This window comes from Pseudorca crassidens, chromosome 12 (genome assembly GCF_039906515.1).
Source record: "Pseudorca crassidens isolate mPseCra1 chromosome 12, mPseCra1.hap1, whole genome shotgun sequence".
NCBI lineage: Eukaryota > Metazoa > Chordata > Mammalia > Artiodactyla > Delphinidae > Pseudorca > Pseudorca crassidens.
In genome coordinates, this window is record NC_090307.1 from 20,825,115 (window position 1) to 20,946,141 (window position 121,027).

General features: G+C 37.9%; 1 protein-coding gene across 1 annotated transcript; it reads right to left on the minus strand.

The window, feature by feature from the left end:
• Positions 1–19,872: 19,872 nt before the first annotated feature.
• Positions 19,873–119,709, minus strand: LOC137203278 (netrin receptor DCC-like). Its single transcript, XM_067699055.1, has 7 exons — positions 119,556–119,709; positions 109,330–109,556; positions 104,177–104,293; positions 86,887–87,042; positions 78,426–78,638; positions 28,045–28,187; positions 19,873–24,397 (listed from the first exon to the last, which is right to left on the minus strand). The coding sequence occupies exons 1-7, from the start codon at positions 119,699–119,701 to the stop codon at positions 24,308–24,310; spliced, it is 1,092 nt and encodes a 363-aa protein (XP_067555156.1). The 5' UTR covers positions 119,702–119,709; the 3' UTR covers positions 19,873–24,307.
• Between the last annotated feature and the right edge of the window lie 1,318 nt (positions 119,710–121,027).

Genomic DNA, 121,027 nt, shown 5'->3' on the forward strand with positions numbered 1-121,027 from the left:
TGCATAAAAATAAGAGTCATTTTTACATGTGCAATGTCAAGACCAATTACGTTTAAAAAAAAAAAAGATATTCTGACCCCTGAAACACGTGGAGAGTCCAGAAATAGGCCCACCCACATGTGGTTGATTGATTTTTAACAAAGGTACCAAGATTATTTAACAAGGAAAATATATCTATCCAATATACATCCAAAGTATATATACCTAGTATATCACCCAGGAAATTATAAGGGTGTTTGGAGCCCTGTGTCAGGAACTGGAGTCAAAGACCCAACTATCAGAACAAAAGATGATCCTAGTGCTCTTGCCACTTAGGAAATTCGAAGGGTTTCAGGAGCTCTGTGCCAGGAACTGGGGGCAGAGACCCACATATATTTTTTTCTATTATCTCACAGGACAAAAAATGAACAAACAATAAATGAAATGCACTGATGAATTAGCTTTATCAAAATTAAAAACTTTTCCTTTTTGAAATACACAATTAAGAAACAAAAGTGAAAGCCACAGACTGGGAGAAATTATCCCAATACAATATATCTGATAAAGTATTTGTATCAGAGAATAAACAGTCTAATTAAATAAATGAGTAAAAGTTAAACAGAAGTTTCATGAAGGAAGATAATGCAAATGGCACATAAAAGATACTTAACCATCAAAAAATGATAATTAAAACCAAAACCAGGGGCTTCCCTGGTGGCGCAGTGGTTGAGAGTCCGCCTGCCGATGCAGGGGACACGGGTTCGTGCCCTGGTTCGGGAAGATCCCACATGCCGCGGAGCGGCTAGGCCCGTGACCTGTGGCCACTGAGCCTGCATGTCTGGAGCCTGTGCTCCACAATGGGAGAGGCCACAACAGTGAGAGGCCCACGTACCACAAAAAAAAAACAAAACCACAGTGAAATACCATTATGCACCTGATAGAAAGGCTAAAATTAAAGAGAATGACGATATCAAGTGTTGGCAAGGATGTGGAACAACCAGAACTCTCATACATTGCTAGTGGGAATATAAAATAGCACAGCCATTTTGGAAAACAGATTGGTAGTTTGTTATAAAGGTAAACATATAAGAACCATCGAACCCATACAATCTTATGTTCCTGGGTAATTCCTAAGGGAAATGAAAACATGCCCACACAAAAACTTTTGTTCAAATGTTTATATATAGCAGCTTTATTCATGATAGCCCAGACTATAAAGAATCCAAATGTCCATCAACAGATGAATAGATAAACAAATTATAGTATTTCCGTTAGATGGAACACTCAGAAATAAAAAGGAACAAACTACCGATGCATATAACAACGTGGATGGACCTCAGAATTGTTGTGCTAAATGAAAGAAGCTTGACATACAAAAGTACATATTATGTGATTGCATTTATATGATATTCTAGAATAGACCTAATTACAGAAATTAGCCAGAAGTTTTCTGAGGCTGGGTGTATGTGTGAGAGGAGGGGATAGACTAGGAAGGGGTAAAGGGGAACTCTTTAGGCTCACAGAAATATCCTGTATCTTGATTGTGGTGGTGGTTACATGGTATACATATTTGTCAAAACTCATTGGATTGTACATTTTAAATTGGTGTGTTTTATTTTATCCAATTGTATAAGTTTCCTAGTGCTGCCACTGGGTGGCTTAACACAACAGAAATATACTATATCACAGCTCTGGAGGCTGGAAGTCCCAAATCAAGGTGTCGGCAGGACTGTGCTCCCTTTGAAGGCTCTAGGGATTCTTCCTTGGCTCTTCCTGGCTTCTCATGGTTGCAGGAAATCCTTGGTGTTCCTTGGCTTGTGACAACATAACTCCAGTCTGCCTCTGTCTTGACCTGGCCTTTTCCTCTCTGTATCCAAATTTCCCTCTTCTTAAAAGAACACCAGCCATTGGATTATGGCCCACCTCATTTCAACTTGATTATTCCTGTAAAGACCCAATTCCAGATAAGGTCATCTACCGAGTTTCTGGGTAGACATAAATTTGGGGGGACAATATTTTTGAGACATTATTCAACCTAGTACAGCCACATACCTCCTCAAAGTTGATTAAAATAAATAGGAAAAAAAGATACCTTATCTTCTAGAAATTTTTTGTATTCTTGGACAAGTCAATACATTTTCAAAATCTATCACTCCAGAATTCTAGACACCACCATGTGCATGTACCAACTTCCATAATGGAGGCAATTTTTTCCCTTAAGGCATAATTGTCAATTCTCACAGGAAAAATCATATTTGGATTCTTGAATTGCTAACTACACTGCCCCATTAAGAGCAATAACTTGAATTCAGTTTCTAACAAAAGTCATGTGTAATAACAGCTCCAGGATTGCTGAAAGCCCAATAGTTCTTTGGGTTCAAATGCGCCTTATTAAGTGCTTGTGAATGACCACTCTGATTAGTAGCCAGCAGACCTCCTGATCACATCCCAACCCAGAGTGCAACTGTGGTCAGCGACATTGGGAGACCTAGCAGCCTTTTCCTCAGCTGAGGGAGCAGCAGAGAGAGACACAGCCAAGGAAAGGTCAAGTCGAGCTATATCTACAAAGTTAACGGGGAACTTAATAGAGCCCTATGCTTTCTTGCTCTGCTTACTAGCACTGGCTGAGCCCTCTCCCTTTCCACACTGTATATGTGACTCCATAGAGAAGTTCTGCCTAAGTAATTTGGCGTATGTCCACCTAACAGAAGCCTAGAGGCCAGAGCACAGTCATCGAGATCCCACAATGTGGATTACTTGTGTGAAGGGCTAGGAGGGGGCCCATAAATCTGGCAGATCAGGATGAGTCAGCTACTGCTAGGAGAATGGTTGAAATAGCTTTAAGGATTTCCGTTTGCTTAACTAAGGGTCAGAAGATTGAACTTCTATGGACAAGCCCCATATAGAAGAATAGAAGAAAAAACAAAATATAAGTATAAATATAAGTATAAAAATAAGTACAAAATGGTACATTGCTAATAATAATAACAAACCGTATACATAGCATTTTATAGCTTAGAAATTGTCTTATATTTTTTTAAAGAGATTCTTGTATAAACCCTGGTGGGGAGCAGGGCTTATTGGCCACATTTTGTGGAGAAGGGAGGTGAGTTAAGAGACTTGCCCAAGCTAATGAATGAAACATCTGGGACTCAAATGTAATGCTTCTGCCATGCCTATTGTTTCCATAACTGTTTTTGGTAAGACTGTGTTAATATTCCTACTGCCCAGTATGGTGCTTCACACAAAGGAGCTGTTCAAGAAATATTTAAGTGAATAACTGAATCATCAGCCATGTTCAAAATATTTTATTTCCCTCTTTAATAACACAGCATTCTGATACAGGAAACCCTGATGAAATAAACCAAGTTTTATTCATAAGTGGCATTTGGATGAGCCTCATGGTAGAAGTTTAGCAAAAGCTTGTTATATGAATAGGCATTTCTCAAGTACCATCTTTTTAAAAAAATTGAAAATATTACAGGTAATGTAAATAAACAAAACTGTCCCATACGTGTTGTCATGCTCTCTTAAGCCAAGTCTAAGCACGGCTCTGAAAAGATGCCAAGTTGGCAAATACTGACCCGTTTCAGTGTTTGTTTCCTCTCCTGTGTGAGAGAACGCTATGTCGAATACAGAACTCATCTTGTAGTTCTCAGCTTACATATAACACTCTCTGCAAAGCTCTCCTGACTCTGTAAAGTCTGGGCCCAAACGCAGCAAACAGAAGCTGCATTCAGGACAGTGTCTGTTTCAGGTGATCAAGCATCTCTAGAGCACACAGTGAATAATCAGGGATGAATTCCCCAAAGGATGCTACTATGTCAAACTGCTAATGGGATTAGAATAGTGAACACAGCACTTTTGGCAGGAGGCTACTGGCCATGACTGGAAAGTTCTGAAATGAAACTGTCCCTCTACTGGCACTCACCATTCAAATACTGAAGAAAAATTCACAAACACAAAACATCCGTACATTTTTATATTATATTTATATTATTATATTTTACTTATATGTTTATATTTTTTAAGATAAATGATGCTAATGAGATTTGGAAGTTATTAGCAGTCTAGGGAATAGCCAATGCCTAAAACAGTGAAACTTACCAGAAAACAAAAATCTTCAGGACAAATTTCTCTGGATGTGTAAGACCTTCAGTCACATTGATGATGCAGAAAAAAAATTCTAAATAGAAACATTTTCCACATAGCTTTAATATTACATGTGTGTTTCCCCACATTGAAATATATATTAAAATTTTTTTCTTCTTATTTATTTTCACAATTTATTTTGGTAGTTTTGTAATATAATCAGACTTTGATACCTAGAATGCTGAAGTAGACAGTGATTGATTTTTTTCTACTCCAGAATACTTCTTATAGAAAGAGCTTTTTTTTTTTCCCCAGAAAGAGCATCTTGTAGTACACTTCCTTTCATCCACACTCCTGCTTCCTCCCTTCCTCATACTTCACCTACCCCAGCTATGTTGTTTTGTTGTAGCTGTCAAGCACCAGTGTCTCCCTGGGCACAAGGGCGGTCACTTGGTCCAGACCGGGCCAATCATTTTATTCCATCCACATACCCGCAGTGCTTGGTGCACGTAAGGGCACATTTCCTAGAGCAGGTCAAAGAGATCATCCCAGGAATTGCATTAACTAGAGCCGGTGCAAGGTGATGAGGGTCCAGTATAGCACTAGCTGCAGACGTATTCTAGTCTTGTTGGAACAGCTAATCTGAGGGAGCACTTTTGTACCAGTGTCCCAGGGTTGCATATGTACTGTCCAATGTTCTTGACATTTGACCATGTGAACCAATAAATTTTCCATTATTGCTCAAGTTCGGTTTTGATCCCTAGAGACTGGAGACGCCATTAGACTGTTAGAAGCCTTCGAGGTCAAATCAAATTTCTTCGGACATGCTTGAAGGTTAGTGTAGAAGAGCTCAGGGTCACTGCCAATTTATTCCACTTTAGTGCCTTTTAATACTTATGCCATTTTGAGGATTAGGATTTACTTTTCTATTTTCTTACCTTCAGATTTTGGATGATAAAATTATTTTGTGTAATTCTACAATGAGATGCGGTATTCATCAATAGCAAAAGGAACAAATCTGAGAGATGTTTAAAATGTGTGGAATGAGTATTCTGGTCCCTGAGCACTTTTGAAGATCCAGAGCTTAGAAATAGTTGGCAAATAGGAATCATTTTCCAACTTTCATACATGAAAAAACTGATGTTCGGGGGCTCTATTTTTAGTGGCTTAAACTCTGAAGTTCATCTGTGTTCGAAGTAATTACCTGAAATAGACTCTCTAATTCACTTTTTTATCTGGTATTAACATTAAAATATAAGCTAGAGAGGGAGGAAAATTATGTAACTGTGGTATTTTACAGTATCCGTAGATGCATATGTTTATAGTTTATATTTGTAGCATAGTCTTAGCTACTATTCTTTAAATAACATTTATCTACATCTAATTAAATGTTTATATAAACAGGATTAACATAAGATGTTCTCCTGTGTGAGAAATCTTCAGGTGATTTCCAGAACCTTCTGTCTCTATTCTAGACCTGATTTCATTATGACTTGAAGAAAACCATTACTTGATAGTTTTACTCAATATGTGAAAATTAATATTCCCTCAGTGTTTGATGTACCTCCAGAGAAGCAGAACAGAGTTGAAGAGCAAATTGGACAACAGCCATTTCAGAAAAAAGAATAGAAAAATAATATATATTATTATATATACAATATATTATTTTTCTATTCTTTTTGAAATGAAAGAACAATAATATTGACTATGCCTTTTCTCAGGACTCAGAACTTCCTAGAAAAATACTCTGATATACTTAAAATTTTGAAATGCAATTATAGGTCAGAAGATGCAGAAATAAAATTGGCCCTTTTTGGGTTATCTAAACATATAATTTTGGAGTCTAATATATCCTCTGGGATCGAAAGAGTCATTAAGAAACCATTTATCTACAAGAAATATCAGCAAGAAAGAGCTAAATCCAGATGGTTATAAAGTTTTATTTTAGGAAATATTCAGTGATAAAACATATCCAATTTTAAATGAGAGTTGCAAATAGCAGTAAAACTATTTCATCTTAATTTAGTAAACATTTTCCTTCTTGAAACTGAAGTGAAAACTCCAAGATATAAATTTCCAAAAGCTCACTTTATAATTTAACATGAATGCAGTAAACTTTACAAAAAATATAAGACTTTTAAAAAAAAAATCTAAAATAAACGAGAATTTTGCAAAATGAGAAGACCTATTAGGTCCATTTCCCCTCCCCTTGCATTGGATAAGAGTATGTGTCCAAGAATACAAGAAAATGTATCTACTTGAGACATACAGATAATATGAATAATACTGATGGTTTTGTGGAATAATCTGTCTGAATACATAGGTCAGGAAGGCAGTAGCTTAGCAATCAAAATATCTTTGCCATGATAAGGAAAACTTTCCAGTCATATGATTTTGATAGTTTCTTAAAGCAGCTGACATAGTTTATTCTTAGGAACTTTTCATTTTACCTAGAAAACTCTAGTTATTTTTGACACCCTGCATCCACTTCTCCTTCCTTCTGATAATGATTCATAGTAACCTCCCCTCCCCTGTTCTCATCCCATGGGCTTCAAGACAACTGACATCACCTCTGGGCTTTAAGGGAGGAGTGAGTGAACAAGACTAAGAAAATAGCAAATGCCAACGACTTGATTACAGTGATTAGTTCAGGGATGGACACTTGATCCACATTCCAGCCAACCAGGGCCATGGAAAGTCAATTCTAGAACTATTGTTTGTGGTCTCCAGGAAGCAGTTTTCTCTCATTGTACCCTCCGGGTATGAACTGAGAATAAAGATGTGCATGAAATTAGTCTACCCTAAGTTGATCAGGTACCTGAGCCAATGTAGTATTTGTTTTTTTTTTTAATTTAGGAGTTTGAATTGGATTTTCTATTGAGTACAGCAGACAGAGCTCTTATTGATACATTTTACTGCTACCAAACCAAACTTGGGTCTGCTCATCCATGCACAGTAAAGCCAGTCTACTGACACCAAGTCGTGGTGAAGCAAAGTGTAGTGTTTTTTTTGCAGGGCGCCAAGTAAGGAGTCCAGGCAGCTAGTGCTTAAAAGACCCAAGCTCCTTGATGGCTCTCAGGGAAAGGTTTTTAAAGACAGGGTGAGGGAATGGGATTGTGGAGTGCGTGATCAGCTCCTGAACATTCTGCTGATGTGCTGATGATGAGGTAATTGGGAGTCAACAACATTAACCTTCTGCTTCCAACCCATCTGGGGTCTGTGTGCTTTTGGGCAGCATAGAGTTAACTTTTTCCACCTGGTGGGGGTTTCAGTATCTGCAAAACAGCTCAAAGGATATGGCTCAGAATATTTTCTATAGCCTTTGAGGAGGAACTAAATGTTCTTGACTTTGTTTAATGGCTAAACTATTATTATTTTGTCTTGCTTGACTGTTTTTCTTTGCTTCTGCATTTTCTTACTTCTCTGATTAAATTTATTCTTTGGAACTCAGTGAAAGCCTAAGAGGCTAAATTTTTTTTTTTTTTTTTTTTTTTTTACAACTAAGAGGCAGGTGGAAGACATGGCTAGGGGCCAGGGTGTCTGTCCCAGGAAGGCCTCATAGGGTCCTGCTCGATTACATCATGAGAATAGAAATCAACTGGGGAGCTTGGTAAAATTACAGGTTTTCAGATCCCATCCCAGACCAACTGAATCAATATCTCTAGAATTGGAGCCTAGGGTTTGGTATTTTAACAAGAGTTCCAGGTGGATTTTATAATGGCTAAAGTTTGAGGAATACTCAAGGAATTCCTTAGGACTAGTAGTTGAATGTTATTCAATTTGGTGATAAAAAGCACATATTTTAGAGCTGACAGAGTGGGTTCGAGGTGCAGCTATGCACTGATTAACCATGTGACTTATGGCAAAGTATATCCTTACCCTAGTTTCAAATTTCTCATCAATAAATAGCAGTAATAGTGTTTCACACATGAGAGTGTTGTTTTAAGTAGTAAATGAGATAATGTATCTGAGGTTCTTAACACAGCATGAATGTTATACATGATGCATGTTAATACATCATGAGTGTTTAATTTCATTAGTGTTTATTGTATTATTGAATTCATTATCAGAGTAAGGCAAACTCTTGTGAAACACTGGGAAAACAGCTCAAATTTGGAAAACTTGAGTTTCACTATTGAATCAGTTAGAACTGAACAATGGGCTATACCCAGCATTGATAAATATATTAATTTTTAGCAAATATTTGGCTCTTGACTTCATATGGTACTTTATTTTTCATAGTTGATGCAACGTAAAAATTATTTAGATTTGTTCATTTATTTAATAAATTCATTCATTCATTTGTTCAGTCAGTCAGTCAGCTTGACCTCCATGTGCAAAATCATATCGAAAGGCATTGGTCTATAAAGCACATGTGAAAAGGCTAAAAATTTAGTCTGAAAGGAATCACCTTTCATAGCACTGGTTCCAAGGAGGGTCCCGATTTGACCCAAGAGAATCCAGAGGAAGAAGAAATCTTGTTACTTGCTGTAAAGTCTGACCTAGGAGGTCTTCCCTGTCACTTAGCTGGATAAATGTGTGAAGAGAATCCCAGGATAAAGTGTGATTTAACATTACCATATAGCAGGGTAAGCACTATATTATAACAGCTGGGCACAGAATTCCTTCTGTAGAGGGAATGGTCTTTAGGGAGAAAGACTTAATTAACTGCTTGGGTTAGAGGTAAGAGCCAAGAGCTCCATCAGCAATAAGCTGAACAACTAAAGAGTTGATGATGCTTCCCTGAGGGAAAAGATGAGACAGATTTGTACTTTTGCACCTGGAAGTAAGTAGTAGAACAGGATAGAGACAAGGAGGGGAAGGGAAAGGTAGGGGAGTCCACGAGATAGTGTAAGGACATGGTTTCAGAGTCAGTGGGTCTTTCCTTCTGATAAAATGGCTACAGAACATTTTTAAATTGGAACATTCACATCGCTACAATTAATGTTAAACCCATTTAGGTCTTCTCTCTCCTTCCTGTCTTCAATTCAGTCTAAAGTGATGTCTACCACTTATACTTTTTTATTTGTTTTTAATGAGAAAATGGTTGAGTCAAGGAGATAGCCAACAGAATCTGACTGCTCACAAACTAGAACTTGAGGCAATATTTCCAGCTCCACCCATCTGGAAGTTCACAGAAATCTTAGGAAGGGCCTTGGATCCTAATCAGGTGTGGAATTTCCAGTAAAATCCCCTACAGAACCTCCCCTTGCTTATATTTTAGGTCTTAAAGGATGGGTAGGTCACAGTTTTCTGGGCACAGATATTGATAATTCACACCACTATAGCTTTGTAAGCTATGAAGTAGCACTTTATAACTTATAAAGTGTGTCTGTATATGGTATCTGATTCAATCCACATAAGAAATCTGTGAGGTGGGCAAGCTAGATATTATTACCCTTGTGTTACAGATGAAAATAAATTGAAAAAAAATAAACTCAAACTCAAAGAAGTTAGGCATATGTTCAAGCTCCAGTGGCTGGTAACTCTAAAGACTATTTTGTTTTTTTTTCTTTTTTTATTGTGTTAAATGAAATAAACATAACATAAAATTTACCATCTTAACCATTTTAAGGGTATAATTCAGGGGTATTAAATACTTTCACTTTGTTTTGCAGCCATCACCACCTTCTATCTCCATAACTCTTTTCATCTTGTAAAACTGAAACTCTATAACCATGAAACAATAACTCCCCATACTTCTCTCCCCCCAGCCCCTTCCTGTCTCTGTAATTTTGGCTACCCTTAAATAACTCACATAGGTGGAATCATACAGTATCTGTCTTTTTGTGGCTGGTTTATTTCATTTAGCAGAATATCTTCAAGGTTCATCTGCACTGTAGGATATGTCAGAATTTTCTTCCTTTTTAAGGCTGAGTAATATTCCATTGTGTGTAATACCAAATTTTGCTTATCCATTCATCTGTCAATGGACATGTGGGTTGCTTCCACATTTTAGCTGTTGTGAGTAATACTGCTATGAGCATGGGTGTACAAATATGTTTTCAAGGCCCTGCTTTCAATTTAAAGATTAATTCTTTTGACTAGGAGCTGGATCATTCCAGGTTCATTCTCCCAGATGCCAAACCTTGAGGGTCCATAAAAAAAACCCACCACAATTGTGATCTGATCTGCTAGACAATAGGCAAGGACTCTTATCTACCAGTCATACCTTTATACACTTGAACCCAACTTGTCTCTGCAGTAACGTTGAAACTTTTTTTTTTTTAAGATGTTGGGGGTAGGAGTTTATTAATTTATTTATTTTTGCTGTGTTGGGTCTTCGTTTCTGTGCAAGGGCTTTCTCTAGTTGCAGCAAGCGGGGGCCACTCTTCATCGCGGTGCGCGGGCCTCTGACTATTGCGGCCTCTCTTGTTGCAGAGCACAGGCTCCAGACGCACAGGCTCAGTAGCTGTGGCTCACGGGCCTAGTTGCTCTGCGGCATGTGAGATCCTCCCAGACCAGGGCTCGAACCCATGTCCCCTGCATTAGCAGGCAGATTCTCAACCACTGCGCCACCAGGGAAGCCCACATTGAAACTTTTGACTCCATCTCCTTATCTCCACCAAGATATCTCCTCCAATCTCTTTGGATTTGGCTTTTATCTCCTTTTTCATTGTATTTTAGACTTCATGGTCTTGGTGGAGTTTTACTCAGTCTTGGCCCTCTGCCCCATATTTTGTAAGGACATTTGTGATTGCATTTAGAGCACATCCAAATAATCCAAGATAATCTCCCAATCTCAAAATCCTTAACTTAATCACATCAGCAAAGACCCTTTTTCTGTTCCAAATAAGGTAAAATGTGCAGGTTCCAGGTTAGGACCTGATATCTTTGGGCACTACTATTCAGCCTATTATACCCTGTCCTCTTGAATGAAGATACTGCATGTCCTCCTGCTTTTAGTCCTGGAGAGTCCCATTTCCTGCTCCAAACCAGGGCAACCCTCACCCTTATGCAGCACTCTCTGGAGTGTTTGATTACTGTTCCTAGCCTACAGGTCTTTTCCTTTAACCACACTGCTCTTTACTCTGAACATTTATTGCACAGGTGAATTTGACTTAGAAATCACCCAGGTTTCTTAGTAGAATCATTGTGAGTAATTTGAGAGTTTCCTTTTTAGACATGTACGATCCAGGTACACTTCCAATCACTTCCCCATTCTTCTGCTCTTTTTCATAGTATATTCTTCAAAGAGTTATTGCATATGTACTATATTAATTTCATAACTTCCTATTCCATCTTTTTTTATTCTTTTATTTTTTGCGGTACGCAGGGCTCTCACTGTTGTGGCCTCTCCCATTGCGGAGAACAGGCTCCGGATGTGCAGGCTCAGCGGCTATGGCTCACGGGCCCAGCCGCTCCGTGGCACGTGGGATCCTCCCGGACCGGGGCACGAACCCGCGTCCCCTGCATCGGCAGGTGGACTCTCAACCACTGTGCCACCAGGAAAGCCCCTTCCTATTCCATCTTTAATCTGTAATAATCTGGTTTCCAGCCCCACTCCTTCACTGAAACTGCTCTTGCTTTGGTCACTAATAACTGGTATAACCATATAAACTATCATCCAAATGAGGTTATTTTGAAAGTGAAAGTAGATTCTACACTAAGCTAACTACTACTCTAGATACTAACTACATGAGGGCATGATGTATAAAGCAGGACCGTCCCCAGAAAACTAGAGGGCATGGTTATCCTGTCAATGGTAACCTTGAAAAATTCAATATTCACTATTTTATCTTTGTCTTACCAGCATCTTACCAGCTTTTAAACACAGCTAATTTTCCCTCCTTTTCCAATGTTTTTTCTCTTTTCTTCTCCCATACCAATGGGTTTTTTTTTGTTTTGTGTTGGTTTCCTGTTACTTTTCTCTAACGGGAGACTCCTGCTTTTTCCTGTTGTTGGCCACTCTTTTTATGCCTGCTCACCTCCTTGCTCCTTCTCTACCCAGTATCTGTATCTTGGACTCTCTTGAGGCTCAGTTTAGCCCCATCTCTTTCCACCGAGTCTCCTGTGACTTTAGGTGTCATCCGTTTGCTGGTAATTCTAAATTTATGTCTCCAGACCAGACTTTTCTTCTGTGTTCCAGATTCAAATATTCAGCTACATTTTGTTGTCTCCTCTGGGACATCACATAGGCTCTTTAAAAAGCATTCTCATTTTTCCTATATACACCCATACCCAAAACTGTTTCTCTCTCAGTCTGCTGTATCACAGAAAATGTTGCTACCAGCTTAAAGGCTGTTCAACTCAGAAACTCACCCCATCCAGTGCATCTGCAATTATGCTTCTTTTTACCTCAAAAACTCATTTCAAGTGTACCTACTTTATTTTCATTTCTTTACCACCACTGAATCACACTTTTCCTGCAGCTCTTTTTCACTTTTGCTACTTGGAATTCATTCTCTACACAGTAGCCAGATTGATATGTTAATAGACACACACATGCATAACTGATATACTATTTTTGTAAATATTAAATTAACAAAATTTCTCTTCACTTTAATTCTCGCTGCCCTGTGTCTTCATAAGAATTGACTCAGTGGTTTCAGTGCCTAAAGGGAAATGAAGATACTAATAAATATGCACATAGTGAAAAGTTCTAAGATATGACATGAGGATTTTAACCAGAACTGAAAAGGAAGCATAAAGTTTGTATTGGACAAGACATGGTACCTCAGTGGACAGGGATATGCAAGGAGAAACGAAAATATTAACAGGTCATCTCTAATTTCCCTGACACACCTCTATAGGGTAAAACCCTAGGACAAGGAGGCAACAGTTGATAGAAGCCCTAGGCAGGGAGGGAGGGAAGCCAAAACCAGAAGACTCTTAGACTCTTGTCCATTGTGGCCTGTAGAATTCTTGGAAAGGAATATCTCAGAAGGCTGGGTGTTGCTATGGAGGGAAATGGTGGCTTGATAATGCTAGGCAGAGAGAATACTGGTGGCAAAATCTGCATATAATATAAGGAATCAGTTATTCCAGCATATTGTCAGTGGGGCATTTGGGAGAAATCTGAGTTGAGAGTCACGGAGTCTGCCATACAATTATCATAGCCAGGGGAAATGTAACTCTCAAATAGAAGTTGCGCAGTGGACAGCCTACTTGAGGTCCAGATGGAAGACAAAGCTGAGACTCAGATGTAATAGTGACAGAAAGAGTTTAGATTGGGCCAATTCAGGGAGGGGAATTATGGGATCCTATTGTGCTGAGAGAAAAATTCTCAATGTCTTCAGATGCAAATCTTGTCAGTCAAGGCCAACAGAGTTCCCAGCAATGAGGGGGAATAAAGGCTGACGTGGAAGTGGTGAGGATCCACATTTAGTCCAACACACCGAGAGAACATACATGCCTCCCTGGAAGCCATCTTGAAAATGGCTTCCCTGGAAGCCATCTTGAAATTGGCAAAGGTAGGGCTTTTGTGAAGAGAAATGTATATGTGACAGGGAGTTAAAACTTTGAATTTCATGACTATCTGAGAAAAACTTAGCTAAACTGAAGGAGGCGGCTTTAAATGAAAAAGAAATAAAAGACTCCTTTCATTGACAAGATTGAGATTTGTGTCTTTACTCAGCAAGAATTGGGGATGATGAGAAAAATAAGAGTAATCATAGACAGTAAACAGTGCTATGTGACTTTGCACGTCTGAGGTAGCGTGTACAGCTTTTAAAAATCTTGGTACACTTAAATTAGATCTTAGCTCTCTTCTTTTTTATGTCCCCAAACCGTTCCTATTTCCTTTGGAATCTATGCTTGGTAGCATGCATGGCACATGATCTGGCCCAACCTCACTCCCTAACTTTTTCATTCTATTCTTTCCATTTGCTCAGTGACATGCAACTGCACTAATTATCCATTACTCTCTCCCAGCCTGGGGCTTGCTCAGTTTTTCCCTCCATCTGGAATGTTCTATGTTCCCAATATTCACTTGGATTCCTCCTTTGTATCCTGTGGTTTCAGCTTAAATGTCACCTCCATGAAGAAGTCTTTCCCTATCTAAGCTGTCTCCATTCCCCATCAATATTATGACTAATCTATAAAGATATGTCTATGTCACAGTCTTAGTTTATAGCACTCATTACGATTATAATTATTGCACCAATCTTTGTCTCCACAAGCAAATTATAAACTCCTTGAAGATGGAGATCACATTCGTATTGATCACTGTTGTTTTTCCGGTACTAGTTCAGTCATTGGTACATGGTTAGTATTCAACAGACATTTGTGAATGAAAGAATAAAACTTTATATTCAGCGGTTCTGTATTAGTAACAATTAAATATCTTAATCACTATTATATAACTTCCATTGATTTTCTAAATGTACTTCCTCCTTTTTTCCCATAAACCATAAACTCCAAAAGAAAACCCACCCTGAAATATTAGTTCCATTTTTGTCTTATAAATTCTTACCTTTGTATCTTTTTGTTCATATAATAACTTCTTTTATCTGAATAGCCCTTTTCCATCTCTAAAGATTTTGATCTTATTATTTAAAGCTCTTTCCACATACCATATTCCCTATGAGGCTTCTATGAACCTTAGTTTGATACTCTGTATTCTGTTGGAATTTTGTCTTTATCTGTCTAAAGGGATCTAAATTTCTTACTTGAACTCTAGTCACATACATACATATACAGATACACACTTTTTTTTTTCCTGTTAGTGAAAGATACATAGATTTAACCTTTGGTTTGCTGGTACCCTTAGCACTATGCCTTACAAGTGAATAAAAGGCACTAAATAAATACTGGTTATTTATATTAAGAAAAGGAAAAAATATTTTATAATGTCATCCATTTGAAAACTTTTTTCTACATCTACATGGTTACTACAGATTATACCTATAACATTAGAACCACACCCAAATGACTAATTTGTTAAATTCCTATTTATATATTTTAAATGCATAAGAAGGTTCACAAAAGTCAAGGGGAAAGACTGAGTGCAGAGACTTTCAGAAGTAGCATTCAGTAGGCTTTTGCCAAGTACTGAAAATTGTAGTAGGAGCTTTACATACATTGTCTAATTTAAATTTAAGCCCACAATATACATCTTAAAGTAAATGTTATAGTCAATTTTTTGAAACATCTTATTTCAGGAAGAAATAGGAACAATTAATGACAAATAAGGAGCCATAGCTACAAAATTAAAATACTGCCACTGTTAAGAGAGTTCCACACCAAAGACCAGTTTTTTGCTTGAATAAAAAGAAAAGTAGCTGAGGGAAACAACCACAGAGTCAAAGAACAGTACAAGAATTAAATCCTTAAGAAATATTAAGAAGGTGAAAAATTATTCTACTAAGAGGTATTTTGTCAAACTTACATACAGAGTCAGAAAAGATATTAGCAAAGACAGGGAAATTAAGGGACTGTCATTAATTTATAAAGAAGAATGTTAATTAAAACCTGAAAGGAATCTGGGAAAAATTACTTCTGTTATTTATTTCAAGAAATCTTTTGAATTGCTAATGAGGACATTTGGATTATCTCAGGAATAATTGCCTTAGTATTTATTGTATCAAATTATGAATTTCCAAAGTTAAGGTGAAAGAGAAAGATTAGTCACAAATGAGAGAAAAGGAATATAGTAATATGGAAATAAGAAATTGGTAAATAAAAAATAGGTGAAGATTATACTTAGGTAAATAGAACGTAGGACAAAACCTAGGTGCTTAAAAAATACCTAGTATTCAACAATTACAATGGTGTCTGGAGAGTTGCCCCTAACAGTGAACCCCAATTTCCCATTATCATATCAATGGACTCAGAAAAAAATATAATAGAAGGAGGAAGAGGAAGGGGAGAAGGGGGAGAAGAAGACATTATCACTGAAAAACAGGACCTCTCCACCAAATCAGAAATTTTTTTTTTCTTTTTTCCCTAGCTATAAGGCCAATAAAACTTCAAGGAAGCATAGTATATAGGCCATTCTTACCATATTGCCAGTAATCTTATACAAAATGATCTTCAGATCACAAGTGAAAAGTTTATATCAACCAAAAATCCAGGCAAGTATCACTCCGGCTGCCTCAAAAAGCATCAGGCACCCAGAAGTTCCTTATTCCTTCCTCTAATCTCTCTCTTCTCCATTACATTCATTTGTTTACTAAACTGTCAGAACAGAACTGGGCAGAAAGGGTAAGAGAGGAACTAATGTGCTTGGGCACATTTCTCTTTACAGTAGTCCAGGTAGAGGTAGAAAACAGAAGAGATAGGGCATCTATTTATTCTTGAGCTTTGCTTTTTCATATACTCCACTTGGCAATCAGGAAAAAGTCTATCGAACACAAGGGGAAATAAAATGGGGTCAGGAGCAATTCAAACGACCAGGGGGTTGACACACATTGATCTAAATAGATCTTCCTTTATTTCAGAGTAAATAGATTAAAAATACTTAAATCTAAAATAAAGATAAGAATGGGTTAAAGTAATGAGACATAAGAAGCTGATAGGATAATCCTTTACAAAACCAGTAGAAGGTTCTTTCATAGAAAACTGATGTTTTCAGGTTTATTTATAAAAAAATTTATTAAAAAAATCAACTCTCTGAAAGAGAATTGGAATATAATGAAGAAAGAACAGGATAGGATAAAAAGACAGCATGATGAAATGAAGGAGGCAATGGGTAAATAAAGGAAGAACTGCAATAAAATTTAAAATCCAAGCGCACAATTAAAACCATTATTGGAGGCAAAGATTTACAAAAAGCAAAAGTTGTGATGTGAATGACCAACCTGAAAATATGCAAAGGATGTTTAGAGAAAAGAGTAATGTGTGAAAAATAATGAGAAGTTTAATGATGGGATGGAAGTCAGGAAATATTTGTAAGAGTTACAGATGCACCTTTAAAACACATCAAAATAAATGGAAACGAGTAATTAATGAATTGAAGAAAATTTCCATGAAAGAGAGCAGTGTCAACCTTTCTGAATTCCAGCTCTGGGATTTTCCAGAAAATTCCAGAGAGGTTTTCCAAAAACCTCTCTGATTTTCCAATTTCATTCAGATCTATTAAATTCTCCTACCTGCATATTAATGCAATCTGCTATCTATCTTCATTATGGCATTTTAGGGTATTTAAGATAGAGAGTATATCATTTTTTGACTACTCCAAAATCCTTCTGATAAAGATATTTGCAGTGGAGAGAGTAGCTAGTTTATCCCTTAACCTTCTCCTGTCTAGGTCAAACAGCAGTAATCCATTTTATTTTTCTTCAAATAACTGGTTTTCCATGGAGATACTATCTCTGATAGCTTCTGTGAAAGCGTGGCATCCTTCTGTAAGAGACGATTACATAAATTGAATATGTGAGATAAAATAGACTGTTGTAAATATGTTACTTCTAGGGCTTGCATATCAGTTTAACATTTTGGTGTTAACATATATTTCAGGAGTCATAGAATAAACATCAGCATTTATAGAAAATGGCTCTGGAATATCCTTATTTGGAATTTTTTAAATTGTGGCAAAGTATACCTAACATAAAAGTTAAAATTTTAATATTTTTAAGTGTATAGTATAGTACAGTTCAGTAGCATTAAGTATGTTCACAATGTTGGGCTACCATTGCCACCATCCATCTCCAGAACTTTTTTCATCTCCCAAAACTGCAACTCTGTACCTATTAAACAATTACTCCTCATTCCCCTATCTTCCCAGCCCCTGGTAACTACTGTTCTGTCTCTTTGAATGTGATTACCCTAGGTACCTCATATAAGTGGAATCATACACTATTTATTCTTTTGTGATGAGCTTATTTCATTTCACATAATGTCCTCAAACTTCATCCATGTTGTAGCATGTGTCAGAGTGTCCTTCCTTTTTAAGGCTTATGTATTCATTTGTTGATGAGCTCTTGGGTTGTTTTCACCTTTTGGCTATAATGAATAACAGTGCTACGAACATGGGTGTCCAAATATCTCTTAAGTCCCTACTTCTAATTCTTTTGGATATATGCCCAGAAGTGGAATTGCTGGATCATATGGTAATTCTATCATATGGTAATTCTATGTTTAATTTTTTGAGGAACCACCATACTGGTGATTTACGGCTGCACTAGTTTACTAGTTTACTAGTTCCCACTAGCAATGCACAAGGGTTCCAATTTCTCCAGGATCTTGGTGATCTTAACCACAATTTTTTTCTCTCTAGGTGGAATGATTATGCGTTGAAGAAGATGGGAAGAGCTAGGTGGCCTTTAGAACCCCACCTGTCCTGGCACTGGTGATGCATTGGCTTCAAGCAAACTCTCTGAATAGTTCTCTGCTTACCCAAAAGAGTTAGTAAAACTTTTATTAATGTGTGATTTTCTCTTAAAGAATAGATTACACGCCCAACTTCATCCTTCAGTACTCATAGCCATATATTATTCAGTGCGTATGTGTCCCCATGTTCTGCTGTTGACACGATAAGAATGAAATATCTTGAGGATGGAGAGAGTATTATATTTACTTGGTGTTCGCGTGTTGAAATGGGAACAAAAATAGTAGGGTCTTTGCCTTGGGTTAAATCCCTAAAAACAGCCCTTGACATGAAGATTTGTGTAAAAGTGATTTATTATGAAGTGCTCCCAGGAGAAATCACTAGGGGGAGAGGGGGAGAGGGAAAGAGAAAGGAGGCAGGCCAAACATGGTTGCTATATCTAGGGTGCAATATTGTGGAGCATTCTCTCCCCACAGAGAGTTACTCTGGCTCAGTCCTGCAGGGGGACTCTGGAAATGAGCTGGCTTACACTGCAGGATCGTCTCAATGAGGGCATGGGGGCTGGAGTATTTACCAGCTATTGCTGAGATCTGATCTGGAATTTCCAGCTCTCCAAGTTCTGGCAGCCCGAGGCAGCCCTCCGACACACACGTGGGTATTTATTGGCTGTAGGGATAGAAAACATACTGAGCGTGTGGATGAAAAGGATCCAAAGGGACTGACAGTCTCTGATACACATGTCAGAAAGGCAGCATGTATCCTGAGGATGAGAATAGACAGGCAGGGGTTAGGGTCATGTGCATGTCGTATCAGCCATTTAATAGAAATAACATGAAGAAAGAACTTTGTATCAAAACTTTATTTATTAAACAAAAAATGCACCATTGGAATAACATTTCTATAAAAAATGAATACGAGACTGTTCTACAGTGATTACAAAACCCCTTTTTCCTCGTGTAGTAGTATACAAGATCATGTGTAGAAACAGTCATCGGTTTAAACTGTAAGCAAGTTTCCTTTCTCATAGAACAAGATTTACACTTAAATATTGCAATCACTAGTCTAATTTGGTTAACAATGCTAGAGTCTGACAAGTTAAAGAAACTCTTTGTAGGCTCAAAATACTTTTTAAAAAAGGCATTTTGTAGCCACAAAAAATTTCTTTTTCCACTAAGGCTAGTTAAAGCTGTAGTATACCCATTGCTACCAAGTAAACCTACCACTAGCACACTAACAATCTGTTTGAATCGCAAAGCCCTTTGAGAGAATGAGTAGCATTGATCTGTAAAATGCTATCAGAATATTGTAGGTTTGGTGGTATTGTGTTTGAATGACCCTGGAGAGGGAGAAGGCGGTGATGACGGCGATTCAGTGGAGGCTTTGCCTGGGCGTATCCTCATACTCAGCAGTGGACGATTCTTTTCCAAAGTGGTCCCTCTGAGATATGGAACACTGCAGCTTTAACAGCCGTATCTAGATTCCCAACCAGATCTCCCTTTGTATCATAAATTATCCAAAAAGAAGCCACTCTAAATAATAAATTAAATATTACTTATAAAAAGTACACCCCAGACCCACCCACCCAGCCCCCAAACCAGCTGACAATTCACAAAGTTCAGAATTGTCAGGTTTACCCTTCGATAATAAAAAACAGCATTTTTCCTCCTCCCCAACCTTCCTTTCTTGCATCTGAGAACACACTGAGATACCTTGGCCCATGCCTCTGTGTTTGCGACATCTTGTAGAGTTTTGCTGTTGCTCTCCAACCAACGAAAAAATCATAGGATGACAATGTACAAAGGCTCTCTACTGAGAGCAGGAGAAATCCTTCAGAGAGTGCAACTAGAATTCCACCAAGTGAACATTATGCAATAGCGGGAACAGAGAGCCCAGACAACAGGCTTCGTGTGTGCTCTCCTGTATAATATCACTGACGAGGAACTACTCAGGCATTTCTTTTCAGAATCAGGACATTTTGGAAGCAGGTATTTGGATAGCAAGTTACACTGAGGCATGGGAGCACATATTTCAAATGCAATGGAATACCATACAAAACATCTATCTATGATTTTTCCAAAGTCTGATTTAATTTGAAATGCTGGAATCAAGTGAAAAGCTTTTCTGTACACTATGAAAGTGATTTCTGAAAGTTACCAGAGAAATACAAATTATTATTATGAGTAAAATGTTGCTTTGAAAGTAATTTTAAAAAGAGATGGTAGATTGGAGTGTATGACTGCTCTGCTGCTCTAGAATGCTCGGGGTTCTCTATTGTGTATATGGGTTATAAACAGGCTAGGATACTAACCTCTGGCTTTAGGAATGGTCTGCATTTAGATGAAGTAAACTGGTCCAGGAAGGGAAAGCAACCTTGTTCCTCATCTATTTTAAAGTTCTGACGGTTTTGTTTTTTATTAGCACAGCTAAAAGTAAGGAATTTTTCTATTTTTTCTCTCTCTCATGAACTAGAAATGGACATTCTGAAACTACAAGGAGTCTGAGTCTGGGACACAATTTTATCTAAAAGGTAAGGTGATCTCTTTAGAGGTGGGTTTTTTTTTTTTTTTTTTTGGTTAGAATTCCAGTCCAGCAGTCATGTATGAGACACTCTATTACATTTGGAGGAGACCTGAAGACGATTCTTTAAACAAAGTCAACAGACAGATGTATCACAAGGGTGGTTAGGAACGAGCAACCATCTTCAAGCACAGACTACAAAGGCTTCCAGAAAGACTTGTACTTAGATTCTTTATCAGAAAAGCCAACAAGTGCCAAACATTACAGTTTCCAGATGTTGTCTGGAATGACACACTAATGTTGGACAGCTCTCCTTCTGTAGCTCTTACCAATGCAGGGGACGAAAACATACATGTCATTGTGAATCACCCTTATTTTGAAGAGAATAATGTTATATCCAACTCCTCCCAGGAAGCCTTAATAAGTTCACCTCTTATATCCCTGGCTTGATATATTTCCTTTTTTTCCAGCTTGTTCAATTGTGTGTGCATTTTATAATGCCCAAATATCAAGTTCCATTATTTAAATACCCTAGAAGCTTATAGCTCTGCTCTACAAAGAGGTAGCTATGACTAGTTTCTTACTGAAAGTGAGTCACTAAGAAATATTTAAATTTTGGCTAGAGCATCCTCCAAATATGTTTTATGCATTTTGAGCTATCTGCATTTTTGTGAGTTTAACAGATGCAGAACTTTCTAGAGGAAAGAAAATAGCTTTCTTATCAGTATGAAATGAAAAATACCAAACTTTTTCAAGAGAAGGCTCTTGCCTGACAGTTCAGCAGAGTGCAGGGAAGGCCTGAGGATGCCCCGCCATGTTTTATTTTCTTCTTTTTCGGGGAGAAATGACTCCTGGTGGCAGAGCTGCTGGTTGGCTGTCAAGCATCGCTATGGGAGTCAAAGAGATTTATGAGCTTAAAGGGCCCTGTATGTCATGAACCAGACTCAGAGACAGATTTCTTCTTGTCAGGAGATCAGGAGACTGGGAAGTTAAAGAGTTACCTATAAGCCTGGGCAAGCAGCTGTACACACGTGTGAACTATCTGAGAGAATGGGGAGCAGAGTTGTACAGAGTTGCAGTCAAGTTGTTTCATATTCAAACCATTGGGTACATCTCCCAAGAGTCTCTTGTGAGAATTTAAATGGATTCTACTCTATATACAGTGCATGGAGCTAAGATTTATTAGCATTGCCAATTACTGAAATAAACCATTGGATTTGTTTAATGAAGAAAGTTTCAAGAGCATCCACTGAAATCAAATAATGTATATTTTCCTATATTTTAAAAAATGTATTTCCTAGGGTCATTGACTTCAGAGGAGTCTAGTATGTTGTGAAAATGCTAGTGCTCTTGATTGTGCAGATACAGTCTACAGATTGAAGATGTGACTAATCCCTGAAATCCGAGATTTGTAGCTCATTCCAAACTGGACACTCAGGATGACCTTCCTCGGATGTCAAATGCCTTCAGAGTCTGTTCCGTATTTGTGAGGATTAGAAAGGGAAAGCCATCCTAGGACCTCGAGAAGATAAGGCTGGTCTAATGAACATTTTCTTTTCTGAGCTAATGGATTATTTCTGTAAGACTCAATATCATGTTATGAAATGCCTTGTTCCACGTCAGTGGACGGTTGTTTGCCGAAGCACCCTAGATGTTGAATAAGAGTTATCTGCCCCATAGGATAACACCACATAGCTCTTCAGAAGGACTTCATGAAAATATAAGTAAATCGATCAAGCACTCTTTGTTGAAGGAACAATTTCACAAATGGACCGGACTTTCTAATGAACCATTTGAACAAGCCCTCTCTTTGACATAAGATTTCCTTCCCGACATAAAACTGTAAAAAAATAATCTGAATTATTACTTCCGTTACAGTGCCATTTTACTCAAAATATTTCATTCAGGGATTCATATATAATTACCCACCTAATAAAAGGAGCTATTAGGCTGTAAAGATCCTATCCCTTCCATGCTCTTTTAAAATTATGACCTACTCAAGCTTGAAATCAAAGGCAGAGCTGAAAGGAATAATTCAGCTGAAACTCTCTTACTGGGTTTTCAAGTTGCCTAACTGATAAATATGCAAACTGGCTCCCTTTTGGCGATTCAGCTGCATAAATGGATTAACTCCAAATGCAGCTTCAAATTCAAAAACTAAAAGGGTGCACACAAAATCTTTTTAATTTCACCTAGTTGCAAGCTGTAGATAAACACGGCAGTGGGAGTTTAAGATTCTATGTCACAATGAAGATGCAGTTTTAAAGAGTATCCACTGGGTTTAGGATGTGTCCCAAGTGTCAAGTGATGCCGTCCCTCTGCTGCTCTCTGACTCTGGGCAGGCATGGTGCAGAAGGTTTCCTTGACAACAGAGCTCGGTGGTTGTCACCTACCAACACGGCCTGCTCTAAGTCAGTGAGGACTCTGCTGGTGGAAGTGACATCACTCAAGAGAAGGTACTGTTTGAAACTGCCTTCCATTTTCCTCCCCTCCCTCGTGATGGCTCTGCCATTTCCACAGAGGGTTTCAGAAAGGTGGGTCAGGAGGCCAAGGGATGTGTGGAGACAGCCACCTGGCCAGGGCTGGTTGCCAAGGGGAACTCAGGGAGGGATGGGGTGGAGTCTAGCCAGACTCCTGAGGGAGATGGACTTGGTGAAGCTTTGAAATATCATCACAGTGTGGTATGGCATGAAAGCCACCCAAATTAAAGTTTCCTATTACAAGCTTAAGCACGTCATTATCATGTGTCTGAAAAGATTGCATATTGTATCTTCTTTTAGGAAATGGACTGGTTGCTGGCAGGGTGCCACTAGTTGCAGATTTCTAAATGTTCCTGTTCTCCAGACATCAATGTTAACCAAGAGTGGATTTACCAATACTTGCTAAAATGGGTGAATTTTATAGCCACTTGCTGAATTCCACCACCTGTGCAAGAATGACTTGAGTTACAAAACGTAAGCATTTGCTGCCTTTTGTTTACTTTTTTGTGCTGTCAGAAAAACATCCAATCCTTTGGTGCTATGTGGTGAGAAAATTCCCATGGGTGCTTTGTACCTTAAATCTGAAAATAAAATAGTGAGCTTGCGCTGATTTGCCATGGCAGGGTACAGGCTTCAATAATGCACTTGCATTTTGTAAGACTAGACCTACACATAGAAGAAAATGACAGGCCTTGATGAAGGAAAACGTAAGCATCTGTCATGACACTGTGGTCACTGCAGTGGCAAAGGCCCAGGACTATTCTAGCAGCTTCGGCTTTGACATTGCAGTGAAGATGTATCTTTGCTTTTGTTAAGGGACCCCAGAGTCATCATTTTGAAACTCCTGATGCCTATGAAAGAAGGGATGCTTATTCCTTCTGAACTGCTTCAGGATCTTCCAGAACTCAGTGGTCCTGACGGTTAACCTGTACACTGGATAGAGTTCTTGGACACAGGTGTGCTGTTTACGGGTAATAGGTAATGCTGCAAAGGTCCCGGAAGATTCAACTCATCAATTCGGCAATGTGTGTTAAAAGGCTGAGCCTGTGATAGCGTTAAGTTGCTTCATTAGCCCTTCCAAACTTGCCATTTGTTCGCTCAAATCATCCTGTTCATACACCTACAGAGAGAATGAGAGCAAAGCATTAGTACAGGTGGATATCGGTGCACTCCTTTGGTTAAGGCAGGGCCATGTCTAATTGATTCACCGTATTCTCATGCATGGCACGGTGGCCCATAGCCAGGGGCTGTGGACTCAGCATATCATCATTGAAGGAAGATGCTGGTAATAAAAGAGGCAGTGATGAATGACTGTCTGCTATTTCACTGTGTTCATCCTTGTGAGGAGGCAAAGGCTTTAGTGTCAGAAAAAATCTTGTTTCAAATCAAGTTCTACCAAACTGTGTGATCTTGGACAAGTTAGTAAACCTCTCTGACGTGTAGTTCTCAGATGTAGAAGGATGATGATGATATCTATTTCATAGGCTATTCTCAGCATCCTGTGACATGTTTAGTGCTTATCAGTGTTCAGCACATGGTACATAGTCAACATGTTCCTTTTCCTTTCCATTAGGATATGAACAGAATTTACATCACCAGGTCTCCTTTCTTTGTAACACCACATAGGCACTTTTTTATGTGTGGGAACTTGACCTGAACAGTGAAAAGTCTGAGGATTATGACCTTAGTTTGTGTGTGAAAACAGAATTCTCACCCCAAACCAGAACTGCCTCTGTTCGTGGTTGTAGAGGTGACCTTATGACACGGGTTGATTGGTGGATAAAATGGAAAGCCTGAACTGCAGAATCTTAGTGACCATACTGTCTGTAACTCTCCCTTACCGTGAGCCACTAGGATCGTGTCATTAATAACACCTCGCTCTTAGTGAGCACAGACCCCCTGGTCACTAGCCTCAAGGATTTGGATTCAGTAGGTCAAGGAAAGGTTAGAAACTCTTCCTTTTAGAAAGCTTCCCAGCTAATTCTGATGGTTAGCCAGTGGGGAGAACAAGGCTGTGGTGTTGATTTGAATCCCAGTTCTTCTATAGACTTGACCTTTTGAGTCTGTCTCCTTATTTGTCAAATGGGAATAGCAACCTTACCTCACTGGGTGGCTGGGAGGATTCCCCAGGTCAGTTTGGCGAGTGCTAAGTGCTCAATAAATGTTAGGATCTTTTTTCTTTTCCTTTCTCAAAATACCCTTTGTTTTGACGTATACATACCGACTCTACCGGGTTATTCTTGGTTAGCTCATTCATTTGATGAACTTATTGAAATTATTGAACCAAATTGAGGCCTGAGGCATGACGTTTTGCTCTGTGGAGGCCAGGAAGCATTACTCAGTACTATGGTCAGAATGTATATTAAGTCCTGCCAAATAAACACCCGGGATGCCATGAGAACACTGGTGGAGAAGAAACAACTTGTGGTATTAAACAGTCTGGAAACGGTACCTTCTTGTGGGAATCTCAGCCTGCCAGTGAATGATCTGGTCATGTAATGTGTAATCTTCAGAGTTTAACAGGGATTGAAAGATGTAGCCAATTTGGCCCCAAAGACTGACCTATGTATGAGGAGGGATGCTGAAGTGAACTGATTAATTTGATAACTCCTTTCCCAAAATGATGTCATAGTTATCTGTGTAGTTTTCTCAAATTATTTAGATCTTGTCCAATCCAGCAACATCACACCACACGTAGCTACTGGATTTTCAAAATATGGATAGCCTGAATAGAGGTGCATCGTACACATGAAATACACATCGTATTATGAGCACTTAATACAAAAAAAGTAAAATATCTTAATAAATGTTTATATTTATTGCATGTTGAAATGATAATATTTTGGAAGTACTGGGTTAGATGAAATATATCATTAAAAGTAATCTCACCTGTTTATTTTTACATCTTTTCATGTGGCTCCTAGAAAGTTTTAAACTACACATGTGATTCACATTATATTTTTATAGAACAGTGATGATCTAGATTATTTGTCCCATTTCTATATTTCCTTTAACATATTATATAATCTTATTGCTGTTCATATTATACTTTTGGCTGTCACTCTTTGGAGTCACTATATTTTTTTAATCAAACTTTTAAAACAGTTTATTTTTTTATTTTTATTTTTTTGGCTGCATCGGGTCTTATTTGCAGTACGCGGGGTTGCAGTGCACGGGCTTCTCTCTAGTTGTGGAGTCCAGGTTTTCTCTTCTCTAGTCATGGTGCACAGGTTCCAGAGTGCATGGGCTCTGTAGTTTGCAGCACACAGGCTTTCTAGTTGAGGCACGTGTGCTCAGTAGTTGCGGCGTGCAGGCTTAGTTGCCCCATGGCATGTAGGATCTTAGTTCCCTGACCAGGGATCGAACCCGCATTCCCCGCATTGTAAGGCGGATTCTTTACCACTGCACCACCAGGGAAGTCCCTTAGAGTCAATCTTAAGTGCAAAAACTGGGCCACCTGACATGATTCCTTATGAGATGAGATATATAAATTTAGGAATTTGATCTGAATTAAGATATGGCTAACAACTGTGACACTAAACTATTGCAATATGTAAACAGCTATATCCTGACAGAGCAGTGCATTAGATTCTTGTAAATTTGAATCTTTTAAGTATGAAAGTATGTTAATTATATAACATACTTCTGCACACATTCACACACATACACATATCCAGATTGTCTGATCTCCAAGTGTTAAAATATTTTATTATTTGTAGTACTGAAAACAATAAAATCAAGAAAAAATTTATGTTAATTCAAATGAGGTGATTCTAATCTGGGTTTTTTTGCATCTTTTTTTCCCCTCCAGTCCTCTAATTTTTCAAGGTATCATATGTGTTAGTACCTTAGCCTTCTTTTAAATGTTTTCTCTTGAATTATATTCAGAAAGACTCCAGAGTTTTCTAAATTGCTGCCTTCAGGCAACGTCTTTTTAAATTTCCCTCAAAATGCATTGTTGGGGGAATTGTTTGCTTTCTCAAAATTTCGATTTCTTTTGGTCCCCATGGAGTTTTTTCAGAGTTTTCTAATTTGATCACTTTTTAGCTGCCTCCCTTAGTTGGCAAACTTTTCTCTCATTAAATAACTAAACTTGCCCCTCTAAATATATCAGTTCCTTCTTTTTTTTTTTTCTTCCTAAATTCTTTCCTTCATTTCTTCATTTTGTTTTCCTCTTCTCAATTCTGTATTTCTAGGCTATTTTATGATTTTATAAGTGACATGTATAACTTCAGAAGGCTCCTCAGAGTATAGCTTTATTACTATTTTTCTATTTTAAAGAATAATTATATAGTTATATTTCCAGGTATGCCAAGGTGTTTCATCTCATTGATGAAAATGTGTGTGTGTGTATAATTTTTTTTTACATCTTTTAATGTGACTCTTTGAAACTTTTAAATTACACATGTGGTTCATATTATAGGATAGTGATGATAGTGTATATCTATCTACGTATACACACACACGTGTATATTCATATATATACACGTGTGTATATATACATATATGTATGTAAAGTCACTCATTCTGTTGCTATCTGCTTGTATTTATAAGGTTGGCTTTAAGTACCAACGATTTTTTAATATAACTAAATCCCTGATACAATGTTTTTCCCTAAAGTTTCTTCTCTTCATATGTAAGTGCAGGAACTAAACAAACAATAAGAACAACAAGGGCTTGGGGTTAATGGGGAGTGCTGGTTGGCTTAGACTGCATTGCACAGCAGTGCTTCCCTTAATGGGGCATGAAGTTCAAGGATGGTCTTACATTGGCTGGATCCTCTGTTGGTTTGTGGCTCTCCTCAGACACTTCAGGGGCTGTTGGCACAGATACAGGAAGCAAAGGAGATCTTGCCTTTCCAGCCAACCCAAGAGAGGCTGTTTTGACATGAGTCTTGGGAAGAGTAGGCCCTAAAAGGAAAACACAGAGTGATGAAAGTACTGTATGAAACACCCTGGAACAAACTCTCAAGCATGTAAGCTGAATCCAGTCGGTTGGCATTGATTTTAGGTTATTGTTCATTCTGTAGTCTAGAGATGGATTCTGACACAATGACAGGCTTATTTTATTTCTACTGAATCGAAAACAATCCCGATTGGGCCTCTCCAGGTGAAGCTCCACCAGTCATACGTAATTTCAAGTGGATTTCAAATCTCCCTGTGAAAGGTTGCCTGGGAGTTGCAGACTGTTCATCACACCGTCTAAAGTGTCAGCCCAGCTCATTTGGGGCCAGCCTCAGCTTTGAGCCAGAAAGCCCTGGGCTAAACCACCTATAGAAGCCATGGAACTGTGAGTGCCAAGGAATATTTGTGCAGTTAAAAGAGATGGTTGCTCTGATCTGGAAATGCGTGTTAGATGTTACGGTACAAAACGGTCCTTTACGGCTAACCTGATTGAATATCATTATTGATTTTCTTTTGGAAAAGAAAAAAGGTATGATTCTGTCCTGATGAGTATTAGTGTCTCTCAATGACATACATTCTAATCCTCATGAAAATCATTTGAGTAACTGCTGAGTTTCTCCCAAATGATACTTTAGTCTGCTATAAACAATGGCTACCTTTTCTTTTTGGGTCTAAAATTTGCCTTGTAAATTCTGCTTAGATTATAGCAGTAATATAACTTTGTCCCTATAGTCTAAAACAAAAAGTTTATAAAGGCATATCGAATCAGCTAGTATACCTTACATACGTAAGGACTTTTGTCATTCTTAGTACTATAACCAAGACCTCAGCATAGAAGGTACTGAAGTCATCAAAAGAAGTTTGCCTCAGTTCTCTTCTATCATCAGTGATGATGTTTAAGTTCTAATGATCCCAATGGTGTACTATATATTTTTGGGGAAAAAAGTTATTTTGACCATACTTTCAAAAACATAATTCTAGTTAATAAAACTCAAAAGTTATTCTACTATCAGAGAAATAAGGGGTATTTGCTTACTGGGAAAGAAAGAATGCAAACAATCTAGGAGGCTAGCAATTTGCTAAATGCTAAATCCCAACAAAAGCACATTTTTTCATACCGTGGCCTAGCATTTAATTCCTTCATATTTATATTCTTTCACTCTTTTTCTTAAACCAAGGCTCAAAGTCTGCAGTTAGAATCATTTATCACTAGAGGGTTATCTGAGGTTTTTGGTAACTCATATGAGAAGAGATATAGAGACAGGAGAAACAAGAATAATTTTCTTAAGGAAGGAATATTTATGGAGTTCCTACTAAGCTCTAGACTTATGCTAAGCATTTTAGTTTATTTTAGGCAAAATAACATAGTGCAGAAGAATTTGCTACTTACCAACCCAATCTGAATTCAGATCCTATAAAGCCTAACTACGTACTACATATGTAATTCCTTGTTCAACTAATTTCTCTTGCCTGTTTCTTCATCTATAAAATAGAAATAATAATTTGTGAGGATTGATAAGATTAAAGTGGCTGCTTTCCTGTAACTTGTTCAAAGAGAGCTAGCTATTATTAATATTTAATTGCCAAAACAAGCCTTCTATCTCCAGTTCATATATGAGGATACTAAAATGAAGAGAAATGGAGTAACCTGCTTAAGTTCATACATTTCAAAAGGGCAGACAGAGCAAGGATTTGCAACTGAGCAAATTAAGGTTTTATCATTGATATTTTGATCTAGTCCATCCAATTTAAATGAGGCTTTCGAAGAAGCAATGTAAAAGAATATGAAATCTAGTTCAAGACTATAAGTAACCTGAGGGTAGAAACCATTTATTGTATTACAGTTTCTTGTAGTTAAATTATGTTTGAATTTAAAGGGGAAACAATGAACTTAGCATTAATTTAAGCTACTTTTATCACAATGTTGTTTAAATTTATACAAACATAAAACGTGGCATAACCTTTATAAACTTGTAGTTCTAATACTATGCTATAAAACCAAAACATGTTTAAAATTAAATAGCAAAGTCCTATACACATACGTTTGGTACTCACTGCTGCGCCACAAGTGATTTTGGGTTTGTCTTACATGATCAATTTTCACTCTCAGTTTTTTTCTCTTTGAACAATAGGCAAACCTTCATTTTTCCAGAGAATGTAATGCCAGCTGGTTTTCGTTAGATCTGAAGAAATCATTTATATAGTAAGTCTGCCTCTGACTATAAACACAGTGTTCCTAGAGCCAACTTAGTTGTAACCCCAAATACAAAGGCAGGCATTTAAAAACCCTGGCGGAACGATGCTATAAAATGGCCCTCTACATAGTCCACCTTGTGTAATTCACATTAATCTTATAGATGATCACCTAAGGGAAAGCACAAAGTTTAACGAGGAATTTTCATACAGTACTGGTGAACGTTGAGAATGTATCTGTTGAACTCCCACTTTGAATTTCATTTTCTGAATTCTGTTTATAATCCCTTCGAGAATGTTCACAATATTCTGATGAAAGCTGAACGTAGCTTTATTGCCATGGAAAGTTGTTCCTCCTATAGGTCACATTCTGTGAGTCACCTCTTCCTTCCCTACATTTGGTAGAACAGAGTAGCGGCATTTCAACAATTAACACTTTATGTATATATCTTTTATATGTTTTGTTACAATTTTGACTTTCTTGATGGTGTATGGTGAAATCTAATTGTTATTGAATTTTAAATTTTAGGTTTTTTTAAAAATTGAAGCATAGTTGATGTACAATGCTGTGTTAGTTTCAGGTGTACAGCAAAGTGATTCAGATATATATATTCTTTTTCAGATTCTTCTCCACTATAGGTTATTACAAGATACTGAATATAGTTCCCTGTGCTGCTATATGGTAGGTGCTTGTTGGTTATTTTATATATAGTAGTTTGTATCTGCTAATCCCAAACTCCTAATTTATCCCTCCCCTCCATCCTTTTCCACTCTGGTAACCATAAGTTTGTTTTCTATGTCTGTGTGTCTGTTTCTGGTTTGTGAATATGTTCATGTGTATCATTTTTTAGATTTCACATGTAAGTGATATCATGTGATATTTGTCTTGGTCTGATTTCTTAGTATGATACTCTCTAAGTCCATCCATGTTGCTGCAAATGTCATTATTTCATTCTTTTTTATGGCTGAGTAATATTTTGTGTGTGTATATATATATGTGTGTGTGTGTGTGTGTGTGTGTGTGTATGTATATATATATATGTATCTATATATATATCTCACATCGTCTTTATTCCTCTGTTGATGGACACTTAGGTTGCTTCCATGTCTTGGCTATTGTAAATAGTGAACATTGGGGGGTGCATGTATCTTTTCAAATTAGAGTTTTCTCCAGATATATGCCCAGGAGTGGGAATCGCTGGATCATATGGTAACTATATTTTTACTTTTTTTTTTTTTTTTTTTTTTGCGGTACGCGGGCCTCTCACTGTTGTGGCCTCTCCCGTTGTGGAGCACAGGCTCTGGACGCGCAGGCTCAGTGGCCATGGCTCACGGGCCTAGCCGCTCTGCGGCATGTGGGATCTTCCCGGACCGGGGCACGAACCTGTGTCCCCTGCATCAGCAGGTGGACTCTCAACCACTGCACCACCAGGGAAGCCCTATTTTTACTTCTTTAAGGAATCTCCATACTGTTCTCCATAGTGGCTGTACCAATTTACATTCACACCGACAGTGCAGGAGGGTTCCCTTTTCTCCACACCCTCTCCAGCATTTATTGTTTGTAGATTTTTTTGATGATGGCCATTCTGACTGGTGTGAGGTGCTACCTCACTGTAGTTTTGATTTGCATTTCTCGAATAATTAGCAATGTTGAGCATCTTTTCATGTGCCTATTAGCCATCTGTGTATGTCTTTTTGGAGAAAGGTCTATTTAGGTCTCCTGCCCATTTTTTGATCAGGTGGTTTATTTTTTTTGAATATTGAGCTGTACGAGCTGCTTGTATATTTTGGAGATGGATCTCCTCTGTCGCAGCATTTGCAAGTATTTTCTTGTATTCTGTAAGTTGTCTTTTCATTTTATTTATGGTTTTCCTTGTTGTGCAAAAACTTGTGTTTGATTAGGTCCCATTTGTTTATATTTGCTTTTATTTCTATTGCCTTGGGAGACTAAGAAAGTACTGACGTAAGAAAGTATTGCTACGATTTATATAAGAGAATGTTTTGCCTATGTTCTCTTCTAGGAGTTTTAAGGTGTCATGTCTTATATTTAAGTCTTTAAGCCATTTTGAGCTTTTTTATGTGTATGGTGTGAGGGTTTGTTCTAACTTCATTGATTTACATGCAGCTGTCCAACTCTACCAACACCACTTGCTGAAGAAATTATCTTTTCCCCATTGTATAATCTTGGCTCCTCTGTTAAAGATTAATTGACCATAGGTGTATGGGTTTCTTTATGGGATCTCTGTTCCGTTCCAGTGATCCATATGTCTGTTTTTGTGCCAGTGCCATGCTGTTTTGATTACTGTAGATTTGTAGTACTGTCTGAAGTCTGTGCGGATTTTGCCTCCTGCTTTATTCTTTTTCCTTAGGATTGTTTTGGCAATTCTGGGTCTTTTATGGTTCCATATAGGATTATATGTTCTAGTTCTGTGTAAAAAGTCATGGGTAATTTGATAGGGATTACATTAAACCTGTAGATTGCTTTGGTTAGTATGGCCATTTTAATAATATTAATTTTTCCAACCCAAGAGCATGGAATATATTTTAACATTTCTTTAAATAGTCTTCAATTTCCTTTATCAATGTTTTATAGTTCTCAGCATGTAAGTCTTTCACCTCCTTGGTCAGGTTTATTCCTAAGTATTTTATTTTTTTGAGGAAATTTTAAAAGGGATTTTATTTTTAACTTTCCCTTTCTGATATTTCATTGTTAGTGTAAAAAATGCAACTGATTTATGTATGTTAATCTTGTATCCTGCTACCTTGCTATATTTATCAGTTCTAGTAGTTTTTGTGTGGAGACTTTAGGGTTTTCAACACATAGTATCTTGTCATCTAAATATAATGACAATTTTATTTCTTCCCTTCCAATTTGGATACATTTAATTCTTATCTGATTTCTGTGGCTAGGACTTCAAATACTATGTTGAATAGAAGTGGTGAGAGTACGCGTTCTTGTCTTGTTCCAGATTTTAGCAAGAAGGCTTTCAGCTTTTCACCACTGAGAATTATGTTGACTGTGGGTTTGTCATAAATAGCTTTTGTTATGTTGAGATATAGTCCCTCTATTTCCACTTTGGTGAGTGTTTTTAATATGAATGGATGCTGCATTTTATCAAATGCTTTTTTCTGCATCTGTTGAGATGATCATGTGTTTTTTGTCTTTTGTTGATGTGATTGATGTATCACGTTGATTGATTTGCATATGTTTAACTATGCTTGTGACCCTGGCATGAATCCAGCTTGACCATGGTGTATGATCCACTTTATGTGTTGGATTTGGTTTACTAATATTTTATTGAGGATTTTTGCATCTATATTCATCGAAGATATTGGCCTGTAATTTTATTTTTTGGTAGTGTCTTTGTCTGGTTTTGGTGTCAGGGTGATGGTGGCTTCATAGAATGATTTTGGGAGTGTTCCCTTTTCTTCAAACTTTTAGAAGAGTTTGAGAAGGATGGGTATAAGTTCTTTAAATGTTTGGTAGAATTCCCTAATGAAGCCATCCAGTCCTGGACTTTTGTTTGCATTGAGTTTTAAAATTATAGGTTCTATTTCACTTCTAGTGATCAGTCTGTTCAAATTACCTACTTCTTCTTAATTCCGTTTTAGTGGGCTGTACGTTTCTAGAAACTGTCTATTTCATCTAGGTTGTCCAATTTGTTGGCACATAATTGTTCATAGTAATCTCTAATGATTCTTTTTTTTCCTGTGGTATCAGTTGTTATTTCTCCTCTTTCATTTCTTATTTTGTTTATTTGGGTCTTCTCTCTTTTCTTCTTGGTGAGCCTGGCCAAAGGTTTGTTGATTCTGTTTATTCTGTCAACAAAACCAGCTTTTGGTTTTATTAATTTTTTCTGTCTTTAAATCTCTATTTTATTTATTTCCTCTCTGATATTTATTATTTCCTTCCTTCTGCCGACTTTAGGTTTTGTTTGTTCTTTTTTCTAATTCTTTTAGGTGGTAGGTCAGGTTGTTTTTCTTGTTTTTTGAGGAAGGCCTGTATGCTATAAACTTTCACCTTAGGACTGCATTTGCTACATTCCATAGATTTTGTATGGTTGTGTTTTATTGTCATTTGTCTTGAGGGATTTTTAAAATTTCCTCTTTGATTTCATTCTTGACCCATTGGTTTCTTAGTAGCATGTTGTTTAGTCTCCATGTAATTGTTTTTTTCTCATTTCTCTTTCTGTGGCTGATTTCTAATTTCATGCCATTGTGGTCAGAGAAGATGCTTGAAATAATTTCTATCCTCTTTAATTTGTTGAGACTTGTTCTGTGTCCTAGTATGTGGTCTATCCTTGAGAACATTCCATGTGTGCTTGGGAAGAATGTGTATTCTGTTTCTTCCAGATTTAATGTTCTGAAGATATCAATTATGTATAACTGTTCTAGTGTGTCATTTAGGATCTCTGTTGCCCTATTGATTTTCTTTCTGCAATCTGTCCACTGATGTCAGTGGGGTGTTAAAGTCTCCTACTATTATTGTATTCCCATTAGTTTCTCCAGGTATGTCTGTTAGTATTTGTTTTATGTATTTAGGTGCTCCTATATTGGGTGCATATGTGTTGAGTGTGATATTGTCTTCTTGCGTTGATCCTTTTATCAGTATATAGTGTCCTTTATCTTTTTTTATGGACTTTGTTTTAAAGTCTATTTTGTCTGATATGAGTATTGCTACCCCTGGTTTCTTGTCATTTCTACTTGAATGAAATATCTTTTTTGCTCCCCTCACTTTCAATATAGGTGTGTCCTCCACTCTAAAGTGAGTCTCTTGTAGGCAGCATATTGTAGGTTCTTGTTTTATTGTCCAAATGCCACTCTGTCCTGTGATCAGAGCATTTAGTCTGTTGACATTTAAGGTAATTATTTATAGGTATGTATTTATTGCCACTTTAAATCTTGTTTACCAGTTGATTTTGTATTTCTTCTTGTCCTTTATCTTTTGGTTTTTCCTTTTGTGGTTTGATGGTTTTCTTTTGTATTGTGCTTGAGTTCTTTTCAGTTTTGTGACTCCATTATATGTTTTTGATTTGTGGTTACCCTGGATTGCAAGTATGTTAACCCATTACTATATCTACTTGCTTGAGACTGGTAGTCATATAAGCTCAAACACAGGCTAAAAAAATTATATTTTCTTACTCCCCTCCCTGACACTTTGTAATTTTGATTTCCTATTTTACATCTTCATGTTTGTTTATCCTTTTGCTGTTCACTGTGTTTATCCTTTTGCTGTTCACTGTGTAGTTAAAATCACTTTCACAAAATTTTTTTTTGATTTTTAAAAAATATATGTACTGGTTTATTTAAGTGATCTACAATGCTTTTATGTATTTGCCTCTCCTATTGTGATTTTTCCCTTTCTTATAGATTCTTGCTTCTTTTCTATTTAGAGAACACCTTTCAATATTTCTTTCAGAGCAGGTTCAGTACTGATGTATTCTTTTGGTTTTTGCTTGTCTGAGAAATTCTTTCTCTCTCCTTCCATTCTAAATGCTAATTTTGCTGGCTAGAGTATCCTAGGTTGCAGGTTTTTCCCATTCAGAACTTTGAATATATCTTGCCACTCCTTTCTGGCCTATAAAGTTTCTGTGGATAAATCAGATGATATCCTTATGGGGGGGTTCACTTGTAACTATTTGTTTTTCTCTTGCTGCCTTTAGAATACTCATTTAACTTTTGCCATTTCAATTATGTCTTATTGTGGGTCTGGTCAGGTTCATCTTGTTTGGGACCCTCTGTTCTTACTGTACCTGGATATCTTTTTCCTTCTGGGATCCCTATTATGCATAAATCGGCACACTTTATATTATCCCATAGATCTCATGTGTTACTTTTTCATTTGTCTTTCTGTCTGGTTGTGTAATTTCTGTTATTCTGTCTTCGAGATCATCATTCTTCTCCATTAGTTTGCTATTTTATTGCCTGTTACTTGGTTTTCATCTTGGCAATTGAGTTGTCTAATTTTGAATCTCTCCTCTATAGTTTCTTGTTACAGTGATCTGCATTTCCATTGATAGTCTTCCTTAACTCCTTCAGTATTTTTATTACCTCCTTTTTGAACTCAGAGTCTGGTAGACTGGAGAGGTGTATTTCATTGTTTAAAACAAACAGGGGATTTCTCATTTTTTAATTGGGAGTGGTTCCTCTGCTTTTTCATTTTACTTAGAAACAAACAGTTATCTACTGTGGCTCTGAAGGGCTGTTTTTATGTGGGAGTGACCCTGTGTGAGGCCAATATTCTTGGTGCAAGAGGGCCATTTTTTGGTATGGATGCTTGCCACCTCTTTCCTCAGGTTGTGCTGGCCCTTGTCCTGATAAAGGGTGTGTTTGGTGTTGTCATGACCAGAGCCTTCAGTGGATGTGGGGTGAGGCCTCCTCTTTGTCCCATAGTTGTCACAGTGCTTTCAGGGACAGGGTCTGCTCCCCAGTTGTTGGAGTGGAAGCCCCCAGATCCAGTGCTCCCCAGTTGTTGGAGTGGAAGCCCCCAGATCCAGTTTTAAGCTGTGGTGTGAGCAGGTGGCACTAGAGCCCTCCCACTGGGAAGGAGTTGCTGCATATTCCTCCCCAGGAGCTGTCCACCAGGACATGCACTCTGTGACGTTGCCTGCCACCTATGGTGGGCACCCACAAAGTACACTGTTGTAGGCTCTGCCCTTGGATCAGTCTCTGTTGTGGGAATGCCAGTGTTCAGCTCGAATGTCCCCCAAGCACTCACAAAGCTGCTGGTGTGAACTTGCTGAAGTCACATACCAGCACCCACTGTGGGACCACAAGGAATTGGCTCAGATTTATGCCCCACATCCACGTGTTGGCAACCCGCCTGTGCATTCCCAGAGCTCGTAGCAGTGCCCACTGTGAGCACACTGAGATGAGACTGCTATGGTGGGTCCACAACCTCCCTTTGGGCACATGTTGACAGTGGGCCTCCTATGGCAAACCCAGCCTCCATCCTGTGCACATTCCCAGTTGTGGCCTCGACCACACTCCAGGGCCTTCAGGCTGTCTCTGTGCAGCTAAACCAAGTCCTCTCTCTAGGTCTGTCTGCTCAAGTTTGAGTTTCAGAACCCAGGCACTGTGCGTGGCAGCAGACATGCGTCTCAGGCTGGAAAGTGCAGTGAGGTGGCAAGGACTGTCTGTGCTGCCTGCTACAAGCCAGTTGCTGCACTTTCCTCTGAGACTCCCTATCTATCTGTCCCTGCTGACCTCCCAGCCAGAGAAGGAGGTTCCCCGGGTGAGGGAACATTTCCTGTTTCATAACTCCCTGCCAGACATGCAGGTCCCATCTCAATTCCTTTTTTCCCCCTCTTTCATCCTACCCAGTTATGTGGTGATCTTTCTTGCAGCTTTGGTTGTATGAGATCTTCTGACAGCATTCAGTAAGTAAGTATTCTGTGAGAATTGTTCCACACGTAGATGTATTTTTGATGTATTTGTAGGAAGAGAGAGGTGAGCTTCCACATCCTTCTAGTCTCCCATCTCTGCCTAAATTGTAGTTTTTAAATCTTTAGATAACCTATTTCTGAAAAATTTACATTTTAACCCTTAAACAAACACAGGCAAATATGTCTAACATATTCACAAATTAACACAATTCACTTTAGCATATATATATATATATAGCAATACAAAGAGTTAACACAAGAAAAAGTAAATGGTATGGGCTTAGCCTACTATGCAGGAAATTAAAACAGGCCTGTTGTACACTTGGAAACATGTAAGAATAAAGATTCTTTTATAACTTATCAGACTTCTAGTTTTGCAGAGAGAAATTATAGTTCTATTAAAATACATTCTAATGGAATATTTGCTGCCTCAGATCCTAATGACTTGGGCAGATCCACAGTGTATTATACTGCATCTGAAATACTTGTATTATTACAATAAGATGCACATATGCCTGAAGAGTACCATAGCTCAAACCCATTAGAAAGAAGATAATTGATTGTCTGGGCAACAGTTAGAACCTACTGAGTGTTGAATACATGCAAGATGCTGTGCATTTTACAAAAGGAATTAAAGCCATTGCCTCAGCTCAAAGACCATGCAGTGTTTGTTTGTTTAAACCTCATGTTACTGCCTTCTCTCAAGTAATATTCACAGATTCAAATCAATTTAGAATGCTGGAACCCTGATGGCCCTTGAAGTTCATCTAGTGACCCTCCCTTTATTTTGCTGGAGACAATACTGAGGTCCCTGAAGATCAAGAAATCAAGGTAGAAAATTTCAATAACAAACATTCCCATACAGGAGAAGAATTTTGAAGAGTCTCTTAGAGTGAGTTCAGTATTAGCAGGGTGTTACATTTTTTTTTCATCTTCCTGAATGGGGAATTTAAGGGAAATTTTCCAGGAGAGATTTATCACAGCCAATAAGACAACTTTGGTCTTGAAACTGGTAAAGCCTGGGTTGGTCCTTACAAGGTCACCAGTTTTTTCTTCACTTATGTACTTGCAGTTCACTATGTATTACTGGCTCCTGTTTTGATTTTCTAAGTCTGCATCTTTTATTCTCCTGAAGAACTACAAGACATGCCTTTACTTCATGTCTGAGACCTTACTAGTGGCTCTTCCAAAAGGCTACATTCTGAATCTATTTTCTCTACATCATTCAAACCAAGCAAACATCTTCCTAAAAAATAGCCAGTCTAACGGCATAGACTATGTTCAAGTGAGCAAGTAGTGTAGTCACCTGGCATCTGGATTAGTAAGTGATGTCTAAGAGCTCAGTCCAATCTGCAGAGGACTCACTCTAGGAACCATCTTGCTGCCTCTCACCTGCTGATGGATTGCTACTGTTGGCAGGTGATTTATCCTGAGTCCATTCATCATTTTCTTCTGTATTTTTAAAAATTGAAATATAGTTGATTTACAATGTTATAGCCATTTCAGGTGCTCAACATAGTCATTTAAACCTTCCTGGATTGCAGTTGCAAATGGGCTTTGTCACCCTTCCTTTGTTGCTGTCTGGCTTTTTCTACACTGCCCTCATATGCCAGTTTAAAAGCCAACTTTAATCCCCCATTCTTGTGTGCTCCTTCTCCATGATGGGTTATTTGAAGGCATGATAACCTTTGCCTTGCCTGATGGTGTTCTGACAGCCTGAAAGACAGCCATAATCCTACCCTCCCAAAGAACTAGTGAAATCAGTAGCAATTAGAAAAAGCATTTACTTCAGGGTATTACACTCCTATTCTTCAATGTCAAGAAATGATGGAATTTTTGACAGCTTTTCCTATTTTTATAGATCTAGGGAGCAGCCTCTAGAGAAGACTTTGCTTCATATTTATTTCTTCACTTTGGAGAACTGCACTATGCTGATAATTGGTTTAACATAAATAATTTTAATAAAACTTCTCTTAATAAAACTTCTCTTAATTTCAGTGACATTTCTGAGTTTTATCAGAGTAATATAGCAAAGGAAAAGAAAATGGGAGAGCGGCCAGATGGTGGAGTAGGAAGACCCTGAGCTCACCTCCTCTCATGAGTACACCAAAATCACAATTATCTGCAGAACAACCATGGATATAAAAGATAAGAACCTACAAGAAAAGATTTTTTACAACTCTGCATAAAGAAGGGGCCACAACGAGACAGGTAGGAGGGGTAGACGTATGGTATTATCAAATCCTATACCCTCAGGCAGGCAACCCACAAATTGGAAAATTATGTTGCAGAGGTTCTCCCACAGTAGTGAGAATTCTGAGCCCCTTGTTGGGCTCCCCAGCCTGGAAGTCCTGTACAGAGAAGACAAGCCCCCAGAGTATTTGACTTTGAAGGCCAGCAAGGCTTCATTTCAGGAGCCCCACAGGATGGAAATATAGACTTCACTCTTAAAGGATGCACACAAAGTCTGATGCATGCCAGGACCCAGGGCAAAAGAAGTGATTTGATAGGTGCCTGGGCCAGACCTACTTACTGCTTGGAGAGTCTCCTGGAGACGTGAGGTGTGGCTGTCCCTCACCCTCAGCATGTAGATACTGGTGACAGCCATATTTGGGAAAATTCTACCATGTGAACCCTGCTCCTGGCATCTTGGCTCATCAGCCCACCCAAAAGCCTGTAGATGCCAGTGCTGAGACATCTCAAGCCAAACAACTAACTAACTAACTGGGTGGGAACACAGTCCCACCCATCAGCCGACAGGATGCCTAAAACCTTCCTGAGCCCACAGCCCTGCCCAACAGCGGGCCAAGACCCAGCTCCACCCTCAGTGGGCAGGCACCAGACCTTCCCTCCAGAAAGCCTGCACAAGCTTCTAGACATGCCCCATCCACCAGACAAAGCAAGAAAAGTACCATCCTGCAGCCTGAGGATGCAGCCCACCCACAGCAGGCCAGACCTTATCCTGGGACCAGCTAGGCCCTGTCCACTAGCAGGCCAATGCTAGCTGACAAATTCCCTAACTTGAGAAAGGAACAGTCACCCAAGTCCAGGAAGCACAGAAAGTCCCATATAGGATTAACTCACTCAACGAGGAACACACCAAGACAGACACACTACTTAAAATGACAAAAGCTAAAGAGAGAATATTAAAAGCAGCAAATGAAAAGCAACAATAAATAACATACATGGGAACGCCCATAAGGCTATCAGCTGATTTTTCAGCAGAACTCTGTAGGGGAGAAGGGTATAGCACAAGCTATTTAAGAGAAAAACCTACAACCAGGAGTTCAGCACCAGTAAACTAGCTTTATGACAAATTTTAAAGGAACTTCTCTAGGTGAAAAATGAAAAGGCCACCACTAGAAATAAGAACATTATGAAATGAAAAAGCTCACTAGTAAAGGTAGGAAATCATCCACACACAAAGCTACTGGCGAGGTTAAGTAGAAAAATCATCTAGATCCACAACAAGCAGTTAAAACAATTTGATTTAAAATATGATATAAAAAACACTAATCATGAGGGCAGGAGGAGGTTACACATAAGCAGGGTTTCTAAAATGCATTTTGAAATTAAGAGATCAACTTAAAACAATTATCTATATAGATATAGATATACACTATACAAAAATCTCATGGTATCCCCAAACCAAAGATTTATAATAGATATACATACACACAAAGAGGAATCCACCAAACACAACACTAAAGATAGATAGTTATCAAATCATAAGAGAAGAAAGGGAATAAAAAAGACCTACAAAAACAAATCAACAAAATGGCAATAAGAACATACATATTGATAATTACCTTAAATGTAAATGGTCTGAATGGATATGAAAACAAGACCCCATATATATGCTGCTTACAAGACATTCACTTCAGATCTAGGGACATATACACACTGAGGGGATGGAAAAAGGTATTCCACACAAATGGAGATCAAAGAGTAGCAACAATTCATATCAGACAAAATAGACTTTAAGATAAAGACTGTTAAAGAGAGAAAAAAACACACTACATAATAATCAAGGAATCAATCCAAGGTGATGATGTAACAATTGAAAATACATACACACCCAACATAGGAGCATCAAAATACCTAAGGCAAATATTAATACACATAAAAGGATTAATTGTTACAATAATAGTAGGGGATTAATTGACCATTACAATAATAGTAGGGGACTTTAACATCCCACTTACATCAATGGACAGATCATCCACACAGAAAATCAACAAGGAAACACCGGCCTTAAATAACACATTAGACCCAATGGACTTAATTGATATTTATAGAGTATTCCATCCGAAAACAGTAGAATACACATTCTTTTCAACTGCAGGTAGAACATCTGCAGGATAGATCACATGCTAGAACACAAAACAAGTCTCAGTAAATTTAAGAAAATGGAAATCATATCAAGCATCTTTTCCAACCACAATGCTATGAGACTAGAAATCAACTTCAAGGAAAAACTGCCAAAAATGCAAACACATGGAGGCTAAATAATACGCTACTAAACAACCAGTGGATCACTGAAGAAATTGAAGAAATGAAAAATAGCTAGAGACAAATGAAAATGAAAACACAACAATTCAAAACCTATGGAACACAGTGGAAGACAGCAAAAGCAGCAAAAGTTCTAAGAGGGAAGTTTATACTGATACAAGAATACCTCAGGAAACAAGAAAAGTCTCAAATAAACAAGCTAACCTTACACCTAAAGGAACCAGGGAAAGAAGAACAAACAAAACCCAAAGTTAGCAGAAAAGAAGAAGTCATAAAGATCAGAGCAGAAATAAGTGGAGACTTAAAACACAATAGAAAAGATCAATGAAACTAAAAGTTGGTTCTTTGAAAGAATAAACAAAATCAATAAACCTTTAGCTAGACTCATCAAGAAAAAATGTATGACAACAGTAGCAAAGGGTGGGAGGGAAGAACTAGAAATTTGTTGTAAGATCCTCACACTATACATGAAGTAGTATAATAATCTTATTATTATTTTTACATCTTTATTGGAGTATAATTGCTTTACAATGGGGTTAGTTTCTGCTTTATAACAAAGTGAATCAGTTATACATATACATATGTTCCCATATCTCCTCCCTCTTGCATCTCCCTCCCTCCCCCCCCATCCCACCCTTCTAGGTGGTCACAAAGCACTGAGCTGATCTCCCTGTGCTATGTGGCTGCTTCCCACTAGCCTCCATAGTGGCTGTACCAATTCACATTCCCACCAGCAGTGCAAGAGTGTTCCCTTTTCTCCACACCCTCTCCAGCATTTATTGTTTCTAGATTTTTTGATCATGGCCATTCTGACCTCATTGTAGTTTTGATTTGAATTTCTCTAATGATGTTGAGCATTCTTTCATGTGTTTGTTGTCAGTCTGTATATCTTCTTTGGAGAAAGTAGTATAATATTATTTCAAGATAGACTAATTAAAGATGATTTTAAACCCTAGAACAACACTAAAAAAATTTTTAGAGGTATAAGTAATAAATCAACAGTGGAAATAAAATGGAATCATTAAAAAAAATCCCTACTGATGCAAGAAAAAGAGGAAAAAAGAAAAATTTGGACCAAAAAGAAAAGAGCTGGCAAAATGGTAGATTTTAATCCAATCGATCAATAATCACATTAAATGTGAATAATCAAAACATATCAATTAAAAAGAGACTGTAAGTTTAGATAAAAAGGCAAAACCCAACTAGATGCTGCCTACAGACAAAGATGACAGTGAAGTTGTAAAGGGGGTGTGCATATTTGAGGTTTTGGGGGTTATTGATTTGGGTGGTAGTTGTACAAAGTACTTCCTTTGTAATTGCTTGTTAAACTCCATTTTATATACTTGATATGTATATTCCCAATAAATAAATAAAGTTAACTGGCAATCAAATGTCAAAATAAAAAAAAGTAAAAAGGGAGATGGCCCAAATCAATAAAATTAGAAATGAAAAAGGAGAAGCTGCAACTGACACCACAGAAATACAAAGGATCTTGAGACTAGTACAAACAACTATACGCCAATAAAATGGACAACCCAGAAGAAATGGCAAATTCTTAGAAAGGCACATGAACATAGATGCAAAAATCCTCAACAAAATATTAGCAAATTGAACCCAACAATATATTAAAAGGATCATACACCATGCTCAGGTGGGATTTATCCCAGGAATGCAAGGATTTTTCAATATCCGTAAATCAGTGTGATACACTGCATTAACAAATTGAAGAATAAAAATCATATGATCATCTCAACAGATGCAGAAAAAGGTTTTGAAAAAGTTCAGCATCCATTTATGATAAACTCTCCAGAAAGAGGGCATAGAGGGACCATACCTCAACATAATAAAGGTTATATATGGCAAACATACAGCTAAAATCATCTTAATGGTGAAAAGCTGAATGCATTTCCTCTAAGATCAGGAACAAGACAAGGATGTCCACTCTCACCACTCTTACTTAACATAGTTTTGGAAGTCCAAGCACAGCAATCAGAAAAGAAAAAGAAGTAAAAGGAATCCAAATTGCAAAGGAAGAAGTAAAACTATCACTGTTTGCAGATGACATGATATTATACATAGAAAATCCTAGACACCAACAGAAAACTACTAGAGCTCATCAATGAATTCAGTAAACTGGCAGGATACAAAATTAGTATACAAAGATCTGTTGCATTTCTATACACTAACAATGAAGTATCAGAAATTGAAATAAAAGAAACAATCCCACTTACCATTGCATCCAAAAGAATAAAATACCTAGGAATAAACCTACCTAAGGAAACAAAAGACCTGTATGCAGACAACTATAAGACACTGATGAAAGAAACTGAAAACAACATAATCAGATGGGAAGATAAACCATTTTCTTGGATTAGAAGAATCCATCTTGTTAAAATGACTATACTTCTCAAGCAGTCTACAGATTCAGTGCAATCCCTGTCAAATTGCCAACAGCATTTTTCACAAAGCCAGAACAAATAATTTTAAAATTTGTATGGAAACACAAAAGACTCCAAATAGCCAAAACAATTTTGAAAAAGAAGAATAGTGCTGGAAGAATCAGACTCCCTGACTTCAGACTATATTAAAAAGCCACAGTCATCAAAACAATATGGTACTGGCACAAAAACAGACATAGATCGATGGAACAGGACAGAGAGCCCAGAAATAAACCCACTCACTTATGGTCAGTTAAACTACAACAAAATAGGCAAGAATATACAATGGAGAAAAGACAGTCTCTTCAATAAGTGGTGCTGGGAAAACAGGACAGCTACATGTAAAAGAATGAAATTAGGGCATTCTCTAACACCATATACAAAAATAAACTCAAAATGGATTAAATACCTAAAATGTAAGAATGCACACCATAAAACTCCTAGAGGAAAACATAGGCAGAACACTCTTTGACATAAATTACAGCAATATGTTTTTGATCTGTCTCCTAAATCAAAGGAAATAAAAGCAAAAATAAACAAATGGGACCTAAATAAACTTAAAAGCTTTTGCACAGTAAAGGAAACCATCCACAAAATGAAAAGTCAGTGTATTGAATGGAAGAAAATATTTGTAAATGATATGACCAGAAAGGGATTAATATCCAACATATATGAACAGCTCATACAACTCAATATCACAAAAACAGCCTGATTAAAAAATGGGCAGAAGAACTGAATAGACATTTTTCCAAAAAGGATATGCAGATGGGCAACAGACACGTGCAAAGATGCTCAATACTGCTAATCATCAGGGAAATGCAAATCAAAACCACAATAAAATATCACCTCAAACCTGTCAGAACGGCTATCATCACGAATAATACAAATAACCAGTGGTGGCAAGAACATGGAGAAAAGGGAACTCTTGTAAGAACATGGAGAAAAGAGAATTCTTGTACATTGTTGGTGGGTATGTAGGGTGGTGCAGTCACTGTGGAAAACGGTATGAGAAGTTCCTCAAAAAACAAAAATAGAACCACCATGTGACACAGCAATTCCATTCCATTCCTGAGTATGTATCAGAAAAAACCAAAAACACTAATTCTGAAAGATACATACACCCCAATGTTCATAGCAGCATTATTTACAATTGCCAAGGAATGGAAGCAACCTAAGTGTTCGTCAGCAGATGAATGGATGAAGATAGATAGATAGATATAGATAGACACTACCCAGCCATAAAAAAGAATGAAAATTTACAGCAACATGGATGGACTTGGAGGGCTAATATTATGCTAAGTGAAATAAGTCAGACAAAGAAAGATAAATACTGTTTGATATCACTTATATGTGGAATATAAAAATTCCACCAAACTAGTGAATACAACAAAAAAGAAGCAGACTCACAGATACAGAGAACAAAGTAGTGGTTACCAGTGGGGAGAGGTGGGGAGGGGCAATATAGGGGTAGAGGTATGGGAGATACAATCTACTGGGTATAAGTTAGGCTCAAGGATGTATTCTACAACATGGGGAATATTGCCAATATTCTATTAAAACTGCAAATGGAAAGTAACATTTAAATATTGTATAGAATTTTTTTTAAAAAATTTTCTTTAAGAGAAAAAGAAAGAAAAATTAAAAGAATCCTTTTCATGGCTCCCAGCTGCTAATTTCTAAGCCTGGCAGTCATGATCCTCTGTGACCACTCCCCCAAATGAAGAATGATTTTGAGAATGTGATAAAGAAAGCCCACGTCCCTTTCAGAGCTGGAGCAAAGCTGAGTGTGGCAGCAATGAGAGGAAGGACAGCACTGGAATTCTGAGACACTGGAAAGCTTCCCTTTTCTTTGTGGGCAGGCTTGAGTGATGAGGGATTCCCAGTCCTGAAGACCAGAACAGAACAAAAGATTTCTGATTTCTTGTATTTACTTTTCTTCCCCCCACGGTAGTAAAATGTGTGTTAACTACACAAGGAATTCCAACTGCAGAATGATTGCTCAAGTACATATCCAAATACGAGGAAGAATCCTAACCTGAGACTTAGGAGATCCAATCTTTTCTTCATTTTGTGACTTTGGCCCCATAGCCTAATTTCTTTGGTCTTGGGTATTTTTTATATCTATAAAGGTTAAACAATTTTATCTTTAAGCTATTAGCTATAAAAATTATACAAGGAAAAAGAATATAGCTATTCTACCTATACTTAACTTTACTAGGAATTATAAGTATTCTACCTATACTTCATTTTTCTGGATTTTTTGGGCTCTCCTCCTTAAGATTTAGGAAGCATAGTTAATCCATTGGTAAAAATGAATCTAAAGAAATCTCCAGCAAATGAATCTTTAACTCATAAGGTATGATAATTGGATTTTAAATTGGTTCTTCCTATTAAAAAAAAAGTTCTATCATTTTCTCTTAAAATTATTAATGAAAAACTGTAACAATTATGGTTGTTTTGCTTTGTTATTTCAGACTAACATCAGACAGTTTGGCCTAAAATAAGCAGTATTAAATTACTGTAGGTTTAAGTGATCCATGATTAATTGAAAAATTTAAACTTACACATGCTCAGTCTGAAATTGCTATAGATTTCCCCCTACCCAGGGTGCATGTTGGAGAAGTGTTTCAGGCGACCTTTAGGTGAAACACATGATGTTGATATGCTAAATAAATGGGTTTACACCGATATACAACTAATTAAGTGAGCATGGCTTTGGTTTTAATGCTACTCTCCCCAGCAGGACCCACCAAGGGGAGAAAATACAAATGATGCTGGAGCTTTGAGATGGGCCAGCCGTGCACCTCAGGTGCAGATGAGCCGCCTCAGCAGGAATTTACTGTTTTAAGTTGTATTTTCACAGTACAGTAATTAAACATTTCATTTGCTCATCAGGTACATAACGTATGACTGCCAGGTGCAGACTCCTGCTAGCATCTCCCTGCAGAGGGCTCTCCCAAGTAAAACAGTTCTTGGTGAGAGACGTTACATTAAGCTGTAGCAGGAATGAAGTATACAGATTCAGCTGGGTTGAAGCAGAGGCCAGTGTGTAGCATGATCTTGATTTCACAATTAATTTTTATATCCTTGTCTACTTTCTTCTCTTTCCTATCTCATTGTCCACTCCTTCACCCTTACGAGTAAAATTCAAATGGGTACCTTTGAAGAGGCCTGGGTTCTCATCTCCACTTTGACTTATTCTGTGACGCTAGACACAGAAAAAAGCCTCTCTTGGTCTAGTTTCCATGTGAACCGTACTATTATTATAATGTGTATTTATTAATAAGTAACTACTCTGTGCTCAGATTGTTTGGGGGACTATAGAAGTGTCATATAGACGTGTACCCTTCTCACATGCAAGGAGCTTTTGAGACTTTAGAAGAAGTAAGAAATATGTACATGGAAAACTGTGTAATACTCTGTCTTTTCATGTTCACAAAATATTGATCAAAAAGAGAGCAGCTGTATTTACATAGATGCAATAGCATCAGGCATACTTCATAAGTGATAAAATTTCAAACGTACAAGTTTTGGCATTAATCTTAAAGCATTTGGTCTACTGTGTGTATTACACTCGAAGGGTGATACACATTTACATGCCACTTCTGGGAATAGAAGCTTTGTGTTCTTCTAACCTTCCTGTTTTTCCTCTAAGATAAAGAACACATTGAGGCTGTGTTACTGAGGGGCTTCTGCCCACCTGTCTACCCTTCTCTACTTCCCATTAAGGTATAAGGAGGAACTGCTCTGAGTGACAAGGGGATTTTCATTGGGCCACAGCTCTGTGAAAGGTGGGAGGGTAGAATTAATGAACTAATGGTCACTATTCAAGTTCTTAAACCTGCCTGTGCTGTGTGACACAGAGGACCCCAAACTCTCTGTCCCTGAATTTTCCAAAGGCTGCATTTGTTAAGCAAACAAGGCACAGTCTGACTCTAGCAGGGCAGGCAGATCTCCATCCGCTCTAGCTCACCACTGGTGATCCCAATAGTCCTATAGTGAAGGAGGAAGAGGCTTCCCAGCTACTCCCACCCAGTTATTCCAGAGGGTCATGATTCTCCAGTATCCTTGATTCCCGTTTGGCTATCAGCATTTTTTTCTCTGTTATTTTTTCCATGAACTGGAACCCAGAGAGAAAAAGGATAAAACCTAGGTATTCTCTCTCTCTCTCTCCCATAAACACACAAATTACAATAAAACATCTTATATGTCTTATATGCTCTTTAAAATAAACCTTTTAAGACATCTTACTGCTCATGTCTTGAAGATAGAAAATCAAAGTTCAAAGAAGATAAGGGATTTTCTCAAAGCTATTTAGCTGGTAAGTGGGGTCTGACTATTGTTTTTTAAAGTATGTGTTCTATCTTAAACAAAAACAAATAAAAGTAAAATTCTGCGAAGTAGGCTTTGAGGGAAAACAAGACATTTTTAGCTCTACCAGAGGGACAAGAACGAGCTCCACCCACCAGTGGGCAGGCACAGGCCCCTCCCTTCTAGACCAGCTTCACCCACCAGGGGGCAGACACCAGAAGCAAGAAATCTACAATCTGGAAGCTGATAAAACTGAGTCTGCAAGTGCAGGTCAGAACCTACCCCGGGACAAACTGGTCCCTGGCCCTTGGGTGACGAGAGGGGACTGTGCTGCTGGGACACAGGACATCCCCTACAGAGGGCTACTTCTCCAAGGTTGAGTAAGATAACTAACCTCCACATACAAAAAAATACAAGTAGACATTTAGATAAAATGAGACGGCAGAGAAATATGTTCCAGATGAATGAAGAAGATAAAACTCCAGAAGAAAAACTAAGTGATGTGGAGATAGGCAATCTACCTGAGAAAGAATTCAGAGTAATGATTGTAAAGATGATCCAAAAACTCGGGAAAAGAATGGATGCACAGTATGAGAAGTTACAAAAAAGTTAATAAAGAGTTAGAAAATATAAAGAACAACCTAACACAGTTAAAGAATACAATAACTGGGGCTTCCCTGGTGGCGCAGTGGTTGAGAATCTGCCTGCTAATGCAGGGGACATGGGTTCAAGCCCTGGTCTGGGAGGATCCCACATGCCACGGAGCAACTGGGCCCGTGAGCCACAACTACTGAGCCTGCGCGTCTGGAGCCTGTGCTCCGCAACAGGAGAGGCCACAATAGTCAGAGGCCCGCGCACAGCGATGAAGAGTGGCCCCTGCTTGCCACAACTAGAGAAAGCCCTCGCACAGAAACGAAGACCCAACACAGCAAAAATAAATTAATTAATAAAATCCTACCCCCAACATTAAAAAAAATAATAAAAAAGAATACAATAACTGAAATGAAAAAGTGGATCAGTGAGTTGGAGGACAGAGTGGTGGAAATAACTGCCGTGAAACAGAAGAAAAGAATGAAAAGAATGAGGACAGTTTAAGAGACCTCTGGAACAACATCAAAGACAGTAACGTTTGTATTATAGGGGTCTCAGAAGGAGAAGAGAGAGAGAAAGGGCTTGAGAAAATATTTGAAGAGATAATAGCTGAAAGCTTCCCTGACATGGAAAGGCCCAAGGAGGAACATGCTGAGAGATATATTAATCAAACTGACCAAAATTAAAGTTAAAGAGAAAATATTAAAAGCAATAAGGAAAAGGCAACAAATAACATACAGGGGAATCCCATAAAGTTATCAGCTGATTTTTCAGTAGAATTTGTGCAGGCCAGAAGGGATTGGCATTATATATTTTATATGAAGAAAGGGGAAAAAAGTACAACCAAGAATACTTTACTCAGAAAGGGTCTTGTTCAGATTTGACAGAGAAATCAAAAGCTTTACAGTCAAGCTAAAGCTAAAAGAATTCAGCACCACCAAACCAGCTTTACAGCAAATGCTTAAGGAACTTCTCTAGGTGGAAAAGAAAAGGCTACAACTAGAAACAAGAAAATAACGAAATGGGAAAGCTCACTGGTAAAGGGAAACATACAGTAAGAGTAGGAAATCATCCACACACGAATATAATATCTAAACTGGTAGTCGTGAGAGGAGTAAAGTACAAATTCAGGATATTTGAAATGCTTTTGAAATTAAGAGACAGCAACTTAAAACAATAATGTGTGTGTGTGTATATATATATATATATGTGTGTGTGTGTATGTGTGTGTTTATATATATATATATATATACACATAAACACACACACACACACACACACAGACTGCTACATCAAAACCTCATGGTAACTGCAAACCAAAGATCTATTACAGATATACACACAAAAAAGAAAAAGGAATCCAAACACAACACTAAAGATAGTTATCAAATCATAAGAGAAGAGAACAAAAGAGGAAAGGAAGAAAATGACCTACAAAAACAAACCCAAGGGCTTCCCTGGTGGTGCAGTGGTTGAGAGTCTGCCTGCCAATGCAGGGGACACAGGTTCGTGCCCCGGTCTGGGAAGATCCCACATGCCGCAGAGCGGCTGGGGCCATGAGCCATGGCCGCTGAGCCTAAGCGTCCGGAGCCTGTGCTCCGCAATGGGAGAGACCACAACAGTGAGAGGCCCGCATACCGCAACAAACAAACAAACAAACAAAAAACCAAAACAAGTAACAAAATGGCAGTAAGAATATACATGTTGAAAATTACCTTAAATGTTAATGGATTAAATGCTCCAACCAAAAGACATAGACTGGCTGAATGGATACAAAAACAAGACCTGTATATATGCTGTCTACAAGAGACCCACTTCAGATCTAGAGACACATACAGAGTAAAAGTGAGGAAATGGAAAAAGGTATTCCATGCAAATGGAAATCAAGAGAAAGCTGGAGTAGCAATACTCATATCAGACAAAACAGACTTTAAAATAAAGACTCCTACAAGAGACAAAGACAGACCCTATATAATGATCAAGGAATCAATCCAAAAAGAAGATATAACAATTGTACATATATATGCACCCAACAGAGGAGCACCTCACTATATAAGGCAAATGCTAACAGCCATAACAGGAGAAATTGACAGTAACACAATAATAGTGGGGGACTTTAACACTCCACTAACATCAATGGACAGATCATCCAGACAGAAAATCAGTAAGGAAACACAGGCCTTAAATGATACATTAGATCAGATTGACTTTATTGATATTTATAGAGCATTCCATCTGAAAGCAGCAGAATACACATTCTTTTCAAGTGCACATGGAATATTCTCTAGAATAGGTCACATGCTGGGACACAAAAGCCTTGGTAAATTTTAAAATATAGAAATCATATCAAGCATCTTTTCTGACCACAACACTATGAGATTAGAAATTAACTACAAAAAAAACCCCACAAACACGTGGAGGCTAAGCAATATGCTACTAAACGACCAATGGATCACTGACGGAATCAAAGAGGAAAAAAAAAAAAACACCTAGAGACAAATGAAAATGAAAATATGATGAGACAAAACCTATGGGATGCAGTAAAAGCAGTTCTAAGAGGAACATTTATAGTGATACAAGCTTACCTCAGGAAACAAGAAACCTCAAATAAACAACCTAACCATACACCTAAAGCAACTAGAGAAAGAAGAACAAACAAAACCCAAAGTTAGCAGAAGGAAAAAACCATAAAGATCATAGCTGAAATAATGAAATAGACACTAAGAAAACAATAGAAAAGAAATCGATGACACTAAAATCTGGTTCATGGAAATGATAAAATTGATAAACCTTTAGCCAGACTCATCAAGAAGAAAAGGGAGAGGGCCCAAATCAAGAAAATTAGAAATGAAAAAGGAGAAGTTGCAACCAAAACCACAGAGTAGAATAAATGGACAAATTCTTAGAAAGGTACAATTTCCAAGACTGAAGCAGGAAGAAACAGAAAATATGAACAAGCTGAAGTACTGAAACTGAATCTGTGATTAAAAAACCCCCAGTAAACGAAGTCCAGGACCAGATGGCTTCACAGGCGAATTCTATCAAATGTTTAGACAAAAGTTAACACCTACCATTCTGAAACTGTTCCAAAAAATTGCAGAGGAAGGAACACTCCCCAGCTCATTTTAGGAGGCCACCATCACCCTGATACCAAAACCAGACAAAGATGTCACAAAAAAAGAAAATTATAGCCCAATATCACTGACGAACACAGACACAAAAATCCTCAACAAAATATTAGCAAACAGAATCCAATAGCACATTAAAAGGATCACACACTATAATCAATTGTCATTTATCCCAAGGATGCAAGGATTTTTCAATATTGGCAAATCAATCAGTGTGATACACCACATTAACAAACTGAAGAATAAAAACCATATGATCATCTCAATAAATGCAGAAAAAACTTTTAATATTCAACATCTGTTTATGATAAAAAACTCTCCAGAAATTGGGCATAGAGGGAAACTAACTCAACATAATAAAGGCCATATACAACAATCCCACAGCTAACATCATACTCAATGGTGAAAAGCTGAAAGCATTTCCTCTAAGATCAGGAACAAGATTAAGATGCAACTCTTGCCACCTTTATTCTTTTGGACGTCCTAGACACAGCAATCAGAGAAGAAAAAGAAAATGAATCCATATTGGAAAAGAAAAAGTAAAACTGTCACTGTTTCACTATTTGCAGATGAGATTACTATACATAAAAAATCCTAAAGATGCTACCAGAAAACTACTAGAGCTCGTCAATGAAATCAGTAAACTTGCAGGATATGAAATTAATACACAGAAATCTGTTGCATTTCTATACGCTAAGAACGAGAGATCAGAAAGAGAAATTAAGGAAACAATCCCATTTACCATTGCATTGAAAAGAAAAAAATACCTAGCAATAAACCTACCTGAGGAGGCAAAAGACCTATACTCAGAAAACTATGAGACACTGATGAAAGAAATTAAAGATGACACAATCAAATGGAAAGATATACCATATTCTTGGATTACAAGAATCAATTTTGTTAAAATGACCATACAACCCAAGGCAATCTATAGATTCAATGCAACCCCTATCAAATTATTTATGGCATTTTTCACAGAACTAGAACAAATAATTTTAAAATTTGTATGGAAATACAAAAGACCCTGAATAGCCAAAACAATCTTGAGAAAGAAAAATAGTACTGGAGAAATCACACTCCCTGACTTCAGACTATATTAGAAAGCTACAGTCATCAAAGCAGTATGATGCTGACACAGAGGTAAATGGAACAGTTTAGAGAGCCAAGAAATAAATCCACACCCTTATGGTCAATTAATCTACTCAAAGGAGGCAAGATTATAAAACAGAGAAAAGACAGTCTCTTCAATAAGTGGTGCTGGGAAAACAGGACAGCTATATGTAAAAGAATGAAATTAGAACATCCTCTAACAGCGTATACAAAAATAAACTCAAAATGGATTAAATACCTAAATGTAAGACCATATACCATAAAACTCCTAGAGGATAACATAGGCAGAACACTCTTTGACATAAATCACAGCAATGTCTTTTTGGATCCGTCTCCTAGAGTAATGGAAATAAAAGCAAAAATAAACAAATGGGACCTAATTAAACTTAAAAACTTTGCACAGCAAAGGTAACCATACACCAAACAAAATGACAACCCACAGAATTGGAGAAAATTTTTGCAAACGATGTGACCATCAAGGAATTAATCTCCAAAATATACAAACAGCTCGTACAGCTCAATATGAAAAAAACAAACCAATCCAAAAAAATGGGCAGAAGATTTAAATAGAAATTTCTCTAAAGAAGACATACAGATGGCCATAAGGCACATGAAAAGAAGCTCAACATTGCTAATTATTAGAGAAATGCAAATCAAAACTACAATGAGGTACCACCTCACCCCAGTTAGAATGGTCCTCATCAAAAAGTCTACAAATCATAAATGCTGGAGACAGTATGGAGATAAAGGAACCCTCCTACACTGTTGGCAGGAATGTAAATTGGTACAGCCAGTATGGAGAACAGTACGGAGTTTGCTTAAAAAGCTAAAAATAGACCTACCGTATTATCCAGCAATCCCCCTTCTGGGCATATATCTGGGGAAAACCATAATTCAAAAAGATACATGTACCCCAATATTCATAGCAACACTATTTACAATAGCCAAGACATGGAAGCAACCTAAATGTCCATTGACAGATGAATGGATAAAGATCTGGTACCTATATACAATGGAGTATTAGCCATAAAAAGAATGAAATAATGCCATTTCAGCAACATGGATGGATCTAGAGATTCTCATACTAAGTGAAGTAAGTCAGACAGAAAAAGACAAATATATCACTTATATGTGGAAACTAAAAAAAAAAAAATGATACAAATGAACTTACATACAAAACAGAAATATACCCAAAGACACAGAAGACAAACTTACTGAAGGGGAAAGGTAGGGCAGAGGGATAAAATAGGAGTTTGGGATTAACATATACACACCACTATATATAAAAAGTAAAAGAGATAACCAACAAGGACCTACTGTATAGCACAGACAGCTATACTCAATATTTTGTAACAACATATAAGGTAAAAGGTCTGAAATAGAATTTTATATTTTATGTATATATTTTTATATATATACATACGTAATATATATAAATATATAAAATATAATCACTCTATACCTGAAACTAACACAACATTTTAAATCAACTCTATCATTAATAAAATAAAGGAAAAAATATAGTACATGGTTTTGCAGTTTGCCTCTGTTTGAGCAATGCATAGTGTGAAAATTGTTTTCAAATATCTTTCCTCTTTTGTACTCTTACTTTTTGGGATACTTCTCCCCCATACTCTTCTTTCTGTGCACATCCAATATGAGATACCAGGAGCCATCATACAGCCCTACATCCTTCCACATGATAGAAAACGATCCAATAATTTAACCAGTGACAAATGTTAACAGATTATCATCTTTCCCTTGTCTTTGGTTTGTTTACATTTTAAAGATAAATGATAGAAAGGACCATATAAGGGATTCTTTTCTACTAATGAGTCTTCTGTCACCATTGCACCTGAGTAGGGGAGATGTTTGTGCTTCCTGGGACACCTCTCAAAACTGATGTTGATATTTTTTCCATCTTCTTCTTTCTCTAGGCTACAAGGCATCCACCTTACTGGCTTGAACAACTAAATAATAATCCAAAATTAATTTCCTCCCTTGAGGAAACACCAAGGTCTAGTTGCTCCAATTATAAAGATATACCCTTTCTTAATTCTATACATTTGTGGTTTGTTGTACCTTCATACCTTTGCAAATTGGAATCTAAGTCCTAAATTCACTGGGCACATCAGAACCTACCCAACTGTAATTGAAGAAAATAGCAAAGGAGGGAGAAAGTGACCAACTGTGTTAGAAAGACGAGTTAAATATTGTCCCAGATGGCTTTGAATCCATAAAAATTTTTAATACAGGAGAGTGTTTGTTTTTATAATTGATAAGGGAGAGCCTTAACAGAGGATTTAAAAGGAGCTGGAACTGATAATGAGTCATTCTATAAAGTTTATATTGAGAAATAATGACTAAGCAAAGGATGGCTAAGAAGCCCTTAAGGACAAAAAAACTTGTCTGATATGTCTTTTTGTCTTTAGGACTTACATCAGTGCCTAATTCCTACAGAATAGAGCTGACATCATACTTTGTGGAATTCATTCCTGGAAACAAGACTGAGGTGGACCAAAGCAACAATAAGCAGATGAGGATGCAAAGACACTGCACTTATGGTTCTACTTGTTCCTGCTTCTTGATTTAGAAACCCTATAGAATAAAAAAAGCGCCAGGAAAGTCATCAACGATTGTGAGAAATGAATTTACCAGAATAGTTATAACTCTCCCCTTTTCTCTTGATGCTTCTCTGAGGTTCCTAGGCCATAAATTAGCAAAACACCAGAACAAAATAAAAAACTACACACTTAAAACTGAACCTCTGTGTTGTTTGTTGGCAGGCTCCCATAATTCAAGGTAAAAACGTTGATTCTACATTGCTTCCATTACGTTAAGAGGCCTACTTTGACTTCCTGTGTCCTTTTGCTTACCATGTCAAATTCAAAAGGCTTCTCAGTTAATTTCATGGATATTCCATATCATTTCTAGATAGTTTAGAACTTTGTATCTTCTGCCCAAATCTGTACTTTAATTTTCTAACTTTTTCTACCCAATTAGCCACAAGAAGCAACAAGTTTGAGCTCTCTATAATTACTGCAATTCAGCTGTTTTGCACCCCTAGGAAGAAAACTGTCAATTCTATTCTTCATGAAAAATAGACTTAAAAATCCCTCCTTTATTATCCCATTTTTGATGATATCCTAGTGATCAAACTTCTTCACAGAAACCACACTCTCAGTTCATAAGGAAACAAATGACACTGCATAAAGTTTCCATAGTATTTCATGAAAACATCAGAAAAATGTAGAAACAATGCAGAAATCCAGAATCAGTCTTGCACAACTTTTGAAATTATGTACTCTATGTAGAATGTCATCACAACCCAAATTCATCCACATTAGTATGCAACAGATTACATTTCTGGTAAATATTTCATACGATATATAAGTATAATAATTTTCACCTTTCAAAAATCAATTTATTTTGTAAATATTGAAAATATTTTCCTTTATGAAGACAATTTGATTGCCACAGAGGATTCTGTTTTTAAGAGTAAAAACTTACTACTCCAAACCAGATTTCTTAATATCCTGAAATAATTGATTTTTTCAATCTGGTTTCATCTTTAATAGAAGTCATCAGATTATATGCATGTGTGCGCATGCACACACACACACGCACACACACAGGCACACACATACTCAAACACACATACACACAAATGGATATCATAATTATGGCCAGAAATATAACTTCCAGATTACATTCTGGGGTTAGTGCACAACCAGTGTAACCCAGTATTTTCCAGCTTTTACATGTGTGCCTCTCCGACTGACCAGAACACAACGTGATTAGTATTTTCAAGGCACAGAACATTTTAAAAGCTCAAAGAAAAGTACTTAGTCAATGGAGTATGGCCACATATTTTTAAAATATTTTCAAGTGTAAGAGTTAGACAGCATATCCACCCCAGAGACCATGTCTGCCATTGAGGACAACACCCTAAGTGAATACGGCCATTTTCTCCACAGAACAAGTTCTTTCCTGCGTTTTGCTGCCATACTTATAGGGCTGGTCTACACTTGCACATCATCTGTTTATTTATTCCCCACAGCTCTCTGGTCACCTGACTTTTGCCCTCACCAATTTAGAGAAGTGTCAGCTATAAAGGTCATAAATACTCTCATAATGTTTCAGCCTAATGAGTATGTGCGCTGTAAACCTTTCCATGGGATTTGTTAGTATTACATTTCCTCAGTTCTAAGATTCACAGCAATTTCCCTGAAATAAGAATGCTTCTTCCAAGTGATTCTGTACAATTATTATAGTTTTTATTTTTCCCCCTAAAATTATACAACTAAATCAGTGGTACACTCCATAGGCAACGGCCTCTTAAATACTTGTTGAAGTGTTGAGGGGTTAAGTGAACTAATGTCTGTGATTTCCTTTGAAATGCAAGAAAAATTAAGGTGGAGGGATAGAGAAATATGTGGCAAAGAAAATACAAAAAAAGTTAACTGTAGAATCTAGGTGGTGGATAGATGGGAGTTCACAGTTTTCCTGGGCATTTGATATTTTTATAATAAAACATTAGAGGAAAAATAACTCTATGGCAACTTTGAATCAAAGAACTATTGTATTTAAAACTGCATTTTCCTTGAGATACACTCCCTTCCTGGCTTCTGAAAAATTATTCTATCATTGTTTTCCTATCTCTAGGACCTTTCCTTTATTCCCTTATAAAATATAGATTTACCTTAAGGTACAACTTTCAAATTTTTCTTTCCTTCAAATTCATTCCCTGGGAGTTGTCATCTGAGTTTATCTACTATATGCTAAAACTCTTACCTCTCAGAGAATGATTACACAGCCTACTCCTCAATGTGACTTTCCTCTTGAATTCTTAGCCCTTTTCTGCTATACAGCAAAGTAATTCAGTCACACATATGAATACGCTCTTTTATATTTTTTCCATTATGGTTTATCACAGGATGTTGAATATAGTTCCCTGTACTATTCAGTAGGACCTTGTTGTTTATCCATCCTATATATAATAGTTTGCACCTGCTAACGCCAAACTCTGAACATACTTCACTCTTTCCTACTCTTCCACTACTTTCAAGGAGGAACCTCTCAGCTCACTTCCTTCTGTTTGTTTCTAACCACGTTACCAAAGACAAAGAATTAAAACAACAGAGTCATCTTGGACCTCATCTTTTCCTTCATCAGCTGCTTATTCCCTGGGATGATAACTCTTACAACTGTTTGTTCCATCTATTCTCACTGCTGTCAGCCTACATCACACGCTTTCTGTCTCCATCTTGGTTTACCATTTGATCCTCCCAAAGCACTGTTCTGTTTTTGCTCACTGTACCCTGCCCTTTTCCATGTTATTATAACTGCACTAGGAATCATCCTCTACCAAGATAGCTTTACCTACAGACTCTGAAAGTATCTTGTACTTGTCCAACTCTGAGCCTTTCCTTACTCTGGTCTTTCTTCCTAGTACACTTTTGCAATTGGGGAAAGAAAATAAATATTACAGTCACACAGAAACAAACTTATATCCTATCCTTGCCCTGTATTAACTGTGACCTTGGAGATGTTATTCAATTATTCTGTACTCTGGGTTCATCCCATATAAATTGACATGGTGTACTTTAGAGAAGTGGTGTGGGATTTAAGGACAAAGCATGTGCAAAATGGCATTCTCCTCAGTCATAAGTTTACAGCTAACATAAGAATTGGCAACTGATAAACATTTATCTCTTATAAAATGATTTCTATTTTACCCTGAGCTATCCAGAAATGCAATTTCCTGAGAACAGTCCATTCCCCAAATATACTAGTTAACTGAGATTTTATTCTTCTTTATTTGCAGTGGAACTAAATGTCAATGAAAATTCTGACTAGTCCTTGTCCTGCTGGGCCAAAAAGAAGTTCTCTTCAAGCCCATATATGGGAAAGTTTTTATGAGGAAAATATGTTTCTATGCAATGTTTCATAAATTATTCAATATTCAACATATTCTGCAGCAAGAAGTTTCTCAATATTTCATATCTATAAAACATCTGGAAGCTACTTCTGAACAATAGGTTGCAGGATATTTTGTACTGGGCTTAGAAATAAGCCCATATTATCTTCGGGTTTTTGACAACTACATAGGTAGTTGTTTTAGTCTTCCAATAAAAAATGAAACTTTTTCCAGTTGGATGTGTTGGGACAGTTCAAGTAGGAAAAAATATAATCAGTACATATTTGTCAAGAAAACTGAAAAAGTGTGACAAAATAAAAACCGATGGAGGAGAGGAACCAAGATGGCGGAGTAGAAGGATGTGCTCTCACTCCCTCTTGTGAGAACACCAGAATCACAACTAGCTGCTGGACAATCATCGACAGGAAGACACTGGAACTCACAAAAAAAGATAACCCACATACAAAGACAAAGGACAAGCCACAATGAGATGGTAGGAGGGGCACAATCACAGTAAAATCAAATCCCATAATTGCTGGGTGGGTGACTCACAGACTGGAGAACACTTATACCACAGAAGTCCACCCACTGGAGTGAAGGTTCTGAGCCCCACGTCAGGCTTCCCAACCTGGGGGTCTGGCAACGGGAAGACGAATTCCTAGAGAATCAGATTTGAAGCCTAGTGGGATTTGATTGCAGGACTTCGACAGGACTGGGGGAAACAGAGACTCCACTCTTGGATGGCACACACAAAGTAGTGTGCACATCGGGACCCAGGGGAAGGAGCTGTGACCCCAGGGGAGACTGAACCAGACCTACCTGCTAGTGTTGGAGGGTCTCCTGCAGAGGCAGAGGGTGGCTGTGGCTCACAGTGGGGACAAGGACACTGGTAGCAGAACTTCTGGGAAGCACTCCTTGGCCTGAGCCCTCCCAGAGTCTGTCATTAACCCCACCAAAGAGCCCACGTAGGCTCCAGTGTTGGGCTGCCTCAGGCCAAACAACCAACAGGGAGGGAGCCCCACCCAATGATAGTCAAACAGATTAATGTTTAACTGAGCTCTGCCCACCAGAGCAAGAGTCAGCTCCACCCACCACCAGTCCCTCCCATCAGGAAACTTGCACAAGCCTCTTAGATAGCCTCATCCACCAGAGGGCAGACAGCAGAAGCAAGAAGAACTATAATCCTGCATCCTGTGGAACAAAAACCACATTCACTGAAAGACAGACAAGATGAAAACGCAGAGGGCTATGTACCAGATGAAGGAACAAGATAAAACCCAAGAAAAACAACCAAATGAAGTGGAGATAGGCAACCTTCCAGAAAAAGAATTCAGAATAATGATAGTGAAGATGATCCAGGACCTCGGAAAAACAATGGAGGCAAAGATCGAGAAGATGCAAGAAATGATTAACAAAGACCTACAAGAATTAAAGAACAAACACACGGAGATGAACAATACAATAACTGAAACGAAAACTATACTAGAAGGAATCAATAGCAGAATAACTGAGGCAGAAGAATGGATAAGTGACCTGGAAGACAGAATGGTGGAATTCACTGCTGCAGAACAGAATAAAGAAAAAAGAATGAAAAGAAATGAAGGCAGCCTAAGAGACCTCTAGGACAACATTAAATGCAACAATATTCTCATTATAGTGGTCCCAGAAGGAGAAGAGAGAGAGAAAGGACCAGAGAAAATATTTGAAGAGATTATAGTCGAAAACTTCCCTAACATGGGAAAGGAAATAGCCACCTTAGTCCAGGAAGCACAGTGAGTCCCATACAGGATAAACTCAAGGAGAAACATGCCGAGAAACATAGTATTCAAGTTGGCAAAAATTAAAGACAAAGAAAAATTATTGAAAGCAGCAAGGGAAAAATGACAAATAACATACAAGGGAACTCCCATAAGGTTAACAGCTGATTTCTCAGCAGAAACTCTACAAGCCAGAAAGGAGTGGCATGATATACTTAAAGTGATGAAAGGAAAGAACCTACAACCAAGATTACTCTACCCGGCAAGGATCTCATTCAGATTCCATGGAGAAATCAAAAGGTTCACAGACAAGCAAAAGCTAAGAGAATTCAGCATCACCAAACCAGCTCTACAACAAATGCTAAAGGAACTTCTCAGTGGGAAACACAAGAGAAGAAAAGGACCTACAGAAACAAACCCAAAACAATTAAGAAATGGTCATAGGAACATACCTATCAATAATTACTTTAAACATGAATGGATTAAATGCTTCAATGAAAAGACACAGGCTTGCTGAATGGATGCCAAAACAAGACCCATATATATGCTGTCCACAGGAGACACACTTCAGACCTAGGGACACATACAGACTGAAAGTGAGGGGATGGAAAAAGGTATTCCATGCAAATGGAAATCAAAAGAAAGCTGGAGTAGCAATACTCATATCAGATAAAATAGACTTTAAAATAAAGAATGTTACAAGAGACAAGGAAGGACACTACATAATGATCAAGGGATCAATCCAAGAAGAACATATAACAAATATAAATATATATGCAACCAACGTAGGAGCACCTCAATACATAAGGCAACTGCTAACAGCTATAAAAGAGGAAATCGACAGTAACACAATAATAGTGGGAGACATTAACACCTCACTTACACCAATGGACAGATCACCCAAAATGAAAATAAATAAAGAAACAGAAGCTTTAAATGACACAATAGACCAGATAGATTTAATTGATATTTATAGGACATTGCATCCAAAAACAGCAGATTACACTTTCTTCTCAAGTGTGCACAGAACATTCTCCAGGATAGATCATATCTTGGGTCACACATCAAGTCTCAGTAAATTTAAGAAAACTGAAATCATATCAAGCATCTTTTCTGACCACAACGCTATGAGATTAGAAATGAATTACATGAAAAAAAAGTAAAAACCACAAACACATGGAGGCTAAACAATACGTCACTAAATAACCAAGAAATCACTGAAGAAATCAAAGAGGAAATCAAAAATACCTAGAGACAAATGACAATGAAAACATGACGATCCAAAACCTATGGGATGCAGTAAAAGCAGTTCTAAGAGGGAAGTTTATAGCTATACAAGCCTACCTCAAGAAACAAGAAAAATCTCAAATAAACAATCTAATCTTACACCTAAAGAAACTAGAGCAAGAAGAACAAACAAAACCCAAAGTTAGCAGAAGGAAAGAAATCATAAAGATCAGAGCAGAAATAAATGAAATAGAAACAAAGAAAACAATAGCAAAGATCAATAAAACTAAAAGGTTGTTCTTTGAGAAGACAAACAAAATTGATAAACCAGTAGCCAGACTAATCAAGAAAAAGAGGGAGAGGACTCACATCACTAAAATTAGAAATGAAAAAGGAGAAGTTACAACAGACACGGCAGAAATACAAAGTATCCTAAGAGACTAGTACAAGCAACTCTATGCCAATAAAATGGACAACCTGGAAGAAATGGACAAATTCTTAGAAAGGGACAACCTTCCAAGAGTGAACCAGGAAAAAATAGAAAATATGAACAGACCAATCACAGGTAATGAAATTGAAACTGTGATTCAAAATCTGCCAACAAACAAAAGTCCAGGACCAAATGGCTTCACAAGTGAATTCTATTAAACATTTAGAGAAGAGCTAACACCCATCCTTCTCAAACTCTTGCAAAAAAATTCAGAGGGAGGAAAACTCCCAAACTCATGCTATGAGGCCACCATCACCATGATACGAAAAGCAGACAAAGATACTACAAAAAAAGAAAATTACAGGGCTTCCCTGGTGGTGCAGTGGTTGAGAGTCCGCCTGCCGATGCAGGGGACACGGGTTTGTGCCCCGGTCCGGGAGGATCCCACATGCCGCGGAGCGGCTGGGCCCGTGAGCCATGGCCGCTGAGCCTGCGTGTCCGGAGCCTGTGCTCCGCAACGGGAGAGGCCACAACAGTGAGAGGCCCGTGTATCGGAAAAAAAAAGAAAAAAAAGAAAATTACAGACCAATATCACTGATGAACATAGATGCAAAAATTCTCAACAAAATACTAGCAAACATAATCCAACAACACATTAAAAGGACCATACACCATGATCAAATGGGATTTATCTCAGGGATGCAAGGATTCTTCAATATACGCAAATCAATCAATGTGATAAACCATATTAAGAAATTGAAGAATAAAAACCATACGATCATCTCAATAGATGCAGAAAAAGGTTTTGACAAAATTCAACACCCACTTATGATAAACACTCTCCAGAAAGTGGGCATAGAGGGAACCTACCTCAACGTAATAAAGGCCATATACGAGAAACCCACAGCAAACATCATTGCCAATGGTGAAAAACTGAAAGCCTTTCCTCGAAGATCAGGAACAAGACAAGGATGTCCACTCTCACCTCTATTATTCAACATAGTTTTGGAAGTCCTAGCCATGGCAATCAGAGAAGAAAAAGAAATAAAAGGAATACAAATTGGAAAAGAAGTAAAACTGTCAGTGTTTGCAGATGACATGATACTATACATAGAGAATCCTAAAAATGCCACCAGAAAACTACTAGAGCTAATCAATGAATTTGGTAAAGTTGCAGGATACAAAATTAATGCACAGAAATCTCTTGCATTCCTATACACTAATGATGAAAAAGCTGAAAAAGAAATTAAGGAAACATTCCCATTTACCACTGCAACAAAAAGAGTAAAATACCTAGGAATAAACCTACCTAGGGAGACAAAACAACTGCATGCAGAAAACTATAAGACACTGATGAAAGAAATTAAAGATGATACCAACAGATGGAGAGATATACCATGTTCTTGGATTGGAAGAATCAATATTGTGAAAATGACTGTACTACCCAAAGCAATCTAAAAATTCAATGCAATCCCTATCAAATTACCAATGGCATTTTTTACTGAACTAGAAGAAAATATCTTAAAATTTGTATGGAGAAACAAGAGACCCCAAATAGCTAAAGTAGTCTGAGGGGGAAAAAACGGAGCTAGAGGAATCAGACTCCCTGACTTCAGACTATACTACAAGGCTACAGTAATCAAGACAATATAGTACTGGCATGAAAACAGAAACACAGATCAATGGAACAAGATAGAAAGCCCAGAGATAAACCCAAGCACCTATGGTCAACTAATCTATGACAAAGGAGGCAAGGATATACAATGGAGAAAAGACAGTCTCTTCAATAAGTAGTGCTGGGAAAAATGGACAGCTACATGTAAAAGAATGAAATTAAAACACTCCCTAACACCATATACAAAAATAAACTCAAAATGGATTAGAGACCTAAACGTAATTCTGGATACTATAAAACCCTTAGAGGAAAACATAGGAAGAACACTCTTTGACATAAATCACAGCAAGATCTTTTCTGATCCACCTCCTAGAAATAAAAACAAAAATAAACAAATGGGACCTAATGAAACTTCAAAGCTTTTGCACAGCAAAGGAAACCATAAACAAGGCAAAAAGACGGCCCTCAGAATGGGAGAAAATATTTGCAAACGAATTGACGGACATAGGATTAATCTCCAAATTTTATAAACAGCTCATGCAGCTGAATATTAAAGAAACAAACAACCCAATCCAAAAATGGGCAGAAGACCTAAATAGACATTTCTGCAAAGAAGACATACAGATGGCCAGGAAGCACATGAAAAGCTGCTCAACATCACTAATTATTAGAGAAATGCAAATCAAAACTACAATGAGGCATCACCTCACACCAGTTAGAATGGGCATCATTAGAAAATCTACAAACAAGAAATGCTAGAGAGGGTGTGGAGAAAAGGGAACCCTCTTGCCTTGTTGGTGGGAATGTAAATTGATACAGCCACTATAGAGAACAGTATGGAGGTTCCTTAAAAAAACTAGAAATAGAATTACCATATGATGCGGCAATCCCACTACTGGGCATATACCCAGAGAAAACCATAATTCAAAAAGACACATGCACCCTAATGTTCATTGCAGCACTATTTACAATAGCCAGGTCATGGAAGCAACCTAAATGCCCGTCGACAGATGAATGGATAAAAAGATGTGGTACATATATACAATGGAATACTACTCCACCTTAACAAGGAACAAAACTGAGTCATTTGTTGAGACGTGGATGGATCTAGAGACTGTCTTACAGAGTGAAGTAATTCAGAAAGAGAAAAACAAATATCGTATATTAACGCATGTATGTGGAACCTAGAAAAATAGTACAGATGAACCGGTTTGCAGGGCAGAAGTTGAGACACAGATGTAGAGAACAAACGTATGGCCACCAAGGGGGGAAAGCCGTGGGGGGGTGGGCATGGTGGTGTGATGAACTGGGAGATTGGGATTGACATGTATACACTGATGTGTATAAAATTGATGACTAATAAAAACCTGCTGTATAAAAAAAATAAGTAAAATAAAATTAAAAAGAAAACCAATGGAAATGTAAACAATATATAGAGAACACAGAAATAAAGTCTATGTTTTCTTTTCCTTTGTGAAAGTATAAGCTAGCATATTGTGTCAGGTATAAATATCATAGAAGAATACCAGAAAACCTCTGGATTGCAGTTTGCAAATTTACAGGTTAAGGGAGATGCCAAAAATATAGGTTGAATGTTTATTATTTGTGATATTACTATTCACTAATCATTGCCACTTTACATATATGCATTATAATACAGTTGTTCAGAAAAGTAGGGTTTGGTTTCAGAAAGTCCTAGGTTCAAACCCTTGTCCTGCCATTTAAATACAATGTGGCATTGAATGAATTATTTTATCCTTTCTGATTCCAAAATTTCTCATGTGTAAACTGGGAGAAATAATACATTACTGTCGGTGTTTTTGTCAAGATTAAATGAGACAGTAAAGTGATAGATAAGTGTTTACTATTGGTAATTATCATTAATGAAGTTTGCAAACATCATCGTCATGGCTAGATCAGTTCACTTTTTCCTGAGGATCTACTGGGACTCAGCACGTATTAAGCTTTACTGTTACATTAAAGAATATTGAAAATGAGAGTCTATCATGATATTACATGTTGGTATAAGAAGATAAGTCATGTAAGTGTGAACTATTTAATTAGAGTCATACTACCTACAGAACACATAGAGAAACTGTTTGAGCTTTATGAGCTTTTATGAGCTTTAACCCAGGAAAGAATTAGAGAAAGTACTGATCGTGTGGCATCTGGGAGACAAGGAAGTTGGAGGAAGAGAAGGTGGTGCCTTCGTGGTTGGATGGCCTCCCCCTGGCAGGTGGGGGCTCCAGGTCACCTTCCAGGAACCGGATCCTGCACCATCTGTCTAACCCACAAACTCAAGGAAAGAGATCAAGATGAGGCCTCTGAGGTGAAAACTCAAACATTCGAAACATCAAGAAACCTAGGAAAATTCCTTTCAATACACTTTTCGCCAAGGAATTTTCCAATGTTCTATCATTGTTCCTGTCTCTGGTCTGGGATTTCTCAAATTCAAGTACTCATGTACTGGTAAGTGCTTACGGAGCACCTGTTCCCATTTAAATTCAGGAGCTCTGACCCAGAAAACAAACAAAAAACAAAAAGAGACAGACACAGTAGGATGGAGGGAGAGAGGGAGAGAGATTTTAATTTCTCCAATATTGATTGGAGAAACAGGTTCTTTTTCTTTAAAAACCTTCCTCTCTCCTACCCCTTCTTTACCACAACCGAGCCTCCTCAGACACATATTTACTCCTTAGAATTAGTTTATACCCAATAAATGATTTATGATGATATCTTTCAGGATATTATATAACTTAACTTCTTCACTCTTCAAATAAACATTCAATTACTTCCCATTAAAAATTATCTCTGTGATTTATACTACTGCTATTTAGAGGTTCGCCTACCCTCATGACCATGAGCAACGTTTTTAAAAATACGTTTTACAGATTTCAGATGTCAGTGTGACACTGGCTGAATCTGAAATTTACATCGAATGATGAGTCACTGTTTGGGGAAATGTGTACATAATCATTCAGTTTCCGCTGGAAGTGCTCTCCACTGCACACCAGAACACAGGTGCCAAGGATAGGTTATGATGAACCCCCTTCAAGTGACAACACATCTCCATTTCCCGCAGGAGCTCATCTTCTGGAGAAAATTTATCCTAGAGGGTTGTAGACCTTCTCTACCAGTTTTGGTTTAGGCAACAAAAATAAAAGTTTCTGAAGTGGGACCACTTTTAAGACATTTATAAATACTAATCTAACTGATTCCCTCCTCAAGCATTGAAAAATGTGCACAAAGGCCTTGGTGTTTCTACGAGAAAATGAATAAGTTAATTTTTTCACTGAGCAGGACAAGAGTGTTCCGCTCTTGGCCTTAGATTCTGGAAGGTTATCTCTGCAAAAGATATTTTGGAATTGGTCTTGCAAAACAAACAAACAAAACCAAGGCAAAAGAAAAAAACTTTGGTGTTTATGTTCCATAGCAGAGCCTAAATGCAGGGTGAATGACGAAAAGGCAGCTTAAGTGGTTCTTAACTTATTTACAAATAATGAACCATTTGAAATTCTAATGAAAGCTATGAACCCACTAAATAGAAAAAACAGACACACACACACACACACACACACACACACAAATGTGAATTTAATTTCAAAAGAGTTCCTAAACCCACAAGTTCTTCCCTGAACTCCAGGTGAGGAACACATGATCTGTTTAAGAATCTCACTACTCAAAATGTGATCTACAGAAGGGCAAAATCAGCATCAGCTGGATATCTTCTAGGAAACGCAGAATCTTAGGCCTTCTTTTGGGTCCACCGAATCAGAACCTGCATTTTAGTAAGCTCTGCAGGTGATTCCTAAGCATCTAAGATTTAAGAAGCTCTGCTTACATAGTCATGTTAATGGAGAGTTTAGAATTAAAAATTTATATCTCAAATCACATTTGGAAATGAGCCATACTATAATATTCTTCATAGAACATATATACTATTTGTAAATGGATAAACAACAAGGTCCTACTGTATAGGATAAATATCCTGAGATAAACCATAATGGAAAAGAATATAACAAAGAATGTATATATATGTGTAACTGAATCACTTTGCTGTGCAGCAGAAATAAACACAACATTGTAAATCAACTATACCTCAATTAAAAAAACTTAGAAAAGAACATATATATTATTCGTAAATGAGAAGATGAAGGTGTCAGTAATATTTTACATGTGTTTGATGAGACATATCCTTTTTCCCACTCTCAGCAGCTCACTTCTGGGTCCTCACTTCTTAATCTGCTTTGCCCTGCTCTTCCCTCTGCAGGCTAAGCTGGAAGTGAGAGCTGGGACCTTGGAAATTCCAAAGGCTTAAGTCACCTTACATTGGTTCATCATGAGAAGCTATTCAGGAGATGCATCGTTCATAAGTGAGAGGAAGTCAAGCACCATACCACCAAATCTATACATCTACTGGACATAAATCCTTAGTGGCTTGAGGAACAGACATTCCTAACAATGGCTGGAGAGACAGATTAAGAAATTGGAGGGGGAATGCTATCTAAAGCAGTTTGGTTATTTAAAGGGGCTGGTGAGAAATAGCCTCCCGGCTGCTGGATGGATTTATGACTTAAGGGCAAGACCTGTTTAACTGAAAGAGGTTATGCTTCTCTCTAGACTTAAGAAATGATATTCAGACAGCTCTGAGCAGATGTTCTGAAATTCTCTGCTCAAGACCATTCTGTCTTCCAAGCAAGGGCCCATTTCATTGGCTGCCCCTTCTCTGGTGCACATACTCGTGGTGCAATACAACCTTCAGGAGTTAGATCTTGTTTCACCAGCCATTGAACCATTAAAATGTACTTTTAAACCCCCTTCCACATGATGCCACTGTTTCTTATTATAGGGCACTGGAAACTTCACTGGGCCCAATTTATAAGGCAATGTGGTCTCCGGATTATATCAAATCAGAAGCTCCTGGATTCAGGGCTAACATCTTTAACTAGCATCATTCATGTTTACATGCTTTGACTCCCTTAGGAAAATGAAACTCTTTCCAGGCTAGATTTTATTCTCCCCATTTATAGTTGTGGAAAATGGAAGCACAGAGGTTAAATGACTTATTCAAGGCCAACCTACCCAATGAATAGGGGAGCTGAGTCCTAGTGGAGTTTTATTATTTTCCTCCTGTAAGTCCTCTCTCAGTCACACTTTGCTCCTGCCAAAGAGAACAGGAAGACTGGCCAAATTCTCATTACATGGTGCCTTCCTGCCTTTAGTCCTGCACCATGGCAGGCATCAGCTCAGAACTGTGTGCCCAAAACATTCTGTTTCTATTAACTAACTGTGGTACCACTCCAGGGAGGAGCCAAGAAGAAAACGAATAACTATAATTTTAAATGCAGCACCTATCAAACCTAAAGATTAAACCAATAATCTGACTTTAAAGGTACACTAGGTAAACACATTACTGTAGTCTGAAATACGCTGTTTCTATAAAAAATCATGACTCAGGAGTAGAAAGATACAAACAACTGGGTAAGAGGATGGGAAATGTGAAAGAAGAATATTTAAGAAGGGCAATTTGGAGTAGATGCGAAAAGAGCAGTTGCTATAAATACAATCAAATCAAATGGGCAAAACAGTGATGGTTGTTTTGCACCAAATTAAAAAACAATTTGTTGGAATCCCTTTTGCCACAAAAGATAAAGGCATTCTCCTCTGAGAGCTTTGATATTATGGTAAATAAAGAGATTCTGGCAATAAGAACATCAACCCTCTGCAAACCTAAGATGAAAGTCTACTCTAGGAAGATGTTTAACATGGTACTTGAATTTCCCATTAAGTCCCTGCCAATAAGATAAAAGTCATAAACATTCAGAAGAAGTAGGATCTTCAAGTGGTTTTTACGCATTCTCTTAGATACTGCAGGTCATATCTTCAGAAATAGTTCACTGATGGTTAAATTCTCGCTTTTAATCACAGAGATTGTTTCAGTGTGTTAGATCTTTCACAACGCATTTTCAATAATCCATTAACACAGAGGTTTATGTGAACACCTTTTGTCTGTTTCAAAATCTCCCCCGTTCCCAAAGAAAGCAACTGGAATCTGACACACATTGATGAACCATAAGGAGGTCTGTCAAATGCTTAGAAGACTTAAGATGCACAGTGTGCAGCTCAGAATCTGTACTCAAAGGAAAACCTTTCTCTTACTTATACTCTTTCACAAAGCGAAGAAGAAATACAGAGAGAACATCCACCCTTATTTATGCAGTAATTAAGATTGCTAGAATTTCACATTTTATTCCTCTTTGAAGAGGAAAGTTTATCTAATTCCACAGATTAGAATTAGTAGGATTCAGGGGAGCAGAATTCCATAACTGGCATAATGGAGGGAGTAGTCTTCAGGACTCTATTTGCACTGGGCCTCACTCCCTCTTTTTAGGAATAAAGGGGATGCTATTCTCGTCCAATGTACTATGATCCTCAAGATATTTCACAAGTAACAACATCTATATAGAAGTAATGAACCATGTGACCTAGCAGGTTCATAGGATATGCGAAAGGAATAATTGCTGCCTTGCAAAAAACCTATTCCTCACCCTTTCACTCATCATTCTCTGTCACCCACAAGGCCACCACTCTCCAGTATAATCCAAGGACATTCTTCTTAGATTATATGTTTCAAATTATATAGTCTACTAGGTAACAACGTTCTGAAAATAGGTTTGTTTTCATTTTCTCTATGATTATCTAGATGGCAATGCAATACTTTAACCCTAGAGTGTCTAATTGTTTAAATTTGATAATTAGCCTCAATTTCTACTTATGATCTAGCAATTCTTGGTACAATACTTTCTCGTTTTTTTTTTTTTTTTTTTTTTTTTGCGGTACCCGGGCCTCTCACTGTTGTGGCCTCTCCTGTTGCGGAGCACAGGCTCCGGACGCGCAGGCTCAGTGGCCATGGCTCACGGGCCCAGCCGCTCCACGGCATGTGGGATCTTCCCGGACCGGGGCACGAACCCGTGTCCCCCTGCATCGGCAGGCGGACTCTCAACCACTGCGCCACCAGGCAAGCCCTCTCTTGTTTTTTTAATTGCATAAAAATCTGATCAAAAGGACTCAAATTTTGACTCAATGGTGCTCGTTCGCCCCCTCTTCCCAATAGCTTTTTGCAATTCTAAAAAGTATCAGCCATTCCTTTCTCACTCTCGTTGACCTTCACATGTTCTAAGCCACAATCTGAGTCATATTCTCGTGTGTGTTAACTTTTATCTTTGTTTTACACTTGCTTCTGCTCATCTGAATTTTATTATTGGACTCCAAAGCCCTGGCCATTCATGGTGCTGAAAGCAACAGATGTCAGTTCCCTGGCTCCTTGCCCTCCTGTAGAGGGATCCGGCAGGTTGGACAGGTGAGTTTGATAGGAGTTATTCCAGAGCTCCTGTCTAGTTCCTATCTTGCTATAACTCCTTTCCTCTGTCTAGCCTACATAAAGGAAGAAAACATTTACTCAGACACTAAGCTAAATAACTCAACCTCCCTGCTAGAAAACAATTCTTTCTGAGTGATATTTAATAACTAGAAACATCCTAGAAGCCTGCTTGTAGGGGAAAAGTCAATCTAAGAATAACTACTCACAGCACAAAAAGTCAACTAAAATCCTTTATTTTTCTTCAGCGTTCTATTTCTCTGAATTCTTTCAACTAGGCCATTAGCTCAACTGTTGACCTTGGGCAAGCTGCTTAACCTTTTTAGGCTTCAGTTTTGTCATTTATAAGTGAGGTACCAGTCACGTGGCTTACTCATAAAGTGTCCTCTAGAAATGGTTTCCCTCTCTTTGAGGCAGTTAGCAGAGATTTTTTTCTATTTAAATACTGGAACACCATACTAAAGGAAATAGTATTTTTTTAAAACACCAAGTAGGTTCCAGAGTCACAAATATTGGTGATGTATAAAGCAAACTTGACTTAATTACATTTACCAAGTAATCATTTAGAATGACTAGACCAAATCAAATCTCATCTATTAAAAAAACGATCTGTCGAGAATGAGGACAAGACAATTTCAAGGGGGTACCTACCAAAAAAAACCACAACAAAAAAACCAAAAACACACACAGAGATGAGCCTACACATGAGATCAAATGTGAAGGAGGCGATGTAATTTTCCACTCTGAAATTGATGGGTGGTACTGGCTCCAAAAACATCAAATCAACACATCTTTCCCACTTAACTGTGCCAGTGATTTATTTGATCTGACTGGCCTGAAAAGTGACCTCTGGTTCCACCTGCTAAAGGATGTCTGACCTCTGCCTGTGACTCATTTCAGCAGAATGGAATACTCAGGTGGAATCCTGATGAACAGCCCCAACGGTAGACTACAGGTGACGCAGGGAAAGGGATTGTATTAATGTATCATAGTAATTTATTGGCAGTTTTGTGTGATAGTATATTTACTGAATGAGGCCTGCCAAAAAGATCAGGTTATAGCAGGAACACATGATTTTCCAACCAGCCATAAAATATAAATCAAATGCCTTTTCTGTCCACTGTCAGCCACCTCCACCCACTCCTTGTCCTCAGTTCTCAGACAAATTGAAGCACATGCCACAATTTGTAGAAGGAAAATCAAACTCAATTTCGCAGTACAATGAAGTGAGTTTTGGTCTTGTCATGTCCACTGACATATCGATCCCTAGAAGATTGAAAAGATCAGGATGTTCTAGGTTTTCGCTTTTATAAATAAAAACATGTAGAAATGCAATGTGTAAACGGAGGGCAATACAGCACGTATGCAGCTTTACAAAGATGCAAGAACTCCAGGGGGGCTAATGTTGTAAAACAGCGCTACGATATAAAAGTCACTATTTAAGAGGTCACATTTTCTTTCCCTTCAGAATTACAGCCTCAGAAGACAAATGGTCTCCTAATCCAGGTTCATTTAAAGTGCAGCTGATCAGTTCACAGCTAAAAGGAATTTTAACTAGAGAAGAAAAACGAAAAAACAGCCTATCTTGGCCCTTTGTAGAATTTATGTCAGATCTATAATGCCATAAACCCAACACTCTTATCAAACATTTTCTATTTAATCTGAAAGGGGACTGAGCCAAATCACTTATATGTTCACATCTGTGATTTGCAAAGTGCAGTATGTGTAGCCTCCCTGATACGTGTAAAGACCACACAGAGATGAAGCATTAAGAAATGGAACCACTTTATCACGAGGTGACAATGAAATTGTAAGAAATACCATAAAACACCCTAGAGTCTAGTAAGCTAAATTTCTAACTGTGGAAGGAAAAAATAAAGGAATGAACCTGTGTTTTCAGGTAGGTACAATGTCACTCGTTATGACAACAAGATGATTTTCTAATTACCATTTACTAGAGAAATACTGCAAAATTCTCTGCAACTCTATGGAAGTCATTACTGCGTATTACGTGGTGCCCTGTACCTCACATAAAACTGCTGCAAACATAGCTTCGCATGCCTTTTTGGAAGGCAAACTGGGCACAGATCGATAATGTTGCCCAAGAAAAACCACACACAGGAATTTGAGGAGGGAAATAACTTCTTCCCTGATCCTAATTTAAATGGTTTCAAACCAGAAGGAACTTCTCGTTGGGCGTGATCTTTAAAAATTACAGCGATGCCTCACATCACCATATTCTAAAGTGATTACTTGTGGTAAGTAAAGATAAACTCATTAGTAATTACACAGTCCTTTATTGTGAAACCCAGAGAAAAATTATTTGAGGTATTTTTTTAAGCCAACAAGAGAATGACTTTACTTCTTCAATCAGTTTGACTACAGTAATGATTTTCTTAGAATTAAAATTTGTCGAAAGCTCTAAATATTTCACCTTTTAGACTAAGAAGCAAGTAGTTAATGTCACAGCTAATACATTTGTCAGTCTGCTAATTTTTTTTCTGTTAGAATAGGTAAACATCAGCCCTTTCTTAAAAGCATACTATTTACCATGTGTCAGGAGCAATGCAGGGAGAACTTATTTGAAAATCATGAGGTAGGGCGTTATGAAATGAACAGAAACCACAGGGAGACAATAAGAGAAACAAAAAAGGGAAAGGCATTTAATAATTCACAAGTGATGGTGGGGTGTGCTTCAGGTGAGTGGGGGAGGATGGTATTTACTATGAAAACAATAAAATCAAGCCCCAAAATGCAAGCCAGAGATATTGGAAAATCTGAAAGAAAAGATAGTTTGTAAGAAATAGTTCCACTAAAAACAAAAACAACATTAAAACAAAAGAAGACTTATAAACGTGCAATGGAAATAAAAGAAAATGAGATCTTGTCCACATGACGTTAGAACGGAGAACGGTTCCTCAAATATGCTTATTATTTGAGAGAATAGGTGTAGAGAGAGAAGAACAAACTCTCCTTTCCATCTTTTAAAGATATAATACACTCATTTATGCTACATTGTGCCAGATTTTGTTTAAGGCAGCTTCGGTTTTACTGTAACTAGAAGAAAACAATAACTAGTAAATAATAAAGGTTAAGTGCTTTGTTCTGCCTATTATCAGATGTTCTTTCTAAAATTAGGATCATTGGGTCATTTGGGGGTCATTTTTTGTTATTATAGATCACTTGGAGCATGGGTTGATATCCAAACCTTGTGTTCCAAACCAAATATTACTGCCACAGCAAAATTTTCATTTAAAATGGACTTTTGAATATAATTTCCATCTTTTTTCTCTGTATTACATAGTTCCTCAAAAATAAGACCTTTACTTCCAAATAAAGAGAATAGTCAACAGTATAAAGTACTATAGCACTTTAGTTTCTTGGTGTTATAAAATTGGTATTGTCAGTATAAAATAGTTAAACATCTCTAGAAGAAATGGACAAATTCTCAGAAAGGTACAATCTCCCAAGACTGAACCAGGAAGAAATAGAAAATATGAACAGACCAATTACAAGTACTGAAATTGAACCAGTAATTTAAAAACTCTCAACAAGCAAAAGTCCAGGACCAGATGGCTTCACAAGTGAATTCTACCAAACATTTAGAGAAGAGTTAATACTTATCCTTCTGAAACTATTCCAAAAAAATTGCAGAGGAAGGAACACTTCCGAACTCACTCTATGAGGCCAGCGTCACCCTGATACCAAAATCAGACAAAGATAACACACACAAAAGAAAATTACAGGCCAGTATCACTGATGAATATAGATGCAAAAATCCTCAACAAAATACTAGCAAATGGAATCCAACAACACATTAAAAGGATCACACACCACGATCAAGTAGGATTTATCCCAGGGACGCAAGGATTTTTCATATCCACAAATCAATCAGTGTGATACACCACAGTAACAAACTGGAGAATAAAAACCATACAATCATCTCAATGGGTGCAGAAAAAGCTTTTGACAAAATTCTCATCTCTCCTTATTAAAATGTGAGGGAAGAAGCCTTGTGAGAAAATGGTATTCCCCAACTCAGAATTATTTCAGATGTTTCACACTTTTTTCTTTTTATCAGTTTTAGAATGAGTTAATTTAATAGGCTTTAAAAGATTATCTTTGTTTTTGTCATTAAATGAGTTAGACATAAACTAAGAGTTACAAATGAGTTCCTAAAAGTTCAGAACCCACGCTTTCTGCAGTTAAGAAAAGTGGGAAAACATGCACCACTCCCTAGCTGTGTAGACTTCAATATGCTACTTAGATGCTCTGTGTCACAATTTCCTTATCCATGAAATGGGGTTAAGAAAGTAGCAACCTCACCAAGTTTTGAGGATCATATGCCATACCACAAGTCTTCAGAAGCACGCAGGTCACATAGCACATGTTCAGTAAAGGTTAGTTATTAGTAGTAGTTGCAATTAACCTGCCATCTATCCTGAATATGTCTCCTCCAAGATCATTTCCTTTGGTTGGTATTTCAGCGGGAAACTGAGTGTAGCCAGAAATCACCAGGCAGCATGCTCTTGACACAGGAATTTCATGAAATACATTTTCTTGCCTCAAATTGTCCCTGTTTCAACTAGTAAAGACCTCATAGCTTTGGGGCAATACCAAGTAGCAGATTCTCTTCATGATGTGTATGTGGGATATATACGTGGGGAGTGGGAGAAGGGCTTGGACAATATAGACTTGCTTTAAATCCTAGTGTGGGCTTCTTTTGGGCTAGAAGATCCGTCTCCTGTGAAATGAAGTCATGACCTGCAGTCATGTGTCAGAGAAGACCCCATCCTGCCCAGGCGCAACATGCAGCGTGCGTCTCAAGGGATGGAGTCCCACATCCCTCCTGTAGCCGACATCCATATGAGACACTACACGAATGGTGAGAACACCAGAGATGATTCACACAAATCTATTAACATGATGCCAGGAACAAGATATAGTCTTAATGTTAATATAAATGTAAGATTCATAATTGCAGTCTTATTTTTCCTAGTTTAAGCAGTCACTGTGAGGTTTACGTACTAATGCAGTGACTAAAATCGCTGTGGGCATGGATCTGAGTAACAGAAACTAACTAAAATGTATTTGTACAGTTGTCGACGGGTCCATCCAGCTGCCTGTGTCTATTAAGGGGGCATCTCTATGTACTTGGAACCATTGAACATTACTAGCTTATTCCTAATTTTGGAAGTAACATACCATCACTTCCATTGCATTCTTTGGTCACCAGACCAACCCTGGTGAAATGTGGCAGAGAACTCCTTATACCAACTACCTGAAGCCCCCATTCCCTTTTGCTTTAGAGAACCAACATCACCAAAGATTTGCCTTCATGTTTCCCTTGCAACGCTGCACTTTAACCTAAGAATGATGCCAATATTCCAAATAATTCTGAGCACTATGTAGTTCTTTATGTATCTACTTAACTAGCTACTGACCTATATTTCATCCTATCTGTTTGTTCCTCCTCTCCTCCCCCTCTTCCTCCTCCTTCTCCTCCTTCTTCTTCTTCCTTTGTCCCTCTCTGTGCACCCTTCATCTCCCTAACCCCTAACAGAAATGAAAAGGAGCTCTGGTTCAGCCTCACTGGATACCAGCTAAGGTAATAAAATGAACGCTGCACTGGGAATTAGGGACTCTGGTTCTCCTCTCTGCCATTTGACTTTCTTAGAAAGGAAACATAGAGATGTTACTTCCTATGTATCTAAGTTGTGGTTTCTCTATTTCTAAAATTAGGAAGTTAGACGCTACACTGGTCTGATATGCCTTTCTGGCCTTGGAACTCTAAAATAAGAACCCCTGCAAGATGACTAATGAAAAGAACAAAGCAGAATTATGAGATTTACAGGCATTTCTCTAAAAAGTGATTTTGCAGACTTCTATACCTTTTACTCTAGTCTTGGAGTCTAGCTTTAAATCCTACAACTCACGTGGCAGGCAGAAGAACTTTTCCAGTGTTCTCTAGTGGGCATACCTATAGCACACATTAAAAGTACTAGACTGACATTCAGGATCAATGAACAACTTTCCAAAGGAATGAAAGGCGCCTACAACCAGCCAGTTGCTTATAAGGCAAATACTTAAAAGCTGCACCACAAACATCAGTGAAAGACACGAGCACACTGGGCACATAATCAATGTCAAAAAGATACATTATGTCCAGGCCTTCTCGGAACCCTCACGTACTTACGTGGAGCCACCAGGGATAGCGAAGCTTTTAAGTGTAAACAAATGGGCACTTACCTGACTGAGACAAAAGCGGTGTATAAGGGATTTTCGGTTCTATTGCACTCATCGGTGGAGGTAGCAAAGGGTTGGCGAAGCTGCGGAGTGGATGAGTTGGTCGAACACAGGCTGTGGGGATGGTTCTGCTGGGCGCCTCCTCACCGCTGGGATGCTCAGGCTGTGCTGGGGGCAACATGGGCGGCTGTTGGGTGGCTGGTCCTTCGCTCACTGCTGCAAGGGAGACAAAAAAAGTCATTCATAATCCGTGACAAAGTGGGCTTTCCCTAAGTCACCCGAAAGGGCCCTGGAGCAGTTCAGAGAGTTATGCCAGGATCTGACTAATCCATTCTTCACGTTGAGAACATTCCATCCCTCTACCCTCATATATTTAAGGGATAGGATAACACTGCCCCTTTAAACAGTAGAAATAGACCCAGTAGGACAGGGCTCTATCTTCCGGGGAGAGTAGTAAAATATACACGGCACTGACAGTATTGCCTGAATTGTCTGGGCCTTGCAATCATAAGTGAAAAAGCGAGAAAAACAGAGTTATTTCTCCTTTCATAAGTAGCGATGTCAGTGACATTCAATGTACCAAACCCGGCTACGGCTGCATTATTATCTACCAGCCGATATGCCAATTTTTTTAAACATGCCATGTCAACTGTCAGACAAATCAGAGTTACCGGGTGCTCAAGGCATTGCTAATAAAATGATACGAATAATAACCATTATCATTACCTTCCATAACAAAATAGAAGCACATCCAGCTAAGAAGTTATAGGAGAGATGGATCTGCTGAAACAAGTTGCCTGAATGCAGAATTGCAATTTTTCCTCTTTGGTAGCAAACATTGTAATTTTCAGTCAGATTACTATGGTTAGAGAGGTTTCACACAGCCGTTTGTGACAAGCCTTTGGCTATCTGGACAGTTTTGCATGTGGAAACACACCTTTTCTCCAGAGAACACAGTTTAGTTTGACTAAAATACTGTTTATCATGCTAAGGATGCTGTGATTTGACTTTATTCATTCATATTCAGAGTCAACAGATCCCAGTTAAATTGAAAATGAACAGAGCTGCATAGCAGGTATAAGTGTGGATGAAAAAAGAGTATTTCTGATGACTTATTTCTTTAAAAAGTGCTACTGGGTAAAGTGGAAAAAATACAGTGATAGAAGATAATGTCTCACTTTTGAAAGAGAATTTCTATGCAGGAAATATTTCAAGATAATTAGTTTGTGAGATAATTTTGAGACACTTCTCTGGGAGGCTCAGTGAGGTCAGCAAAGGGCAGAGGAGATAGAAAATCTGATAATGCTGAAGGGGGTGGAGATTAAAGATACAAAAGATCAAGATATCATATTAAAGATATGCAAAAGCGAAATGTGCCTGCAGAGGGTATTTGATATTAAAACTCATTTGTCTATATTCACAAAGCGTTAGAGGTCCTCTGGGTCACTGAGCGGGCTTCAGGCTTACCCCATTCAAAGATGGAGATGAGGAGATACAGGGTTGGCCCAGGACAGATGCAGTCACTTAGCAAATGGAACCAGAAAATGGGCAAAGACTTGATTAAAGATTTCTTCAAATATGGAAAGTGTAATCCAGCAAACTGGATAGAACTCTGAGGGCAAGAGCAGTTTGAAGAGAAGTACCTTATCTCTAGGCTAGGAAGTCCTATCAAAGATGGAGAGGAGAAACACATGCAGGTACAATCTCAAGGTTCAAGTATGGGGCTGCAAGGAAAACATTAAGGCAAATCTTTGGTGATGTTGGTTCTCTAAGGCAAAAGGGAATGGGGGCTTCAGGTAGGTGGTATAAGGAGCTAAGCTGCTTTTAAGAATGTAAAGGGAAAGAGGAACATGTGTGTTCAATCAAGATGGTGTAATTAGGTGGTTGAGAGTATAGTTTTAGAAACAAAGAAAATGATGAAGGTTTTACTCTAGACTCATATTTAGTCTAAAGGAACAAATGACCAACGGTCAATTGTCCAAATAAAAATACAGTATCTCTCAGATCTAGATCAGAGAGAAGCAGCTGCAGGAACCTACAACAAGGTCCTTCTTTGTTACCAAAGGGCTGGTTTTTATTAAATGGTCCATATCATCATATTAAAAATGCCTCTCCAAGAAAAGAAAGTTCACAATTTTCCTCAGAAATCTGCTGTAATTCTCTCTACTGAAGACGGACTGCAGTAAATCCATATCATATTTTGAAAACTGCTTTAGTTATTACAGAAATAATAACGTTTTGTGATGTCTTTCTTTTCTTCATTCCTTCCTTCATATTTTCTTTTTCTATTCTTCTACATTTTTGAAATCAAATAGATCTAAGTTAAAATATTATTGTGATCATAGGTTTAATAAAACTTACATGCAATTTTTTTAGTCTTCTAAAATTTAGTTACTTTAAAACCTCAGGCTTCACATCAATTCTGTTGAATTCAGTGAATTTTAGGGGGAACTCCCATTTTTCTTCTCTTCAGCATATTTGAAAATAAAAATGCTGTGTATGCCTAGTCCTCCATTCCCAAGTTTTCAGTTGGCCACCGTGATTCCCACTGGGAACATCACAATGTGGTTCTTGACTTTGAGAGAAGTAATGGTGGCTTGATATCAATGGACCAGCTCTTTAGCAAAATCAATACTTAATACCACATAGTGAAAAGGAACATGCCTAATGCAATGTGCTAGGTGGAATGGGAGGGTCCAGCCTCAACACTGAATGTATCAGTAATGCATAAGGGACTGTTTTTGTTTTGTTCAAAACGTTAATTTTGCTTAATACCTAATACAATGGACACAGGTTTTCCATAGACAATTCATAATGCTTATATTTTACATAGAGCAAAAAAAAAAAAAATGGCTGACATCTAAGGCAGTGAAAAAATTCTCAGACAAACACAATAGCAACTGCTCCACTGGAAAAGCTCTCATTTCAGATGAGCCCGTTTGGCCAGTTCAGGTGCCAGCTTCAGGACACCTATGTGAAACAGATTTGCTCTGTGACATGACATTTAGCTGTACTAAGAGCTCTAAAAGCAAAGAAAACCTCCTTTCGCCCACGAAGTGCAGCTTCCCTGCAATTCAGACACTAAAGTGAGAATCAAATATGTACTGGCAAGGCACTCCTTTTCAAATGATGAAATAGTAGGAATTCATTGTACAAACAGCATACAATTACACAGCAGAGTCAAATCTCAAGGCACTTTATAATAATTAATGTCAACACATAAATACTTGCTATGGAATAACTGGCAAAAATATTGCAAAAATGGAAATGCGGATTTTTTCTTCCATCTAAAATTGCAATATTTGAAAGAAATACAGCACTCATAACTCTAAGCAAAGACACTTCAAGACTCAAACATTTTTAGGAACCAAATTCACTCATTAATCTCAGAAGAACAAGATCATGCAATAATCCTAAATAACCCCAATTCCTCACAGTTCGGATTTTTTTTAAAAGACCCGAGAGAAAAATTCATGAACTCTACTGTGCTGATCTTATTTAGGTCAACTTCCATTTGTTAATTGATTTCCAATTTGGCGGAGAGGCGGGGCAGAAAAATAACATGGATAAAGTTGACCAGCTTTCTCACCAAGACCATGCCGACACTGAAAACAATAGTGGAAATCATCTACTCTTCTCTAGTACCTGTTTCAAAGATGAGGAAATGGGGGCACTGATTTTATACTGATTTGTAGAAATGAGACCTCAAGATGATTATTTGAAGTTTTCAAAATATAGCACTTTTCCTTGTTCCCCAAAGGCCAGTTACTTTGCCTATTGAGGCTAAGAGCAGAACTGCAGCGTATTAGTAGGAAGAGGAAAGATTTGTCCATCATGACTGTATAAAGCTTTATCCATGGATCACCAAATATGTGTTATGCAAATGTACTTTAACCTATATCTTTCCTTTCCTTATGGGAGGGGAGAAATTCAGCTTTATTTGTGTCTTCAGAAAGCAGCAGTCTTCGGGGGCAGAGTTTTAGTGATTCATCTCTCAAAGTCAAAGGTCTTTCTGATAACTTTTGAGGAAGGAGAGTTGCCCCATTTCACACAGTCAAATGCTTCGTTTCCTGTGTGTGCCTTTCACTGTTTTTCAAGGTGACTAATAAGACATCTCCAGCCAGAGGCATGAAATGTTTTCTGCTTGAGAGAGAACAGGGATGTTTAGTGTTCTCCAAGGCATTTAGAAACTGATACTGAATGACTGGAAGTTAACTGTTTCTGACAATGATTTAGAGAATATTTAGTTTCCTAGAAAAGAGAATGCGTTGTTTTTTTTCTTTTCTAAGCAAGCACTTAGAAACACATATTAGTTCCTATACCTTTTGCATTTCACATAGCTTTGGTCAAAAAGTACTTGAAGAATGACTGAGTATATATTTTAAAAACGTGTGAAATCTTGGCCAGGAGTAGAATGCCTATGCCTGTTAATTTTAGATGAGAGTCAAGAATTATTAAACTAAGAATTCTGTTAAGAATCTTTTATTTGCAGAACTTTTTATAATAGTTACATTATCTATTGTATGTTTGTATTATATGTTATGTAATAGTTACATAATTAAATTTATTTAATAATCCTTACTTTTAAATAAATTAACAAAATAAAAAATCTACTAAGGAGACTAAATTTTTCTCCCTTCCTTCTTCCCTCCCTCCCTTCCTTCTCCTTCTCTTTTTTTTCTTTCTTTCTTTCTAATAGACCTTAATTTTTAGAGCAGTTTTTAGGTTCCTAGCAAAATTGAGTGGAATATACAGAGATTTACCCTCTGACCCCAGATATGCACAGCCTCCCCACAATCAAAATTTTGCACCAGAGTCATCCATGAGACTAATCACAGATATAAACAAATCTGTGGTCCTTAACCACAGATGAAAACAAATTTTATACTAGCTCATTTATTGTTTTTATTTTTTTCACTGAAATTTAACTTTTGGAATCAAAGAGTAAATGGGATGCTGGATTTTCCGAAGGAGATGATGCTTTTAAAAATGGAAAAGAATCTACAGGAACACCCATGAATAAAATAGCTAATTGCTAGTTTTAAACAAAGTAGTGAACTTTGGCTGTCTCAGTCTTGCTGGAATGAACCAATAAAAACCATTCTTACACTTTCTTTTAAAGTTAGAGAATATAAATGAAATCAAAAGAAAGCAGTAAACAACGAACCAGTGAGGAGAAAACCAAACTAAAACTATAAACCTCTCTTTTCTGTTGGGGACAGTTCATTTCAGAAGTTGAAGAAGGGACTTGTGGGTTCTGAATTCTTTGACTGGAATCATCGTCCTAGTTGTCTGGGGATTCGGAAATTTTGGGTTGTTGGACTTCTCACACCTTTCATATTTAAATTCCTTCAGTATGGTTTGGGGGGCTTTTTTCTTCGAGTTTTTGCACACAACTCTATTCTCTAGACATGATGTGCAGTGAGAAAAAGAAAAATAAATATAATTATCTGTTGGTAGATTCCTAATGCCTTTTAATTCTAACCTTGTTACATCTAGATGATTTATGATTTCTTAGAGCTGCCCCTGTTGAGTTGGGAAAAATATAGCTACCCCACAAATATATTTTATTGCTGTTACCATCTTATCTATTACGAAATATCCTATCTCACAGGAGCTGCTGAGTCACCCGTTCGTAACAAGGAGAAGAATGCCATAAAATAGATTTTAAAATGCTGTACTTGAAGAAAAAAAAAAAAAGCCAAATGGCACAGGAAAAATCACCAGGGTATATATAATAGCTTGAGATTCTTTCTCCATTCCCACATTCCTTGAAACAAATGAAATACTACTCTCAGGATACAAAATCAATACACAAAAATCAGCTGCATTTTTATATGCTAACAGCAAACTATCAGAAAGAGAAGTTAAGAAAACAATCTCATTTACAATAGCATGAAAAAGAACAAAATACTTAGGAATAAATTTAACCAAGGAGGCGAAAGAGCTCTACACTGAACACTACAAGACTTTGATGAAAGAAGCTGAATAAGCTACAAAAGATGTAAAGATAGACTCTGTTTATGGATTGGAAGAATTAATATTTGATGAAAGAAATTGATGAAAGAAGACTTTGATGAAAGACTTTGATGAAAGAAATTGAACAAGCTACAAAAGATGGAAAGATAGACTGTGTTCGTGGATTGGAAGAATTAATATTGTTAAAATTACTACCCAAAGCCATCTATATATTCAATGCAATCCCTACTGTAATTCCAATGTCATTTTTACAGAAATAGAGAAAAAAATCCTAAAATTTGTATGAAATTCTGAATAGCTGAAAGCAATCCTAAGGACAAAGCTGGAGGCATCATAGTTCCTGATTTCAAGCTATCCCACTAAACTATAGCAATTAAAACAGTATAGTATTAGCATAAAACAGACACAGACCAATGGAACAGAATTGAGAGCCCAAATAAATCTCCACATATAAAAATCAACTAATATTTAACAAGGAATCCAATAATATATCATGGGGAAAGAAGAGTCTCTTCAATAAATGGTGGTGGGAAAACTGGATAGTCACATGTGAAAGAATAAAACTGAACCCCTATCTGGTACCATCTGCAAAAATAAACTCAAAATGGATTAAAAGCTTGAACATAAGACCTGGAACTGTAAAACTCCTGAAAGAAAACTTAGACATTTTTTTGATTGGACACCAAAAGCAAAGCTAACAAGAGCAAAAATAAGCAAGTGGAACTTCATCAAATTAAACAGCTTCTACACAGAAATAAAATGAAAAGGTAAGGGGAGAAAATTCTTACAAATCAAACATCTGATAAGTGGTTAATATACAAAATATATAAAGAACACATACAACTCAATAGGAAAAAGACAATGTAATTAAAAATGGGCAGAGGAACTGAATGGATATTATTCTGAAAAGGGAATATAAAAGACCAACAGATAGATGAAAAGGTGCTCAACATCACTAATCATTAGGGAAATGCAAATCAAAACCACAATGAGATACCACCTCACATCTATTAGAATGGCTAAAATAAAAAAAACAAGAGATAACAAGTCTTGGCAAGGATGTGCAGAAAGGAAAACACTTTTGCACTGTTAGTAGGAATATAAATGAGTGCAGCCGCTATAGAAAACAGTATGGAAGTTCCTTAGGAAATTAAAGATTGAACAATCATATGATCCAGTCATCCCACTTCTGGGTGTAGCCAAAGGCAATCAGGATATCAAAGAGATCTCTGCACTCCTGTGCTTTTTGCAACGTTATTCACAACAGCCAAAACAATGAAAAAGCTAAGTTTTTGTCCAGGATGAATGGGTAAAGAAGATGTGAGATATGTATCTATCTATATTTATATCTGTATCTATATCTACATCTACAGCTACATCTCTACCTATCTATCTATCTATCTATCTATCTATCTATCTATCTATCTATCTATCTATCTATCTATCTATATTATTCAGCCATGAGAAAGAAGGACATCCAGCCATTTGCAACAACATAGACAGACCTTGAGGACATCATGCTGAATGAGATAAGTCAGACAGAGAAAGACATACATTATATAACATCACTTATATGTGGAATCTAAAAAAGCCAAACTCGTAGAAATAGGAACTAGAATTATGTTCACCAGGGGCTGGGGGTTGAGAGAAGAAGGGAGATATTGGTCAGAGTACAAACTTCCACTTATAAGATGAATAAGTTCTGGGGATCTAATGTACAGCATAGTGATTATAGTTAATGATACTGTATTATACACATGAAAGTTGCTAAGAGAGTAGCTCTTAAATATTTTTATTACAAAAAAGAAATGCTTATTATGTGACATGATGGGGCTGTTGGCTAAGGTTATGGTGGTAATCATTTTGCAATACATAAGTGTATAAAATCAACATTTTGTACACCTTAAATTTATACAATGTTAAATGTCAATTATATCTCATTAAAACTGGAAATATACATACATAGAAACAGATGAAATACCACTCTGGGAATTTTTCATTTCCAGCAACTATTTCTTAAAGATGAAAATGTATCGCTGAACTGATTTAATAAAGAGAGCTTTCATACAGTTATTGGTTATAAGGAAAATCAATGAGACATCTTTAGTTATAACCAACAGACACTTAAATAAGAATGTTGGAGGACAGTCACTTGCTTATTAACTTCCCAGTTAACAGAACAAATTAATTTCAAGCACCCATCACATCACTGTTTTACTGAAGCAGTTAATCTTTGTTTCCCCATGACTCCCCATACTGTCAGTGCAATGGACTATGGAAAGACTCCTAGAAAATCAGTCCAAAAGCATGTACCAAGGGTCCAAAAAAACAGACGATGCTGGAAAAGAAAATTCTAGTACACAGGTTATAAGTATATCAATTTTTCCAAAGGATCAGAACACCAAAATGCTACACACTTGACAAGACATCCTTGGTATTATTCATTTGTTCTCAGTAAAAAGAAAGGAAAATGCAATACACTAACTTTTTCCGGCTCCGAAACCTCGGTCCACTGACAGTGTAGGGAACGGCACAGGCCGGAGGGTGAATTGCGGGTGGGGGTATGCACACGTGGGCGATGGAAGGATTCCTGGGTACTGGGCACTTTCTAGGGTTGGCACAGGGATGGCACTCACGACAGCTGCAAAACAAAGATGTTATCGTTAGTATGTATAATTCTATGCACGCACCTAACAAGCAAAAAGGAAACGGCTACATTTTCACATCTTCAAATCCATGCACGTCTTCACAGTACCATGTAGGTTCCTTTACTTACCTCTCTTTCCAGAAAGTCCCTTTCTTAGCTCAGAAGAGATAACTCACTCTTTAAGAATCTTACCAGGGAGCATTCCCCTGAAGTTTAAAACTTTTCATGGTTTCAAACAAGGAAATGATTCATCAGCCATCATAAAGCCATCTTCCTGGCTTTTATTTAGTTTAGTTTAGTTTTTGTTTTAGTCTTTCTCCTAGGCAAGAATGATGACATTAGAAATACTGTGTTGTTCAGAAATGGAATATATTATATAGAGTGGGCTAAGAAAATGGGAATTTTCTATTAATTCCGTGAAAGAGTGTAATGCTTTGGAGATCTATAGTCTGGAGAGAGAATAGCAAGTTATAGTCTAAATAATCACACAAAGGATTTATATTTAAATAGAAAGAAAATACTTTCAAACAGCCAAAATGGTAGTACAACTTAGTGACACATTAATTTAAATGCAACTGAATGTTTTCTGTGAATACCAAACATGTTTTAAGTTATATTGACTTAAACCCACAGATGATATCTTACACAATATTTTCTAGGTTTAGTGAGCATTGTTCCATTCCATTATTCAAATATCTGTTCAATTATATCTTATTATGAAATATTTACTCTAAGTGTAGTCAATCTCCATCTTATAAAATGTTTAGTATTCCCTACCTCTCATTAACTAAAAATAAAAATTAAGCTAGCTACGGGTATGATCAATTTCAACAGTATATTTCTGTGTATAAAATTAATGAAGTTATTTCTGTTATATACTTGATTTTTTATTTAATTATACCCTAATGTCAATTGCTGGAGTTCAGCATGCACAGCAGTGTACATTTACCAAAGGAAAATCTTTTTTTTTTAATCACATCCCTCTTACTAAAGTAATTTCATCATCAAGATACAGATTATCTTGCACTATTGTTAGAAACAGATTTTAAAAACATTTTAACTTAAAAATGCAGATTAATTACATTAAATACATAACACTTTAAAATAAAAAGACTGCTTCTAGTAAACTAGCTCTTAAAACTGCATTCGAGAATTTATTTTTCAGTTTATTTATAACACTTCTTAAAGTGCCTATTAACATGTTTAATTGAAAAACGAAGTTGGGTTTTTTTCAGACAAAAAGTTTTGACTGACCGGTTTGACAATGAAGACTAACTCTTTTTTCAGTTGGTTAAGTAATGGTTGTTTTATCTGAATCGAATAAAAATACATATTAATTATTTAATGGGATAAAACATTTTTTCAAAAAATTATGTTAGTAAAGATATAAGTGATATTTCAATGTTTCCAATCCTGTCTTAGTATATTGTATTACACAAAGTACCTCTAAGTGAAAAAAATCTGCATATGCATTTTATAATTACTTTGTAAGTCTTAGTAAAGCTTTTTACTGTTGTATCTCCTAGAAAATTAGAAAGTAAGTAACTTGAATGAGTAATAAATACCTTTGAAATTTAGGTAGTTTCTAAAACTTTTACTTCCAGAAAAATTGAAGGAAGACATTATCTAGTTGTTTACTGAAATATTATTAAAAGTAACTTTGGGCCTTCTCTGCAGCTCCGTAGCCAGGGGTGGAAGGAAGCCGCAGATGAAACCCCAAGTCAGCCCCCGCGCTGCCCTGTCCCACCGTCTCATCTCTCCCCCCTCGGTTCTCAATCTCACCTCTTCATCTTGCCTGTGATGTCTTAATCATGTTCATGGCAAGCAAATGTGACCTCAGACACAGACTAGAAAGCCAGAAAAAATGGATTAACTACCACCACAGCAATCGGATCCTCACAGCACTGCAGGCTATGATTGGAGTACTGAGGGTCAAGTCCAACCAGTAATTTATTTCTTCTGAATGTGCAGAACATTGGCATTCTCCATGAAGAAGAGGCAACATTGAGTAGTGGACAACAGTTTTTGGCATTTCTCAGCTCTCAGCATACCCTTGTGACTTCTTCATAGTTAACAGATTTGGCTACTTGCTCATGACACCGTCTGTCTGATCACAGAGCAAAACCACTGTCTGCTCATTGGTGTCCAATATTGGTACTCAATTCTGCTTAGTCTCACGTGATTCCAGAAGATACAGTAGAGAATTACACAGAATCACCACCTACCAGAGTGCTCTGTTGAAGCAATATGAGAACTTTGTTCTTGAGTTACAGCAGTCATTTGGTGAGCCCACAAAACAGGAAATGAACCCCTTGATGAATGCTAAGGTTGACAAAAGGGACAACTTCTCTCAGCAGGATGCCACTACTTTCCAGCTCCTTGCTCAAAATCTGAGATATAATGAAACCAATCAGAGTGATCACTTCCAAGAGGAACTAGCTGACTCCATTCAGGCTGAAGTAAGTGGCACAGATCTGATGGACAATCTCCCAGACCTTATCACTCAGTGTATTCAGTTGGATAAGCAACGTAGTGACAGGCCAGAGCTCCTGCAGCCAGAGGCCCAGATCCCAGTGTTGGCTTCCCTGATCTCCAACCCCACAGGTCCACCACCCAAGGAAGACCCTATACAGCTTCGAGGAAGCCAGCTGCCTCTTACTCCAGCCAAACGAGCCCGCCAGCAAGAAACTCAGTCATGCCTCTACTGCAGCCAGGCTGGTCACTTCACAAGAGATTGCCTTGCCAAACGTTCTCGAGCTCCAGCAAGGATAAATAACCCAGCTCACCAGTAAGAGGAGCCCAGGCAGGTCACATTGTAAACTTATACCCCTCTCACCTCCAGCCTCATTGATTTATACCCTGCATTAACATTTAAAATACAGATGGGGAACTGGGATACCACTTTACAGTCATGAACTCCTAGGCTTCTGAGAATTTAAACAACCAGATCTTGTTCATTTGGTGACCCATCACTAAACTTGATAAAGCAATGATGAAAACAATTCCCAGGCACTTTATACAGTTGGGACTAATTTCCCAAGTGTACTGAAAGCCTGCAGGAAAAACTCTGCCCAGTCTGACCCAGTGGAAACCACCCTGGAAATACATTGGGAACTCCATCCCCACCGATAGGTGATAGATACCTGGGTTGAGTTTGTTGGCCCAAGGCCTTCACCCTTACTCTCATTGGTCTGTATCCTAGTCCCCTGTTGGTTTAGGACTCTTGGCTGAAGTCCCAGTTGCATTTCCATATCCTACCAACATTTTCCTACTAGAGGCTGAATCCTGCTCCACCTACTGACTAGAGTCCAGCTTAACACAAACCAACCTTCATGGAAACACAGCTATGCCACCTTTTCATACAGCTATATATTTTGCTACTATTTAAAGACTGCTGCTTGCTCAAAAGTAATCTCTTGGCTATTGACAAACTAGATGGTATGGCCCTTTGAGCAGTCTGCTTGGAACTTTGGGTCCACTTCTTTGAGAGTTAGCCCTTCAGGCAGGTATATGTTTTTAGCCAAGCCCTAGCTTTTCTCCAACAACCTACTTCAGGTTCCAGCATGCCTTATGGCCAAGTCAAAATGCTCTAGGATAATGACCTCTAACAAGTATTTAGTGTGTCCCATCATAATTACTGTGTCTGAAGCATGTCCCTGCTGCCTTAGACAGGGAACCTGGCTAACTAAATCTCCACTGAAGACTGAGGATCAGGCCCTTCAGTAGTTTCTGACTCTAGAGGCCTCAGTGTGGTCACCATCTAGGATCACTGCTCATTGATGCTAAGCTCTACCCTTATGGACCACCTCTGGGGACCTTCATCTAGTTGAGGCTCTTGAAGAGCAATTAATGGCAGACAATTTTCTGAACCATCTCACATTTCAAATCCTGGGGCATATTCATCAACACCATCTGTACATAAAACTCACGAAATGGGGGTATGATTGCTTGTGTTGTACTTTTGGCATACATTAACTCTGTGTATGGATTCCTAATGCTTCTGAGCAAAAGTAATGCTATGCTGAAAAGGTAAAAATCCCTAAAATGTTAAGGATATGCAGTGATAATTGGTGTTTTCTGGTAATTACCTGCTCTTTATTCCCTGCTTCTTAGGGCTGATGTATGTCCCCATAATGGATTTCCTGAAGTAAAATCAGCAATTCCATATTTCCTAGCAGCCATCAAGGCCTCTCAGAATACGAAGCGCCACTGTAGTTTGGCCTGGAGAATTATGCTTTGACAATACCTAAACTCAGCTAGGACCTTATTACTCTTATCCTATAGCACTAACAAACAGATATCTTTTCACCCATCAGTGCCTCACTAACCACTGTGCTAATTCTTATTTGTATTCGCGAGGAGTCTCCTTTATTAACAGCTTGCTATATATCCACCTTACTCCATATGCTCTGACAACTAGGAGACCTGAATGCACATATTTCAATTGTGGTAAGAAATTCCCACTAGTGTACTGGGATTGTATGAGATCCTCTAACGGATCTCTATTTGAACTTTAAGTGACTCTGGTATTACCTGCAGGTATCCTGATCTAGTACCACCAATTCTATAATAAAGGACTAACCCAAAAAAAAAAAAAAAAAAAAAGTAACTTTGTATGAGAGTTCACAGAATAATTCTGGCATGTAATTTGGAAGGAGTTTGAATCTTTGAATGATTGCTATAAAAATCTCATTGTTATTGCACTTGCTCATACTTAATGCAAACAAGGTTTCTCAATGTTTAGATCAAAAAGAGAAAACATCGGAATAGAATTTATGCAGTAAGTAATGTTCATCCACGAATACATGCATTAGTTGCACAAAAGAAGCATCTTTCATGTCATTAAGTGATAGAATTCTAACACAATCTTATTTTATATACAATTGTGCAGAAATACTAATTGTAATGTTAACACACCGAGAAGAAAAATAATTAGCAGTTAAAAACTTGTGGTCACATAAGTTTATAATATAAATCTAACATCTCAGTTTATAAAAATATTATGTTTCAAAGAAATAAGATAGGTGATCGATCAAAGATAGTCATAAAAACAGATGACAACTGTATATTCTGTGGGGAAAGTGAATTGTAGGTACTAGTTCAAGGAAAAAATGAGTGATACAACTTTTCTCTGTAAAAGGGAGCTTCCTCATGTATTTTGTAAATGGATGATGTGGGTATCATATTGCTATGGTATTTTTATACTTCTGGCTTTATTTGAAAGAGTGGAATACCAGAAAAATTACATATTTCACAGATACTTAACTTATAATATTGTAAATGTTAAGTTAAAACTGTGTGGTGATACAAAGCTTTTCTAAATTATTTTTGGGAGGACTCGAATGAAAAACTGAGATTATTAAATGATATATAGCATCATAAATGAAGATGCTTTATAATCTATAAAATATTTTATAAAGAGTAAATTGTGGCTATACAAACATATGAACAGACTTTAGAAAAGGGAAAAGAAATAAAATGACAAGGAAACTTTTAAAAAGAATCAGAAATTCAAATCAGATACTAGCCAAAATAATTATAAATTCCCCAAAGGAAAAGGTTATAATTTTATAGTCTTTGTGTCTGTCAAAGTATGGTGCTGGAGATACTTCCTATTTTTCAAGTGAGTTAATAAGAAAGATTTTCTAGAAGTAATATTTAGAAATCTGTCATTTTAACCCATTGGAGATTTTTTACATGGTTTGATGTATTATTTAGTATCCTGATGTGTATAGTTACTATGTTACTATAGTAATAATAATGATAATAATAATAGATTTGAATACATTTGTAAATAAGAGTCATATAATAACGTAAAGTCCGTATTCATATAACTCAAAATCTCAGTCTCTGAAGCAGTTAATTTAATGAATTCACACATCTTACTGATCAAAATGAGATCACTGCATAGTCATTAAGGTTGACTGCCAAATTGCAAAGCCTTTCCTGTGTTGACAATTTTTACTCATAAATAAATGTGACAATGATGGTCTCCTTTAGAGGCAGAAGGCACCCACTTGACAAATTGCGCACCTTTCTAATCAATATTGTTATGTGAATTTAACCAATCTTTTAGAATACACTTAGAAAAAAATGTCATAAATATCTCCTGTTTCGAGCTGAATAAATTTGAATAGAGAAACATAAAATAATTTGGCAAGCCACAGATTCTGTATAAGATAGAAAGCTGAGAGAACCCAAGAGACTAAATTTATATTCCAGCTCCAAGTCTTTCATTACTGAAGAAAAGAAATTTTACTTTTCATGAGTTTTGCATTTTGACTACTGACCTGGGTACAAAAGGTTTGCAAATAATAGAAGTTCTTTAAAAAATAATAAATCGGTTGTATGTCTCTGCACCTCAGAAACTCTCATTCTTCTATACCCTGACATGAAATAGAATAGTCAGTATTCCAAAGCTTTGGGTTTGAAGTATTTTGATGCATGATTCATTTCTAAAACGGCACAGACATCTACCCTTACTTATAAAACTGTTGTTGTGAAACTAATCATTCGGAAATAAGTTGGATCCAACACTGTGTATTGAAGTGCATTTTGGTATTTTCCCTCTACATGTCAGTTTTGAGAGCCAGAAACACACACACATACACACACCCTCACACTACAATTCAAGGCATTCACTGCACGGCTCTGTTTATGTAAAACAGCTCAGAGAGCGATATCATCAAGCATTTTCAATAAATCTCTGCTTTGTGGCTGACTATGACTAGAAATCTGTTCCGACACAGCTTGCTGACAATTGAATTTATATGTCATACTGACACACAAAGATTTTTCAAGTGGAAATTCCCTCACCAAATTAGTTAGTGCCCTGAACAGGGCATGTTGATATTCAAAAACTTTGACAAGATTTTAAAAAATGTTAGCACTAAACGTGACTGATAGGAAATCTAAAGTAGAGATTTTATTTTTAAAGCTACAATTTTAAGAAATAAAGCTCTCTGTAGAGATTTCTCACCATGATACTTGACAGATTTGAGAGATTTGTTGAGGAGGAGAGGTGGACAAACAGAAGAGTAAAGATAATATTTTGAAGAGCAAAGAGTTTAAGTCAAATGATTTCTCATTCTGCTTCTCTTTAGCATCTCTTTATATCGGCAATGGCCTATATATACTCTGGACTATTTGGAAATGTAGTGTCTATAGCCCTTGATAAATACTCTAATTTCCTTCACATTTTCAGGTGTCCTTTAACAAGCAATTGTCACTGGATGGCCACCACAAGTATCCACAACCTCCACCTTTAGGAAAATAGCGAACATTCACAATGACGTGTTCTGCAGTTATTAATTTTTAATTTTTTAACATCTTTATTAGAGTATAATTGCTTTACAATGGTGTGTCAGTATCTGCTCACAGTGGTAAACAGCCCAAACTGAGGTCAAACTGCCTGGGTTCACTATCCAGTTCTGCCACTTGGTAGTGAATAAATGTCACAGCCAGTATCTAAGATACCTCCCACTGATTCCCTCCTCCTGTCTTCACATCCCTATTGGAGTTTCCTGACACATTTCACCAGGGTTGGTCTGGTGACCAAAGAATGCAACGGAAGTGATGGTATGTCACTTCCAAAATTAGGTTAAATGAGATTTCTCTCTCTCTCTCTCTCTCTCTCTGATAATTCACTCTGGAGGAAGCCAGGAGTCATGTCTTGAGGCAGAACTGCCTGGCTAAATCACTCCTGTATTCCTGACCCTCAGAAGCTGTTGAAAAAAATAAATGGCTGTTTTATGTTGTTACATTTTGGGGGTAATTTGTTATGCAGTAGTGGATAACTATACATTCGCTTGAGAGGGTATATATGCTCTCTGTTTCTTGGTTTTCTCATCTGTAAAGTGGAGCTGATCATGGTACCAACTTTATGGTGTGGTTCTGAGGATTAAAGAGATTATCTACATGGAAGTGCAGCAGGGTGAGGGGTCAGGAGTCAGCACTGTGGAAATATGGGTTATTGATATTAATCTGCTGGGTTCCTATAGATCTTCCCCAAGACTGAGCTGAATACCATTCAATAGGAAGTATTGTTAAAACAACCTTCTTATATGTCTATGACTTTGATTATGGTGATGGTTTCATGGGTGTATGCATATATCTAAACTCAGTAGATTTGTATAAATTAAATACGTACAGTTATATATATGTGTATAAGTTATATCTCAATAAAACTGTTTAAAAGTAAGTAAAAGTTTAAAAAATATGACCACTTAAAATATAAGCCAAACTTTTCCAAAGATACTGACAATTATTGCCATTATAGTTCTATTAAAATGCTAATTAGTTCTATTAAAAAATACCATCTTGGGGCTTCCCTGGTGGCGCAGTGGTTGGGAGTCCGCCTGCCGGTGCAGGGGACGCGGGTTTGTGCCCCGGTGCGGGAGGATCCCACGTGCCGCGGAGCGGCTGGGCCCGTGGGCCATGGCCGCTGAGCCTGCGCGTCCGGAGCCTGTGCTCCGCAGAGAGAGAGGCTGCAACGGTGAGAGGCCCACATACCGCAAAAAAAAAAAAAAAAATACCATCTTACATTTGAAAGAGGAGTACATTAAGTTAGAGGAAACTAAATAGTGTTTTTTTAACTCAAGTTTGAACCTGAGGGAAGTATGACACTGTAAGATTTATGAGATTAGAAAGAAAAGTTCTTTCTCTGGAGGAAGAAAATAACTGGAATTATGATTATAAAATCAACCTGGTTCAAATTCTCGTTCTGTCATTTAGGAGCTAAGGGAAGGCTCTTAGTTTACCTAAATCTATCCAGCCAGCCCACTTTTCATGTGGTTTTCACACACTTTACAAGATGAGATACGATGTGGAGGTGACTGGACTAGTGACTGCCACAGGGCAGCTATGAAAACGTCCTAAGAGCAAATGTGAGCAGGGAACCTTAAGACCCTTACAGCCTCCTGCAGCCTTCACTCACTTCTCAAATGAGATATGGCTATGAAGTCCAGAAATCTGAAATAGTTGTGAACATCTGAGAGTACATTTTGACACCAAGGACATCAGACAGATGAGACTGCGGGAAAAGTAGACTCTGATCTGGGGCTAGAGGATTCCTCTGAAATGAGCTTGAGGCATCACACAGCTTCCTTCTCTGCAGACCAGTGACTTTCCCAGGACACTGTAAGCCCATCTGCTTTAATCTTTTACAAGTTACCCCAGACCGCCCAAAAGACTTGACACAGATGAGAAAGATCCTGGAAGAAAAGATAGTGCATTTTGCTGTAGAAACCTCTGAGATGTTAGGAATTAAGGAAGAATTGGGTGACATAAATCTGAAAAAGTGAGGAATCTTCTAGTCCATCCATGTCGCTGCAAATGGCAATATTTCATTTTTTTATGGCTGACCTAGAGAACATTATACTTAGTGAAGTAAGTCAGACAGAAAAAGACAACTACTACAAGATATCACTTATATGTGGAATCTCAAAATAATACAAATAAATCTATATACAGGACAGAAACAGACTCATAGACATAGAAAACAAACTTACAGTTACCGAAGGGGAGAGGGAGGGAGGGACAGATTAGGAGTGTAGGATTAACAGATACAAACTACTATACATAAAGTATGTAAGCAACAAGGATTTACTGTATAACACAGAGAGTCATATTCAATATCTTGTAATAACCTATAATGGAAAATAATCTAAAAAAAAACTGAATCACTTTGCTATACGCTTGAAACTAACACACTATTGTAAATCAACTATACTTTTAAAAAAAAGCAACAGATTTTTTATTTTTCATATTGCTCTAGGAAACCTTTCTAAAAGCTAGAGTACCTTTTGTACTCCATCATTCAAAATTCTTCCACCAACTCTTTGTCAGGTCCCTTCTGGATTATTCCTATATCTCTGATAATCAAGCTATTTTTTGCCTTGTAAAATCCTCCCTACAAACACAATTCTGTATTCCTCATATGTACCATCTTGAACTTAAAGGCCATGTTTTGACTGTGTCTGCACAATCTTACTGACCTGCTGATTTGGATATCCAGTGGAATTAATCCAGTAATCCAGTGTAATCCCGTGGAATTACTAATCAACAAACTTTATATAAAAATCATTTGCTTGCAGAACTATCAAGAAACAACCTCTGTGCTTTCAACCCATATTTAGTAACAACTGTTATATAAAGTCATTTACACAGCACTGTGGGAATTATAGGGATACATAAAAAATAGTCCTTCTGCAGAAATTCATAGTAACAGAAGGAATGAAATATAACGTTCAAGACTCAAAGAATAAAAACTGATCTTAATAAAGTTATCAAATATTGGTTGGAAACATATACTAGGTAATATCATTTCTAATGCAAATTTAAATGAGCTCTGAACTTTCTGCACCTTGCCACTGCTCCTACAGTTCTGAAGAGCTGAAAATTTGTATGCACTTGTGTTTATGGTACTAAAAGAATTGTTTGCACTTATTACTCTTAAGGAAGCATTCTTGGTCAGATGCGGGAATCCACAAGGTGAAGGAATAAATGTTCCAGAAGCCCATTGAGCTGGGACCAGTCTTAAGACACTGGCTTCTCACACCACGTATGTAACGGTCAGACAAAGATTCTGATTTGAAATCAAGTATTTCAGAGGTTAGGAAACTGGACTTTCATAGGCCAGTCTCTCCCAGTGTCCATCTGTGCACAAGAGAACCTCTGGTAATACAGCACCTCAAGCTAAGAGAATTCCAGTTTTTAAAATCTCGCTTTTTCTCATGAGGCTTTATTTTACTTTTCAATAGCTTCTTTGTTTCAGTTTGAGTTCTGCAGTCAAGTGATTAAAGCAGATAGTGGGAATGGGGAAAAAAAAGAGTTGACGCTCATAGTGAATGTTCTAGAAAGCCCCCAAACCAGTAGCCATAGCAGCCTCCAAGCTATCCCCAAAGCAAAACTGTATGCTTTTCTTTGCCTCAGTCTTTTTAATAGCCTCTAGTTTAACTTTTTGAGATTTCTTTTTTTTAAAGGCGAATTTTACAGTTTTCCCTCAAATATTTACTAGGAAAGAGAAAACTGAAAAAAAAAAGGAATTCAAGAGGCTTTTACCCAGCAAAACTCTCATACAGTAAATTATTAAAACTGTACAACTGATGTGATCTTACAGGGTATCCGCTTCCCTCTACATATTTCCTAGTTCTGATTCCTCACCTCTCCTGCATTTTACAGAAGAAGAAAACAGGTTGAAAATGGAAAGGGAATCTTTCCAAGGCCAAACAAATAGTTAGGCTCCATCAAGTAATAAAATACTGAAACGGTAAGAAAATCTACGTCTCTTCCTAGGAGGAGCCTGCATCAAAGACTACAGAACAGCCCCTCCCTCCCACCTCATCTGGGGCAACACAGAGGACAATTCCAGCACCACAGCAACCTACAGGGTCAGCCGAGGCCTCCATCAAACTGCATCATCTGTTCAATATCTCCCTCCCAGCAACCCTGCGTCCTTTACCCTCACAGGTGTTATTCCTGAGGCACTTGCTAATACAGCTCCTGTTTTCCAATCTCTATTCAGTCTGATTCCTGGAAACCCAGCATATAACTCTTACTTATCCTTAAAAAATTAAGGAAAGTTATACCTGAAGCTTCCGATTTCTTGTAATTAATTTCATTTTTAGTAAGAAAAACATTAAAAATAATTCTTTGGCCATCGTAACAATACTCACTTTTTGCTACCATTTTGTAGGAAACAACACTCGACTGGGGAAATCAGAATATCCGGGGTCTTTTCCCGCCTATACTATCAGCTGGTATGCTTCTCATGGGCATCAGCGTACCTAGCTGTGAAGTGTGCTCAGGGGTAAGAAGTAGCATATGCCACATAATGTTTTCAACCATGAAGTATATTCTTAGACAAATACACAGATTTTGTACTTCAATGAAATTAAATACCGTTTCCTGTGGGTTTTAAGAACTAAAAAACACTTCAGGTAGTTTATATTTTATCTGGTAATTACCATTTTATAGAACATGGTGCTATAGATATAGCTAGTGGGAAGCAGCTGCATAGCACAGGGAGATCAGCTCGGTGTTTTGTGACCACCTAGGGGGGTGGGATAGGGAGGGTGGGAGGGAGGGAGACGCAAGAGGGAGGAGATATGGGGATATATGTATATGTATAACTGATTCACTTTGTTATAAAGCAGAAACTAACACACCAGTGTAAAGCAATTATACTCCAATAAAGATGTTAAAAAATGAATATAAACAATATAAGGCATCTTTATCTTTAGAAAAGCAGTATACCATAGAGGCTCACAGGCTGCCCAGTTGTGTCCTGAAGTAAGTTTCTTAAACTACTTGAGTCTCTGTTTCCCATCTGTAAAATCAGGATAATCTCACCACGTAAGAATATTGTGAGGATTAAATGAAATGATAATTAGCAAGGTAGTGAGCAAGTGAATAATATTTAGAAGTTCTCAATGCTTGTTAGATTTCATTTCATTCCTCTTTCTTTCTAATCACATTATTTCGTTTCTTGTCTAATGAAAACAACTTTAACTGCCCTTAGTATACCAGAAATTTTATTTTATTCTATCTATTACTGCTAAAAAAAGAGCCCTAAAACACTGGAGTGTTATAAACACAAGGCATTCTTTTTTTTTTTTTTTCACACACACACACTGTATTTTATTTTTACAAGAGATAAATAGACTGACACCAAGCATTGTAAATGGATGACCACAACAAAAGCAACAATGATTGCAATTACCAAACACGAAACACCCTCATACTATGTCATAATATTGACATTCAGTCCAGTAATCCTCCACTGCAACAGCTCCTTTACTTTGCAGGGAAAATTGATTTGTATACACAAGGCATTCTTATAATACATTTATTTATTCATCCAGTCATTCATTTGACAGATCTTTATTTATTTATTTAACTTTTTTTTTTTTTTTACACTATTTATTTATGTATTTGGCTGTGCCAGGTCTTAGCTGCAGCATTCAGGATCTAGTTCCCTGGATCAAACACGGGCTCCCTGCATTGGGAGTGTGGAGTCTTAGCCAGTGGACCACCAGGGAAGTCCTGACAGATATTTAGCAAGTGCCAATTTTGTGCTAGGTATTGAGTTATACAGTGTGTGTCTATGAAGATGAATTAGATACATTCCCTCCCTATCACATGATACACGACCTGTTAGAGGAGAGAAAATTTGGACTTGAATACCTAAGCATATCAGGCAGTACTATGTGGAATTAATGCCTCACAAGTGTTAAAAAGAAAGGCCATTCAAACATGAGAAAGGAAGCCCTCATTTCTGGATGGAATAATCAGAGAGGAAAGAATTTATGAAAGCATCAATATCTCTCTGGTCAAAGATGCATAGAACTTTGTTAGAGATAGCTACCGAGTCATTCCTAAAGGAAAAAAGGTATTCAGAAGGAAAGTCAAATAAAGGGCAATGCAAGTTTGTGGACTGGTGATCAGTCTGCCTTGGCAAGTGTCTAACACAGCAATAGGAAACTAGAAATGTAGACTTAAATCTGGTATGCTGAGGGGTTTGTCGTTTTTTCTTAGAAGGCAGTGAGGAGCCATTGGGAAAATTTATGGAGTGAAATACCATATTTAAGTTGTTTTAGGAAGAAATTTGGCAAGCAGGATACAAAGAAGTCTAGAAGACACAACAGAGAGGAAGATTAATTTTAAAACTGTTTTGACAGTTCAGGTGTGAGGCCATAAAGAGGAGAATAAAAATAGGACTCTTGGGAATGGGAATAGAGCCAGGGATTCAAAAGATGTTGTGGAAGAAAAAAATAATCAATGGGATGTGGGAACTTATTAGATAAGGAAGTTATATATGGAAGAGAAAGGCCCACAAGGATTCTGAAACACAATGATCTTTAAGAAGAAAGCTACAGAAAATTGGCACAGATAGAACTTAGTTACAAGAGGAAAGTGACTGGGAGGAAAAAAAAAAATAGAGGCAGCTAAGTGTACAGTGTCTCTCTATGTGGTGAAAGGAATGAAAGAAAAAGGACAATAGCTTCACAGAGGACTGCAGCTGGGAGCATAATGATTAAGAGAGCAGAACTCTGAAGCCAGTCCAGTCCTTCTGAGTCCAAATTCTGGCTCTGCCACTTACTTGCTGTGCGACTGCAAGCTAGGTACTTAAACTCCCAAGCCTCCGTTCTCTTATTAGTAAAACAGGCATAAGAATAGTATCTACCCCATGAGTTGAACAGTTGGCATTTATTATAAATTCCATGTAAGGTTTTACATTTATTATAGTAAAATTGAGAGCTATATTGAAACACAGAGGAAACATGACATCCAGTAGGTAGAAAGAAAGAACCATTAGTTCGTTCATTTGTCTAAATTGTATCGAGTGAGTGCCTACCACGTGCCAACCTTTGTTCTGGGTGTTGAGGATATGAAGTGATGAAAGCAGGCAAAATCTCTGCCCTCATAGAGCGCGCTAAAATACAGAGAACAAATAATAAACAAATAAACACAATAAAGCAAGTAGGATAGTTATATACATTAATTAAGAAAACTGAAGCAGAATAAAAAGGGTTGAGAGCGACCAAGGATGATATTAGGCAATGGCCAGGGAAGGTCTATGTTCTTTCATGGTGGTGGCAGTTAAATACAGACCTGAGTAAAATGAGGGAAAAGCCAAGTAAACATCTACGAAAAGAGATTCCAGGCGAACAGGACAGTAACTGAAAAGTCCCTGAGTTGGAATGTATGTTATTGTCCAAGGAACAAAGAGGAGAGCTACGTGGCTGAAACAGATTATAGAGAAGAGTAGCAGGAGACGATGTGAGGGATATGCCAGAGGCTGGATCACTTGGTGCTTTATAGCACATGGTGAAATCACTGGATTTTGCTCTACATGTGATGGGAAGTCAAGAGGAATAACATGCTCTAATTCATATATTGAAAAGCTGCTGTGTAGATAACTTACTGGAGGGTCAAGAGCTAAAGAAAAGAGAACAGTTACAAGTTTACAGCTATAGTCTATAATCTATAAGAGATGGTAGTGGCTTGGATAAGGTCAGAACAGTGGAGATGGAAAGGAGTGGTCAGATTTGGGACAGGTTTTGAAAGCAAGAACTATAGGATTTTGGTGAAAGATTGAATTTGGGATGTGAGGAAATCAGAATAAAGAAGTATGAAACTAGAGTTTTTTAACAAGAGTAAATGGATGAACAGAAAATGGATGTATTGAATGGGAAAAATAATAGGAGGATCAAGTTTGGAGTTGGGGAGAGGGAATTATGGAAGGGCAAGATTTCCATTTGGAGCATACATGGCTTGCCTATTAGAGAGCCATTTGGAGAAGGTGAGTCAATATTTTATACGGAAATTGATGTGGATTTCAGGAAGAGAGTAAACTAGGGATAAAATCTGGGATTCGTGAGCATTTAAGTGGCACATTGGTATTAGATGACAACATCTAAGAAGCTAGTGTAGATAGAAGACAACAGCTTGAAGTCTGAGCCCTAGGGTACTCTCTGACTTTTCAAGTGAAGAACGCACTCCAGGAAAAAATAGTGAGAAGCTAAGTCAAATTTTGCTGAGCATTGGAGAATTGACCATTTGGTAAGAAAATGTGGAGATTATTGATGATCTTGGCAACCATGGTTTCAGTAGAGAGGGACTGTGGAAATTCATTAAAACTAATAAGGAAAACTAAAAGAGGAAAAAGTAAGTATAGACAACTTTTAAAAGAAATTTTCAGGAAAGGGGAGGAATGGGCTTCAGATGCAAGGGCAAGTGGTTCCAGGGAAGATGCTTTAACACAGGAGTTATGAGATAATGTTTATATGCTTATTGGAGTTATCAGTAGGAAGGAAAACTGATGACGCAAAAAAGGGAAGGGATAATTACAGAAGAGTCCCTAAGTGGGGACGAATGGATGTCCTCAAGGGAAAGAGCTGGCCTTACATAGGAGGAGAAACATCAACTCGGTTTGATGGGTAGATAAGGATGCCATTTTGAATCCTTCTCTTTTCTTGGTGATATAAGAAGCATGCTTATTAGCTGGGAGTGGGGAAAGGAGAGAGGTATCGGGAATCAGAAAAGTAAGAATAGATATAAGACATTCATCTTTTAAAGTGAGACAATGAACGATTAAGAGAAATGAGTGGCATTTCCAAATAGATGACAGCTCACCTTGGATGTGTGGTCATAAATACCCAGTAAACAGGTTATGTGTTTTTCTCCAGATAAATTCAGCTGTTAGGGTACATGGTCAATGTTGGTAGAGGAGCTGACTTAATCAGGGTTGAGTTTTTTTAGGTGAGTATGATAGGGAAGAAGAACCAAGGGAGATGAGGGTGTTTGCAAGGAACTGGAGGTAATAACTGATGATGGATGGGAGTTGAGTTTGGATGGAAGTAAAGACATGAGGAAGATGAGGGACAATGAGAAGGTTGTGGAGTTAATGGATTGGAGGTCCAAGTGGGATTGAAAAATTTTTGGCCGGGGGCAATAAAATAAGTGGCAGAAAGTAATACAGTGCTAGAGAAAGGGATGATAGAAACTGACATTCTGCAGCAGATGCAATTATCGGTTTAGTGTGTGACATGGAATTGATGGACTGAGGTGGGAGAGAGCTCATATTGCAGGGAATATAAAGGAACTAACATCAGATGGATTTTCTGCATGGATATTGTAATTACCAAGATTGATCATAGAGGTAATTGGAAAGAAAGTGATTCCCAGATACTAATATCTTCAGTGAATGTGGGAGTATGACAGAAAACTTTAACAAGAAGGAGGTAGTAAGTGATTATCTCAATATTTGTTTCAAGGGTACTAGGTTATTTAAGTCTGAAAATCCATGAAGGTGGTCATTAGAATAAGATGAATAATGACAAAAATTCCAACTCTTTTTATATCAATTCATATTTCTTATACTTTCTTAAATATGTATCAAGTGATTGCCAATAGACAGATCATCTGATCGCACACAACAAATACAACAATAACAGAGTGAAAGTTCTAACTTCCAAATATAAATGATATAATTTTACTACTTCTTCATTATGTCCATTTGCCCAGAAAGTTCAGGGAAAACTTAATTAGGTTTTGCTAATTGATAGAGAAAAGATACCAACAGAAAGCACCTGACTGCTCCATGGTGGTACCAATTGTTACTCACCAGGATTGCTGGACTGGGCATCCATAGGAATCATGAGCTTGGCCCGGGTGGCTCGGCGTGCAGCCAATGACCTCTCCAGGGTAGACATGGAGCTCCCTGCTTCTTCTGTGTCTTGACCTAAAAGAACAACAATACTCTTGAGTATTAATGATGCAACACTTCATTTCTAGCCAGGAACGCCAATGCCTTTTTCATTTCATTGATGTTTTAAATAATAATATCTAGTTTTTTGGTTACCCAATCAATATGTTCTCATTGTACAAACATTAATAAAATTTACCATAACCTCATTACCCAGAAAGAACCATTATTGTTTTATTTATAATTTTTGCATATGTATGTATATGTGAAAGCAAGAGAGTATCTATTAATATATTTATTTCAAAAACGGCATCATACTATACATACTGTTTTGTAGCCTTCTTTATAAAATAACATAAAAACCTTTCTCTGTCAATAAATAAGTCAGTAATATAATTTTTTTTTTTTTTCGGTACGCGGGCCTCTCACTGCTGTGGCCTCTCCCGCTGCGGAGCACAGGCTCCGGATGCGCAGGCCCAGCGGCCATGGCCCACGGGCCCAGCCGCTCCGTGGCATGCGGGATCCTCCCGGCCCGGGGCACGAACCCGTGTCCCCCGCATCGGCAGGCGGACTCTCAACCACTGCGCCACCAGGGAAGGCCCCAGTAATATAATTTTTGTTTTTTCAGTAATATAATTTTTAACAGCTCCATAATATTCAATTGTATGAATTTACCACAATCTTTGCAACTTGTACTTAAGCCCCAAAGACATTAAATCTTATTACAAAAACACAGGAAATAAACTACATTCTTCAAAAGTACAGCTAGGTGTCTCTATACAAATTTATTATAATTCTATAAAATGTCATATTAAAGAGTCATAAAAAATAATAAGAAAGAGTGATACATGCATATTTAAAAATTTAATAAAAATCTGTTGAAAAATAAAACTGAAATTCTGAACACTATATATCACTAAAAAGCATATGATTCATTAACGTGAAGTTTGGTCTTTTTTTTCCTTAAATGAAGTACAGCTGATTTACAATATTATATTAGTGTCAGGTGTACAGCATAGTAATTCAGTATTTTTATAGATTATACTACATTAAAAGTTATTCAAAATAATGGCTATAGTACACTGTGCTATACAATTTATCCTTGTTGCTTATCTATTCTATACATAGTATTTTGTATCTCTTAATCCCATTCCCCTATTTTGCCCCTCCGCCCTTCCCTCTTCCCACTGATAACCACTAGATTGTTTTCTATATCTGTGAGTCTGTTTCTGTTTTGCTATATACATTCATTTGTCTTATTTTTTTGATTCCACAAATGAGTGATATCATACACTATTTGTCTTTCTCTGTCTGACTCATTTCACTAAGCATAATATTCTCTAGGTCCATCCACGTTGCTGCAAATGGCAGAATTCCATTCTTTTTTATGACTGAATAACATTCCATTGTATATGTATACCACATCTGTATCCATTCATCTGTTGATGGACATGTGGGCTGCTTCCATACCTTGGCTATTGTAAATAGTGCTGCTATGAACATTGGGTGCATGTATCTTTACAATTCAGTGTTTTTGTTTTTTCTGAATAAATAGCCAGGAGTAGAACTGCTGGATCACATGGCAGTTCTATTTTTAGTTTTCTGAGGAACCTCCATGCTGTTTTCCACAGTGGCTGCATCAACTTACATTCCCACCTACAGTGTACAAGAGTTCCCTTTTCTTCACATTCTTGTCAACATTTGTTATTTGTAAATTTTTGATGATAGCCATTCTGAAAAGTGTGAGGTGACATCTCATTGTGGTTTTGATTTGCATTTCTCTAGTAATTAGCAACGCTGAGCATCTTTTTGTGTGCCTATTGGCTACCTGTATGTCTTCTTTGGAAAAATGTCTATTCAGGTCTTCTGCCCATTTTTTGATTGGGTTGCTTGTTTGTTTGTTTGTCTTTTTGATATTGAACTGTATGAGCTGTTTATATATTTTGGATATTAACCCCTTGTTTGGTAATATTATTTGCAAATATATTCTTTCATTTGGTAGGTTGTCATTTCATTTTGTTAATTTGTTTGTTCATTTTTTTTTTTCTCTGCAAAAGCTCTTAAATTTATTTAGGTCCCATTTGTTGATTTTTGCTTTTATTTCTTTTGTCTTAGGAGACAGGTCCAAAAAAATACTGCTACCATCTATGTAAAAGAGTGCTCTGCCTATGTTCTCCTTCAGGAGTTTTATGGTTTCAGGTCTTACATTTAGGTCTTTAATCCATTTTGCATTTATTCTTGTACACGGTGCGAGGAAATGTAATTTCATTATTTTACATGTAGCTGTAAAGTTTTCCCAGGACCATTTATTGAAGAGACTGTCCCTTCTCCACTGTATATTCTTGCCTCTTTTGTCATGGATTAATTGACCATAGGTGTGTGGGTTTATTTCTGGGCTCTTTATTCTGTTCCATTGACCTATGTGTCTGTTTTTGTGCCAGTACCATGCTGTTTTTATTGCTGTAGCTTTGTAGTATAGTCTGAAGACAGGGAGCCTGATACCTTCAGCTTTGTTCCTTTTTCTCAAGATCGTTTTGACAATTCAGGGTCTTTTGTGGTTCCATATAAATTTTAGGATTATTTGTTCTAGTTCTGTGAAAGCTGTCATGGATATTTTGACAGGGATTGCATTAAATTTGTAGATTATGTTGGGTAGTATGGCCACTTTAACAATATAAATTCTTCCAATCAGAGTTTTGTCCTTTTAACCACAACAGCACAGAGAATACTTCATGTATTGTCAAGTTTAACAAACAGGATTTTGAGTGCTACTTTCCCTGTTATTATAGAGTTGGCAAGTAGGTCCTCAAATTAAAGACAAATAGGCACAAGTATCCTCTCATTCTGAAGAAAACAGCCATTATCTGGAGTTAAACTTTTCTCAAGACTTAGTAAGAGACAACAAAACTTGTCTTGCTGACCCCAAATGTCATCTGAGCATATGAATGATAAGGGGAAAAATCAATAAGGAGGAATCCTAGAAATCATTAGCGAAAGCTTCTGAGGGCTGAGAGACAATTTCATTTCCTCCAGTGAGAGGCAGAGGTGCTTCTCGCCTCCTGATGTCCAGTATGGAACAAAGCTACAAGAATGAACACCTGGGCTTCCCTGGTGGCGCAGTGGTTGAGGGTCCGCCTGCCGATGCAGGGGACACGGGTTCATGCCCTGGTCCGGGAGGATCCCACATGCTGTGGAGCGGCTGGGCCCGTGAGCCATGGCCGCTGGGCCTGCGCGTCTGGAGCCTGTGCTCCACAACGGGAGAGGCCACAACAGTGAGAGGCCCACGTACCGCAAAAAAAAAAAAAAAAAAAAAAAGAATGAACACCTATAGACTGTTGAGGTTCCTGCAAAAGAAGCTTTCATTCATTCTCTGGGTAGAAGCTTATTCAGGCAGCAGGCTTGCTGGCCTACACTGTGTCTATTTGAACAGAGGAAGAGGTAATTGAAGAAAGCAAGGCTGAGAGAGGAACAGTGTGGATTACAAGCTCTCTCATCATTTGACCTGTCAAAGATACAGGAGCTTCCTCTGGGTCAAGTGGGTACTTGGAAAGTTGACCAGGCTTGAGCCCTCTTGTTGGAATTCACGTAAGTGCGGATGACCCACAGGAGGACCAGTGAGGCTGACAGGTAGAGCTGCTCCTGGTGGGAGAGGGTTAAGTCCTGACTTGATATCTCAGGTTATGGAATTGGCCAGAGAAGGCATCCCACAGGGTCTCATAAAGACTTCATACTTGTATTTCATAAGACACTGAGAATTTGGATGCCACATGAGGACAGCCCATGTGCCCAGAAAGTGAGTGAAGAACTTCAAACTGTGCTTTCTTCCCTTCCACCTTGCCTTTCTCCTCCCATTTTTCCTTTACTTTCCCTCTCCGTCCCCACACAAAACCAGAAAGAGCAGATAGGTAGGAAGAATGGGTAAAGGTGTTTCTGAAACAGAATATGCTCCTCCCTCCTGCTGTCCCACCCTACCACTCCATTTTCCTCCAAGGTGCTGGAGGATTTGAAAAAAACAAATTGTGACCCCCAGTGCTCAGAACCAGAAGCCTGACTGGCCATAAGGGGAAAAGAATCTTTAATTTAAATCTCATATTATAATTTTTAATGGAACTGGATTATAGTTTAATAATTGAAAGTGACAAAAGTTAGGGACACTGCTTGAGATATTATTTAAGGTCTAGAAAAGGAATACGCAACTCATGATCGAAAATTGGTAAAGTCCTTGTTTAAACAACTCTGCAAGAAAGTCTAATCAACCAGTTACACATTCAAACAATTAAAATATTTAATTTGGTTTAAAACAGCTACTCATTCTATAAACAAACATCATGAGTAGACCAAGAGATTTTTTGATGAGAGTATTGGGTTGATTATTCAACTCCCCATAAGCATTTTGAAACTCTAAGGACCCACATAAACTGAAATATCTTAAAACCACTTTCTGGATTTCTCAGTTATTCCTAGACATGGATTGTTCTGCACCAAATCATTAAACAGCAGGCTTTTTTCCATCAGATCACTTTGTACAGCAACAGAGCCTTCAGAGACTCCATTAGACTAGGCTAGTGATCATATAATGTGATTGCATGGGGATGACAGTTCATCTCCACTGTAATCAGGGCAAAGTAACAGAATAGTTGATGTTTTCAGACTTCAGGTGTCCCTGAAGTGATTTTTTTAAAGCAAGGAATTGACAGCAAATTTAAAATCAACTTTTCACAGACACAGAGAACTAAAATAGCTTCAAAGTTTGCCTTGACAAAACTTTTGTTCAAGCTGTAACAAAAAGCAATCAGTTCATTTAGCCTTCACATTTCAGTATGTCCCAACGGCATCACCTCTTACTTCTTAGAAGTTTCAAGAAGCATTACAGTTATAAAAGGCAGTCAACGCGATGATGGAATAGAAAGTAAACCTAGTTAATCAACCAAATTTACATCAGATTATTTTAACTGTTGGTAAATGATGTGCAAATTAGTGGAAAGGGTATATCCACAAAAGAGGGAGTCAAGAGCTCCTCTGTGGGGCTCCGAGTGGGATGTTTTTCCTGATGCCAGAGAGACGAAAGTTACCTGAATGAGACGTGCTTTTGCTCCCCAGATGGGTCTCTGACTGGCTGTGACTGACTGGCGTGAGGTCTTGGCAACTCTGGATGGGGGAGTCCCTTCCTGCAGGGTCAGTGCCTGATGGCTTCTCAATATTTTTCATCTCCATTTCTTCATGATGGATCCAAAGATCAGGAGGCCGGAGGTCTTTCTGGCTGCCCTTCCTTTTGCCAACACTGTGGGTGGCCCGTTTCCTACGGAACAAAATTAGAAGGCAAATGTGAGTGCCTTTATTCAATGGCCCTTCCTCTTTTTTTCTCAGTCAATTCAAGTTAGAAGCAGGGAAGGAAACAAAAGCACTCCCAGGAGAAAACTTGTGAAATCCAGGAATTGGCAGACTTGTCTTGGCTGCCTTTCCTCATCTCCCCTGGAGCTTCACCACGTTACGGGAGATGTGGTGCTGGATCCCCAGGGCCCCGGCTGCCTGCCAGAGAGCACCTTACTCCAGCTTCTCCTGCTGTAGATTTGAGCACAAGGTGACAATGGGTTAGATGGAACCGTATGCCAATCTTTGGAGCTAGGCATAAGGTACCCGACTGCAACATCTGTTTAGGAGATAAATGACAGAGTTGCTTCAAAAGGGCAAATAGAAATAAAAAGGCCAGGATTTGTGCCAACCGCCAAGATTGGGGCTTAGAAGAGAGTCTAGAGCTCAGCTGTCCAATTTCATGTGCAATTGGGAAGCTGGCTGTTTGAAGACAAAAAGCTGCATGAGTGCATTCTTAGGAGAATAAAATACTGTCGTCTTGGAGTCACTAAGTGTCTGGATTCAAACACAGTAAGATCCATCCTTTGAAAAGAGAAGTCATGTTGGAAGTGTGCTTCAAATGTCTCTTATTTTCCTCGATAAGAATTTAGCAATCGTTAAGTTATTTTTCAGCAGCAGTATCCTCTTGGGGCTAGTGAGGTTCCAATGTTCCCTGCATGCTGAGTCAAAAGCACGATGTTCCTGTTGGCCGTTCTCTACAGCAGGGGTCAGTTAACTATGGCCTGAAGGCCAAATCCTCCACTGCTTATTTGTGTGTGTTTTTTTGGTTGTTGTTGCTGTTGTTTTCTTTTTTAAGATTTTACTTTTGTTTTAATTGATATTTTGCTCAAAAGCACAGAACAGTGAACGTTTCAGTGCCGCAATGCTAGGGTTACAAGCAAAATCCTTAGGTCAAACAGTTACAGTAACCCACATCAGTTATTTCACATTAAGTGTGGGTTGTTAAAAAAAATGTATACAGAGGCTTCCCTGGTGGCGCAGTGGCTGAAAGTCCGCCTGCCTATGCAGGGGACACGGGTTCCTGCCCCGGTCCGGGAAGATCCCACATGCCGTGGAGTGGCTGGGCCCGTGAGCCATGGCCGCTGAGCCTGCGCGTCCGGAGCCTGTGCTCCGCAACGGGAGAGGCCACAACAGTGAGAGGCCCACGTACCGCAAAAAAAAACTACACATATATATATCAGTGCTTTGCTTGAATGGAGCACAAACGAGACAAGCATTTTAATTTAATAACAAAGTTAAGCCTAGCACCTTTAAAATAAAATAAACACAAAAAGTAAGCACAAAAGTATCCTTTCCATGGGGGGAAAATCCAGTTCACTAACAGTGCAAAGGAAAAGCAGCATTTTCAAAGCTGAAATTAAATGACACACCCACCCGCCACTCGGCCTTATATGGTGAACATGCAATTCTATTGCACCCTCCCTACCCAGGGCTGAAAAGATTCCAGATGGGAAAAGCTGCCCTGACGTCTAGGCCACGGGCTGGGAAGACTTAAGCGCAGGACAAGGAGATCAACGTGTTTGAGCGGGACGAGTTCTTTTTCAGCCAGGCCAACTGCTAACACTTCCAGTCACCCCCAGAGCCTCCCAGCTCCCCCCAGAGCCTCCCAGCCCGAGGGTGCCCATGGCCAAAGGCCTACCTGGTGTGACCCCGACTTCAGTGCGGGCATCTGAGCACAGAGCTCTGAGCAGCGCAAGGAATGGCGGCCTACGTCCCCCACAGCTGACGCTGCTTTGCAAATGGAGTATCTAGGCCGACTTGGGATAATTAAAAACATTTGTGATTCTTAACCCATTGTGATCAATTACAAAGTAGTGAATGTCTACATGTTAGGTCTGCCTCGTCTTAATATTTTGAACCATTAATGATTAGTCCTTTCCAGTGTGGTTTTTACACCACTCACCAAGTTACGCTTTCTTTCTCATGAGCACTCCATCTTTACACTGAACCTTGGAGCTTCAGGTCTTACTTTTAACAAGTACAGCCACAAATACAAATATAAAAGGGAACACTGAGAAGCCGACTCCGTGGCCAAACACTTGCATTACAGGGTTAGGATAAGACAATGGTTAGCTGTTGTTTTCTACATCATTCAGCATTTACCAACTTTCCAGACCACAGATGATTTCCAAGCACTAAAGTTCTGATTCCAACTTCCCCACTAACCCATGTGTAACAGAACTTACTCTGTTCCCAAATGCTTGTGGGGGACTTGCTTGCTCTGCTGTCACTGGTGCCGAATGGGCTTGTAGACACGAAATGCCATAAGGGCTTGCAGTTTGTAAAAGGTGGGATGGAAGGCGTTTTGTGGTATGAACTCTTACCGACTATTTTGTTACACTGTTTTGGATAAAAATTTAGAAAGAATCCAAGTTAATGTAAAGTGCTTGTGAGAAATAGTGATCCATTTGCTCCAAAAAAAAAAAAAAAAAAAAAATGCCATAAGGACTACGGTCACCAACAAGACGATGAAAATGGTTCCCGTCAACACCAGGTTCTGCCCACACAGCACTGCCTACAGCCGCTCTGCTCAGGCAGCTCCATGGGGCTGGGGCCTCCAATGCCAATTTCTGTAAAGGAAGTTTTACTGGAATCTTGCCCAGCTCATTCGTTTTCGCGTTGCATTGTTGAGGAGTTGCAACAAAGACCACCTGGCCCACAAAGCCGAAAATATTTACTATTGGGCCCTTTTCAGAAATGGTTTTCAACCTCTGCTCTACAGTTTTATAATTTTTAAAATCTCCACTTGCAGCTTCTGCTTCTTTTAAAACAATAATGTGTCTTCATAAGGCAGAATTTAGACAGTTAAAATCTAACCTTGGGTAGAAGCCCAGAGAAGTACCTCTTTCTCACTTGCAGTGAATGGTTTATGAGGATAACTGCTTTCATGTTAGCTAAATGGTTCAAATAAACTACTCTCATGGAGACTCTGTAACCTGTGCAAGGCCACTGAGGATGGCTTTGGTGTCCCCATTACCAGATAAGATGCTCTGTACATATTAGGCAATTAATAAATGTTCGGTAGTGCGATTTGTTGAATTTTTCTTAACATTCTTTTTCCTTGTCTTTCCTGAAGCAATACTGATGAGGAGAGAAACAAAGAACCTCAGACTTCATATCTGTTTAGGAGTTGAGTGGAGAAATAATGCTGGGGTTTCTGCTCTACTATTTTCTCAACAAGTACCTGCACTTCGCTGAATTCCTGGCAGCAGGCTCACACTGACGCTAGACAATGGTAATAACCCCTAGATCATTAACCCCTAGATCATTTTCTTGTGTTTAAGATAATAACTCTCTTGCTAACCATTTATTCCCTGAATTCATTTCCTTACACTTCACCTGCCCACAGGAAATGAGTCTGTAGCGCTTTATGTAATCCATCTCTGGTCACTTAGAAGAACTTAATGTCATCTTCAAACTTGGAGATTTCACCCCATTATCTTTCTTTCTAACAGATCAAAATGCTAAATAACTTAAACGCTGGTGCCTATATGACTGCATACAGAGACACAGCAGTTCCCAAATCCAGGACAAGATCGTCAGAACGTCCATGAGAACTCAATATTTACATAGCTTATGGTAAAGAAGTTTGTCAAATAATTTGTGAAACTAGAAGGAAATGATGAATTCTGGTTTCCCTTGCTTACATTCATGCCTTATTCATTCATTCATTCACCAGTCCCCATGACCTCAGTAACAAGCATCCCCAGGTGTATTGTATTAAAAAAAAAGTTCTAAACCTGATTGAGGCAGAACCTTTTTAGTATGTTATGATTTACAACTTCCATCTGGAAAGAAATTATTATTCCTGATGAAATTCATAGGCATTTTTCTGATGGATTTTAATCAGATCAAGACCTCTTCTGAGAAGCTGCTTATCTACCTAGCTGACAGTCATCAAGAATCTAAATATCCCCATTTTTTTAGATTCTTTTCCCATATAGGTCATTACAGAGTATTGAGTAGAGTTCTCTGTGCTATACAGTAGGTCCTTATTAGTTGTCTATTTTATATATAGTAGTGTGTATATGTCAATCCCAATTTATCCCCCCCCCCCCGTTTGTAACCATAAGTTTGTTTTTTACATCTGTGACACTATTTCTGCTGTGCAAACACTCAATTCAATACTCTGTAATGACCTATATGGGAAGAGAATCTAAAACAGACTGGATATATGTAGAACTGATTCACCTTGCTGTACAGCAGATACTAACACAACATTGTAAATCAACTATACCCCAATACAAATAAAAAAAAAAATCTAAAGATCTCTAGCAGACTTTATTTCCTTTCTGTATATATTCTATGAAAGACCATCTAACCACTTCTGCTTTGTATAATGTCTCTTATCAAGAGAAAAAGCTTTGGCCTTGGAGAGGCCTCCTTCCCCTGCTGGTAGTAGCCCAGTGGTCCATACAGCAGGGTTGTAATAACACTGACATTTGCTCATAACTAAATTGTGTGAAATTTGTCCTAAAACCTGTAGCAACAGCTGTTACCCCAACCTTTTGCCCATCTGCTGGTTCCTTGACATAATCCCTGCTGTCCATTTTGGTCCGCAGTTCCTCTATCTCACCATTTGGAATCTTAAAAATTTGTATGTAGGTGAACCCCGTGCAATGTTCCCTAAAGTATGGTCCTTGGACTGGTAGCATCGGCATTACCTGGGAACCTGTTAGAAATGCGCATTCTCAGGCCCCACCCCATCAGAAACTGGGGAAGGGGGTCATGAGGCCCAGCAATCTGTGTTTTAACAGCCCTTGAGAGGAATCTGATGCACAGAAATTTTGAGAAGCACTGTCTTAAGTGAATGATTTGGTTTTGTTTGTTTGTTTTTATTATAAAGCTAGTTTCTTCTATTCGATGTAGAATATGTCACGTTTATCCCTCCCCCACACACACCTTTTCTTACAGGTACCAGTAATCGTTTGGCTTCCAAAAATAGCTGCAGGATAGGAGTGTCTCTTCCCACCCATGTATTCTTGAATAAAGGCAAAGCAAGGAATCTTCCACGGCTCTCTTTGCTCTTTCTCATACTATGGCAAAGCTTCCAGAGTATAATCAAATTCTGGTGGGTTTTGTTCGTTAGTTTTATCTATCTATCTATCTATCTCTGTATCTCTGTATCTATCTATCCATCTATCTATCCATCCATCCACCTATCTGATATTGCTTCTGCCCACAACGCCTTCACAGTACTCTTTACTTACAAACTACTTACCCTTTAAGATTCCCTTCAAGCCTGTTTTCTTTCGGAAACCTTCCTGACCACTTTAGGTCTGTGTAATCTTAGAATAGCTAAACCATTTCCCTGGTCTCTCTCTATACCACTCACCTTGCATTGATCACTGTTTGTCTTATTGGGCTGGCCAGATGCTCCCTGTGTGTGCGCTGGTTTCCTCCAGCGATACTGGTGCAAACTCTCTTTACTTCCTTTCTGTAACATCACCCATTGTTTTACAACATGTATCCACTTGTTTATTCAGTGAACATTTATGGAATAGTAAATGTGTCAAGAAGTATGCTAAGGACTAGAAACGCAAAGATCAGTGAGAGTGGGAGTTTAATAAACGAATGAAAAAAGGCATGGCTTCTGCATTGTTGGAGCAGGGAGCACGCACTGGGGCATGGCAGGGAGGAAAGCTGAAAAAGTAGAGGGGACCAAGTCATAACAGATACATTTAAACTATCAGTAAGTCAGTGGGAAACTGCAGAAAGGTTTTTAGCTCCAGAGTTAACATTCATCAGATTTGTTACTTTGTAGATCACACACCAAGCGCATAGAAATCACTTGAATTGAATGATAAAAACGTGTCATTATTTTTTTTAATTTTCCTCCATCCAAATCTTTCCCAAAGCTTTCCAGCCTCCTAATTATCTATACTGATTATTTTTACTCTACTGACTGCTACTAAAAACGAAACAAAAAACTTGTATTGGAAAGCCAGAGAAAATATGTCCTAGATACTCAAATGAACCTGCCTTTTCCGAGATGGAACTAAGATATATTGATGTCTTAAGTGGTTGTCAGTTAAAATCCTTGTGTGGTGAATACTGAAAACCAATGGAATGTTAAAATTTTGAAAATAGTGAGAGTGACCTATAGTAAAGTACAATAGATTTCATTTGCGTTGAAACATTTGATCCTCACTCAGTACTGAAGATAATTATTTTTGTTAAGATTTGAATGCGTGTGGATATTTAAAACTTGCTGTGTCCACGTCAAATCAAAGAGGAGGCTTAGTTAACTGGTGATTTTACCATGTAAACCTTGAATTTCATTTACACATTTAAATTTAATGTATTCGGACAAGTTGTTGACCATCTACCCATGTGTTCATGTGATAACCATGTGTCCAGAATTTCCAGGATAGTCTCAATGTCAAATATTTTTTTCTTTAGTATCTGTAGATACCTTCTAACTTATCAAAATACACATTCTACATTTTGGCCAGGAAAATATTATTACTCTGTTAAAAAGCACCAAAATCCCCCATCAATTTAAGCTTTATTAAAACACAAATTTTCAATATTATGATATTCTACTATAATCTCACTAATTCAGAATGTGTAAGGGAAGTCTCTTCAAAATGTTTTAATTAATAGTTAAAAAGAAATGCAGTTATTTTTATTGCATGGAATTTGAAGCTAAATGCTACCATGTGATTTTGTAATTTAGCAGTAGTCCATGGAGAATCTTAGTGGTGAGGGTTGACAGAAAAGCATTTAGTCCCATTTCTTATTTGAGGAAACTGGTATTCAGAGACTAGGTCTTCCCTTAGGTGTAATTAAATACTATTAATTTAATTAAAGAAGTGGTAGAATCAGAACTAGAACTTGGGTTCTAACTTCTGTTAGTTATTTTATAACAAAAAGAAAATCTTACCAACTAGAATGTGAGTCAATCAGATAAGCTAGCTCATTACCTCATTACATAAATCACAGAATAAAACGCGTAGACACTAACTTGAACGAAGTATTACTGATAGTACACAAAAATGTTTCAAATCCATGTGGATGTAATTCAAGTCCCCCAGTAAAACACATAGACAATTTACACTCTCCAGCCGTCCTAAATAAAGAGATATTGAAGAAGCACACGGATATCTCCTACTTCACCTTATTAATTACATTAAACTCCCATTTCTGAGAGCCCTGTAATGGACATTATTTCTGTTTCAAATTAGAATTGATTTTGTTTTCATCTGCATTATTTAGTTTGTTCTACAAGTGCAGTGGTGGTGCTGTGGGGGGAGGAGGACCTCTCAATGAAATCAAGAAAGGCTAAACTAAAACTCAGAAATATCTTAAAGGAGAGATTGTCTTTTTTCCTTTTTCTCTGTTAACATATACAAACAAAGAGATCAGGATGAATGCCATTGGGCCTGTTACTGAAGAAAAATATATGAAGCTAAATTGTGAAAATATGCCAAGTAAATATTAAGAGACTTTGGGAGTGGGGTGAGGAAAAACCCAAGCGGCAGTAGCATATGAGCTATAGATTCACTTTCTTTGGGTTTTCAGTCATTCATGGAGTGATTTATTCTTTCAATCATTCCCTAATTTTATTTTATTTATTTATTTTTTTTGTGGTACGCGGGCCTCTCACTGTTGTGGCCTCTCCCGTTGTGGAGCACAGGCTCCAGAAGCGCAGGCTCAGTGGCCATGGCTCACGGGCCCAGCCGTTCCATGGCATGTGGGATCCTCCCGGACCGGGGCACGAACCCGTGTCCCCCGCATCGGCAGGCGGACTCCCAACCACTGCACCACCAGGGAAGCCCCATTCCCTAATTTTAAAAACAAGTGACGCCCAGGGTTCAGCTTCTACTCTTTCTATATAAAACCTTCAAGCTTCTAACAAAGTACTTAGGGTGGGATTTAGGACAATTTGAGAGTTTCCCAAAATAGCACCACATCCCACTTTTGCACATGGAGAAGACTAGCATTTTCTCTGTGGAGAAACAACACAGGTCCAGGAGCTCAGTTCATCAAGTCAATATAACCCTCAAACATTCTTCTAACAATGAGGAAAATCATCAAAACAAAACACCTCACTACAGATGGTTTAGTTATTTCGATTCGTTTTGTGAACGCATCCATGTTTTTAAAACTGTCATGAAGTAAGACCAGAAACTGCTGTCCTCCGTGCTTCCATTTCTGTGAATCTTTCTCAGCTCTGCCTCAGAGACCTGCAGCTTTGATTTTTCACCATTCTTTGTTTACAAGGGCCCTTTCCTGGGATTGCTGGACCAAGAGATTGTTCAACGACTTAATCACAGTGATTTTCCCCCAGAGTCTTACCAAGTGCCCAGCACTCTAGAAGCTCAGTGGGCGATTATGACTTTCCAGACGCTTACACAGGAGACCCACCTTGTTAATCTCATTCTGTCTGGTTCTCTGTTCGGAAACAATGGACCAGCACACCAGCTATCATCAGCTTCAAGACAGTCCAGTCAAATGAATGCGGCTGGATATAAAATTTGACCTGTCATCTAAATAAATGAAATGCAAAGACTACATCTATACCTATGTTACTTTCTTCAGTATGTACATCTTCCTGTATCCTGTTACTAAATACCTTACTTCAAAATGCTGGAAGATACGCTAGAAATCAACAAATAGGATCACAGCATTTTTTAAAAAAAAGAAAGGCTGAGGTATTACCAGGGGAAGAGGGAAAATTATTTGCTAGAGAATCTTTCTCCAGCAATGTGTATGGTATACAGTTGTCAAACCAGCCGCCTATGGGCCCATGCCTCAGACTTGCAGAACACCATGCCTCAGGCCAAAACCAAACAAAAATTAAGGAAAGAGCCTATTGTAGCCAATCCAGTGAGAATAGCACAGCTGAAAAAGACATATCATGTTGGATTTGAAAAGTGCTAGAGAGGCAGAAAATAACCAGAAGGTTATTGCTGATTCCCACAACTGGCTGATACAAGGTTAATATGCTGTTTATGGGGTATCGTTGGGAGGGGATAAGCTCAGTTAAAACCCCTTTTCCATTCCAAACTTTGTACTTTGATATATCTTTCTCTGCATGTGCTATAACCTAGAGCTGCACGATATGAAAATATTTTTAAACCCCTCAAAATTTTTAATTTCTGAAAATCCACCGTAGCCAGGAAATATGAACCATTTTGAATTTCTGGAATCTCTCATCTATCCTAACTACTCCCTCTAAACTAAACATTCCATAGTATTATAATTACGTTGAGTTTGGTAGTCTATACTGTCATTCATGCCGCAAGCATTGATTAAATGCCTTCAGGCCTTCTTGCCAAAAGGGATACGTAAATATTTTTCTTTTTTTTTTTTTGCGGTACGCGGGCCTCTCACTGCTGTGGCCTCTCCCTTTGCGGAGCACAGGCTCCGGATGCGCAGGCTCAGCGGCCATGGCTCACGGGCCCAGCCGCTCCGTGGCATGTGGGATCCTCCCCGGACCGGGGCACGACCCCACGTCCCCTGCATCGGCAGGAGGACTCTCAACCACTGCGCCACCAGGGAAGCCCATGATACGTAAATACTTTTAGAGGAATACACGTCTCCAATGTTTTATACATAATTGCAGAGAGAGGGCCATAAGTAGGGACATGGTGAAGTCCACTCTCTAAGTGTTACTTAAGGAATACCTGCTCTCATTTGAAAGGAAGAATCTGGTCTCAAGAAGTAAAATCAAACAGAAATGCAGAGTGAGTGTTCAGGTGGATTCTACTATTAATTCTGCAAGCCTAGCCCTCACCCTCTTAAGTTATGGGCCTGGAATGGACAAAGGCAAGATTTTGCCCAGCTCTGGAGAGGAGATAAGGAACACGTAGTGAATTCTGGAAGCACACGGGAAGAGAGCCGTCAAAAATCTAACTCAAAAAGATGGTCGTCAGGTCAAGCAGTGACTTCTCATCTCTTGAGAACTAGCTGTACCTACTTTCTCTGCTGGGCTGAAGAACGCCGGGTGCAAATCACGGCCACGATCACCACCACCAGCACTGTGATGACGCCAACGGTGACCACAATAATCACAAGCAGGTTGCTGTTCTTCTGAGGAGTGACGCTGCCATGTGGGGGGTGCATCTGGCCAATGGGTGGCTCTGGGAAAAGACAGGCAAATGAAGATCATGTTTAGGGAGATGTGACAGCCATGGCTTATCAAGCTCGGTTAAGAATTCAGAGTTCCTATTGTTCTGGGCATTCCTGAAGCTGGGGCAAAAAGCAATGAAACAGGAGAGGAAAGATCGAATTATCTACCCAAGATAAATGAAACCAATGTTCCCATGGAAACTTACATAGGAATATTCACAGCAACGTTATTCAGAATCACCAAAAGTGGGAAACCCCCAAAGCCATCAACTGATGAATGGATAAACAAGTGTGATACATACATACAATAGAATACCACCCAGTCATAAAAAGGAATGAAGTATTGATACATGCTACAAAATTCATGTACCTTGAAAATGATATACTAAGTGAAAGGAGCCAGACACAAAAGGCCACGTATTGTACAATTCTACTTCTATGACATATCCAGAATAGGCAAATCTACTGAGACAGAAAGTAGATTAGTGTTTGCCAGTGGATGTGGGGAGAAGTGAATGGGGAAAGACTGCTAATGGGCAGAGGGTTTCCCTTTGGGGTGATGAAAATATTCTAAAGCTAGATAGTGGCGATGGTGGCACAACCTTGTGAATATGCTAAAAACCACTGAATTGTGCACTTTGAAAGGGTAAATTCATCGTATGGGAATTATATCTCAATGGAAAAATATAATTAAGCTATGGTATTGAGTAGAAAGTGGGGAAGGCAGGAAGCATGCCGCTTTGAACGATAAGAATTCCAGTATGACAAGAGTCAGAGAAGGCTGAGAAAATACTATTTATTTGATGCTGTGAAAGACAAACTATTTGACACCAATCACTCATACTTTCCGTTCCTTTTAAGAAGCTATCCATAAAGCACATTTAATTTTCAACCTGTCAAGGGTGCATGAATCCCATTAAAAAGCAGCCACAGGGTTGGAAAGAGTGTCATAAAGTCCTAAGATAAATTTTTCCTGTGCTGCAACTGTACCACATGGTAGACAATATTTAGGCGAAAATAGAATGATCATCTGCTTATGTAAGCAAGAATGACTAATGACCCTTTAAATAGCTTTCTTTAAACCCTCAGTGATTAATCAATTAGAAATATTCTGATTTATGTCATATTTACTATTACAAGCTACCAAATTCTAAAAAGTATATATTAGCATACAGCTTTATTTATAAATAATTTAAAAAGTAGCAGAAAGCAATGAATTTGGATGTTTACCTAGATCTAAATTTGAATGAGTTTCTTCAACAACCCATATTAGCTTTCTATACCCCTTGCGCAAAATCTTTAGGCCTTTTGTACCTCAGT

What these genes read in the sequence shown, in the direction of transcription:
- LOC137203278 (XM_067699055.1), bottom strand. Translation starts at nt 119,701, where the DNA reads ATGCACCCCCCACATGGCAGCGTCACTCCTCAGAAGAACAGCAACCTG. An exon ending in CAAAAGCACGTCTCATTCAG is followed by an intron (nt 104,294 to 109,329) that starts GTAACTTTCGTC and finishes TTGTTCTTTTAG; the next exon opens with GTCAAGACACAGAAGAAGCA. An exon ending in AGGTTTCGGAGCCGGAAAAA is followed by an intron (nt 78,639 to 86,886) that starts GTTAGTGTATTG and finishes TCTCCCTTGCAG; the next exon opens with CAGTGAGCGAAGGACCAGCC.